General features: G+C 41.7%; 4 long non-coding RNA genes across 4 annotated transcripts; 1 reads left to right on the top strand and 3 right to left on the bottom strand.

Moving 5' to 3' along the window:
• Positions 1-22985: 22985 nt before the first annotated feature.
• On the bottom strand, positions 22986-85990 carry LOC142112057 (uncharacterized). Its single transcript, XR_012681140.1, has 3 exons — positions 85969-85990; positions 85834-85852; positions 22986-23024 (listed from the first exon to the last, which is right to left on the bottom strand). It is a non-coding gene; the product is annotated as an uncharacterized LOC142112057 (long non-coding RNA).
• On the top strand, positions 58069-58282 carry LOC142112058 (uncharacterized). Its single transcript, XR_012681141.1, has 2 exons — positions 58069-58122; positions 58209-58282. It is a non-coding gene; the product is annotated as an uncharacterized LOC142112058 (long non-coding RNA).
• Positions 67463-74867, bottom strand: LOC142112060 (uncharacterized). Its single transcript, XR_012681144.1, has 3 exons — positions 74791-74867; positions 74120-74156; positions 67463-67593 (listed from the first exon to the last, which is right to left on the bottom strand). It is a non-coding gene; the product is annotated as an uncharacterized LOC142112060 (long non-coding RNA).
• A 2354-nt stretch (positions 85991-88344) lies between the features above and the next one.
• On the bottom strand, positions 88345-91871 carry LOC142112061 (uncharacterized). The gene is made up of 3 exons (XR_012681145.1): positions 91798-91871; positions 91673-91694; positions 88345-88430 (listed from the first exon to the last, which is right to left on the bottom strand). It is a non-coding gene; the product is annotated as an uncharacterized LOC142112061 (long non-coding RNA).
• Between the last annotated feature and the right edge of the window lie 51204 nt (positions 91872-143075).

Below are 143075 nucleotides of genomic sequence, written 5' to 3'. Positions count from 1 at the left end.
TCAATCTATTAATTATTTATTCATTATTATGTTTTATATATGTATGCCCTGTACTTTTGCATATTAAATCTATAATTTAATATGTAGCGTCCTTGATACTCTAACAAATCCATTAGCCTGTTAAGAAGAATATAGCTCGACCAAGTTAACCCTTTGAATGCCAGTGTGTGATTTTTTTAATACATTTCATTAACAAGCTGTGTAACAGTCTGGAGGTGTGAAGAGTTAACCCTTTGCTTGCTGGTGTGGGTATTGCTAGTCTGTGGAAAGCTAGAAGCCTTGTATATTGGTGTCCTATTGCCTGTATTCAATAGGTGGTGGCAAGCCTGAAGTGTGTGAGGTGTGAGTGCTGTTTGGGGGTGATTCAGTAGGTCTATAATCTGTGTGATAGGTAAAGAGAAACTGCGGGATGGAAACACGTGACCTCATACAGCAAATCACCTTAAAGTCACGGCAACTGGGAGCATGTTCGTGACAAATTGGTGGCATAGCGGTGAGATTATTTAATTTCTTAGAGTATTAAGTGCATGGTTTAAGCAATTAACCCTTGCACTTATAAACTGATTGTAACCTTGCGAGGAATACAATAGTTTTACAAAGTCAAAACTCAGGGTTTATTATTATTTTTGAAGACATACGTGCAAAGCAGTTCCCTTACCTTCTCTCTGGTTTTTCTTTTCTATCTTTTATTGTGCAATGTAACTGAGGAGATGGCTGCAGCATATAAACGTATGACAAAGGAAGCGCTGATTTTATAATGTGAGGATGGAGGAATTCCCACTAGTGGCAAAAGCAAGGAGCAATTGATTGAAGCTCTCGTGCAGAGAGATTAGCACCAAATCGTAGATGTGTCCCAGGAAGGGCACAGCCAGGAATCAGAAGCGGACCTGACTTGCTCAAAACAGTGGACTGTTAATTTCGGATGACTCTAATAGTTTATGTGTGGACACTGCTATGGACGTTTATTTTCAAACTGCCCTAAAGTTTTTGGGCCCATTGGACACTACCACCAAAATGCAGCTTATATAGAAGTACCAGCAGAAGGAAGCTGCTGACCGTCAGGAGAGGCACGCTGCTATGGAGGCAGCAGAGCGCAAGGTATAGTGCCATGCAGAAAGAGAAGCTGCAGAGCAAGAGGCAGAGAGGAGATAGCAGCTGGAGCTTGCCAAGCTCCAACGCCAGCCAGAAGCCAGAGAGGCTGGTATCAGCAGACCCCTTCCTGAGAATTTCCCTGTATTGGAAACAGATGGCTCTGTGGATGCTTTTTTGCAAGGATTTGAAAAGACATGCCGACAGTATGGACTGCACAAAGATCAGTGGGTGAAGAATTTAACCCCTGGTTTCTGAGGGAAAGCATGAGAGGCCTTTGCAGATCTTCCACCTGAGATGGACGGAGATTATGATTCAATCAAAAGTGCCCCGTTGCAGCATTTTAATAATACGACGGAGGCGCATAGGCAGAAAATCGGAGATTTAAAACGCTCTGACACTTATTCAGGACTTGTGGCCCAACTGTCTGCTTCTTTAAAACAGTGGATTGGAGGGTTAAAGATCATTACCTTTGATGCTCTGAAAGATTTAATGATCCAGGTGCAGTTTCTCAGTTTGTGCCCAGCTGATGTAAAGGAATGGGTAGTGGATCGGGACCCTGAATCATCTGTGGAAGCAGCTAGACTGACTGACAAATATACTGTCACTCAGGTACCTGCAGCTAAAAGGGGGACTTTTGTGCCAGGGCAGTCTGCCAGGAAAGGGGGACGGCTAGGAGGATCAACGCCACAACATCATCACACACTGTTTTTTCATCTTTTGGGAGGGTTGGGGTAAAGCCTGTTTTGGGAGACACCCGCCGATGTTTTGTGTGCAACCAGAGCGGGCACATCAGTACCACCTGTCTAGAAAAGAAGAACACTTCACCCTCCTCTGGATGGGGTACCTTCCCTACAATCTTCTCCAGCTGGCCTGTGTGTTGCTGGACCACAAGGGGGCCGGAAGGACACCCTGCAAACAGTCACTGTGGGTGACAAAGTAACTGTGGGGTTAAGAGACACTGGTGCGGATGTTACAGTAGTGCGTTCAGAACTGGTAGGGTTAGAGGACTTCATTCCGGAAAAGTGTATTTCTGTGGGTGGAATTCACCGTACTGTGCCTGTGGCCAAGGTTTGACTGGGGTGCTGGAAGATGTAGGGGTATCAGATAATATGATAATATGCCTACAAATGTGTTACTGTCTCTAATGATGATGTTAGTGCCACACCTGTCACTATTTTACAATCAGTTGAGAATACCAACGTTTTTTTCCAGGTACCAGGAGGTGACAGGGAAAGGGTATCTTCTATTGTACCTGAAGTGAGTAAGGATGATAATGCCAAAAGTAGTATTTCATTAGAATCTACACATGTTCTTCCACTGACCTCTTGTCATGAGGTAGGGGAAAATGACAGTGTTACTGCAAATATTGGCATTGATTCTGGTGTAGATATTATGCTTGCTAAAAATGGGACAGATGACAATGTGATTAATTCTGTTGTGTTAGAGAAAGACAATGTTTCTACCCAGGTAATATGCTCAGAAGATAGGGTACAGGTTAAATGGGAGGGAGGGCAGAATGAAACTGTGTGTTCTGTGCCTGAAACAGCCGTACCCAGGGGTGTTGAGAACGTGGGGGAGACACATAGTCCTGACCAACAGGACATAGTGAGTGACAGCAATCATTACATTGCTCCTGGGACCTGTAGTTTGAATGTTTACCACTCAGATCTACATCGGAGTTCTGACCATTCACCTGAGTTTTCTATAGAGACAGGGGGTTCAGGTGCTAGCCCACACTCACTTAGTCAGTCATCTAACGGCTTAGAGAAGGTAGATGAGGGGCCCACACTCCCTGTTGTACTACACCCCAATATAGATGAGTCCAAGGGGGAGGTAATGTCCTGTCCAGTAGCTTCCCGAATAAGAATTAACTAGTGTGTCCCACTGACAGGGAATTTTGTAACTGGGAAGCAGGGCAGAGTTGAAGTAGGTATTCTGGTGTGCCAGAATTAAGGGGTTCCCACTTACAATAGTTTTCATTCATTGGAGGGAGGCGTTCTCTCAGGCAGCACCCACAAAGAGACACAGCCTGTGAAAGGTACAGAGAGTTTAGGTAAGGATGCAGAGGTTAACCCACAGCTATTGAAGGACCAGAAGTCCCAACTGAATGAGGTATTTAACCCCTTCTTAACCCTACTCACCAGAGAACCTATTGAGACCCAGCTAACAGCTATTCCAGATGAACCAGGGGGAATCTGTTGGAGTTTACCTGGTCAATGACCTGTCAGTCAATCCCCATGCCATCTCTTAAAAAGGGGACGTAGAGAACTTACACTTATTAATAAGGGATAAATCATAACTGCAGTGTAAATATGTTATATCAAATTAATCCATTGATAAGTTTAGCTAAAGTGTAAAATGTGAAGACAGAGAGTCTGTTGTATGTGTATTTGATGGTTCTGCACATCCCAGTGTGAGAAGATAACCATGTCACCTGTAGCAGCCTCAAAGGGCTCTTGCTGTGAGATATATCCTAACACAAGTTAGTTTTTAGACACCTGAATAGACTTTGTGGAGCTGGTCACAGCTGGACATCCTTGCAGCCCAAGGGAGCATTTTGAAGGCCTATACATGTATATAGAAATATGAGCTTCAAAGAAAAATGTCTTCATAATTCATATTTTGGGAAATCCGAGTGCCACTCCATACTGAGGAGCAGAAATCACATCAGGGTTGTGAATGATAGGTATGTGTGGTATTCGCGAACAGCTAAAATCACATATCTTTAAAAGTCATAAGGGATTTATTAATAATAAAATTGGGTCTGTGTGAAGGCTCCACAGAAAATTTAGGTCACATAGTAGAATTGGTTAGTAAATCGGGCAACATGCAAATGGTGATTGAAAAAAGTATCACAGACACAACCCCTGGTGGCGGGGACAGGTGTGGAAGTGTCTTTAAAAAACAGACCAATTACAACAAATTGTCAGACTTGTTGGGAAATCAATTCACATCGATAAGCAGTCCATCTTCCAAGCCAAATTCCCTTGGCCAGAAAAGGCAATTCATGTAAGTGTTACTCTGAATGTAACACCTTTTATTTTAAACTGTTTTGCTTGTGTATGTTATCTCAATCTATTAATTGTTTCTTAATTATTTTTTTTATATCTGTATGCCCTGTACTTTTGTATATTAAATCTATAATTTCATATGTTGCGTCCTTGATATTCTAACAAATCCATAAGCCTGTTAAGTAGAATATAGCTCGACCAAGGTAATCCTTTGAATGCCAGTGTGTGATTTGTTGATACATTTGATTAACAAGCTGTGCGTGCTTGTATTTACATTTGCTTAACAGTCTGGAGGTGTGAAGAGTTAATCCTTTGCTTGCTGGTGTGGGTCTTGCTAGCTGTGAGCAGCTAGAAGCTTTGTGTGCCAGTGTCGGACATTATATTGGGGTCCTATTGCATGTATTCAATAGGTGGTGGCAAACCTGAAGTGTGTGAGGTGTGAGTGCTGTTTGGGGGCGATTTCAGTAGGTCTATAACCTGTGTGATAGGTAAAGAGGGACTGCGGACTGGAATCGTGTGACCTCATACAGCAATCACCCCAAAGTCACGGCAGCTGGGAGCGTGTTCCTGACACCTGTATACATTTTACATGTTAATATTTTAACTGTGACCTTCTGAACATATAGAAAACATGGGTTTCAATCGTATAACTGTGTTGATCCTATGATTGTAGACATTTTGTTGTAAACATTTTCACTGTAAACTTTTTAATTATATTAGACCATAAATCACATGCAGGGTACAAAACATTTTAAGGTTCTTCGAAGCCACTGAGGACATCGGCGTCTTCTCTGATCTTGGACCTGTTTATGAGAAGAAGCAATGTATTTAGTTTAACAATATATGTGATAGAAAAGCATATATTTCTTAATTTAACATGACATCCTGTAACTCCTATGTTTTTCCAGAATTGTCTGAAAAGAAAATGTTTATAAGAATAATAATATGCTTATCCAAAATGGCACAATTTGAACATATTCAGAAAACACAACAAGTCTGCCCTTGAGGGACTATAGCACTGAAGGTTCTCAGGATAACATCGCTTTTTCACATTTGCCCTAATTATTTTTGGAAATTTTTTATAGTAATACGCATGTATTTGTTTTCACACTTGCCTAATGTATTGATTCACACATCCCTCACAGTCTGCAGCTACCTATTGTACCGTGGATTAAGATAATTTTCCTTTTGAAGCTTGAAATATTAGACAACATTTTGCTTTGGAACAACGTCAGCAAATGGGTTAAATATTTCCACATGGACAAATCATTCTGCACTTCTGGTGGAGAGAATGTAAAATACCAGACAATATCTGAAGTTGCACCTGCACACTCCTTTAGATCATGCAACATTTTGGCTTGAAATGCATACAGTATTACATGCAACTTGTGAGATTTAAGTCATGTAATGTAGAATATTTAAATTGTTGGGGTTTATGACTGGATCCACGTCCCCCCACACGAAACTGAGAAGAAATAACCTATTGTAGAAGTGTTCATCTTTTATTGGCACGGCACACCTGCTGAATATTATTGCAACTGCTAAAAGTGTATTGAATTCTAAGGTAGTAAGCCAACTGCATGGTGTAAAACCGAGACAGAAAATCACATGTTAATTTGCATCTGGTCTGAGGCCCAGTGGGGGATTGTGTTAGTTTGACCACCACATTCATTAGTTTGAGTGCACACCAGGTGGTCTCCCTGTGTCTTGATTAGAGATAACAGGGAAAACGTTCCAATGATGAAACGTAGATTGGGGAATTACATGATACTGTGGTAAATATTAATAAGTAATATTGCTGTGTTGTAAGATATACTATTTGCAAGAGGGAGATCTGCCCTTTTAACTGATCAGGAATGAAAAGAGCTGCTTGTGAACACAAAGCCCCTGTCTGTTTTCCCCTGCCTATCTAGTCCTAATTGGTTGGCTCAGTGCAGTCTACCTCTCTCCCAGATTGACCACCCTGCTTACCTATCCACTAAGATTGGCGCAGTATTTTATGTACTTATTTGAATTCATGAGTGGAGACTGGTTTTTGCTCTATGTAAAGAACACATGTTGCTGCATGTGTATGTACATTCTTGTATCATATCTGGGTGATCATCCCTACCACATCGGGATATGTAACAGTCCTTGTAAGGACTATCTATGAGCCATAAAACCTATTCTTCCTACAAATTCCTGCATAGCGCCTATTATCTTCTGTAATACTGTGACCTACAGATAAGAGTTGACTCTCTAACCTGCTATCCTACAGTCCTGATCCAAAGGAAGCGGTCAGGAGGAAACAGCCACAGTCACCAACAAGAAGATGCTACAATAGCTCTACACAACCCCAGATATGAGTGGTTACAGGTGATCGTGAAGGAGCCTGGTGGTGGCAGCGATTAATCTACTGTAACTAGTGTGCAGTTGGTGGGTGTCTGGTGGCCGAGTTACACCAGTCATCATCCAGTCATCATTAAATCACTGTTTGTACTTGTATCCTGCATCTGTTATCTATTTACCCTCCGGGTACTACTATCACTCCCCGAGGACCCATTCCTATAACATCTATTGAACGGATCCAGAGTCCAGAATACCAAACCGTGACAACATGAAAGCATACATTATTTTTGTTTCTCTGAAAGCAATAGAAAAAAGATGATCCTAAATTGATTGGTTGTAGGGCAGAAGGGAACATTTCCTAGTAATTACTTACTTCATAGTGGATGGAATGTGACAAACGCATTTGTCTTCGGTATCTGTAAACAAAACACATTTGTTGATACATGAAGGCACGACTTTGTTTTGCACCATTTAGACTGCACAGTTATCACTCTGCGGAAAAGGCACTTTTCTGTGTAAATGTACTGCATGTGCATGTGATTTATAAATAGTTAATGTAGTAGAAAAAGATGTCACATGTGTGGCTTGCAGAATTTACTCTGCCCACAGCTCTGATTTACAATGTAGAGAACCCGAAGGAGGAACATTATATTAGTTTGATAATTAAAACTTTAAACATTTCATGTAACATATACACAAATACTCTAACTCATTGTCCCCAACCACTCTACCCCTATAATATATTTCCCACCAGCACCTGTAGCCGCCTCTGTTATTAATTTACAACCACCATCACCCCCTAACTTTTAATTGAATTCTCTGCTGATCTCTTCATATTTAATTATTTCTCTGTCCCCCTCCTATGTAATTCTTTGACCATCTCCCTGGTAATTCATATTCCTCCCCCAATTCATTCTCTCTCCCTTGTAATTAATTTTCCCTCTCCCCCTGTAATCTATTCTCGTTCCTGCCATATAATTGATTCACACCATGATACTTCTCCAGGTCATTGATAGGTTATGAATGTGAACAGCGCAGTGATGATGTCACCAGAGCTCTTTGCTCACTGCAAATTAGTGATGCCAGCGGTCATGATGTCATGAAGGTGTCTAATACCAGGGACATCCCATCCTGTACTTATTGGCTGTTTATGAAGTAAGATGTAGAAGGTGAGGGAAGAATGATTCTGAGGGTGGAAGGTGTGTCCGTCCACAATTATACATGACATTAGTGGACAGTATCCAAACCACAGCAAGAGATTACTGTATATGGCTATCCACAACCCCTCAACACCCTCAGACATAACCAACTATCTAGCAGCTCTGAAACTTCCAGCTCTTAGTCCAGTCCAAGCCCACATGTTACTTGGACCTAATAAAAGTGAAGAAATACTATTGGTAAAGACAACAGTACCCCATCGGGTTTCAGTCATGGCATTGATAGGTTCACCTTGAAATACTACATTTTATTACAGATACAACTAATTCCACTAATGGCCAAGCATTCAATAATAACCTGCCGACCTCAAGGAGTACCAGACATTAGCAAAAATACACAAACAATATACTAATTACATATTTATTAAACACCATAGACCTTATACTATTTAAGTGGGGACAACAACCACCCCCATGAAGATGGAGGGGAATATCAAAGTAGTTTTCCCCATGATAGTGGAGGTGCTCACATGTAGGGTAACACACATACATTTTCTAATGTATGGGTCCCCTATTTCAAGTATACATACCAAATTATTTCAGGGGGGTGTTAACTACCTGATTTACTGAACAAATGTAAGAATAAACAATATACTTTGCCTTATAAATGAAACCTTTTGCTCTTTCTCATGTTTTCTATACTGTATTTTTCAAGGCACAGTAAACGTTGCATTGTTCACTTGCAGTGATAACACTGCTGCCTATGGATGTGTTTAAAGAAGACTTCACAACTGAAAAGCCTTTATTATTATTATTACACATGAAAGCATGTAATAGTTTGATGGATGCTAAGGCAGAAAAGACTATCCTGGTAATGAGTTACTTACTCCAGCACTCTTAGCAAGAGAGTAAAAATTCTGTTGGGCCGGAATATTGGTCGTCTGCAAGCAAACAAAACACATATGTTGATACATGAAGGCAGGGTTTTGCTTTTACACCAATTTGTAAGGTTCTTATGGAACTGCAGTATTCTCACTCAGAAGAAAAGGCGCTTCTGTGTGTAAGTGTATTGTGTATGTGTTTGAATGTTAATAGTTGATGAAGTTGAAACAGTGGCCACATAGGTGCTTTGTAGAATATACTCTTCCCACGATGTATAATGTACAGCACATGAAAGAGGAACTTTATATTCTGATTATCAGGGACAATTATTATTTTGTGCAACTTCTTGTGCAATTTTGCTATGTGCTTGCTAGGAATTAATTATCTGATTACATAATTTCATAATTAATATGTCAGACAGGATAGTTGGTTTTAATGCAATTTAATCAGCTGCAGTGAGCTTAACTCTCTAAATGATTGGCTGGTAATTATTATTATTTCTTATCTACAGAATAATGTGTGGACATGTTACACAGCTCTTTACAGAGAATGTTTCCTCACTCACACTAGCCTCTCCCAAGTGGAGCTTATAGAGTAAACTTTCTACCACATAAATACACCATCTTGTCCAAAGCTAATTAACCTACCAGTATATTTTGGACTGAGGGAGGAAAGAGGAGCACACAAAGGACTCCCACGGAAACATGAGGAGAACATACAAACTCCACACAGATAGTGCTCTGATTAGAATTAAACTCCTGTCCCCCGTTCAGTGAGACACCTGTGCTAAGCTTTGTGCTGACCTCTATTGTATTGAAGTGGTTATTAGATTGCAAATATTGCAGCACTTTCAGTTTACTAGTAGTGCCTTCTGATTTAGGGAGCGCTCACCAAGGCCTGATTTTCAGAATTTTGGGACTGTCCCGATAAAATCAGAACAATTGGGGGGAGGGGGTCTTGTCAAAAATTGGTAGTGGATAGATGAAACAGGTATCTCCAGCCATGAGAGCATCATATCATTTATAAGAAAGCCCCAAAGATTTATCTTTTCTTGCATAGTTGATGCTGACTTTAAAAACAGTGGAAGATATATAGGGGGTGCAGGGGTGCGGGCGCTACAGGGGTCAGAGGCGCGGCAATGGAAAGTCGCCCTCCCCTCTGAGGTGCCAGCACCCCATTCCACAAGACCTCTGTGTGTGTATGTATTTGTGGTAGGAAATATAGATTGTAATCACCACTGGGGCAGGACTGATCTGAATGATTAAATCTTCTCTGTAAAACACTGCAGAATTACTAAGCACTATATATAGATAATGGTAAATATATAATAAATCAATTAATTCATGTAGTCTGTTGTATGTTTACTCGACATGAAATGTTAAATTATTAAGATGCAATAATGTAATTACCCGGCCTCTTGGCTGTCCTCTGAAAAACAAAATGTTTAGAATAAGTTAATAGCCATGTATAAACCAAAACTGATTTAGTAATGTTAGAGTAACAGCAGCAAACCACATTAGTACATAACCACGTACCTATTATTTTAATACTGATATCGCTCTGAAAGTAAAAGAAAATTGGGTAAGTAGAGAACAAACATAAACCCTTAAACACATGAAATACACTTCACTATTTTCATGTGTTTTGCTGATAAATGACTTACAGCGGTTACACGTTCTTCCACATCACTAGAAACAGAAAATACAGAATGTTAGAACAAACAGAAGTCACATCACATATATGGTAACTTATAGTTGTTAGTGCTGTTTGGCTGCATTGGGTTTGTAACAACTGCAGCTCTGTAATCAATGGGAAAGAAGAGATGGGCATTGCTGCACCATTTGTAGTAATGGTCATTCCAATCAATCTAATTATGTATCCAGTCAAACAAAAATGATCTAGTTAATTAACAAGGTGGACTGCAAGTAACAATTAATGTATATGCAAACTGTGGCAAAGAGGCTTATTTGCCACACCTCTCCTATAGGGAAACATATAAAAACCCAGCTAGTCTGCAGGAGCAGGCTTCAGACAGGGTTAAATTCCCTCTGGGTACTTGTTCTACCACACACACACACACAGGTGTACCACATTGGTGTATTAATTGGTTTGTTGTGTTGTTACTCGTTTGTAGTGCTAGTATGGAAGATAAAAACACTTTTTTAATTTCTGGGCGGGCCCACCAATGCCAGCTAGTGGACGGATAGTAGTGAGGGAACTACTAATTAGCCAGATGTAGGGTTGTGGGAAAACTGTGATGCTTTTCTGGAAATGTCTGTTGTAACCACCGATTAAACTGTTCAAGCCATCCTGACAACTGCCAATAAGCAGGAAATGATTCAACCAAGTTGTGTGATACTCTAGTGACTGCTGTGCTTTAACACAAAACCAATGTACAGTTGTTGCAAAAACAATATACAGAACAGATAAATCTGCAATAGACAATATAACTAAAAGTACATTATGGGGGTATTCAATTGTTCCTCCGGGCGCCGCCAGAACGAGCGCGTTAAAACTATTACCGTTTATACGGTAATATTGCGCGTAATTACCGTTCATACAGTAATTTACTCGCTCAATTTCAGCTCACTGCTCAGGGAGCTGCGAGCTGAAATTGAGCGAGTAATTACCGTATAAACGTTAATAGTTTTAACGCGCTCGTTCCGGCGGCGCCCGGAGGAACAATTAAATACCCCCCTTAGACTTTAGAAAAAATTCAGCAAATGTTTACAGGGGACGGGGCCATGGTAACAAGACTGCGTCACCACGCCACCTCCCCAATTGTCACCTGACATCACCCCCCGGGATCTCCCAGAGGGGAGATTGTAAAAGTTGGAAACTATGCTTTTGTCTAAGCATCACATTAGGACATGGCACATCCAATAACCCAGTAGCTTAATCATCCTCTAAGGAGGAATAATATGTTATAATGCCAAGAAAATTATCTATTCATGGTACATACGTGTCTGCAGTTTTGCTTTTATCACTTGTTAAGTCGACTCTGTTAGACAACAGTAAAAATAAAATTAAAAAATCTTAAAAACATGTATAAAAAAATGTTAAATGGTCTTTCCAACTTTTAAATAATTAAGTTTTCTTTTTATAACCTTCAGTAACATTTACTATATACATTGTTTATTTTTCTGTCTTTAGTCTGTATTTTTGATTCATATTTTTATATCATTCAACAGAGTTGTTTGTTTTTGTTGCCCTGGGATACAATAAAAAACTGGGTTTTGGATACAACTGTATCTAATGTAAAGAGCAAAGCAGAGCAGTGTTGTAGAGCTATAGTGGGTGCAGGGGTGTGGGCGCTACAGGGGTCAGAGGCGTGGCAATGGCAAGTCGCTCCCCCCTCTGAGGTGCCAGCACCCCAATCCACAAGACCCCTGTGTGTGTATGTTTTTGTGTTAGGAAATATTGATTGTAAGCTCCACTGGGGCGGGACTGATCTGAATGATTAAATCTTCTCTGTAAAACGCTGGATAATATCTAAGCACCATATAGATAATGGTAAATAAATAATAAATCAATTAATTCATGTAGTTTGTTGTACTGTACATGAAATGTTAAATTATTAAGATGCAATAATGTAATTACCTGTCCTCTGGGCTGTCCTCTGAAAAACAAAATGTTTAGAATAAGTTAATAGCCATGTATAAACCAAAACTGATTTAGTAATGTTAGTGTAACAGCAGCAAACCACATTAGCACATAACCACGTACCTTTGACTTCAATACTGATATCGCTCTGAAAGTAAAAGAAAATTGGGTAAGTAGAGAACAAACATAAACATTTAAACACATGGGGGCTGATTCATTAAGGATTTTAACTTAAGAAACTTCTTATTTCAGTCTCCTGGACAAAACAATGTTACAATGCAAGGGGTGCAAATTAGTATTCTGTTTTGCACATAAGTTAAATACTGACTGTTTATTCATGTAGCACACAAATCTCAACTTTAAATTTCAGTGTACAAATAAGCTATCAAGTATTTGTGTGCTACATGAAAAAACAGTCAGTATTTAACTTATGTGCAAAACAGAATACTAATTTGCACCCCTTGCATTGTAACATGGTTTTGTCCAGGAGACTGAAATAAGAAGTTTCTTAAGTTAAGATCCTTAATGAATCAGGCCCATGAAATACATTTCACTATTTTCATGTGTTTTGTTGTTAAATTACTTACAGAGGTTACACGTTCTTCCACATCACTACAAACAGAAAATACAGAATGTTAGAACGTACAGAAGTCACATCACATATATGGTAACTTATAGTTGTTAGTGCTGTTTGGCTGCATTGGTTTTGTAACAACTGCAGCTCTGTAATCAATGAGTAAGGAGAGATGGGCATTGCTGTACCATTTGTAGTAATGGTCATTCCAATCAATCTAATTATTTATCCAGTCAAACAAAAATGATCTAGTTAATTAACAAGGTGGACTGCAAGAAACAATTAATGTATATGCAAACTGTGGCAAAGAGACTTATTTGCCACACCTCTAATATAGGGAAACAGATGAAAACCCAGCTAGTCTGCAGGAGCAGGCTTCAGACAGGGTTAAATTCCGTCTAGGTACTTGTTCTACCACACACACACACACACACACACAGGTGTACCACATGGGTGTATTAATTGGTTTGTTGTGTTGTTACTCGTTTGTAGTGCTAGTATGGATGATAAAAAACAGTGTTTGAATTTCTGGTTGGGTCCACCGATTCCAATTAGTGGCCGGACAGTAGTGAGGGAACTACTGTTTAGCCAGATGTAGGGTTGTTGGAGAATTGAGATGCTTTACTGGAAATGTCTGTTGTAACCACCGCTGAAACTGTTCAAGCCATCCTGACAACTGCCAATAAGCAGTGAAATGGCTCAGCCAAGTTGTGTGATACTCCAGTGACTGCTGTGCTTTATTATTATTATTATTATTATTATTATCATTTATTTGTTGGGCGCCACAAGGTTTCCACAGCGCCGTACACAGTACAAACAGTAGTACAAAGTACAGAACAACAAACACAAAGTACCAATGCTTCAGAAACCCCAGGGAGACATTTGGAGTAAAGACAGAGCAGAAGAACCAGAATGGAGACAGAAGGGGAGGGGGGCCCTGCTCATAAGAGTTTACATCCTAAGGGATGGTGAAACAAAAACAGGCACGAAAGGGAGCCAGTGAAGCAAGGGGGAGAGAAGAGACGGGCCAGGGCAGAGAGGGAGAACGAGAAGAGTTGATGAGGGGTTAGGTGGATGGTTGGTAGACTTTAAGGAACAGGTGGGTTTTAAGTGCCTATTTGAAGAAGCACAGGTTGGGGGAGTGACGGATGGAGCGTGGGAGGTTGTTCCAGTGCAGGGGGGCAGCATGGGGGAAGTCTTGGATTCTAGAGTGGGAAGAGGTGATCAGAGTGGAGGAGAGGTGACGTTATTGGCCGAGCGCAGGTAGCGGGCCGGAATGTGAATGGTGGGGAGGTTAGAGATATAAGGGGCAGTAGACTGGAAGAGAGCTTTGTAAGTGGTGGTGAGGAGTTTAGAAAGGATCCTGTAGGGGATGTACAGTTGTTGTAAAAACAATACACATAACAGGAAAATCTGCAATAGACAGTACAACTAAAAGTTCATTTAGACTTTAGAAAATATTCAGCAACTATTTACAGAAATCATGGTAACATGACTGCATCACCACGCCATCTCCCCAATTGTCACCTGACATCCCCTCCGAGATCTCCCTGAAGGGAGACCGGAAACGTAGGCAACTATGCTTTTCTCTGAGCATCAGTTTAGGAAATGCCACATCCAATAACCCTGTATCTTAATCATCCTGTAAGGAGGAATAATATGTTATAATGCCAAGAAAACTATCTATTCATGGTACATACGTGTCTGCAGATTTTTTATCGTACTTCGTAAAGTCGACTCTGTTAGACAAAAATAAAAAGTTTTAAAAAAATCTTCAAACGTAAAAAAAATGTTAAAGGAGCTTTCCTTTAATTATTCTAATTACTTTAGGTTGCTTACATAACTTTCAGCAACATTTACTATATACATTGTTTATTTTTTTGCCTTTAGTCTGTACCCTTGAGCCATATCTTTATATCATTCAGCAGAGTTCTTTGTTTTTATTTCCCTTGGATACAATTAAAAAAAACTGCCCTACATTGTGATCATACTGTGCAGGGGAAATACTGCAGAGCACACATACTACATAGTTTCTCATGTTGTCTCTGTGTAGGACATTCGGGCAATGGCTAGACATTAATTTGTTTGAATACTCAGTTGTAGACAGTATTATTAGGTCGATATTTGAATGATGATAGTCTTATAAACTGTCATCCAATATAAAAGATACAAACAATAGAGTACACCATTATTTTGTCAGAAAAAAATTAACTAGTGTAAGAATATGCTAATGTTAATGTGGTTTTCCCATATTTGAAATGTCCAAGTAGTAAAATATAATAACATAATTACCGATCTTCAGGTCTTGCCTCTAAAAAACAAAATGAATAATTTAGAATATGTTTACTGAAAACATTTGTATAAAATCAATGTGATTAGTAATGTTACTGACATAAACTAGTGTAACACACCCTAACAGAACGTACCTTTTACAAATATGAGCCTCACCTTTAAAAGTAAGAAAAAAATGAATAAGTACAGAATGAACATAAATATGTAAACATGTAAACTACCTTTCACCATTCCCGTATGTTATATGTTAAATAACTTACATGAGGCACTTTGTGTATTTGTTCCTGCACACTGCAAATAAAAAATGCAGAATGTTATCACAGAAAGTCACAGCACATATATGGATGACCTTATGGGTTTTTGCCCTATGTGGATGCATTGAGTGTTCGGGGTAAGGGGGGTTTATTATAATTGCAGTACTCCAATCGGTAAGGATGTGCATAGCATTAGAGTAGGATGTTCTTTGCATAAGTAATCAGTTTAAAAATGACCAAGCACATCAAACAGGAAACATATGTCGGGAGAAGTGGCCAACCAGTATGGGAAAAGGGGTTCTGGTACTCGGATAGTTATAGGTATAAATGTCTGAGATGTTGTGGGTTTATGAGGAACATGTGGGCATTGGAAGGTAAAAATTAAGTTGGCGAATAATTAGGTTACTCACGGACAAGATACATATCAATACAAGATGGGAAAAGGATGGAGATGGTAAATAGCAAATTTATTTTCGGTACTATCACGAGCCGCGGCTGTACGCCGCATCCTGGTGGGATCTAGCAGCTAGGAACATGCTCTAGTTCTATGCTCTGTTATTATTCTTTGGGATTATCCTTGTGGCATAGATGTAGGAGGGTGTAGGGACATCCTCCAACTCCAAGGGGGGCTCTCATATGATTTAAACTGGTTAATTTATATTTTTATACATGCTTCCTGGTTATGTTATTACCTATGCTAGGTCTAACTAGTAATTAATTAACTGCCTCCTGAGGCTGATTGTCAGTCCTGTCCTCCTCTGTCCTGATTGGCTCTTAGTACTATTTAAGGCAGTGAGGTCTGAGCCTCACTGCCAGTTATAGCGTTCTGTTCCACTACTGCTGCCAGCTCCTGTTCCTGTCTTTGGTGTTGAAACCTGTGATTGATTACCCATGTATGACCTTTGCCTGTTCCTGGATTATAAACCTATGCTTCTGACCCTGATCTATTGCCTGTACCCGGATTCTGAACATCTGCTAGTGACCCTGACCTATCGCCTGTTCCTGGATCCTGAACCTGTGCCTGTGACCTTGACCCTGCTAGTCTGCAGGAGCAGGCTTCAGACAGGGTTAAATTCCCTCTGGGTACTTGTTCTACCACACACACAGGTGTACCACATTGGTGTATTAATTGGTTTGTTGTGTTGTTACTTGTTTGTAGTGCTAGTATGGAAGATAAAAACACTTTTTGAATTTCTGGGCGGGCCCACCAATGCCAGCTAGTGGCCGGATAGTAGTGAGGGAACTACTGTTTAGCCAGATGTAGGGTTGTGGGAGAACTGTGATGCTTTTCTGGAAATGTCTGTTGTAACCACCGATTAAACTGTTCAAGCCATCCTGACAACTGCCAATAAGCAGTAAATGATTCAACCAAGTTGTGTGATACTCTAGTGACTGCTGTGCTTTAACACAAAACCAATGTACAGTTGTTGCAAAAACAATATACAGAACAGATAAATCTGCAATAGACAATATAACTAAAAGTACATTATGGGGGTATTCAATTGTTCCTCCGGGCGCCGCCAGAACGAGCGCGTTAAAACTATTACCGTTTATACGGTAATATTGCGCGTAATTACCGTTCATACAGTAATTTACTCGCTCAATTTCAGCTCACTGCTCAGGGAGCTGCGAGCTGAAATTGAGCGCGTAATTACCGTATAAACGTTAATAGTTTTAACGCGCTCGTTCCGGCGGCGCCCGGAGGAACAATTAAATACCCCCCTTAGACTTTAGAAAAAATTCAGCAAATGTTTACAGGGGACGGGGCCATGGTAACAAGACTGCGTCACCACGCCACCTCCCCAATTGTCACCTGACATACTACCCGGGATCTCCCAGAGGGGAGATTGTAAAAGTTGGAAACTATGCTTTTGTCTAAGCATCACATTAGGACATGGCACATCCAATAACCCAGTAGCTTAATCATCCTCTAAGGAGGAATAATATGTTATAATGCCAAGAAAATTATCTATTCATGGTACATACGTGTCTGCAGTTTTGCTTTTATCACTTGTTAAGTCGACTCTGTTAGACAACAGTAAAAATAAAATTAAAAAATCTTAAAAACATGTATAAAAAAATGTTAAATGGTCTTTCCAACTTTTAAATAATTAAGTTTTCTTTTTATAACCTTCAGTAACATTTACTATATACATTGTTTATTTTTCTGTCTTTAGTCTGTATTTTTGATTCATATTTTTATATCATTCAACAGAGTTGTTTGTTTTTGTTGCCCTGGGATACAATAAAAAACTGGGTTTTGGATACAACTGTATCTAATGTAAAGAGCAAAGCAGAGCAGTGTTGTAGAGCTATAGTGGGTGCAGGGGTGTGGGCGCTACAGGGGTCAGAGGCGTGGCAATGGCAAGTCGCTCCCCCCTCTGAGGTGCCAGCACCCCAATCCACAAGACCCCTGTGTGTGTATGTTTTTGTGTTAGGAAATATTGATTGTAAGCTCCACTGGGGCGGGACTGATCTGAATGATTAAATCTTCTCTGTAAAACGCTGGATAATATCTAAGCACCATATAGATAATGGTAAATAAATAATAAATCAATTAATTCATGTAGTTTGTTGTACTGTACATGAAATGTTAAATTATTAAGATGCAATAATGTAATTACCTGTCCTCTGGGCTGTCCTCTGAAAAACAAAATATTTAGAATAAGTTAATAGCCATGAATAAACCAAAACTGATTTAGTAATGTTAGTGTAACAGCAGCAAACCACATTAGCACATAACCACGTACCTTTGACTTCAATACTGATATCGCTCTGAAAGTAAAAGAAAATTGGGTAAGTAGAGAACAAACATAAACATTTAAACACATGGGGGCTGATTCATTAAGGATTTTAACTTAAGAAACTTCTTATTTCAGTCTCCTGGACAAAACAATGTTACAATGCAAGGGGTGCAAATTAGTATTCTGTTTTGCACATAAGTTAAATACTGACTGTTTATTCATGTAGCACACAAATCTCAACTTTAAATTTCAGTGTACAAATAAGCTATCAAGTATTTGTGTGCTACATGAAAAAACAGTCAGTATTTAACTTATGTGCAAAACAGAATACTAATTTGCACCCCTTGCATTGTAACATGGTTTTGTCCAGGAGACTGAAATAAGAAGTTTCTTAAGTTAAGATCCTTAATGAATCAGGCCCATGGAATACATTTCACTATTTTCATGTGTTTTGTTGTTAAATTACTTACAGAGGTTACACGTTCCTCCACATCACTACAAACAGAAAATACAGAATGTTAGAACGTACAGAAGTCACATCACATATATGGTAACTTATAGTTGTTAGTGCTGTTTGGCTGCATTCGGTTTGTAACAACTGCAGCTCTGTAATCAATGAGTAAGGAGAGATTGGCATTGCTGCACCATTTGTAGTAATGGTCATTCCAATCAATCTAATTATTTATCCAGTCAAACAAAAATGATCTAGTTAATTAACAAGGTGGACTGCAAATAACAATTAATGTATATGCAAACTGTGGCAAAGAGACTTATTTGCCACACCTCTAATATAGGGAAACCGATGAAAACCCAGCTAGTCTGCAGGAGCAGGCTTCAGACAGGGTTAAATTCCGTCTAGGTACTTGTTCTACCACACACACACACACACAGGTGTACCACATGGGTGTATTAATTGGTTTGTTGTGTTGTTACTCGTTTGTAGTGCTAGTATGGATGATAAAAAACAGTGTTTGAATTTCTGGTTGGGTCCACCGATTCCAATTAGTGGCCGGACAGTAGTGAGGGAACTACTGTTTAGCTAGATGTAGGGTTGTTGGAGAATTGAGATGCTTTACTGGAAATGTCTGTTGTAACCACCGCTGAAACTGTTCAAGCCATCCTGACAACTGCCAATAAGCAGTGAAATGGCTCAGCCAAGTTGTGTGATACTCCAGTGACTGCTGTGCTTTATTATTATTATTATTATTATTATTATCATTTATTTGTTGGGCGCCACAAGGTTTCCACAGCGCCGTATACAGTACAAACAGTAGTACAAAGTACAGAACAATAAACACAAAGTACCAATGCTTCAGAAACCCCAGGGAGACATTTGGAGTAAAGACAGAGCAGAAGAACCAGAATGGAGACAGAAGGGGAGGGGGGTCCTGCTCATAAAAGTTTACATCCTAAGGGATGGTGAAACAAAAACAGGCACGAAAGGGAGCCAGTGAAGCAAGGGGGAGAGAAGAGACGGGCCAGGGCAGAGAGGGAGAACGAGAAGAGTTGATGAGGGGTTAGGTGGATGGTTGGTAGACTTTAAGGAACAGGTGGGTTTTAAGTGCCTATTTGAAGAAGCACAGGTTGGGGGAGTGACGGATGGAGCGTGGGAGGTTGTTCCAGTGCAGGGGGGCAGCATGGGGGAAGTCTTGGATTCTAGAGTGGGAAGAGGTGATCAGAGTGGAGGAGAGGTGACGTTATTGGCCGAGCGCAGGTAGCGGGCCGGAATGTGAATGGTGGGGAGGTTAGAGATATAAGGGGCAGTAGACTGGAAGAGAGCTTTGTAAGTGGTGGTGAGGAGTTTAGAAAGGATCCTGTAGGGGATGTACAGTTGTTGTAAAAACAATACACATAACAGGAAAATCTGCAATAGACAGTACAACTAAAAGTTCATTTAGACTTTAGAAAATATTCAGCAACTATTTACAGAAATCATGGTAACATGACTGCATCACCACGCCATCTCCCCAATTGTCACCTGACATCCCCTCCGAGATCTCCCTGAAGGGAGACCGGAAACGTAGGCAACTATGCTTTTCTCTGAGCATCAGTTTAGGAAATGCCACATCCAATAACCCTGTATCTTAATCATCCTGTAAGGAGGAATAATATGTTATAATGCCAAGAAAACTATCTATTCATGGTACATACGTGTCTGCAGATTTTTTATCGTACTTCGTAAAGTCGACTCTGTTAGACAAAAATAAAAAGTTTTAAAAAAATCTTCAAACGTAAAAAAAATGTTAAAGGAGCTTTCCTTTAATTATTCTAATTACTTTAGGTTGCTTACATAACTTTCAGCAACATTTACTATATACATTGTTTATTTTTTTGCCTTTAGTCTGTACCCTTGAGCCATATCTTTATATCATTCAGCAGAGTTCTTTGTTTTTATTTCCCTTGGATACAATTAAAAAAAACTGCCCTACATTGTGATCATACTGTGCAGGGGAAATACTGCAGAGCACACATACTACATAGTTTCTCATGTTGTCTCTGTGTAGGACATTCGGGCAATGGCTAGACATTAATTTGTTTGAATATTCAGTTGTAGACAGTATTATTAGGTCGATATTTGAATGATGATAGTCTTATAAACTGTCATCCAATATAAAAGATACAAACAATAGAGTACACCATTATTTTGTCAGAAAAAAATTAACTAGTGTAAGAATATGCTAATGTTAATGTGGTTTTCCCATATTTGAAATGTCCAAGTAGTAAAATATAATAACATAATTACCGATCTTCAGGTCTTGCCTCTAAAAAACAAAATGAATAATTTAGAATATGTTTACTGAAAACATTTGTATAAAATCAATGTGATTAGTAATGTTACTGACATAAACTAGTGTAACACACCCTAACAGAACGTACCTTTTACAAATATGAGCCTCACCTTTAAAAGTAAGAAAAAAATGAATAAGTACAGAATGAACATAAATATGTAAACATGTAAACTACCTTTCACCATTCCCGTATGTTATATGTTAAATAACTTACATGAGGCACTTTGTGTATTTGTTCCTGCACACTGCAAATAAAAAATGCAGAATGTTATCACAGAAAGTCACAGCACATATATGGATGACCTTATGGGTTTTTGCCCTATGTGGATGCATTGAGTGTTCGGGGTAAGGGGGGTTTATTATAATTGCAGTACTCCAATCGGTAAGGATGTGCATAGCATTAGAGTAGGATGTTCTTTGCATAAGTAATCAGTTTAAAAATGGCCAAACACATCAAACAGGAAACATATGTCGGGAGAAGTGGCCAATCAGTATGGGAAAAGGGGTTCTGGTACTCGGATAGTTATAGGTATAAATGTCTCAGATGTTGTGGGTTTATGAGGAACATGTGGGCATTGGAAGGTAAAAATTAAGTTGGCGAATAATTAGGTTACTCACGGACAAGATACATATCAATACAAGATGATAAAAGGATAGAGATGATAAATAGCAAATTTATTTTCGGTACTATCACGAGCCGCGGCGGTACGCCCCATCCTGGTGGGATCTAGCAGCCGGGAACGTGGTCTAGTTCTATGCTCTGTTATTATTCTTTGGGATTATCCTTTTGGCATAGATGTAGGAAGGTGTAGGGACATCCTCCAACTCCAAGGGGGGCTCTCATATGATTTAAACTGGTTAATTTATATTTTTATACATGCTTCCTGGTTATGTTATTACCTATGCTAGGTCTAGCTAGTAATTAATTAACTGCCTCCTGAGGCTGATTGTCAGCCCTGTCCTCCTCTGTCCTGATTGGCTCTTAGTACTATTTAAGGCAGTGAGGTCTGAGCCTCACTGCCAGTTATAGCGTTCTGTTCCACTACTGCTGCCAGCTCCTGTTCCTGTCTTTGGTGTTGAAACCTGTGATTGATTACCCGTGTATGACCTTTGCCTGTTCCTGGATTATAAACCTATGCTTCTGACCCTGATCTATTGCCTGTACCCGGATTCTGAACATCTGCTAGTGACCCTGACCTATCGCCTGTTCCTGGATCCTGAACCTCTGCTAGTGACCCTGACCCTTCTGCCTGTACCTGACATTCTCTCTGGTGCTCTGTCCAATCCGCTGATCTCTGGCCTGCCGCTACTCCGTGTGCTACCTCCTGTACCTGTGCGCTACCGTGTTAGCATAAACTCATACTACTCTGAGCATAAGACCTGGGGACATCCGAGTACCTGTGAGCATAATCAGTCTCTACAGGAAAGGCGGCTGCTAAAGGTGAAGACCTCTTCTACCTGTTCTATGAGTTTATGCTGCACCGGTGGCCATAACAGGTATTAACCAGTATCACTTTATTACAACTAAACCATATAAAAGAGACATTATCATTAACCAATAAAGCAATTACCAGCAATATAGTTGAGAAAAACAATCCATAACTACTGTTAAACATTTAATAGACTTTTGTGCAGGGTGGAACATCAATGAGATGTCTTCATCTGGGGATTCACCACTAATTGCCACTGATGTGTTGGCACAAGAAAGAGATCTTGCGTTAAATATGTTAATCACGACTCACATAGAATACTGCAAACTGTACAGTAGGCCCACCAAAATGCCCCTCCTGAGATGGTATAGATTGATAATTAATATTTGCAGCAGTTGTCTTACACCCATGGTCCTCACTTTTGCCCATACTTCCCTTCTCTCCCGAAAGGTCCAGGTGGTTCCAGATTTTAAGGCAGTCCGTGGACTCTCTAAGAGCACACTCCTTCCCGGGTGCTGTGCAGAGACCAGGCTTTTGACGCTATTAGCATCATTATGCACCGCCCCTGACGAGCAATTGCTGCAAATAGCGGCATTGTATGACAGGGGATGGGGTCATGGTAACAAGATTGCGTCACTACGCCATCTCCCCAATTGTCACATGACAACCCCTCCTGGATCTCCCAGAGGGGAGACTGGAAAGTTGGCAACTATGCTTTTGTCTGAGCATCACTTTAGGAAATGGCTCATCCAATAACTATAATTAATCATCCTGTAAGGAGGAATAATAAGTTATAATGCCAAGAAAACTATCTATTCATGGTACATACGTGTCTGCAGATTTTTTGTCAATTTTCGTAAAGTCGACTCTGTTAGACAAAAGTAAAAAGTTTTTAAAAATCTTCAAACATGTAAAACAAATGTTAAAGCAGCTTTCCAACTTCTATTTACTTTAGGTTGCTTACATAATTTTCAGCAACATTTACTATATACATTGCTTATTTTTCTGCCTTTAGTCTGTACCCTTGAGCCATATCTTTATATCATTTAGCAGAGTTCTTTGTTTTTATTTCCCTTGGATACAATAAAAACTGTGTTTTGGATACAACTGTATCTAATGTAAATAGTAAAGCAGAGCAGTATTGTGTCCTAGAGCTACAAAACTAAACACTGTGGGCCTGATTCATACTCGGACATAACGTGCATGTAAGTTGTGTGTTTTTAAGTGCACGGAACTTGTGCGTAGTTCCGACTATATTCAAATCCAAATCTCAAGTTTCCATCTGACTCTGGGTGTAAGCGCGCTCTGTCTAAACAGTACTTGTCATAGGTAGACACACAGAACAGACTGCAGTACACGTACATGTGTAAGTACAATAAAAACTTATACTTTAGCAAAATATAAAATAACAACTTTTAACAGTATAATTATATATATAAATATATGTTATTAATATAATATTTAAAATAGTTTTTTTTACATTAATTACATAATAAATATAGTTTCAATGAGTACTGTGCTTACAATGCGTTTTAATAGTATATCTTAGTTACATACAGTAGTTCTGTGGTAGCTAGTGGCACCCATACTTGTAATTTCTAAACCAAAGACTATGCCGTGTCAGTCATCACTGTCAGCATAGTCGGCAGTTACATCTGTCCTGTAGTGGGTGCAAAAGATACGGCTGAAAACAAGCGCACTTCCTACAAACACAGGGCTTGAATCGGTTGCATCATCGTCGTAAAGCCCTAACTGAGCATGGCCTACATTAGTCTACACCTTCCCTCCCCTGTTCCACCTCTGTAGTCATGATGAGTCAAAAGGGTCATTGCATTCATTGGCATAATGTCCATTTGTGTTTATGCGCAGTACAATTTCACGCAAAATACGCTACGTATATGGACAATTCACATCATTCAGGCCCCACCCTGCTATGCAAGGACGTGAGACGTCACAGAACTGTGGGCCTGACAATGTGAATTGCAGCATCAAGAAGGGATAGGGTAATGCGATATTGTATTTCCTACTAACACAGTCAGTCTACTTCTCTACGCTTTGTCTACGCTAATGTCGGTCATAAGTATAGACACTTGTGTGCCTGACATCTGGTGCTAATGTTACTAGGAGTTGGTCGCATCTTGAGATGAACATATGTACGTAAACAGTGTATGCAAATAGTAGTGTGCACCTAGCCAATATGACACTGAACATATTGATAACACATGATAACATGGTATCCTTAAATACATGCCCACCTTAAATACATACTTTTTTATACTGTATACGGCATTAGAACTGTACCCTGAATATAAACTCAGGGTGTACAACAGTCATTGGTCAATAGTATAAACCAGCGACTCTCTAGGGGATAAATCGACAAAAACCTAGAATTTTGGCAGCTATAGTATTGTACTCTGATTCCTTTTAGGGAAAGTAAAGCAAAAAAAGGAGTAACCTTGCACCTTGGCAAAAACATGTTGCATTGGAGGGGAGGTAAATTTAAAATGTGGGGACAGATTTATAGTTGGGGTAGGGCATGTCCTGGATAAACTTTAAATTTCAGTATAAAAATAAAGCTATCAAGTATTTGTGTGCAATATGAAAAAACAGCCAGTATTTAATTTATATGCAAAATATTAAACTAATTTGCACCCCCTGCTTTGTAACATGGTTTGTCCAGGAGAAACCGTACTTGTGACTGGATGGACCTCCTATGCCTCCCTGTCCGTGTTTACTGGGGACTGGCTGGGCTTGCCTTGGCACCGTCTCCTATCTGTGTGCCAATTGCACCCCTCAATTTGCAGTAGGTGGGGCATGCTGCTTCTACCACTAGGCTCCTTCACCGATGCCTAGAGTCGCTTCCTTCTGGGTAGCTTTTGCTGCTACTCTACCCCCTCGCTGCGCACCTGGTACCCCTGACCTCTTCCTTTAGATCAGGGTTCAGGTTGGATGGTTCCCCCTGGCTATCAAACTGGCCATTGCTGCTAGGTAGCGGGCAGAGCGTTGGTACTGGAATGCTGGGTCCAGTGGTGGATCTACCATTGGTGCAGCAGGTGTGGTGCACCGGGCCCATGGAGATAATAGGGCCCGCTGCATGGGGAACTAGTAAGCTGTGGGCCCCCATTACTTCCTCCCCGCTTCCCTGCAGCAGGGCCCACAACTCACTAGTCCCGCCTCTAGCTGGGTCCCAACTTCAGAACAGCCGGATAACGGATTAGATTGGTCTAATCTGTAGCTCACAGGAATTACAGTAAGTATTCCTACCTGATCCAGCCACAGATCTCCTTTTTTGTCTTACTCTCCTTAATTAATCAGGCCCTACGTTGTCATCATACTGTGCAGGGGAAATACTGCAGAGCACACATACTACATAGTTCCTCATGTTGTCTCTGAGTAGGACATTCGGTCAATGGCTAGACATTCATTTGTTTGAATATTCAATTGTAGACAATATTATTAGGTCGACAATTTGACTGATGACAGTATTATAAAGTGTCACCCAAAATAAAAGATACAAACAATAGAGTACACCATTATTTTGTCAGAAAAAAATCAACTAGTGTAAGAATATGCTAATGTTAATCTGGTTTTCCCATATATGAAATGTCCAAGTAGTAAAATATAATAACATAATTACCGGTTTTCAGGTCTTGCCTCTGAAAAACAAAATTAATAATTTAGAATATGTTTACTGAAAACATTTGTATAAAATTGTTAGGCTGCTAGTGGTCAGATAACGAACCTGCAGAACTAATAGACGGAGGTCTTCACCTATAGCAGCCGCCTTTCCCGTAGAGCTAGACGCGCTCACAGGTACTCGGATGCCCCCAGGACTTAACTCCAATGTAGTGTAGGTTCTTTATACTAACCGCAGCGCAGTCCCGGAGACAGTACAGATGGTAAAGGATGGTCAGACGAAAGCCAAGGTCAGGGGTCACTTGCAGGGTAGAAAATGGTCAGAAAACATGCCAAGGGTCAAGGTCACAAGCAGAACAGCAAAATCCAAGACAGGTCAAAAGGTCAGGGTCACAGGCAATAAGGAAAGGTCCAGAAAACAGGCAGAAGGTCAGAACAGAAATCCAGCAGAGTATCCAGAGCAGGTCAGCACAAGTACAAAACTAAGAAGCTATAACCGACAAGGAGGTTAAGCCCTCCCTGCCTTAAATAAGGCCATTGGCCAATCAGGGCTTTGCCCTGTAACAGACCACAGGAGTAGGTAAGGCCCTTAATTAATTAGTTTAATCAGCCCACAGGCTGTATTTGTTGCAGCACATGCGCCCGGCTGCTCTGTAATGCCGGGGTTTTAGAATTTTCGACGTCTGACCGTTGCCTTGGCAACAGTCGGGCCGCAAAACCAGAAGTGACGCCCTGGTCATCATGGCGACGGCGCGGATGTCGAAACAGAGAGGAGGAGAGTCGCGGCGGTGCCCGTGGCTCCTGACAAAAATCAATGTGATTTAGTAATGTTACTGACATAAACTAGTGTAACACACCCTAACAGAACGTACCTTTTACAAATATTGTCCTCACCTATAAAAGTAAGAAAAAATGAGTAAGTACAGAATGAACATAAATACTTAAACATGTAAACTGCCTTTCACCATTCCCATATGTTAAGTAACTTACATGAGGCGCTTTATCCATTTTTTACTTCACACTGCAAATAAAAAATGCAGAATGTTATCACATACAGAAAGTCACATCACATATATGGATGACCTTATGGGTTTTTGCCCTATGTGGATGAATTTGGTGTTCGGGGTAAGGGGGGTTTATTATAATTGCAGCATTCTAAGGAAAGTCTGGCATTCAATCAAATTCTTCATTTATCCATCATTTATGATGCACCGTAGGCGACCCTAACTAACAGCATTTTTCAGTGTCACTGAACTCTGCAGCACATTGCAGTTAGTGACTTGACTGGTAAGCAGCAGCAGGCATCAGAGTCATATCCTGTCTCCGAGCATGGTACAAGCCTGTCCTGATCTAGTAAACACCAAGTACCAAAAAGAAACCAATTTTAAACAAAGTATTTATTTGATACATATGGTAACTAAAGCCCTTTTGAGGGACATAACTGTTTCTGCTGATGGGAACCTGTTAGGGATGCCCATATCTGGACAACAATAAGATAAACAAAGATCATTTATAAAATCCCCTTTATACATCCAGCTTATAAAACTAGCATTATATTGAGGGTGGAATTATAAATAAGGTGACATAATATGTAATAAATATTTTTTATTTACTTCTATGCAGAGAATACACCTGGTGGTAAGGGAAGGTGGTGTTATAAAGGGTGTGGTATAAAACGGGAGGACTTTAAATGAGATTATGACAAAGTTTGTTATATTCATAAGAAAGTAAATCTTGGAAAACTATTAGTAGTAATAGCATTGCCCTTATGTTAATATCACCTTATTTCTAATCCTCTGACAAAATTATTATTATTATTATTATTTTTTTTTTTTATAAATGTTAGCTGATAAAAATAATAATCATACAATTATGTTGTATGAATGTGTACAAATATGCATTTGTTTGTGTGTAGACATAGTAATGGTCTTTGGGGCATATTCAATTGTTGAATATCCCTGCGGCGTTAAAACTATTACCGTAATAGTCAGCTGGATTTCAGTTTGCGGCTCCCTGAAATCCAGCGAGAAAACTACCGTAATAACGGTTATTACGGTAATAGTGCACGGAGCACGAGATTTTCGGCGTTTCCGCCAACAATTCAATATGCCCCTTTATGTTTAATGAGATATTCACAATATGTTACAATGTTGCAGTAGGTTTATGCAACCTGTGGCTCTTTAGTAGTTGTGGCTGTACAAGTCCTGTGGTCCAAGGGGACTTTTTGTAGTTATTATTGTGCTATGACTTAGATTACAGTTAATGACTGGAAGATGGCATTTTATATATGGTACGTGTAGGCCTTTATGTATCTAGGTATTTATAGTGGGAGCCATTGGTTTTGTTTCTCATATTATTTTGAAAATATAGAAAACATAATAAATTGTCATTGCTGTTGAGAACTGGCCAGCCTAGATCTGACATATGATAAGGATGTAATAATTGACTCTTGATTCCCAGGTCAATGTTATAATAAACTCTCACATTCTCAATAACAAAATGATTAAAATGTTAAAAATGTATCACTCACGATCTTGGCTTTTTCTTGCTTTAATTTTTTTTTATCTGCTCAAAAGGTAATTTCTAAAGATTGATAGAAAAAAAGTTGAAAATCATCTTCAGTAAAATGAAACATATCCTATCTGGAAGAGCTAGAACAATACAGTATTGATAATTCTTATGTCTGTAGTATTTTTGGCCTGATGCCACTGAAATCCAAGGAGGTGCAATACAAGAGCAGAGGGGGCGGAGCACCATGATTCATGTCATTTTGCCTGCCCCCGCCCCCCCAAAGAAATGGCAGCGATTTGCTTCAAGGTCCCCAGCCCGCGGGATGCAGGAGAATGGCTCTCTCTCCCAGAAGTCCCAGGGGCAGGCTAGGCTGGAGGGAAGGGGGGCAGTACCATAGTGGCTACCTTGGGCTGGGTCACTGGGCCACCTGCATTTGCTGAGTTGATGTTATGCCCAGGGGAGTCCCTCAGTCAGTATTGGCACCAGCTCAGTAGGGCACGGAATCTAACAGCCTCTCGGGTCTTTACCAAGAACTTCCGTAAGGCAGGAAGGGCTTGGCTGCTGAGAAACTGCAGGTCGCGGCCCCTACTGAGTTTACAGACGTGAGTAGTGGATAGACTAGCAGAAAGGTAATACGAAAACGGTACCTAAGGCAGGGTCCAATGTGCAGCGGGGATCCTTCCAGAGGTTGGTGAGGGCCGAGCCGGGTCTTGTACACGTTAGCAGATGTCCGTCACGAAAAAGGAGAATCCAGAGTAGTGAGGGCCGAGCTGGGTGGGTCTGGTACACGTTAGCAGATGTCAATCACGCCAAAGGGAAATCCAAACAGAGTAGTGAGGGCCGATCCAGGTCTGGTACACATTAGCAGATGTCCGTCACGCCAAAGGAGAATCCAAAGAGAGTAGTGAGGGCCGAGCTGGGTGGGTCTGGTACACGTTAGCAGATGTCAATCACGCCAAAGGGAAATCCAAACAGAGTAGTGAGGGCCGATCCAGGTCTGGTACACATTAGCAGATGTCCGTCACGCCAAAGGAGAATCCAAACAGAGTAGTGAGGGCCGAGCTGGGTGGGTCTGGTACACGTTAGCAGATGTCCGTCACGCCAAAGGAGAATCCAAACAGAGTAGTGAGGGCCGAGCTGGGTGGGTCTGGTACACGTTAGCAGATGTCCGTCACGCCAAAGGAGAATCCAAACAGAGTAGTGAGGACCGAGCTGGGTGGGTCTGGTACACGTTAGCAGATGTCAGTCACGCCAATGGGAAATCCAAACAGAGTAGTGAGGGCCGAGCTGGGTGGGTCTGGTACACGTTAGCAGATGTCCGTCACGCCAAAGGGAAATCCAAACAGAGTAGTGAGGGCCGAGCTAGGTCTGGTACACGTTAGCAGATGTCCGTCACGCCAAAGGAGAATCCAAACAGAGTAGTGAGGGCCGAGCTGGGTGGGTCTGGTACACGTTAGCAGATGTCCGTCACGCCAAAAGGAAATCCAAACAGAGTAGTGAGGTCCGAGCCAGGTCTGGTACACGTTAGCAGATGTCAGTCACGCCAAAGGAGAATCCAAAAAGAGTAGTGAGGGTCGAGTTGGGTCTGGTACACTGGGAAAATTCAGGAGATGCAGGAGAACACAGAGAGACTCAGGGAGCTAGAAGATAGGGAGCAGGAGTCAGGAACTTAACTTGTTGCTCTGACACAGGGCTTGTGTCAGAACGCGATATATATATAGGAATAGAGGCGGAGATTGAATTCCCCGCCGAGGGTCACATGATCTGTGCTGCCGCATCCCGGAAGCAAGAGGCGGCCAGCAGCAGGAGGATCGATGAGAGGTGAGTATTACAGTTGAGTCTTGCTGTCACTCACCGGACCGTGAGTGCCTCTTCTCCGGTTATTAGGAACCGTGGCCGCCCGCCATCCTGATGGTCTGCGCATGCGCAGCCTCCATGAACCCTTCAGACCTGTTGCTTTTAGTTAATTGGCTGATCAGGCAACACTCCCTATTTAAAGCACCTGTGGTCATTACCTCGTTGTCTGTTCTTGGAGTCTCATTCCCTGTGAGTCTCTGAAGGTGTTGCTGTGTTTCTCCTCGTGTCTTCAGCTCCAGCTGATTCCTTGCTATTACATTGCCGGTTTCCAGACCGCTTCAACTCTCCTGTGTTTCATCGTGTCTTCAGTCCCAGCTGATTCCTGACTGCTGCATTGCCGGTTTCCAGACCACTTCAACTCTCCTGTGTTTCATCGTGTCTTCAGTCCCAGCTGATTCCTGACTGCTGCATTGCCAGTTTCCAGACCGCTTCAACTCTCCTGTGTTTCATCGTGTCTTCAGTCCCAGCTGATTCCTGACTGCTGCATTGCCGGTTTCCAGACCGCTTCAACTCTTCTGTGTTTCATCGTGTCTTCAGTCCCAGCTGATTCCTGACTTCTGCATTGCCGGTCTCCAGACCGCTTTAACTCTCCTGTGTTTCATCGTGTCTTCAGTCCCAGCTGATTCCTGACTGCTGCATTGCCGGTTTCCAGACCGCTTCAACTCTTCTCTGTTTCATCGTCTCTTCAGTCCCAGCTGATTCCTGACTTCTGCATTGCCGGTCTCCAGACCGCTTCAACTCTCCTGTGTTTCATCGTGTCTTCAGTCCCAGCTGATTCCTGACTGCTGCATTGCCGGTCTCCAGACCGCTTCAACTCTCCTGTGTTTCATCGTGTCTTCTATTCCTGCTGACCTCCACAAGAATCATCACTGCTCCACTCGTGTCAAGTTCTCTGCCTGTGTGCTACACAGACACGGATTACCGCTACCACTCTCCTGTGGCCTCTACTTGTCTCGGCGTTCAGCCGCTCAGCTATCCCTGTGTTTCTCTCGTGACAGCCTGCTAAACTGAATCGCGGTATGCTTACCTTCTATTGACTTTACCAGTTTATTGCATATCCGCTTGGACTGTGTTCAGCTCATCTACGGAGTCCTTTATCTCTCGAAGTTATAGATGCTATTGACTTTGTCTCATATGACCTGGATCTCAGTAGTGACTTTGTATCTCTCAAGCAGCGCTAGTCATTTGCTATTGTATTATATATACCATTTGGAATCAAGTTCCTTGTGCTCTCCGTGTTACCTTTGATGTTCCACTCATCTACCCTAGTGCCTATCCTCACCTATATAGCAGTGATACAACTTGCTGAACGCAGACCACTGACTCCCTGTTTCCTATTGGCACCAGTTACAAGTTTCCTCACTATAAGCAGTGGTACAACTTGCTATACGCAGACCACTGACTTCCCCGTTACCTACTTGCACCTGGAACCAGTCCCATCACTACAAGCAGTGGTACAACTTGCTGTACGCAGACCACTGACTTCACTACCTCCTATCGACTCCTGGACATTCCTCTCACTATAGCAGTGGTACAACTTGCTGTACGCAGACCACTGACTTTCCTCACGTCTTCACGTCCATCAAGATCCTCGTGTTCATATTGTTTAACCCATAACCTGTTGCTACTAGTCATAGACTTTCCTCTAGCATCCTCTCACCATCTGCTGATTCTCCTGTTCCGCTAGTCACCCTGCTACCAGAAGACCACTGTGTGCATACACTACTCTGGTAAGACTACATCTGGTGATATCCTGGGCAGAGACTCCTAGTGCCCCCAATCAAGTAAGACCGTGGTCATTTCTGCTATTATTTCATACTTCTATTCATTACATATATATTGCTGAGTTTATACTTATAAATGATGTCTCCAACTTAAATTGCATATTAATTTTGAAATTAATTTAGATAGTAAAACGAAAGATTATCTGTAAGTAATTGTACAAGATTCTGTTTGTTAACTAAACCCACATATTCTTACTACACCGCAGAACTTGCTGTATTTTGCTTAGTGGGATATAGAACCACAATGCTACGGGATTTTATTTATTTTCCCTTTAAAAGTATTAACTGGTCAATAAATGTTATGACCCTGTCCCATGTGCCAAGTCATTGATTTGTATGAGTAAATAAATGCCCTGCTAGCAGTAATACATGGTGCGGTACATGCTTTCACCTTGTTCTGCGTGGTTTCAGATAACAACACTTTTATTTGACAGCTGAAAGTGCCTTTATATTTGCATATTGCACTTTATTTTGCAGGAGATAAATTATATAGATATTGTTTGTATTTGTTTGAACAATTTTGAAGTCAGCAGTTCTGCATAAGGCAGCCACCCCTATTTCAGTGATTTTGTTTATACCTATCAGAACAACTATCATAGTGTTGTTCTGTAAATATACAGAAAAGTAACGTATTGGTTGGAGGGTAAATGGATAAGTGAAAATACTGCACTCTGTAGACACAGATATTAAAAAATTCAATACAATAATGTACATTACCTTAACTATATTAAATAAATGGTTATTTTTAATGAGGCCTCTTCCTTTACATTGTAACAAATAAGGAGAAAAAAAGAATTTCTGGCAAGGGTATATTTTTACAAAACTGTAGCTTTTACCAGGTCTAATACAGATATAGTAATTGACTAATTACCTACCAAAACTTAATAATCCAGATATAATGACTTTCCCTAGATCCAGTAAGTGAATTAAATCTGGATTTCCCTAGACATGCCAGGTGTATTATAATAACTTCTTACCAGTATTCCTAAGTATAAATCGGGTATTTACAAATAGGACTTGAAAATAGTGTAAATATGACTTTTAGAAACATTACTATGTCCCGGCCACTAATGAGAATATCAGTCATGATTGTCAAACTCTTTATATATATATTTACACCTAAGCCAATGAAATGGTTTGTTTTGTAAAAAATAATAATACATAAGAACATAAAAGTCTTCTGACAGTAATGCCAGATAACAGAACATTTTCCATACTACTTCCTCCAGCAAGTCATCATTTAAGGTTTTTCCTATTTAAGCCACCTGGGATAAGTAACAGAAAGCCATTTGATTTCCTAAGCTATGGTTTTGCTAATGTTTTTGGAAAATGATAGCCGAGAAGGTTGAGCACAGATAATGTCTTCAAGTAACAGAAAGTAGAGAAAATATAGAAGGAAATGAAGATGAGGTTTGGAAATAATAGAAAATAATTAGGGACAGGATTTGAGCTTCGCACAAAACATACTTACAGATCAACTCGCAGTAGAGAAGTGAAAATTCCAAGGCCCAGTGTGTCACATGCTTAGACATGTGATGTCATAATGTTCAGGTAAAGTGAATGAGTGTGACATCATTGTGTATCAAAAACATCAATCATCATCTGCTACAGAGGCTCATGAGTTTATTAAAATAATGCTTATTTTCTGTAACGGGAGGGGGGGCAAATTGTGAGGAGGGCAAAACATTAAGGGGGATTTACTAAAAGTCACTTTGTAGAAAAACTGATATAAATCACTAATTTTCAGTGATTGGAAGGTTGATTTCCTGATTGTAGAATCTATTAAAGGGAATGCAACCTATAAATCACCAATTTTCCAAACCCTGAAAACAAATTGCCAGACATTGCAAAAACACTGAAATCACCCATTTCTCAGGTGAATCTATGAAAGATCAATTTAGTTAATGCATCTTGGAAATAGTAAAAAATGTTTTTAGTGATTTCAGACACTCTAGATTAGGTCAAACCAATGAGCTAAATTTGTATGCATGTTCAATGAGACCATGCATTTCAATGTTGTTTCCACACACAATCTTTTAACCCTGTTAAAATATTGAGGCCGATAAGATGAATGGGAAAAGCTGCATCTATGAAGTTTTCCATTTCTAGCCAAATAATTTGGCATTTGTACATCATGCTGGAGTTCTTGTGTGAATTCCAAACAACCCTGCAGTTATTGTGTGTAAACATATTGCCAGAGCACCATTTATTGACCCCCTCCCTCAAATACATAAATATTTAAAAGCTTTTATTTAAGTGATTAATCATCATCATCATCATCAACATTCATTTAAATAGCGCCAGCAAATTCCGTAGCGCTTTACAATTGGGAACAAACATTAATAAAACAATACTGGGTAATACATACAAACAGAGAGGTAAGAGAACCCTGCTCGCAAGCTTACAATCTTTGGGACAATGGAAGTGTGAAACACAAGGGCACGTGCTACATCATAATGCACACTGGACCAGCTAGAATGCAAAGGTAAAAGTATTGAGTAGGCTGTGTGATCAATCACACAGCAATGTTGGTCAGAGGGTTGTTGTCTTGTGTTAGCTGTGTAGAGGGTGGAAATAGGGTAACCTAGGGAGATTACGATGGTGGTTGAGGAATATCATAAGCTTGCCTGAAGAGGTGGGTTTTCAGAGAACGCTTGAAGGTTTGAAGACTAGAGGAAAGTCTTACTGTGCGAGGGAGGGAATTCCACAAAGTGGGTGCAGCCTGAAGAAAGTCCTGTAACAGAGAATGGGAGGATGTGATGTGAGTGGAAGAGAGAAGCAGATCTTGTGCAGAACGGAGGTGTCAAGTTAGGAGATATTTTGAGACAAGTGAGTAAATATATGCCGGTGCAATTTTGTTGATGGCCTTGTATGCTAGTAGAAGAATTTTATATTGGATTCGTTGAAATACAGGCAACCAATGTAGAGACTGACAGAGTGTCTCAGCAGAGGAATAACGGTTTGCAAGGAAAATCAATCTAGCCACTGCGTGCAGAATAGATTGTAGGGGTTCAAGTCTGACTTTGGGAAGACCAGTAAGGAGGGAATTGCAATAGTCGATGCAGGAGATGATTTGTGATCAGAGATTATTCTGTACCTGGACGATTTTTTAATGTGTACACCATCCTTTTTTCTACAGCCGCGGTTGTTTATGTTTGTTTTTGTTTTAGCTTTGGTTTTCAATTTAGTGTTGGTATTCTAACCTTTTTTCACTCTACAGGGTGCACTTTATATTCTAGAAATTGTTACTCCAGCGTATACTTCCTATATCGATCACTGTCAATTGTATTAAATACAGTGTTAATTTTTATATTGTGGTCTGTCCTACTTCACTCAATAGGAGATCCTCCGATTTATTATGTTTTTTACATCATCTGATTCTTAACAGCGCGACCCCCATTTGTTGTTTACATGTTAGAACATCGACTTATAGCAGCTCCCTTCCCTAATAACCCTGTGATAAACCTAACTATTGTGCCATCAATAAGACAACTCAACATCCCAAACATGATTTTCAAACAAGAACCCATGTTGGCTACACTGCTAGTGTAAATGGAGTAAAGAAATTAACTGACAAGTCATCCGCACAAGAGAGTTAGAAACCAGTGGAAAAAACATATCAATTCAAACAAAATAAGTCTATGTTTGTTAATGTTGAAGGCAATAAGGTTAATTTTAAAATAAAGTGCAAACTGTGCCTGCAACAATCGCATAGATTGTAAGCTTGCGAGCAGGGCCCTCTTACCTCTCTGTCTGTATGTCTTACCCAGTATTGTTTTATTAAGGTTGATTCCCAATTGTAAAGCGCTATGTAATTTGCTGTCGCTACATGAATAAATGTTGATGATGATATTAGTTGCATGTTTGCTGGAAACAAGGAGCGATGGTCTATGGCAGGTGTGGAGCAGGAGAGCAAACGGAGCCACTTCTGAGTACTAGAGAGATCTGACTCAAAGAACAGGCACCTTACCTGTGGAATAATTGACTTAAATAATCTCAGGGATAATTAGTCTCCAAATAAGTGGTAAAAGGAGAAGGTGAAAAAAGCTGGGTTTGCATATGCGCAGTCCAGGAAAGCAGACTGGTGGTGCCAGGGGAAGCAGCCGTGCCATGGAGCGGGCAGGATGCTCAAGGAATGCGGGCAGGTGAGTGCGCTGGAACCTGGGCGTTAGGTCCACGGGTCTGACGTGTGACAGTACCTCCCCCTTTAAAGGTGGGCACTGAACACTAAGGACTGGCATTCCTGGGGAACTTGGCGTGGAATCTCTTAAGTAAAGAGGGAGTGTAGATGTCTGAGGAAATTACTAAGGAGCGCTCTTCAGGACTGGAGCCTTTCCAATCCACTAAATTTTTAATCCTCCCGCAGGAAGTTTTGGAGTCAAGGATTTGGCTGATTTAAAATTCTTGTTCTTGTTGACATTCAACCAGCGCGGGAGGAGATGATGGATGAGAGAAACAATTGATGACCAGAGGTTTCAAAAGCGAAACATGAAAGGTGTTGGAAATACGGAAACATGGTGGAAGCTTTAATTTAAAAGAAACGAGCTTGTGATTTCCACTGCTGTTTGATTTCAAGTGCTGTTTGTTTAAAGTGTGGAGTTAGATCCAGTAAGGATTGCTGTGCTGTGTTGAGTGATATAGTTTGGGGAATTATTCTGTGTGTTTATTGAAGGGGATTCGTTTTTCTGTGTGTTTATTAAGTGTCCCTTTTTTCTTTTTCTTTTTTTTCACTTTTTTCTTTTTTTTTCTTCTTTCTGTTAGAGCTAGTGGGTGTGGTTTAATTGCATAAGTTGATACAGTTGGTTAGTGCAAGCTCTATTTAACAGGTGGTGGTAAGCGATTTCATTGAGCTTGTGATTTCCACTAGTGTTTGATTTCAAGTGTGGAGTTAGATCCAGTAAGGAGTTGAATCCAGGAAGGGGTTTAATCTGGTAAGTGGCTAGCAATGGTTAGTACTCTCGAGTTCACTGTAGGCTATAAGAAGTTAGGTTAGCCATAATAAGATGAGTGGTAGCAGGCTGGATTATCTCACTCAATGCATATATTGTCATATGTTTGCACACTTGGAGCAAGTGTTCCAAGGTTTATACCTCTGTGAGAAATGTGAGCAATTGGTCTCTTTGGAAGCCCAGGTAACTGATCTAAAGCAGACCATTGCAACATTGAGAGAGATTGCCAACCTGGAGCAGAGTTTACAGCTCACCGTTGATGCATTAGCTGAGCAGGGTGGAGCAGAGGCAGAGGAGGATGCACAGGTAGGCTGCTGGGTAACAGTTACTAGGGGTAGCAGAGGGAGAAAGAGGCAGGCCAGTTCTGAGCTAAGCAATCCCAGTAGATTTGCCTTATTGGATGAAGATACTGTGGAAGGCAGTTTAGAATTGGTACAGTTGGATGAGACTGCTTCCTCTAGCAACCAGGGGAACGGTCTCTCCAGCATAGAGGGGACCAAAGTTACTCAGGGACCCAGGCAGATTGTGGTGGTAGGGGATTCAATTATTAGGAAGGTAGATAGGGCAATTTGTTACCGGGACCGTGCATGCTGAACAGTGTGTTGTCTCCCGGGTGCTCGGGCTCGGCATATTGCGGATCGGGTGGACAGATTGTTGGGAGGGGCTGGGAATGACCCAGTGGTTTTGGTGCATGTTGGCACCAATGACCGAGTTAGAGGAAGAAGGGGTGTCCTAAAGGATTATTTCAGGGACATAGGTCGCAAACTTAAGGCAAGGACATCCAAGGTAGAATTTTCGGAAATACTACCTGTGCCATGCGTTAGTCCAGGGAGGTAGCGGGAGGTTAGGGGAGGTTAATGCGTGGCTAAAAGATTGGTGTAGGAAGGAGGGTTTTGGATTCCTAAAGCACTGGGCTGATTTCTCGGTCAGTTGCCATCTTTATTGTCGAGATGGATTGCACCTGAATGAGAAGGGGGCTGCAGTGCTAGGGGAGAGGATGGTTAGAAGGTTGGAGGAGATTGTAAACTAGGTTCCGGGGGGGGGGGGGGGGGGAGAGGTGCAAGCAAGTATTTATGGGATAGACATTGAGAGTAGTAAGGAGGAATTTAACAAGAGTCAAGGGGGTGGAGAGGGGGGAAAGGGAAGCATAGCCGATAAGGATAGGCCCTTTTTAAAGCAAAAAGAAATACCTAAGGGAGGCAATAGACTTAAGTGTATGCTTGCTAATGCAAGAAGCCTGACAGGTAAAATGGGGGAGTTAGAACTAGTAGCAATGAATGAGCAGTATGATATTATAGGAATTACAGAGACCTGGTGGGATGATACACATGACTGGGCAGTCAACTTGGAAGGCTATAATCTCTTCAGGAGGGATATGTCTTTATATTAAGCCAGAATTAAAACCAAGTATTCAGGAAGTTATATACGAAAATATTGGTGATAATATAGAGGCATTGTGGGTGGAAATATCCAGCGGAGGAAAAAGGTCAGAGAAGTTGCTGATAGGTATATGCTACAAACCGCCCGATATTAGTAAGATTGAGGAAGCCCAACTTCTACAGCAAATTGAAAAGGCTACACAACTAGGTCAAATTTTAATTATGGGGGATTTTAATTATCCGGACATTGATTGGAGTACTGAGACCTGCGGTACAGCTAGGGGAAATAGGTTTCTGAGCACGCTAAAAGACCATTACATGTCCCAATTAGTAGAGGAACCAACTAGGAACTGGACTATACTGGACTTAGTAATAACAAACAATGTAGATGTAATATCAAATATTCAAGTAAGGGAGCACTTGGGAAACAGTGATCATAATATGGTCTCATTTGAAATTAGTTTCCAGGAGCAACCGTATAAGGGATCAACTAAGACTTTAAACTTTAGAAAGGCAAATTTTAATATGTAAAAGAAGTAAGTCTAAACCAATGAGGCTAAATAAAAAGGTAAGGGAAGAAATGCAAAGGAAGAAGCGTGCATTTAAATTGTTTAAGTCTAAAGGGTCAGAGGAGTCCTTCCGTAGGTACAAGGAATGTAATAAAACATGCAAAAAGGAAATTAGATTGGCCAAATTAGAAATTGAAAGGCAAGTTGCAAAAGAAAGTAAGACAGACCCCAAAAAGTTTTTTTAAGTATATAAATGGTAAAAGGATTAAAAAAGATAATATAGGACCCCTAAGAAGTGAGATGGGTGAATTGATGAATGATACTAAGGAAAAAGCACTTTCTTTTCTTCAGTATTTACTAGAGAGGAACAAATGGTAGGAGTAATACATAAAAATGGAAATGAAACCATACCATTAATAAATACTTGGTTGTCAGAGGAAGAAGTTCAAAGGCGACTGAAGAATATTAAGATAAATAAAGCTCCAGGTCCAGATGACATACACCCAAGGGTCCTTATGGAGTTAAACTCGAAAATAGCTAAACCGCTATTCTTAATTTTCAGAGATTCAATCTCATCAGGCTCAGTACCAAGGGATTGGCGAATAGCAGATGTGGTGCCATTGTTTAAAAAGGGGACGAGATTAGAACCAGGGAATTATAAACCTGTAAGCCTGACATCAATAGTGGGGAAACTACTGGAAGGTATCTTAAGGGATAGTATTCAGGATTACTTGGTGGGCAATAAAATTATTAGTGGGAATCAACATGGATTTGTGAGGGAAAGGTCATGTCAAACTAATCTAATTAGTTTCTATGAGGAAGTTAGTGGGAACTTAGACCAGGGCAGCATAGTAGATGTAGTCTACTTAGATTTTGCAAAGGCCTTTGATACAGGTTTTAAAAAATAAGGGAACTGGGTCTAGGAATCAACATTTGTACTTGGATCAAAAACTAGTTAGAGAATAGGGAACAGAGTTGTGATAAATGGAACATTTTCTAATTAGTCAAAAGTCTTAAGTGGAGTACCTCAAGGTTCCGTGCTGGGGCCACAACTTTTTAATTCATTTATTAACGACCATGGTGATGGTTTAGAGAGTAAAGTTTCTATTTTAGCAGATGACACTAAACTCTGTAAGATCATAAAATCAGAGCAAGATGTAGCTTTTCTACAGAGCGACTTAAATAAACTGGAGGCTTGGGCGGCCAAATGGAATATGAGGTTTAACATAGATAAATGTAAGGTTATGCATTTAGGGATCAAAAACAAGAACGCAATCCATAAATGAAATGGAATTAATTTAGGAGAATCTATAATGGAAAAGGATTCGGGAGTGCTCGTAGACAGTAGACTTAGCAATAGTGCTCAATGTCAAGCAGCAGCTGAAAGGGCAAACAAAGTATTGGCATGCATAAAAAGGGGCATAGATGTGTCACGGGCCGCGGCGGTACTCACAGCCGCCGCGGCTTGCTTCCTGCCTGCCCCAGCGTCCCAGCCATCACCATGACGACCAGGACGTCACTTCCCTCCAACTCCCGACCGTTGCCGAGGCAACGGCTGGATGCCCAGCAGTGTAGCGCCGCGTCCCGGCAACAGGGGACAGCCGGGCGCGTGCGCAGAAGGACCTAATAGCCTGCTGGCTATTAGGCTGTAATTATTTTATTAGTGCTCAGAATCGGTCAAAAAGCCATACAGGCTGACATATTGTATATATTTGGCCTGGTTTGGCCAGCTCAGATCATAGTGAGTGATAAAAGCACTACTGGATAGTAGGATAGTGCAGTTGTTGAGACAAAAGAGCTCTTGGACATCCAACACTAGTCGATGTAGATAATGTGTTGTTTACTTACTCGGATACCAGGGTGTGTTTCTTTTGCTGATGTAATAATTCCCAATCCACCCTGTGTCTTATAATTCAAAACATTATTATACAGACACACAGCAAACAGCTCACACAACACGACAGCCTTAGCTTGTTCTCCAAAAAATGTGCCTTTTGCAATAAGGCACAAATGAACATTGATCTAAGTGTTTTGCTGAAGCCCTGGCAGTGTGCCAGACACTGTTCATTAGGGGGGTTGGAGGGTCCAGGACAAGGGGGGTGAGAGGGGGCAGGACAAGGGGGGTGGCAGGGCAAGGGGGGTGGCAGGGCAAAGGGGGTGCCAAAGGCACGGGCAAACGAAACACAATAAAGATGGGCTAGGCTCGGATTAAGGAGGGGGGAGTCAACAGACGGACCAGGGAGGGAGGAGTCAACAGACGGACCAGGGAGGGAGGAGTCAACAGACGGACCAGGGAGGGAGGAGACAACAGACGGACCAGGGAGGGAGGTGACAACAGACGGACCAGGGAGGGAGGAGACAACAGACGGACCAGGGAGGGAGGTGTCAACAGACGGTCCAGGGAGAGAGGAGACAACAGACAGACCAGGGAGGGAGGAGACAACAGACGGACCAGGGAGGGAGGTGTCAACAGACGGTCCAGAGAGAGAGGAGACAACAGACAGACCAGGGAGGGAGGAGACAACAAACAGACCAGGGAGAGAGGAGTCAAAAGACACACTAGCGAGGGAGGAGTCAACAGACGGACCAGGGAGGGAGGTGTCAACAGACGGTCCAGGGAGAGAGGAGACAACAGACAGACCAGGGAGGGAGGAGACAACAAACAGACCAGGGAGAGAGGAGTCAAAAGACACACCAGCGAGGGAGGAGTCAACAGACACACCAGGCAGGGAGGAAGGAACAAACAACTCGGGTTGTGGGCTGGTGAAAGAATAATTTGAACTGGGTGAAGGGAATGTGCCGGAGGTGCGTTGGGAGTGGGCATGCACGAGCTCACCCAGGAGTGTTGCTATGGTAGACATTGTGGTGTTTAGAGTATCCATTTTGCTGTTGTGTGTGCTCATGAAAGTGGAGAGTGTAGTATTGAGAGTAGAGAGTTGTTGGTCCGTGCGGTGTACAGTGCTCGCTATTTGTGCCAGGTGAATGTTCTGTGATACAGGGGTGTCTTCAAATCTTTGGGATGCGAGTGAGAGTGTCTGCACCCTTAAACGTTCAGCCGGATCCAGCTGAGGCTCCTCCACACCACGGGCAACTTCCTCCTGCACCTGTGGAGCCGGCTGCTGTTCAGAATCTGTAGACAGAGAAAAAGAAACAATAAGATATTATATTCAAACAGTAAGGTAAAATATTATATTTGTACTAATATTTAGCCACGCGTGATGTAGCATTGGAAAAGTGTAAGCTTACATTGAATGTGCTAACAGCCCTTGACAGTCCACAAAAGCAGACATTGTCACTTATGGTGCAAGTTTTTTGTAAACGAACAACATATAGAGACATTTTGTCTTCAGTGTGTACATTTCATTTCCTACAATGTGATAGGCAAAGTCATTGTGCAATTAAAGTTTGACATCAGACACATCCGGAGAGTTGACACATTTGCACATACAGACACAAACATTAACAGACATTAAATAAGGAAACTCATCATGTACCTAGTGGAGCATCCTCTCCTGTTCGGGATGGGCTATAGCTAGTGTCTATGTCACCCACCCCAAAGATGTCCACCATAGCAATTGCTGCCCTTGCATGCTCCTCAAGGGGTGTTAACACAATATCCATTGGAGGACCCCCACCAGTCCCTTGGGCATGCTTGTGCGCCTGCACAAGCTTGCCTTTCAGACGCCCTTCATAGTCTGCCCATCTGTGTAAAAGACAAAGATTATGGCCTCAAATAGCTGCTTAATAACCTAAAAATAAACATCACTGTGTACTTTTGCTATTCACACCAAATTTAAAAACAAATACACTGTAAATGTGTGGTCCGTTTCCAGCGTGGATAATGTTGAAAACTGTACATGTGAATGTGAAAAAGTGGCATGATGACATTTTTAACAAACTAAGGGCCTGATAGATAAATGCTTTATAGACACAAGGTGGTCGAAGCTCACAGTTGACTAACTACTACTATGTCACAGTCTACATACATATACATATCTATATCTATCTATCTATATATATATATATATATATATATATATATATATATATATATATATTAAAAAACTACTATACACAGTCATACAACTTAAATAGGGCTTTAGGACAAACATTTGCTTAGTACCGTTTCTGGACTTCCCGCATTCGACGCACGTAGGGCGATATTTCATTTATAGCGGCGGTTATTTCGTGCCAGTGGCGTTGGCGCTCATGACCAGTTATCTGGCGCTCTTCGTAATGAAATTTCTGGTGCACTTGACCCACTAGTACTTCCAGCTCCTGTTTGGTGAAGTTGTTTTTGCGGCGACTTGGAAGCCCTGGGGCCTGTTCGCCACTGGGGCCTGCATCAGACATATTGCTATTGAAAAGAAAAGGAGTGTATTTATTGGCAATGCAAACAGTCAGGTGCAATTAAAGATTGTAAGCCCATCCACCCCCTTTAAGGTAGCATTTAGCACACTTCTACCTATGTATCAAGCACATGCCCCTTAATCTAATAATTATTGTTGGTTCAATATATCACCATCAGTGACTTAGGCCACTGTCTTTTTACATCATTGGCCTACATTAACTACTTAAACATGATGCTAATACTACCACTCTCCACTTTAAATTGTCAAACATTGTTTATCACGTTGTCAACCCAGTAAAGTCATTACTATCACATTCTACATTTCAGAGTGGAAACCCAAAAATGTGATTCGTAATGTAAGGTGATTGCCAAATACAGGCTCCACCAGGATTAATAGTGTGGACTACAGATATATAATTTGTTGCATAAAATTAAACAGGTGCCTAGATACATTTGGAGTCATGTGACCATCAATGCTAGATTCACCTTATTAGTGTGTTTGTTATTGAGAAGGTCATTAGCAGAGTGTAGCATTAAATTGTATAGTTTGCATGTACATTTTGAGGCGAAGGGGTTTGGATTTAAAGTTTGTCTATGTAGCAAAGGCACACATATTTTATTATTCAAGCTGCATCCATTATGTGAGTCACATGAACAGGAATGAAAGCCAAGTCCAGGTGGGTTTAAAAGCATGAGTTGATTAATAAACCAGGTGTACACTCTCTTCCTAAGTGCAGAGCACAGAGTACTCGTCTCATCCGCGACGGGCCCCATGTTTTTGGTGGAAGAGGCAACGATTACACACACAGGTGTCAGAAAGATCCGCGTGTGATGTTAGCGCGCCCATACGTGCTGAGAGAACCAATCACAGCGCAGTATACTTCCATTTTGATAGCTTGCAAGAAAGAAAATGAGGGCAGCTATATTTTCTAGACGCGAGCTGCGAGTGCTCACCGAGGGCATAGATAACGTGCCCTCGGGGAGATATGTCTCCAATGAAATCAAGCTGCGGGCATAACAGAGGGTCCGCAGATACCTCTGGCTGCGGTTTAATAAAAACAGGAGCATAGTCCAACTCCAAAGGCGCTGGACCGACCTCCGCCGGCGTCAGCCACAGCTGCTTCAGGAGCTACACCAGGAGATAATTAGAAGTGAGTTCTCTATTAATCGCCCAAAACACGTGTACATATATATCTTTGTTATTTATTTGAAAATATGTTCACCCTAAATCACTTGACATGCACTACCACTACATATCAATGTGCCAGCACACTATAAAGGTCATTCCCCTTCCAATGCACCCAACTTGCTTTGGCTCCTGTCTCCTACATTTGTCTGCTGACCATTAACTTCCCTAAATGTTTTGGGGATAAACTCCTGAACATTAAGGGAGGTTTTTAGAATCAGCCTTTCCAATTCTCTTGACCCCAGTGCTGTAACTTGCTGACCTAACCTTCAGAACAGATTGGAGTGGCAGATGTTTTGTTAATAATTCCAAACATTTGAATGGCATATTTTAAAACCCAAACTCCTTAGCGTTTATAGGAAATATTTGTAGGTCCCATAAGGTGGAAACAGATTACCTAATGTACTATATATAGCTAATCAATCCTTAATTAACTGGCTATTTACAATGAGAGGTAGTCCCAACAAAGGCTGATGCCAAAAATATACTCATCATCCAAAGTATTTGATATCCCTCCACTAATTCAGTGGCCATGTACAGAGAGAACTAATTCACATCATTACCAATCCCATGGCAGTTTTCTGACTTAAATTCCCTAACATTTCAACACAGACTACTGGTAATTTGTTTACAATCCAAATTAGCCACCTAGTAGTATGTTTGGGGAGTGTGGAAGTGAACACATGCAAGTATGGAGCAAACATGCAAACTCCACACAGATGAAGCTAGAATAAGGGGGCTGACTCATTAAGGATCTTAAATGAAGAGGTATCTTATTTCATTCTCCAGGACAAAACCATGTTACAATGGAAGGGGTGCAAACTAGTTTTCTGTTTTGCACATAAGTTAAATGCGGACTGTTTTTTCACGTAGCACACAAATACTTGATAGCTTATTTGTACACTGAAATTTAAAGTTGATATTTGTGTGCTACATGAAAAAACAGTCAGCATTTAACTGATGAGCAAAACAGAAAACTAGTTTGTTAGTCTCAAACTCCTGACCCCAGTGCTATGAGAGTAAAGTGCTAACCACTAGGCCACTGAGATATTCCACATCCCTATACCAAAAACAAAAATTTGTGACAGGTCATGTGAAATGCTTTGTGTTCATCATGTTTAGCTCCTTGCTTTGGTAGTAGCTAATATTAGTTTCTGCTGCCAATGCTAAGTTTATTAAACATGTATGATCAGCTGATTGTCATAATACTATTGGTTTATTAAGCTGGTGATTGTGCTAACAATTGCCTTTTATTTTTGTCTTGTTTCCAACAGTCCGGGCACGTTGGGAACGGCGGCAACGCCGTCGGGCGGTGAGGGAGGCGGAGGAGGACCAGCTGCAGCAGGTGGCAGTCCAGGCGGAGGACGAGGCCGAAGCCTCCCCAGAGACAGTGGGGGAGGAGCAGGACAAAGGCCAGAATGAAGCGGAGGAGGACTCCCAGCCTGCCGCCCAATCCTCCCCCTCCTCCTCTGGGGCGGCTGAGTGGTCTTCTAAGGAGCCAGACCCAAACCCAGAGGTCCACCAGGACCAGGAGGCCGAATGGCAGCTGCTGGTGCCTCAAGCGGATGAGGCATTAGGAGCTAGTAAGTCTTTTCAAGACAAGCTTTTTGGATTATGAGACCACTGCACATTTGCAAAAATTGTGACTAATCCCTGCTGGAACACATGTTGATTAAAAAGTGACATGTATGACACAGGTTGCAATGATAATTGACATCCAAATGTGAGTTTGTGTAAATAAGAAAAGAACAGCCATAGCCATCTTAACACATGGTCACACAGGGCAGGGGCAACACATACAGACGGTCCCAATTGACTTGTCAACTTCTCAGTATATAGTGTTATAGATTTTCCATGAAATTAACAAACAAATCTCTTGCAATAAAGCGAGTTAACGTTTGGGTTGAACACTTGATTATTCCTTAAATTTTATAAATTACTTAGTACTGTACCACCCCTGTCTGTATGATTAAACAAATGATTTTGCAATTAGATTTGAACATATTTGCTTAGCAAAATAAAGGGACATGTTAGATTTTCAAAACGTTTATACATTAATGTCTGCTCTTCAGCAGACGTTTTATTTGGCAAACACTGAATTTGTGGGAGTTTGCAATAAGTATGATCTAAATTTTCAGACACATTTTTAACTGTTTGCTGTGAGTTATTGTGTAGGTAGGGCATCAGTGTAGTGTTTTTGCCTGGGGCCTATAATGCTGTTAAGACCACCCTGTCCACGGCCCTCTCCCGGGGCACACCAGAATGTAGTACATCTCTAAAAATGTGACACCAAAGCCTTATCAACGTGTAATGTGCGTGCAAATGGTTTTGTAGCTAGAGGTCTAACAATTTAAATGAATCTAACAGTACACATCTCTAATTCCTGTTTGTTTGGCAAAATAGGCTTACATGTATTTCATAGTTGCCTACTCTCCCGGTATGTCCGGGAGACTCCCGAATTTTTGGGAGTTCTCCCGGACTCCCGAGAGAGCAGGCAAAAATCCCGGATCCCGAAGTTGCCGCTGTTGAAAATGGCGGGGGGCGGGGCTAAACATGGCATTGTGGCCCCGCCCCCTGCTTCGATTGGCTAAATTTATAAGATTGACAGGGGCGGGGCCTAACGACGCACCACGCGAGGCCACGCCCCCTCGACGGACCCCCTCTCGGATAGCTGCCTCTTAAAGTTGGCAAGTATGATGTATTTAATGTTTTTTTTCTGGACTCTTTCAGCACACATGGAGGAAGCTGACAGTTGCCCACTTCCCCCCACCAACATTGTCTGAGATCAGGGCAGAAATTTCTGCTTATTGGAAAAAACTAAAAGACCTGCAAAAAGAGAAAGAACAATGTTTTGCAGAGCTGGAGGCCAAAATGGACTACTGGTCTACATTATATGCCTAGTTTTTTGTTTTTTTTCATGTAAATAGTTTGACAGAATAATGTACATGTGTTTATATTTGGGATTATTTTTCAATTTATATAAGTTTTACAAAAAACAAACTTGGTGTGTGTGTCTTTATTCATCTAATTATCCAACATGTGGGTGTAAGGACAAAAGAGATTGTATATAATAATACAAAAAGAGTAACATTTAAATAAGATGGTTTGTTTAGAACTCCATCATCATTTCTCTAGCAGAAAAGAGGTTGTGATTTGCTGTTTGCATGTCATCCAAAAGGAACATGTGCCCTCCACCAACAAGCCACCCCTGTAAGAAGTATGGCATCTGTAGGCGCTGTGTGCAAGATAAATTGCCAAAGGTGAAATGCCCTAGCTACTTTACAATTTCCCCAAATCATGTGTCATTGTAGTGATAGTCCAATGTTAAGTTCAAGTATCAGAGCTAAGCCAATCACTCATTGGAGAACATGGAAACTGTACCCAGAAGTGGCGTCAGTGGTGTAAGGCAGAAGTGCAAGCGTTACAAAGCTCCATGGTACTGGAGTGTGGTGAGCGTTCTGCTTGGATAAAGCAGAGCACATCACCTAACCTGTATGCCGTGGATCCAGGTGAAAGTCAGTTTGCAGGCAATGTTGCATTTAACTCCAAGGAGGCTGTCCCCTACAACCCCCCCTCCCCTCCCCTCTTAATCCAAGTATGCAACGCAGATACGTATGCGTTTGCGTTGCTTGATAAATTGGGCCCTCTGTCTTCACCAGAAGCTTCAGTGACCAAGTACTGTGCAGTCTCTGTGCTTCGATGGCTGGCTCCATTCCTTCTAAACAGACAGCAAGTTCTCTTGCTGTGTTTCTCTTCTTCTTGCAGGCTCAACAGACTTGCAGATATTTATTTCTGGTTCCAGGTGGCATCTCTGGGTATGGCAGCAGACTAGACTATGGCTGCACCTCATCCCTCCTTTGTCACTCTCCTCTCTGACTCCTTTTCTTACTGTTATTTTGGCAACAAATTCCTGATTTTTTTTCAGACACTGATGTCATTTCCTCTCTCCTTACAGCTTCAGGTTGTTGGGAATTGTATGTTTAAGCATTGGAGGCTGTGTTACACTGCTCCCTACTGCTGGGAACTCCTCCAGTTTAGAGGCCTGTCTCACCAATGAGTCAAGAGATGCATGTCTCTCCATCACAGGAGCTTATTAATAAATTATGTCTGTTCTTTAATTCTAGTTGGCTCTGTCTTACTGTCCATGGTTTAGTGGTGATTCTCATGCCCTTATTCACCCCAAGCCAAATTCAACAGGTGTATGATAATTAGAGATATTCCCTGACCACTGTGTTTTGGTTTTAGTTTTAGTTTTGGATCTGTATTAAGTTCTTGTTTTGGTCTTGGTTTTTGTTTTGGCAAAAGCACCCTCGTGTGTTTTGGTTTTGGTTTTGGATCTGTATTTTTTAGAAAAATTGGTTAAATATGCTAAAATCACATACATTTGCTCTTTTTTTGTTCCTACATTATAATTAACTTTAATAACAGTCATTTCCAGTCAATTTTGACCACCTCACAGGTCACAATATTATTTTCATGCACTTTCGGCACAGAGTGCAGCAAGCTGGCTGGATGCTAAGCAACAGACCAATGACTCAAACACACGGCAGTTTATAGCACATCTAGGAAACATTGTAGTGGCAGAAAAGAGTTGGAATTGTCCTTGGGCCCTCACACCCACGCTTATGTTGGATCTTGAAAAGGACATGCACACTTTAACAAACCAAGCACTTCAGTGACAAGGAGTGCCAGTTTTGTGTCTGAAGTGCTTGGTTTGTTTGGGCCCCCACAAAACAAGCTACCAATGGGCTTAAGGCAGCTAAGCTAACAGTGCTGTTAATGAACTCTACAGTGGCAAGTCCTGCACCAGTTGAAGTAGTTCTTGCCAGTGATAAGAAGAAGGCCATTGTCATGCCTCCGCATAAGACCAAAAAATCCACCTCTTATGTGTGGAATTATATTTACTCAAATCCTGATCACAGTTGTCTAGTTGTTTGTAACATTTGTAAAGCCACAGTCAGTAGAGGTAGGGGCCTTAACCATCTAGGAACCTCATCCATGTTACGCAATTTGAAACGACTTCATGACAAGCTGTTGGGAAAATAACAACAAGCAGTCCAGCATGAGCTAGTTCCCTTCTCTCAGCTAGATCCCAGCACATGCAATCTACACCCCCATCACCTTCATCATCAATATCCCCAGTGATCTGAGTTAGTCCTGCATCCAAGTTGCTAAGGCTAGATGACTCCTCCCCTACCCAGGATCCCTCAGAAGAATCTTTGAGCGTTAGGCCTGCTGTTGCTGCTCCTCCTGCTTTGGGTGGATCTTCATCCCAGAAGCAGACCAAAAAAAAGACTACTAGTATTTTACAATAATTGACTGTTAAACAATGCTTTGTAAGAGGAATCAAGTATGACAGCTGTCACCCAGTCGCACAGCGGATCACAGGCGCCATGGCGATTATGCTAGATTTAGATCTGCATCCAATATCCACCATTAATGCGCAGGTTTTAGACAGTTATGTCACAATTCTGAGGTCTAGGAGTGCCCACAGTGCTTTCCCGGTTTTAACACCACCCTCCTTGAGGTGCGGAGTCTAACGGAGAGGTAGGTTTTCACCAAGGACTCCCACAAGGGAGCATGGATTTGGCGGCTTCCTAACCGCAGGTTGCGGTCCTCTCAGAGAGTAACGGGTGAAACCTAAGGAGAGCATAGTATATGGAGGAACTGAGGAGCAAGTGGTTTCAGGAGATAGGAAACTCTTGGGACCCGGATGACAGTGGGAGGAGATGTACTGCAGCAGCAGCTGCGAAGAAGTCCTGTGGAGCTGGAAAGCGCCAATGAATCAGGAACACAGCGGAGAAGAGGTTTTGCAGCGGTGGCTGACGAAGAGGTCCTGTGGAGCTGGGATGCACCAATGAAAGAGGAACACATCGGAGAAGTGGTTCCGCAGCGGCTGGTGCCGAAGAGGTCCTGTTGGAGCTAGCTGCTAGACAAGCAATAAAGCACCGGAGACAGAACAACAGGATGACAAGGGAAACAGGAGCCAGGACTTGGATACGTCTAACCAGGAGAAGAGACCTGAAGATCGGGCACTCATCCAATGCAGGAGGTGCCTTTTATAGTGGATCTGCAGTAGATTGATGTCCAAAACCTGAATGAATGAAAATGCCGGGTCCACGCATGCGCAGAACCCGGGAAGATGGCGGCCGCATTAGAGACCGTGGCGTTCGTCCGGAGGGGAACAGTCGGGGAGAGAAGGTAAGTAACCGCACATCTGATCAGCGGGTCTGAATGGTGACAAGTTAATTGAGGTCCTGTGTCCCTGTTACCAAATTCCATCTCTACACCATTTTACTAGACAAGCAATTCCTCACCTGTACCAGGAGGTTACAAAAAAGAAAAGTATTGGGCTACAAAATGCCATTCTACCAACTGTACACTTAACCACAGATATGTAGACAAGCTGAACTGGGAAAAATAAAGATTATATGACTGTGATAACCCACTGGGTTGGTGAATCGTCTCCAGCAGCAGGAACAGCAGAAGCATCTAACAAACAACACCAGGGGGTAAATGTATTAATCCCCGGTTTTGTCAACTCCCGCGAGTTCGTCGTCTTCGCAGCTTAAATTTAAAGCGGCAAACTTCCCTTTACAAGGCAGCGCCGCTTTAAATTTAAGCGTTGGAGACGCCGAACTCGCGGGAGTTGAAGAAACCGGAGGTTAATACATTTACCCCCAGATCTTTCAGAGTCAGGCTACTCTGTGTATCACCTGCTTAACTAAGAGGCATACCATTGACAACCTGTTTGAAAAACTAAGGGATGTCATTGCAACATGGCTTATCCCGCTTGAGCTCTCCTAAGGATATGTCATTTCTGATAATGCCACCAATATTGTTAGAGCATTATAGCGGGGAGAATTCCATCACATTCCCTGTTTTGCTCACACAATCAACTTGGTGGTACAGAGCTTTTCAAAAAGTGACAGTGACATGCTGGAGATGAGGTCTGTGTCCCAAAAAATTTTGGGTCATTTTAGGCATTCTGCAACAGCATATGGGAGATAGCAGCAGCTGCAAGAAGAATAGAATTTGAGGGCGAAAGAATTTTAGTCCTGCACAGTGGAGAATACTATCTGTGTTGTGCAAGGTGATGAAAACACTGGAAGCAGTCACGTGTGAAGTGAGTTCAGACATTGCTAGCTTGAGTCAAGTGATTTCCCTAATTAGACTTTTGGAAAAACAGCAAGAGAAATTGAAGGAGGAGATGAAAAACAGGAATTACGTTAAGTATGTCGGACTTGTAGATAAAGTACTTTATTCGCTTTGCAAGGATCCAAGAGTTAGCAACATCTTGAAATCGGATAACTACATTTTGGCGACTGTGCTTCAAACTAGGATTAAGAGCTATGTGTTCTCTTTCTTTCAAACTGACCCAGATATCAAGAGTTGCAATGAGCTCCTGTCAGCAAGTTTACAGATCAGTGGTACATGACACAACAATGTCTCCTCCTTCAGTTTCTCAGGCAACTGCTGCTAGGAAAATCTTAGCTTTCCCAAGAGACCCAGTGGTGATGCAGATGAGTCAGCACAAGAATTGCCCAAAAATCGTGGCACCTCTGCCGTAACTCTCCCTGCAAGAGGCGCCATGACAGCAGCGACAGGTCCCAGGATAGGAAACCGAGAGCGGACCGTCACCAATGGCTGCAGTCGCTCCAGGGACTGAACCCCCTCCAGCAGGCCACATCACAGCAAACAATGGGGCAACTACTACGAGAAGGGGAAGGAGGAGATGTTGAGACAGAGACAAGAAGCTATTATAGCCAGGTAGGCAGTGTGTGTAATCCTGTGCATAGCGCACCAGTCAATGCAGTCACACTGTAATAGTCAAAATAACTAGCTTGCTAAACATATGCTATAATAAATGCACACTAATCTACATTAGTAATATCAGGTTGACTCATTATGAAGCTTGGGGCAGAAGGCAGTTTACTATACTCTATGATTATAAACCTCCCCTTAGGACGACATACCTGGCCCTTTAATTCATTTAAAGCCCCCTTTTCTTCTGTCTTGGAACAACTGCAGTCACAGGTTTGTATGTAATATGTGTACACTATTGCTATGCTGTTTATGTCCCTTACATAGAAAATTAGCAGGGGTTATATGTACAAAACATTTGCACTGTACCCAAATTAAAGGATTTGGTCACAATTAAGAATCATACCCCTCTTATATGTAATCATAGTTGGTAACTATTTTCCAGGGACAGTGGTTTAAAGGATATTTCTCAAATTTCACCACACTGACATGAAGGCATGCTGAGACTTGTAGTTCCAAAACAGTTGTAAAGGCATAGCTTGCCTAATCATACCCTGTTTTTCCATTTCTATACTATATGCTAACTACAGTTACTCGTGAGAAAAAAAACATGTCCTCAATGTAGTAAGCAAAAATAGCCCTGTTAACTGTAAATAGTAGAATACATTTTATTCACACCGCTATGCTCTCTCCTATTTCCATTTGTTTTCGTGTATTGGTAGGTTATACTTCCTTGTATAATGTAATAAAATTAGTTTTGTAGTAGCGGAATGGGAGGGGAGGGAATATAGAACGTTTAGGGAACAGGGGAGGCAATCTATAGTTAAACAAACCAGGGGAAATCACATAATACAGTGAAATTGGATGAAGAGAATCATTAGGACAATTAAGTACAAATTTCACAGTGTCTGTAATTTCCTATTTTCTTTTTTTAATGATATAAAATATCTGCAGCATCACCAGTTGATCGTTTTATGGAATCATCGAGCTTTAACTAGAGATGAGCGCACTCGGATTTCGTGAATCCGAGTCCACCCAAACGTTTCCGATCCGAGCTGGATCCGAGACAGATCCGGGTATTGGCGCCAAATGAAAACCTGAAACCGAGGCTCGGAGTCATAATCCCGCTGTCGGATCTCGCGATACTCGGATCCTATAAATTCCCCGCTAGTCGCCGTCATCTTCACTCGGGCATTGATCAGGGTAGAGGCAGTGGCGGATCCAGGGGGGGGGCGATCGGGGCAGTCGCCCCCCCTAGCAGGGGCTTGCTGCCGGCGACTGCACATTGTGTGCAGGTCCGCTCGGCAGTGACAATGTGCTGCCCGGCTGCTCTGATTGTGTTTTAAACACAATCGCAGCAGCCAGGCAGCACATTGTCACTGCCGAACGGCCCTGCACATAGTTGCCAGCCGCCGGCAGCCTTAGATGGCAGAAAGGGGGCGGGGCCTAAATCCCCTTCCCCCACCTAAATCGCCCAGGCTAAAAAAAAATTCTAGATCTGCCCCTGGGTAGAGGGAGGGTGTGTTAGGTGGTCCTCTGTCCTGGTAGATCTCGTGCTGTGCTGTTTAGTTCTGTGCTGTGCTGTGCTGTGCTGTGCTGTGCTGTGTTCTGCAGTATCAGTCCAGTGGTGCTGTGTGCTGTGCTCTGTCAATTTTGAGTTCAGTGGTGCTGCTGGGTCCTGTGCTGTGTCCTGTTCAGTCCAGTGGTGCTGTGTCCTGTGCTCTGTTCTTCTAAGGGCATAGTTATTTCCCCATTATTCCCCATTTTCAAAAAAAATTAAAAAAAGTTATAAAAAAAATACAAAAAAATAATTTTAAAAAATAATAATTACAACAAAATTTGCAAAACCAATCCTGCAGTATAAGTCCATTGGTACTGCAATATTACCAAGTTCACACATTCAGCAGTAAAAGTCCAGTGGTACTGCAATATTACAAAGTTCACACATTCTGCAGTATCAGTCCAGTGGTGCTGTGTCCTGTGCTCTGTCCTTCTGAGTTCAGTGGTGCTGCTGGGTCCTGTGCTGTGTCCTGTTCAGTCCAGTGGTGCTGTGTCCTGTGCTCTGTGCTTCTAAGGGCATAGTTATTTCCCCATTATTCCCAAGTTTTTAAAAAATAAAAAAAAACTTTTAAAAAAAATATGAAAAAAAAAATTATAAAAAAAAGTAATTATAACAGAATTTGCAAAACCAATCCAGCAGTATAAGTCCATTGGTACTGCAATATTACCAAGTTCACACATTCTGCAGTATCTTGTGCTACATATAATGGAGACCAAAAATTTGGAGGATAAAGTAGGGAAAGATCAAGACCCACTTCCTCCTAATGCTGAAGCTGCTGCCACTAGTCATGACATAGACAATGAAATGCCATCAACGTCGTCTTCCAAGCCCGGTGCCTGATCTCCTAGTACAGGGCATGTAAAACCCAAAAAGCCCAAGTTAAGTAAAAGTAGCAAAAAGAGAAACTTAAAATCATCTGCGGAGAAACGTAAAGTTGCCAATATGCCATTTAAGACACGCAGTGGCAAGGAACGGATTAGCCCCTGGCCCGTGTTACGATCAAGTGTCCTCAGTGCTCTAAAAAATGCGGTTTTACCCACTGTCCACTTAACCACGGACATGTGGACAAGTGGTTCTGGGCAAACGAAGAACTATATGACTGTGACAGCCCACTGGGTAGATGCATCCCCTTCCACAGCAACAGCAACAGCTGCATCAGTAGCAGCATCTACAAAACGGCTGCTCGTGCAAAGGCAGGCAACATTGTGTATTACAGGCTTTAATAAGAGGCACAACGCTGACAACATATTAGAGAAACTGAGGGAAATTATCTCCCAGTGGCTTACCCCACTTAGACTCTCATGGGGATTTGTGGTGTCAGACAATGCCAGTAACATTGTGCGGGCATTAAATATGGGCAATTTCCAGCACGTCCCATGTTTTGCCCACACTGTCAATTTGGTGGTGCAGCATTACCTCAAGAGTGACAGGGGTGTGCAGGAGATGCTTGCGGTGGCGCGCAAAATTGCTGGACACTTTCGGCATTCAGCCAGTGCCTACCGCAGACTAGAGGCATATCAAAAAACCATTAACCTGCTATGCCATCACCTCAAACAAGAGGTTGTGATGCGCTGGAACTACGACATAGGCAAAGGAGTGGGGATGCGCCTGAGTCAAGCGCAGTGGAGACTGATTTCCGTGTTGTGCAAGGTTCTCCAGCCGTTTGAACTTGCCACACGAGAAGTTAGTTCCGACACTGCCAGCTTGAGTCAGGTCATTCCCCTGATCAGGCTGTTGCAGAAGCAGCTGGAGAAAGTGAGGGAGGAGCTGGTAAACCATTGCGATTCCACTAAGCATGTAGCTCTTGTGGATGTAGCCCTTCGTATGCTTTGCCAGGATCCGAGTTTGGTCACTCTTTTAAAGTCAGAGGAATACATTCTGGCCACCGTGCTCGATCCTCTGTTTAAAGCGTATGTTGTGTCTCTGTTTCCGGCGGACACAAGTCTACAGCGGTGCAAAGACCTGCTGGTCAGGAGATTGTCCTCTGAAGAGGACCGTGACATGACAACAGCTCCACCCTCATTTTCTTTCACATCTATGGCTGCGAGGAAAAAGCTCAGTTTTCCTAAAAGACCCGCTGGTGGGGATGCTGATAACATCTGGTCCGGACTGAAGGACCTGCCAACCATTGCAGACATGTCTACTGTCATGCATTGGATGCTGTCACAATTGAAAAAATGGTGGAGGATTATTTTGCTGACACCATCCAAATAGACATGTCAGACAGTCCATATTGTTACTGGCAGGAAAAAAAGGCAGTTTGGAAGCCCCTGTACAAACTGGCTCTATTTTACCTGAGTTGTCCCCCCTCCAGTGTGTACTCGGAAAGAGTTTTTAGTGCAGCGGGGAACCTGGTCAGTGAGCGGCGAAGGAGGTTGCTTCCTCACAACGTTGAAAAAATGATGTTTATAAAAATGAATAATCAATTCCTCAATGAAGTACAGCACTGCACTCAAGATAGTACAGAGGGACCTGTGGTTGTGGAGTCCAGCGGGGACGAATTGATAATGTGTGAGGAGGAGGAAGTACACACTGTAGGGGGAGAGGAATCAGAGGTTGAGGATGAGGACGATATCTTTCCTCAGTAGAGCCTGTTTAGTTTGTACAGGGAGAGATGAATTGTTTTTTTGGTGTGGGGGCCCAATCATTTCAGCCACAGTTGTTTGGTAGGCCCTGTCGCTGAAATAATAGGTTTGTTAAAGTGTGCATGTCCTATTTCAACAACATAAGGGTGGGTGGGAGGGCCCAAGGACAATTCCATCTTGCAACTCTTTTTTTGCCATTATGTGACTATTCAACAGTCGTTTGCCATGTTCAAAAAGTAAAACAAATAGTCAACAAATTCAAAAAATTAAACCAAAAGTTAAATGCCCTGTCATAATTTAAAACAAGAGGTATTGACGTGCTAGAACTACTGTAGTGTTTATATGTTATAAACACTACACTTGGAAGTTGGAGGAGGTATTGTGGCCCCGGTACCAACTTTAGTACCGGGGCCACTCCACTATGCAGTCCAGATAGAGGTGTATCAGATATTAAACAACGTTGACTGTTGCTGCAAAATTTTTAACTAATATTGTGGGGAACACTACACTACGCAGTCCATAAACTTTTTGGGTGGAATTCCGACCCGTGGAGGGTTTTTTAATTATATTGTGGCCCCGGTAAAAAATTGTGTACCGGGGCCACCCCACTACGCAGTCTAGAAACTTTTTTTTTGGGAATTCAGACCCGTGGAGGGTTTTTTAATTATATTGTGGTGACCACTCCTCTACGCAGTCCAGGTACAATTTTTGGTGTAATTAAGACCAGTTGATGGTTTTCTTATTATATTGTAGGGACCACTCCTCTACGCAGTCCAGATACAATTTTTGGTGTAATTAAGACCAGTTGATGCCGGTTTTCTTATTATATTGTGGGGACCACTCCTCTACGCAGTCCAGATACAATTTTTGGTGTAATTAAGCCCAGTTGATGGTTTTCTTATTATATTGTGGTGACCACTCCTCTACGCAGTCCAGGTACAATTTTTGGTGTAATTAAGACCATTTGAGGGTTTTTAAATTATATCGTGGTGACCACTCCTCTACGCAGTCCAGGTACAATTTTTGGTGTAATTAAGACCAGTTGATGGTTTTCTTATTATATTGTGGGGACCACTCCTCTACGCAGTCCAGGTACAATTTTTGGTGGGATTCAGACCATTTGAGGGTTTTTAAATTATATTGTGGTGACCACTCCTATACGCAGTCCAGGTACAATTTTTGGTGTAATTATGACCAGTTGATGGTTTTCTTATTATATTGTGGGGACCACTCCACTACGCAGTCCAGAAAGATACCTCGTTCCAACGTTTTGGACTAATAACAATATTGTGAGGTGTGAGGTGTTCAGAATACACTGTAAATTAGTGGGAATGATTGTTATTGAATGTTATTGAGGTTAATAATAGCGTAGGAGTGAAAATAAGCCCAAAAACTTGATTTTTGAACTTTTTATGCTTTTTTCAAAAAAAATCCGAATCCAAAACCTTAAATCCGAACCAAAACCTTTCGGCAGGTGTTTTGCGAAACAAATCCGAACCCAAAACCTCAAGCAAATCGGAATCCAAAACACAAAACACTAGACACCAAAAGTCGCCGGTGCACATCCCTAGCTTTAACCCCACCCCACATACGCAGATACAACCTCCCTCCCCCCAAAATTTCGTCTTCATATGCCATCAACCATAAACAAAACAAACCCATAAGAGCAGATGTACCTTTAAAAAAGACATAAAGCAAAGTGTCCTATAACTGGCAGAATGGAGCGCACAACTCCCATATACGGAAGTAATTCTGTATTTTACTATCGTCCATGTTGTATGTCATTGGTGTTTTTTTGATTGTTTTTTTCCAGACGTCTAAAAGAAAGGGAGAGGATAGTGGAGTTGGGAGCCCCAGAAGTTTGGGGTCTTTCACCAAAAGATCCTGAACCTGAGTAAGTCCTTTTACACCATTTTGTTTGTTGTAAGTCATTGTTAGAAACTCCTTCTGTTTTATGCTCATCCCTGTGTGTTTCTACAGCTCAGATGAGCACACGCCTGTAGAAGAGGAGGAGAAATGTAAAAAATCCAGCAGCTCTGACTCTTCTTCTGAAGGTAGGTTCATGTAAACCTCATCTTTTCCTTTACACACTATATTATTCTGGATTCATTTAGCTTTCTTTGTATATTTTGGAGTATTTTTTTCTTTGTGTATGATTTTGCAGAAGAAATGAGAAAAAGTCATCAAGAAAAAATCATGACAAAAAAGACTCTACAGACAGTGAGAGCAGCTGGGAGTCTGAAAGCAGTGGTAAATGTTACTTTTCATCAAGTGCCCTTTGTGTCTCAGTGATGTCACTGGTTCATAGTGTCTGCTTTCTCGTGTACAGTGGTTCAGCCCAAAATACGGCTGCTTTCAGTTTGTGCAGGCAGCAGTGTAGGATTATGCATCACACTGAATTATTTGTAGTTTTGCCTGTGCAAACACGTTTATTTTATTACAATGTTATGAAACAAGACGCTGAAATAACTTAATATCTTTCCTTGATGGGTTTTCAACTTTTGCTCACATAATGACATGCCAGAAACCTACAGTAAGTTGCTAGGAATCTTTACATATAGGAGTTCTTCAGATTTGAGACTAAACATAGTTTTTAATGTTATGTAATGTTAATGGTTACATGTTTTTATCACTATCTTTGATGTACTTATTAAAGAAGAGAAGAGAATATACCTTTTATTCATCTGCAGATACAGGAACGCTGCCTTGCGTTCCAGCTGTCTGAAACCGGAAGTTCGGCATTTGAAACGCAGGCTTGCGTTCCACGGTATAGGAAGTGACAGGGGAACTTACTGGGACCAGCTGAAGTTGGTGGTGCACCATCCTCGGAAGGAGGGAGCTCTCGCTTTTAGCCCTGGAGGGCTCAACAGACTCTGGCACCTTTGTGAAGAACCTTTGGGACATTCTTTTAGAGGTATTTTTCATATAATTTTATCTACATTGCCCACGGCATTGACATCGTTGGGATTGTTATTTTTGTTTTTGCGGTGCCTTCTGTTTATTTTACTGGAGTTTTTTCTCTGTTTTTCTTCACTACATATTCCCTGGAATACTTTTGAGATATTTTACTTTATATCCCTATATATGTTTTTACTGTTTTTAGCTGGATATTTGGGATCTGTTCACCACTCCCCATTTTTTTCTACCCAGTTTTTCAATAAACCCTCCTGGTTTCTATAGAGTGTTCAGACTTGTTTATTTATTCATTTATTTTTGTTATAGTGTTGTACCTCATTAGTAATCATATCATTGGGATTAGACATCTCTTCCACTTTTTAGCACCGTGGGTCATCATTGTTTTTTATTTGACGAAATGTTATGCATGAAGTAAGTGATGAACTCAAATTTTTGCTTATAACCTGGTTATTAGATAAGTTGTGTAACTGTTGCAGTTTTATGTTGATTTTGCTTTTGTTACTATACTGTTCTTGTTAATAGGTGGGTTTAGTGTATTTAGTTATCTAAGAGTGAATTGAAAGGACTTTGCATGATTTTCATGTCTGTTTGTAAGTGACCAAGGGCTAGATTTACTAAGCTGCTGGTTTGAAAAAGTGGGGATGTTGCCTATAGCAACCAATCAGATTCTAGCTATCATTTTGTAGAAGGTACTAAGTAAATGAAAGCTAGAATCTGATTGGTTGCTATAGGCAACATCCCCACTTTTTCAAACCCGCAGCTTAGTAAATCTAGCCCCAAGGCTGAGACTATGTCTGGGATTTGAATAAACCCAAATCTCAGACTGTACCTCGTGCCTCATGCCACTGAATGAGATTCCCACAAACATTCCCTTAAGTGTGTGATCATCCATAAGGGTCCACCAAGCCCTATTTCAGTGCCCTGAATGTGTAAAGTAGAATACCTGCAGTTTCAGATTGCATCGCTGGTGAAAGTGGTCAGGTAATTGATGAGCTGATCGCACGGGATCAGACATAGTCTAAATTAGTGTGAAAGACTGTATCATTTCTTAGAATACAGAGTAAACCATAAACTAATCCTACTGGGATTAGATATAGTGATTGAGTGACCTATGAGAAGTGTAAATTGTTACTTATTGTTACGGCTCACGCCCCAGGTATCAACTCCTAGAACCGCTTCAGAGGTCTTCGCCTATAGGAACCACTTTTCCCGTAGAGCTAGATGCGCTCACAGGTATTCAGATGCCCCCAGGTCTTGTACTCTAGTTGTAGGAACTGATAACCTGAGAACGTAGCGCAGGTGTTCACACAGAGGTGGAGTGAAGATCCCGGCAAAGGTTTTGAGGGTCGCCGGCAATACAGTAGCGTCTAGGTCCAGGCCAGGGGTCAAAAAGGTCACAGGCAAATCAGCAGCGTCTAATTCAAGCAGGGGTCAAGGTCACAGGCAATCAATCAGCTTCAGAATCCAGGCAAAAGTCGGCAACAGAAGAGAGGGAATATCAGGAACAGCAACACAGCAGGAATGTTTGCTAGGAAGCAGGGACTATAACTGGCAGGGAGGATTGCCCCTTCCTGCCTTATATACTAGCATTGGCCAATGAGAAACGACTGAGGCACAGGGAAGAGTAATTAGCCACGTAGCTAATCCCTAATTTGCGCATGCACCCGGCTGCCCTGGATGCCGGGACGCGGCGCTACACAGAAAGAGCGTCCCGACCGTTGCCTTGGCAACGGCCGAGACAATCTGGAAGTGACGTCCCGGTCGTCATGATGACGGCCGGGATGTTGAGCCACGGAGGAGAGCGAGTCGCAAGCAGTGCCCACAGCCGTCGCAGCTCGTGACACTTATCATTGTAAATTCTACAGTCTGGCAAGACCTAGGGGTTCTGCATAATTTTATAAGAAAACTGTGGGGTTCTTATACTCGCCATATTATGTAAAGGTAGAATATAATTTTGGGGCAGAACAACACTAGTGTGGTAGAATTCCCTGCGGGGTCACCTACCTTGATAATGTTTCATAAATATGGTCACAGAGGATGTAAGCATGTGCATAAATGGAACTCTTTGATGTGCAAGACAAAAAGCCCATTTCATATAGAAGAGACATTTGACATGTATGTGTTAAGACAACTAGAGAAAAAATTACTAAACAAGACCGGATGTTGTAACAAATATGCTATACAATTATGTATTTTAAGAACACTGTATGGATGAATCCATCCAGAGGGGGAAAATTAACTTTACTGATGCCCCCCCCTATGAAAACGAGCAACACACCAAACTATACCCAGTAATACCGAAGGGAACAGAACCAGAAGAGGTTTTCATCCTTCCATTGTTCATGCTCACAACTTAGATGTGCCAGCTTAAGCCAATAAAGTAGCTGAAGCATCAGGGAGAGATGTAACTTCCACTCCTCTCTCAGACTAATAGAAAGTGCTATTTCCCCTTTATTGCATACAGACAGATGCAGCACTTTCACAGTGGGACCGAATGTCGCCACAACAATCAGCTGCACACAATCCTTTTGCAATAAGCCCCTTGTCACAAATAGCCACTTCAGAAATACCTTTAACAGGTGTCACTATGGGAGCACAGGGCTTCACCACTGGAACCACTGGGAGTAACACCATTGCAAGGGCATTATTTGGTACCCCTAGCAATCAACCTGACCTTACTACCCCTGTCAGAGTCGTAATGGGACCTAACCCACAAGCAGGCATAGGAGGGCAGCCTGATTTAATACAGTATGATTACCACATACCATGGACAGCCAGTGATCTCAGGGCAATCCGAGAACAGTGTCCAGACCCTACCAAATTTCCCCAAGCATTATTAGAATATTTGCAGTTTGTAAGGCAGGTTCAGAAGCCTAGTTGGGAAGATACCCTGCAATTGTTAACCATTACATTGGGCAAACCAAAATATGAGGAATTTTATTGACAAGTAGGGTGGACTTCACTAACAAAATGTGAAACGACGAATGCGTTTGAAGAAAAATGGACTCAAATCAGTAATAACGTTAAAATAGTCTTCCCTAGCATGGTTAATTGGCAAGCTATATCTAGCCTAAAACAAGAAACGAAGCAAACCGTAGATGAGTACTACAATAGCCTTCTGACAGCCTTTAAAACATATGGAGGAGATACTAAATTAACTGATTCCTCAATACAGCCAGTTATGAGAAGTACCTTTGTTGCAGGACTGCTTCCAAAAGTACAAAATATGCTTAAATCTGCAGAAATTTACTGTCCAGCAAAAGACTTACCATCCTTGTTGCGCCTCGCTAAACATCATGAAAACACACTCATTGAGACAGAAACTAAACAAATAAATAGGTTGATGGCATTACAGCTAAACGATTTAGAAGATAATACAAAGCCACATAGACAAATTCAATGCTATAACTGTAACTTGGTGGGGCATATGGCTTATAAGTGTAGAAGACCTCGCAGACAGAGACATGATAAAGATGTCTTAGAAAAGAAACCCCAGAAGGAATTCTTAAATTCCCCTGCTTGGTTTCCGCAAGAGCAGCAATGAATTTCAGGGGTGTCCCCAGTTGTCAACCTTCAGACAGTCATTCCCTTGGCATCCAAAGAACCTATGTTAAATGTGAACATAAATGAACAAGATTACCCATGTGTGATGGATACTGAGGCCACCCTATCTGTGCTTAATGTTCCTAATGAATCTGATTTTTCTCTTTCAGGTGAAACTGTAACAGCTATTGGAGTTTCTAACACCCCCCTAACACTCTCTAAGATTACACCTACTAGGGTTACTATAGGCTCCATAACAGCAGAACACTAATTTCTGCTATCTACAACAGCACCCACAAACCTATTGGGTAAGGATTTGTTATGTAAATTTGGATGCACGATACAGTGTTCACCTGGTGGTGTGTTTTTACACATTCCAGAGAAACATCTTGCTACTGCTTATGTTCTCATGACTCAAGGACCACTTGAGGCCCCACCACAATCAAATTTTGATATTGCAGACTTCCTTACTCATATACCAGATACACTGTGGTCACAGGGTCTAAATGATGTAGGTAAAATGTTGTACATTAACCCTATTAAAGTCATTTTATCGCTTACCAATAAAACAATGTCCAATGCGATTGTTGTAGTTCCAATGCACAAAGATATTTAATTGCAAAATATGGCAAGATTTACAGCAAGCCATCATTATGCAGTACAGATGTTACAATAATGCAGGAAAGTATAAAAACACATTTTCTAATGAGCTTCACCCAGGATAAGATAACATCATATCGTCTGTGTGGTCAGGATCAGAGATAGAGGCAGAACAATGGCCAGCATGCTTATATGTAGCTTCAGTATAGAAAAAAGAAAAATGTTGTCCGGCGCTCAGAAACAAACAGAATTTAAAAATCACTGTGTCAGCATAAACATAAAGGAGAATTTTGTGCACAATATAGCTATATTGGGGTTAAGCTCACCTGCCGGACGTCAAGGAATCTCCTGTAGGTGAGTCCCTAAGCTAGTGATACAAACTTACATTCAGGGTGTTCCATTTAAAACCTTCCCCTGAACCTCCAGCTTATAAAGCCTGCAGCACCTTTGTAGGGAGTGGTCAACTCCCAAAAAACTAGAAAATAGTGAAAGGAAAAAAGGGCGCTTCTTTAAATTAATGAAATGTGTACAAGTGTATAAAATCATTTGAAACGGCAGTTAAGGACAAATAGGACCAATGTGCAAGTGCAAATAAAAGAAAAATGTTGTCTGGCGCTCAGAAACAAACAGAATTTAAAAATCACTGTGTCAGCATAAACATAAAGGAGAATTTTGTGCACAATATAGCTATATTGGGGTTAAGCTCACCTGCCCTATAGAAAAAACACTGATGTTACTATGTATACAGATAACACTTAGTGAGGTCTTCATTGGTCCAGGCTTAATGATATTCCAGATGCCTGCTGGTCATAGGTCAGTTCATTTGATACTTTCAAAGGGTGAGGGGCAACTTTCCCCAACTATTGTCTACGTTTTCCCCCAGAATAACCAGTTCAAACTGACCCATACACAAAGTACTTTTGAGTATTAATCTCATATTGCTTATATCTTGTGACCGCTAGATGCAATCACTACTCTGTTCAAATCGGGTTAATGCTGGTGAAATATACTTTAATATGAGACCAAACTCTTTACCTTTTAAAACACCTGAACCATAAATACCTTTACTATAGTATTATCTATGCATAAATAAGCAATCTAATACATTTTCCTAATAAATAAATGTGGATTGTAACCTTAATAAATTTGTATTATTTACAAGTGTAAGTGCGAATGTAAATGTGTGTTATGAATTTGTGCAATTGCATCATAACACGTGGCATATTAATCACAATTGCATGGTAAAACAATAATAATCAATTTGGTTTGCTTCATTCAATTATTTGACTTCGACAACCCCATTGAAATTAAGATTGACACTTCAAAGCATCTACCCCATATATTGCAATACCCTTTAAGGCCAGATGCAGAGCAGGGTATTCAGCCAGTTATGGTCGACCTGTTACAACAAGGGATTATTATTCCCACCTCCAGCCCTGTTAACACGCCTATTTTTCCAGTAAAGAAGGTGGGGAGGACCGCTTGGCGCTTCGTTGAAGATCTAAGAGCAGTTAATAATGTTGTCATACCATCTGTTCCAATAGTCTCTAATCCAGCCACCATTTTGACTCAAATCCCACCACAGGTCAGCTATTTTTCATTAATTTTATCTTTGTTCTGCATTTTTTAGGATACCAATACATCCAGCTAGCCAATACCTTTTTACCTTTACATATAAAGGTCAACAGTACACATGGACACGCTTTCTACAAGGCTATTGCAAAAGTCCGTCGCTGTTTAGTCAAGTCCTACTTCGCCAATTGCAAAACTTTATCCCTAAGTTCGGCTCTACACTAATTCAATATGTAGACAATCTGTTCTTATGTTCCCCAAATGCTGAAGTACCTGAACATGACACGTTGGACCTACTTATTTTTCTAGCAGAAAATGGTCATAAGGTATCCAAAGACAAATTACAGCTGTGCAAAACACATGTTGAGTATATTGGTCTATGCATATCACCAGTGTCGGACTGGGGCATGAAGGGCCCACCGGGGGACTGCAACGCTAGGGGCCCACAAGAGGGGGTGTGGCCAGCCATCATAGGGGCGAGACCAGACACTAGAGGGGGGATTGGTCAGCCCACGAAGGACAGTTAGCACCATAGTGTAGTATATAATGAATGCAGTGTGTGTATAAAGAGTACACAGTCTTGACCTGCCCCTTAGATTGGGCAGAACAGTCACCAAAAATCAGGATTGTCCCACTAGTCCAGAATTGGCTAACCTAAGGCACTCCAGGTGTTGTGAAACTACAAGTCCCAGCATGCTTTGCCAATATATAGTAGCTTATTGCTGGAAGGGTATGCTGGGACTTGTAGTTTCACAACACCTGGAGTGCCACAGTTTAGTCAAGCCTGCACTAGATGCAGAACATTTGACAGACTGTTCTACCTCTTCTTGTCACTTTTACCACCTGTAGCTGCTGGTTTCTTTAGTTGCGGCTTGTCTGGATCCTGGAATGTTGGGGGTACATTTTGAAAATTCCAACCAGCCCCGGCGTTAAATCAATAGGACCCACAATTAATACTTAGGCCTTCCTCCAGCCCCAACATTAAAGTAATAGTATTCCCATTTAATAAACCTGTTTTCCTCCCTCCAGACAGCCCATGCAATAAATTAATCGCTTTTACGTATAATAAATATACCTATTTCCTGCAACCGTCACTACCATTATATAATTCATATTCACATTTAATAAATAGACCTCTTGCTCCTCAAACTCAGCCCCACATTCAATTAATAGCCCCCAAACCACCCCATCTTAAATTAATAGTCCCGACTATAAAATTAAATTGCCCCACCTTCACCCTACAAACAAAATTGCACCCATTATTTAGCCACCACCTACCACACACACATTACATTGCCACAAGTCCACTGTGCCATCACACACACATTACTGTGCCCCTTAATCACCATGCTGTGCCTCCTTATGATCACACTGCGCCCACCATGCTGCTTTTGCTCCCTCCTTCTCCTGGCCCCCCTTCATCACCCTGTGCCATACTGCTTTGGCCCCCCTTCACACTCTGCCATGCTGCTTTGGCCCTCCCTTCTCCTGGCCCCCCTTCATTACCCTGTGCCATGCTGCTTTTTCTTCCCCCTTCATCACCCTGTGCCATGCTGCTTTTGTTCCCCCCTTCTCCTGGCCCCTCTACATCACCCTGTGACATGCTGCTTGGACCCCCCTTCACACTCTGCCATGCTGACCTGGCCCCCCTTCACACTCTGCCATGCTGACCTGACCCCCTTCACACTCTGCCATGCTGACCTGGCCCCCCATTCACACTCTGCCATGCTGACCTGGCCCCCCATTCACACTCTGCCATGCTGACCTGGCCCCCATTCACACTCTGCCATGCTGACCTGGCCCCCCTTCACACTCTGCCATGCTGACCTGGCCCCCCTTCACACTCTGCCATGCTGACCTGGCCCCCCTTTTACTCTCTGCCATGCTGACCTGGCTTCCCTTCACACTCTGCCATGCTGACCTGGCTTCCCTTCACACTCTGCCATGCTGACCTGGCTTCCCTTCACACTCTGCCATGCTGACCTGGCCTCCCTTCACACTCTGCCATGCTGACCTGGCCCCCCTTCACACTCTGCCATGCTGACCTGGCCCCCCTTCACACTCTGCCATGCTGACCTGGCCCCCCTTTTACTCTCTGCCATGCTGCCTTTGCCCCTTATCCCTCTTTCATCCTTGTCACAATTTCCCTCTTTCATGTCCCTCATTATTCTCTGCTCATTGATCTGTAAAAAAATAAAAATAAATGACAGGCTGGCTTGGGAGCGTACTTACTTACCTGTGCAAAGCTCCGGCGTCCTTTCTTCATGCTGCTCTGGGTGGCCGCGGCTGGATTAAAGGAACCTGAACTCTTCCTCACCTGTTGAAAATAAAAAAATACACTACCACGCAGGTGCAGAGAGCCGCGTCTGGGCTCTCTGCACCGCGCAGTAGTGTGGTTACACAAAGTCTGGTGTATCCTTCTGTATTTAATTATCGCAATATGATAAAAGATAATTATCTGCTTTCAGCAAATACCTAAGAATAATTGATCGATTTATCATATATTGGCTATTCATAGTTTTGCAGTGTATCACATTCTTTTCTTTAGGATTTTATAATGTCCTTTCTTTAAAAAAAAAAAAAAAAAAAAAGACAAATTATACTTTGGCATTTTAAATTTCCTCTTTACTGAGAGTGGTACAAAGGTAAGTAAAATGTCACACTGTCCATCATTATAATCTTGCTTTCAATTATATCCTTCAGCCATTTTTCTCTGAATCTTGTCTTGTCAGGTCTATAAGAGAAAATAAAACACAGATCAGAAACTGCAATTGGTACACATGCTCCCTCTCTGTGTAACCTAACTCCAATAAGAAAATAACAGAATGTTGTGCTTTTTCAGCCAGAACATGGAAACTTGAAGAAAAGGGGAGATTTGGGATGGGTTAATGAGTTATTAAAAATGACTATACTAGGGGGTATATTTCAATAAAGAAGGTTATATACCACCACACTAAGTATTCTTTTTTTATTGTTTCCTAATTATTATTTATACATTACTTATCCAGACTGATATTTATATCACTTATTATAATGGTGTCATATAGCTGGATTGGTGCACCTCTACATGTAAAATATGAAGTTTAGAAACACGTATATTGAAGAAGAACATGCTTAACAAGGGCACTCAGTAATAATATAATTCATTAAAATATACCTTTTATTGATTTCATTTAAAATATAGTATTCCCATCATAACCTAAATGTCGTAGGCAGCGAAATAATAAAAGAAGAAAAGAAGAAAACAAGTAATGAAAATAAAGATTAAAATAAAGATCTTAATGAAATGGCATTTGGTGCCAAGCCTCGCTATGTTATGTTATTATTGTATATTAAAATTAAATATCATTCATTATTGATACTCATGTAATATAAATCCAAAATTAACCAGAATATCAGTAAATAAATTCAGATTGCTGGATGACAAGGTTAATATTAATGCTGTTAATCATTGATGGAACTTATTTCTCCATTCTTATCATAATCAATAATACTTATGACATACTAGTATACCTATTATGAGGAATCAGTTGATGGAACTTATATTAAATTTTTTTATGTAACAAGTTCTCCTTAAAGGATAATGTTGGTTAATATCGTTTATTCAGTATGAGTTGTTACTTAGCAATCAAGACATTTAGGGGAGTATTCAATTGTTAGCGTTAACGGGAAAAAACGAGCGCTCAAAAAATCTTAGCGTTAATACGGTAATTACTCGCAAAATTTCAGCTCGCAGCCCCCTGAGCAGCGAGCTGAAATTCCGCGAGTAAACTACCGTATTAACGCTTTTCGAGCGCAATATTACCGTATAAACGGTAATATTTTTTGAGCGCTCGTTTTTTCCCGTTAACGCTAACAATTGAATACCCCCCTAAGTCTAGAGAGAACTAAGTTTCTCTTTACCACTTGTATAGTGCTGATTATCACTGGATAAATATCAGACCTAATTAACTCTCTGGTTTTAGGTGATATAAGTTTCTATTATAGTTGTCTCTTTATTCATAAGGTTTTCAGTTCAGAGTGTCTCTATACAATAGGAATGATGTTCCTCTAGTAATAGGATTATAATTTATTTCTCCATTCTTATCATCATGGTAATATTAGTCAGTCATTTAAGACTTATATCAGATTGATTGATACAATAACTGATTATCCTCAAAAAATTGTGTAGGTTTAGTGTTATTGATTAGATATAGACTGTTACTATTTATACAGCAATCTCAAAGTTATTGTAGCCTAGGGAAATTGAATTCCTGTGTCACTAATCCGATGCTAGATTTAATTATGTACACGCCATAGCTTAATCAACATTCTAGCATCAGGTGAACAGATTCTTTTTTCTTATTATCCCTTGGCCAATAGGATTTACAATTCAATACGTCTCTATAGATCCGATTATCATTATAGCTTAAGGAGGGTTAGATATCCTTTGTTATCACTTGTCCGGTGCTAGCAATTGGCATGTAAATATCATGGCTAGTAAACGCTCAGACGTCGGGTAATCTAAATCCCGCTGCCCCCTGCTAATATGATTTTCATATAATATGTCCCTATAGAGCAGTATCAGTGTCCCTCTGCATCACTATAGAGCGGTATCATGCCTCTCTGGTAATTGGATTATATTGTATCACAACAAATTATAAGGATAGCATGAGATCTTATTCTAACATAGCGAGGCGCACGCCGACGTGCGTTTCGCTGATAGTGGTGCCGCAGGGAATTTCTTGGATATCGGCTTTGCCAGGTCTCTTGGAATCCATCACATGAAAATCAACTCGGCAATCACTGTCTGCGGTCTGGATGGAGGTCCTCTACCCGGAAGCAGGATTTCCTCCACGACCCCGTCATTACAACTTACAGTGTGGTCTCTTCATTCCGAAACCCTGTCTCTCTATCTCATTAATTGCCCTTCTGTTCCCCTAATCCTGGGTCATCCCTGGCTCCACTTCCATAACCCAGTTATCGATTGACATCTAGGAGAAAATGTTCGCTGGAGTACCCATTGCTTTCAAAATTGTCTGACCTTGTCTCTCCGGTTTCTGGAGCCTCTATCGGAACAACTTCCTCCTGCTTACTGTGAATTCCAAGATGTGTTTTCCAAGAAAGTGGCCGATTTACTGCCTCCACACCGTGACCTTGATTGCGCCATTGATCTAGTACCAGGACCCAAATTGCCCAAAAGGAAGGTTATACTCCCTTTCTGGCCCTAAGACTAAGGCAATGCAGGATTACGTGGAGGAAAATTTATTGAAAGGGTTTATTAGACCTTCAAAATCTCCAGTGGGAGCAGAGTGTTTCTTCGTGTCAAAAAAATATGGTAGTCTCCGCCCGTGCATTGATTTCTGCGACTTGAACAAGATCACCATTAAAAATACATACCCGCTTCCACTCATATCAGTCCTGTTCGACCAGCTGAGGGATGCTACCATTTATTAGAGATGGGCGGTACTCTCCCGCCCGTTCGGATTTGAAATCGAGGCAAAACGTCATTGTGAAGTATTCGTTTTTCAGAGCGAGATTTGAAAAGCATAAATACCAGCCTCCACAGCAATCCATCGCCATTTGACAGAGGGAAAAAGCAGGGTTAGGTCCCACTGGCTATATCAGCGCAGGGACAGTGCAGTAATTGGACACATTATTGTTTGTATTCAATACCATTGTAATCTTAATACCAGTTGTTACAGCAGTAAGAGGAGAAGAGAGGAGGTTTTTTTTTGTTCAGTTTCTGCCACTCCAAGTGCTGTTGGGGTGTCCTCCATTCTTTTGAATACACTTTTCTGCCTGTCAAAAAAGTCCTATTTGGCAGCAGTGTAAAAAAAAATATATTTAGCACTCCCAATTGCTTTTGGGGTGTCCCCCATTCGTTTGAATACATTTTTCTGCCTGTCAAAAAAGCCCTATTTGGCAGCAGTGTCAAAAAAATATATTTAGCACTCCCAATTGCTTTTGGGGTGTCCCCCATTCTTTTGAATACATTTTTCTGCCTGTCAAAAAAGTCCTATTTGGCAGCAGTATCTAAAACAATTTGTAGCACTACAAGTGCTTTGGGCTCAGAATGGACTCAAAGCAGTCCACATATGAGCAGAATCAGCAACCAGGTTCTGTCAACAGTCCTGATGGTAGTGTTCCTAGTACGTCATCCGGGAAAGGCGATGTCAAAGTACACCGTCTTTTTAAATCAGGAAAAAAAACTCACACCAAAAAAAATAATATACCGTGTTGAAGCGAAAAAAAAGTGTAACTGAGGAAAAGTTAAGTGCCGATAAAAAAAAAATGGCCAACATGCCATTCTACACACACAGTGGCAAAAAGAGAATGAGGCCTTCGCCTTTCTCTATTAGTGGCAGATCCAAAAATGTTACCGAGCCTACAAGTGGTGCACAACTACTGTTACGCGTCAAAGCCAAGCTGCAAGATAATAGTAAGGCATTAGAGGATAATGTTTGCTCTGAATCAGAAATGACAAGAATCCCTGTGGAGAGTCCATCCAACAGTGGGATGTCTAATCGTGAGCATTCTGATAATGTACCCATAAAGAAGGGCCCTTTCAGCAGTTCTGCTGATTTGTGCCTGAACAGCCCGAGTGTAGCCGGTGATACACAAATTGAGGATGCCACTTTGGAAATAGAAGAGGATGAGGGGGAGATTTGTGGAGGTGTCGAGGGCGCTAATGAGGATGTTGATGGGGATGAGGTTGTTTGTGTCAGTCCTGCACCAGTGGCAGCAGTTCTGGCACGTGACAAGAAAAAGGCCATTGTCATACCAGTCCATCCTCACTTGGTGATACACCAAGTGAGGATGACACTTTGTCTTTAGAAGAGGATGTGGGGGAGATTTGGGTATCCGACGATGAGGATGCGGTTGATTGTGTTAGTCCTGCAGCAGTGTGGCTCCAGTGGCAGGTGGGGTTCTGGCACCAATATGCACTTTCCAAACACAAGCAGGGATGACGCAGGGGACAGAGCACAACAGTTTAACATCTGGGCTGGTTTGAAAGATTTTTTTTAAAAATGTGTGACCTCCAACCAATCCTACTATTAACATGCAAAGGATGGTGGAGGGCCTATCAGGGATTAAACTGTATTTTTACTAATTTGCACTCATAAGGTTTGGGTGTAATATACACCCAAAGACGAGTGCCCAATTTCTAAGAGTCATTAATGAAGAGGAAGACAAGCAGGCTTGTCTATAGAATTTGCAAGACCAAGTAATTTGAATTCCAAAAGTGGTGCACAACTACTGTTACGTGTGAAAGCCGAGCTGCAAGAAAACACTAAGTCCAATCCCTGTGGAGAGTCCATCCAACAGTGGGATGTCTAATCATGAGCATTCTGATAATGTACCCATAAAGAAGGGCCCTTTCAGCAGTTCTGCTGATTTGTGCCTGAACAGCCCGAGTTTAGCCGGTGATACACAAATTGAGGATGCCACTTTGGAATTAAAAGAGGATGAGGGGGAGATTTGTGTAGGCGACGAGGGCGCTAATGATGATGTGGATGATTAGGATGCAGACGGATACCAAACTGCCTTTGTCCATTTCTTTTAATATTCTAATTCTACAGTCTATGCAAGCTGCTTCTTTTCTATTTTATTACAAGTGGATGGGGGGGGGGTCTGATGCAGACAGATACCGAACTGCCTTTGTCCATTTCTTTTAATATTCTAATTCTACAGTCTATGCAGGCTGCTTCTTTTCTATTTTAATACAAGTGGATGGGGAGGGGGGTCTGGTGCAGACAGATACCAAACTGCCTATGTCCATTTCTTTTAATATTCTAATTCTACAGTCTATGCAGGCTGCTTTTTTCTATTCAACTACAAGTGGAGGTCGGGGGGGGGGGGGGTCATAGACAGCCCCCAAACTACCTTGGTCCATTTATTTTTTATATTGTTCAGTCTATCCAGGCTGCTTTTCTTCTATTCAACTACAAGAGGAGGGCGGGGGGTTTCATAGACAGCCACCAAACTACCTTGGTCCATTTATTTTTTATATTGTTCAGTCTACCCAGGCTGCTTTTTTTCTATTCAACTACAATTGGAGGGCGGGGGGGCTATAGAGACAGAAACCAAACTGCCTTGGTCCATTTCTTTAGATATTTAACTATAAGTGTAGAGTGTAATATACACCCAAACACTATGGCTGCATTGCCAATATGCATAGATGGAGAGGAAGACAATCTGGTTTGTGTGTAGAATTAATGAAGGCCTACCTACCAGGAATTAAACTGGTTTTTTTTTGATAATTTATTAGCTTTACAATTACATTACTTATCCAAGAAACAGGTGGAGCACTAAATTTGGTTATTTTACGCCCAAAAACATTGTTTTTCCAACAAAATAGCAAAACAAAACCAAAACCAAAACACGCAATGGCGGTTTTGCAAAACCAAACGGTAATCCAGATCCAAAACCAAAACCAAAACATGGGGGTCAGTGAGCATCTCTACTATTTATACCAAGATTGACCTTTGGGGCGCTTACAACCTCATACGCATCAGAGAAGGCGATGAGTGGAAAACGGGGTTCAACACTCAATCTGGCCATTATGAGTATTTGGACATGCCTGTGTAATGCGCCTGCTGTCTTTCAAGATCTTATTAATGAGATTCTACATGATTTCCTTGGACAATGCATGGTAGCTTATCTGGATGACATTCCCTACCACATTGGGATATGTAATAGTCCCTGTAAGGACTATCTATGAGCAATAAAACCTATTCTTCCTACAAATTCCTGCATAATGCCTATTATCTTCTGTAATACTGTGACCTACAGATAAGAGCTGACTCTCTAATCCTGCTATCCTACAGTCCTGATCCAAAGGAAGCGGTCAGGAGGAAACAGCCACAGTCACCAACAAGAAGATGCTGCAATAGCTCTACACAACCCCAGATATGAGTGGTTACAGGTGATGGTGATGGAACCTGGTGGTGGCAGCGATTAATCTACTGTAACTAGTGTGCTGTTGGTGGGTGTCTGGTGGCTGAGTTACACCAGTAGGAGCAAACAGTAACTGCAGCTTACTAATGGTAAAAGGGAACCACAAGAGGAACTTCCTCATCCTGCTGCTCCTTAACATTCATTGCTTCCACCTTTTTCTCATCTATCTCCACATCCACCACTGAAAAGCATTTATTATTACTGTACATGAAAGCATACATTATTTTTGTTTCTCTGAAAGTCTCAAAACAATAGAAAAAAGATGATCCTAAATTGATTGGTTGTAGGGCAGAAAGGAACATTTCCTAGTAATTACTTACTTCACAGCGGATGGACCGCGACAGTCGTCTTAGGTATCTGTAAACAAAACACATATGTTGATACATGAAGGACGATTTTGTTTTGCACCATTTAGAAACTTTTCTATAGACTGCACAGTTATCACTCTGCAGAAAAGGCACTTTTCTGTGTAAATGTACTGCATAGCAGCCAATTCATGACTCCCCTGCACACTGTCCCCCTTCAAAACACATACTCTGTCCACCTTTCTGCACGCTGTAGCCCTCAAAATACACTCTGCCCCCCTTTCTGCATAAACACACGCTTTATCCCCCCTTTCTGCATAAACACACACTCTGTCCCCCCTTTCTGCATAAACACACACTCTGTCCCCCCTTCCTGCATAAACACACAATCTGTCCCCTCATTCTGCATAAACACACACTCTGTCCCCCTTAAAATACTCTGTCCTCCCTTTCTGCATAAACACACACTCTGTCCCCCCATTCTGCATAAACACACACTCTGTCCCCCCATTCTGCATAAACACACACTCTGTCCCCCCTTTCTGCATAAACACACACTCTGTCCCCCCATTCTGCATAAACACACACTCTGTCCCCCCATTCTGCATAAACACACACTCTGTCCGCCCTTTCTGCATAAACACATACTCTGTCTCCCTTTTCTGCATAAACAGACATTTACTTACCTGTCCTCTCTTTCTCCAGCAGTCAGCTCTTTGTTCTGCAGCTAATCACTGACACAGTCGGCACGTGATGATGACATCACGCCCAACTGCCAGTGAGGAGGGAGGGGAGGGGAGGGGAGGAGACGGGAGAGAGGGACCGTGTGTAGGAGAGGGGAGGGGTGCTCTGTGTGCAGGGGGAATCAATAGTAAAAACGAAAAAAAAAAAAGTTAAAAAAGATCTTACATGCTGCCGGCTTTACGCCCCCCCCAGGTCCCAGCGCCCCCTGATCAGCCTATTGAATAATCAGGCCATGGTGGACAGTGTGCAAGCCCTAACAAGAGATTACTGTATATGGCTATCCACGACCCCTTAACACCCTCAGACATAACCAACTATCTAGCAGCTCTGAAACTTCCAGCTCGTAGTCCAGTCCAAGCCCACATGTTATTTGGACCTATTACAAGTCAAGAACTACTATTGGTAAAGACAACAGTACCCCATCGGGTATCAGCCATGGGCTTCATAGGTTCACCTTGAAATACTACATTTTATTACAGAAACAGCTACTTCCACTAATGGCCAAGCATTCAATAATAACCTGCAGACCTCAATGAGTACCAGACATTAGCAAAAGTACACAAACAATATACTAATTACACATTTATTAAACACCATAGACCTTATACTATTTAAGTGGGGACAAAAACCGCCCCCATGAAGATGGAGAGGAATATCAAAGTAGCTTTCACCATGTGCTCACATGTAGGGTAACACACATACATTTTCTAATGTATGGGGCCTCTAGCTCAAGTATACATACCAAATTATTTCGGGGGGGTGTTAACTACCTGATTTACTGAACAAATGTAAGAATAAACAATATACTTTGCCTTATAAATGAAACGTTTTGCTCGTTCTCATGTTTTCTATACTGTATTTTTCAAGGCATAGTAAACGTTGCATTGTTAACTTGCAGTGATAACAATGCTGCCTATGGATGTGTTTAAAGAAGACTTCACAACTGAAAAGCCTTTATTATTATTATTACACATGAAAGCATATAATAGTTTGATGGATGCTAAGGCAGAAAAGACTATCCTGGTAAGAGTTACTTACTCCAGCACTCTTAGCAAGAGAGTAAAAATTCTGTTGGTCCGGAATATTGGTCGTCTGCAAGCAAACAAAACACATATGTTGATACATGAAGGCAGGGTTTTGCTTTTACACCAATTTGTAAGGTTCTTATGGAACTGCAGTATTCTCACTCAGAAGAAAAGGCGCTTCTGTGTGTAAGTGTATTGTGTATGTGTTTGAATGTTAATAGTTGATGAAGTAGAAATAGTGGCCACATAGGCGCTTTGTAGAATATACTCTTCCCACGATGTATAATGTACAGCACATGAAAGAGGAACTTTATATTCTGATTATCAGGGACAATTATTATTTTGTGCAACTTTTTGTGCAATTTTGCTATGTGCTTGCTAGGAATTAATTATCTGATTACATAATTTCATAATTAATATGTCAGACAGGATAGTTGGTTTTAATGCAATTTAATCAGCTGCAGTGAGCTTTACTCTCTAAATGATTGGCTGGTAATTATTATTATTTCTTATCTACAGAATAATGTGTGGACATGTTAAACAGCTCTTTACCGAGAATGTTTCCTCACTCACACTAGTCTCTCCCAAGTGGAGCTTATAGAGTAAACTTTCTACCACATAAACACACCATTTTGTCCAAAGCTAATTAACCTACCAGTATATTTTGGACTGAGGGAGGAAAGAGGAGCACACAAAGGACTCCCACGGAAACATGAGGAGAACATACAAACTCCACACATATAGTGCTCTGATTAGAATTAAACTCCTGTCCCCAGTTCAGTGAGACACCTGTGCTAAGCATTGTGCTGACCTCTATTGTATTGAAGTGGTTATTAGATTGCAAATATTGCAGCACTTTCAGTTTATTAGTAGTGCCTTCTGATTTAGGGAGCGCTCACCAAGGCCTGATTTTCAGAATTTTGGGACTGTCCCGATAAAATCAGAACAATTGGGGGGAGGGGGTAAGATCTTGTCAAAAATTGTTTGTGGATAGATCAAACAGGTAACTCCAGCCATGAGAGCATCATATCATTTATAAGAAAGCTCCAAAGATCTATGTTTTGTTGCATAGTTGACGCTGACTTTGAAAACAGTGGAAGAGATATAGTGGGTGCAGGGGTGTGAGCGCTACAGGGGTCAGAGGCGCGGCAATGACAAGTCGCTCCCCCCTCTGAGGTGCCAGCACCCCATCCACAAGACCTCTGTGTGTGTATGTATTTGTGGTAGGAAATTAGATAGATAGATTGTAAGCTCCACTGGGGCGGGACTGATCTGAATGATTAAATCATCTCTGTAAAACACTGCATAATATCTAAGCACTATATAAAGATAATGGTAAATAAATAATATAATTAATTCATGTAGTGTGTTGTAAGTTTTCTAGACATGAAATGTTAAATTTTTAAGATGCAATAATGTAATTACCCGGCCTCTTGGCTGTCCTCTGAAAAACAAAATGTTTAGAATAAGTTAATAGCCACGTATAAACCAAAACTGATTTATTAATGTTAGTGTAACAGCAGCATACCACATTAGTACATAACCACATGCCTATTACTTCAATGCTGATATCATTCTGAAAGTTAAAGAAAAATGGGTAAGTAGAGAACAAACATAAATATTTAAAGACATGAAATACATTTCACTATTTTCATGTGTTTTGCTGATAAATAACTTACAGAGGTTACACGTTCTTCCACATCGCTACAAACAGAAAGTACAGAATGTTAGAACGTACAGAAGTCACATCACATATATGGTAACTTATAGTTGTTAGTGCTGTTTAGCTGCATTGGGTTTGTAACAACTGCAGCACTGTAATCAATGGGAAAGGAGAGATGGGCATTGCTACACCATGTGTAGTAATGGTCATTCCAATCAATCTAATTATTTACCCAGTCAAACAGAAATGATCTAGTTCATTAACAAGGTGGACTGAAAGTAACAATTAATGTATATGCAAACTGTGGCAAAGAGGCTTATTTGCCACACCTCTCCTATAGGGAAACAGATGAAAACCCGGCTAGTCTCCAGGACAGGGTTAAATTCCCTCTGGGTACTTGTTTAGCACACACACACACAGGTGTACCACATTGGTGTATTAATTGGTTTGTTGTGTTGTTACTCGTTTGTAGTGCTAGTATGGAAGATAAAAACACTGTTTGAATTTCTGGGCAGGCCCACCAATGCCAGCTAGTGGCCGGATAGTACTGAGGGAACTACTGTTTAGCCAGACGTAGGGTTGTGGGAGAATTGTGATGCTTTACTGGAAATGTCTGTTGTAACCACCGCTGAAACTGTTCAAGCCATCCTGACAACTGCCAATAAGCAGTGAAATGGCTCAGCCAAGTTGTGTAATATGTCCATTTGTGTTTATGCGTAGTACTATTTCATGCAAAATATACTACGTATACGGACAATTCACATCATTCAGGCCCCACCCTGCTATGCAAGGACGTGAGACGTCACAGAACTGTGGGCCAGACAACGTGAATTGCAGCATCAAGAAGAAATAGGGTAATGCGATATTGTATTTCCTACTAACACAGTTATTCTACTTCTCTATGCTTTTTCTACGCTAATGTCGGTCATAAGTATAGACACTTGTGTGCCTGACATCTGGTGCTAATGTTACTAGGAGTTGGTCGCATCTTGAGATGAACATATGTACATAAACAGTGTATGCAGATAGTAGTGTGCACCTAGCCAATATGACACTGGACATAATGATAACACATGATAAAATTGTATGAGTTCAATTCCTGACCATGGCCTTATCTGTGAGGATTTTGTATGTTCTCCCCCTGTTTGCGTGGGTTTCCTCCAGGTGCTCCGGTTTCCTTCCACACTCCAAAAAATACTGGTAGGTTAATTGGGTGCTAACAAATTGACCCTAGTCTGTCTGTCTGTGTGTGTGTATGTGTGTGTGTGTCTGTCTGTGTGTGGGTGTTAGGGAATTTAGACTGTAAGGCCCAATAGGGCAGGGACTGATGTGAGCGAGTTCTCTGTACAGCGCTGCAGAATTAGTGGCGCTAAATAAATAAATGGTAATAATAATAATAATAATAAACTAATTTGCACCCTTTGCTTTGTAACATGGTTTGTCCAAGAGAAGTGGGTCTGAGAACGTGAATTGCAGCATCAAGAAGAAATAGAGTAATGCGATATTGTATTTCCTACTAACACAGTCATTCTACTTCTCTACGCTTTTTCTACGCTAATGTCGGTCATAAGTATAGACACTTGTGTGCCTGACATCTGGTGCTAATGTTACTAGGAGTTGGTCGTATCTTGAGATGAACATATGTACATAAACAGTGTATGCAAATAGAAATGTGCACCTAGCCAATATGACACTGAACAAAATGATAACATATAATAACATGGTATTATCATTTAAATGCCCATCTTAAATACATACTTATTTATACTGTATACGGCATTAGAACTGAACCCTGAATATAAACTCAGGGTGTACAACAATCATTGGTCAATAGTATAAACCAGCGACTCTCTCAGGGATAAATCGACAAAAATTTAGAATTTTGGCAGCTATCGTATTGTACTCTGTATTCTTATACATTAAGGGCCTGATTCCTTAGGGAAAGTAAAGCAAAAAAAGGAGTAACCTTGCACCTTGGCAAAAACATGTTGCATTGGAGGGGAGGTAAATTTAAAATGTGGGGACAGATTTATAGTTGGGGTAGGGCATGTCCTGGATAAACTTTAAATTCCAGTATAAAAATAAAGCTATCAAGTATTTGTGTGCTACATGAAAAAACAGCCAGTATTTAACTTATTTGCAAAATAATAAACTAATTTGCACCCCTTGCTTTGTAACATGGTTTGTCCAGGAGAAACTGTACTTGTGACAGGATGGACCTCCTATGCCTCCCTATCCGTGTTTACTGGGCACTGGCTGGGCTTGCCTTGGCACCGTCTCCTATCTGTGTCCCAATTGCACCCCTCTATTCACAGTAGGTGGGGCATGCTACTTCCACCACTAGGCTCCTTCACCGGCGCCTAGAGTCGCTTCCTGCTGGGTAGCTTTTGCTGCTACTGTACCCCCTTGCTGGGCACCTGGGCTGGTACCCCTGACCTCTTCCTTTAGATCAGGGTTCAGGGTGGATGGTTCCCCCTGGCCTATCCCACTGGCCATTGCTGCTAGGTAGCGGGCAGAGTGTTGGTACTGAGATAAGGATTTTTCCAAAGGCGCCAAAATGATTGTGTATAGACACTAATTGGTTTAAATTATAGTATATTTAAACAACAATTCCAAATCAGTGCACTGATAACACAACAACCAATAGTGTCATAAATGATTACAGTAAACATATTATGCTAATAGCATGTATGTACATAGATCGTAAAGTTACAGTTCATGGTGAATTGAATCATTTGTAAACAAAGTCCATTGATTCAGTATACAATGATAATCCACGAATAATGTCTGAAGTTCTCGAGGCAGATGATATTCCAGTATTGACAGTGTTGCCTTTGGCTATATATAGGACCAAGATCCTCTAGTGTACAGTATCTCTGGTTCCAGAGCTTAATGCCAATATTAAGAGGGTTTTCCAATAGCACAGTGAAGGCTTCTGTATACTCAAACCGAGTTATCACTTTAAAGCGCACTTGAGACTTCTATACAGTGTTCATAATTTGAAAGGGGAAAGGATCGCTTACCCGATCATGTGATCTTATCCACAGTGCTGATCCGTAGTATCCCCGCAGGGCTCTCCGGCTGTATAGTTCTGGATGCTGTTGTAGAGACACGGCCGCGTCGTCTATCCCACGCTTGCACACTCTGCGGTTAGGAGTTCCAAGGTATAAATGTTCTCCGTATTTGCAGAGGAAACGGGCAGATAGTAGCGTGTATCGTGCAGTAGTGTCTGTTCCTACGCGTTTCGCCGGTCTGGCTTCGTCAGGGACAGAGTGTTGGTACTGGAATGCTGGGTCCAGTGGCGGATCTACCATTGGTGCAGCAGGTGCGGTGCACTGGGCCCATGGAGAAAATAGGGCCCACTGCACGGGGAACTAGTAAGCTGTGGGCCCCCATTCCCTCCTCCCCGCTTCCCTGCAGCAGGGCCCACAGCTCACTAGTCCCGCTTCTAGCTGGGTCCCAACTTCAGAACAGCCGGATAACGGATTAGATTGTTCTAATCTGTAGCTCACAGGAATTACAGTAATTTTTCCTACCTGATCCAGCCACAGTACTCCTTTTTTGTCTTACTTTCTTTTATTAATAATGCCCTGCATTGTGATCATACTGGGCAGGGGAAATACTGCAGAGCACACATACTACATAGTTCCTCATGTTGTCTCTGTGTAGGACATTCGGTCAATGGCTAGACATTCATTTGTTAGAATATTCAATTGTAGACAGTATTATTAGGTCGATAAATTGAATGATGATAGCATTATAAAATGTCATCCAAAATAAAAGATACAAACAATAGAGTACACCATTATTTTGTCAGAAAAAAATCAACTAGTGTAAGAATATGCTAATGTTAATGTGGTTTTCCCATATATGAAATGTCCAAGTAGTAAAATATAATAACATAATTACTGTTTTTCAGGTCTTATCTCTGAAAAACAAAATGAATAATTTAGAATATATTTACTGAAAACATTTGAATAAAATCAATGTGATTTAGTAATGTTACTGACATAAATGTTTATTCTGGTATTCTAAAACGTGTAACATTGATCTTATATTATACACTTTTTACTGTGTTGTGTTATGTGTTAAATGTCATTTTTTTGCTGATGAGCTTACATAAATATCTATTTCCACTATTGTGGAGTGCCTCTCTTTATACCTCAGGAGAACCCCCATGACATTAGGTATTATACTATATTTTATGCCTATTTTTCATTTTTAGATTATCAGCAGCGCAACCCTTATTTTGTGTTTTTTGTGTATGATTACTATTGGTGGCTGGTAGCAATCCACCATGGGTTTACAGCAGCTGAGGAGTCTAACTATTATTGGTGTCTCCTTTCTACCTTTTCCCTTCACATCTAAATTTATCATTAGGAGTCATCACCGGGTGGTCTCTAGTGTGCGCCATTAACCCCTAGTGGGTTCCTTGTTTTGACATAAACTAGTGTAACACACCCTAACAGAACGTACCTTTAAAAAATATGGTGCTCACATATAAAAGTAAGAAAAAATGAGTAACTACAGAATGAACATAAATACTTAAACATGTAAACTACCTTTCACCATTCCCGTATGTTATATGTTAAATAACTTACATGAGGCACTTTATCTATTTTTTCCTGCACACTACAAATAAAAAATGCAGAATGTTATCACATACAGAAAGTCACAGCACATATATGGATGACCTTATGGGGTTTTGCCCTATGTGGATGCATTGAGTGTTCGGGGTAAGGGGGGTTTATTATAATTGCAGTACTCCAATCGGTAAGGATGTGCATCGCAATAGAGTAGGATGTTCTTTGCATAAGTAATCAGTTTAAAAATGACCAAACACATTAAACAGGAAACATATGTCGGGAGAAGTGGCCAAGCAGTATGGGAAAAGGGGTTCTGGTACTCGGATAGTTATAGGTATAAATGTCTGAGATGTTGTGGGTTTATGAGGAACATGTGGGCATTGGAAGGTAAAAATTAAGTTGGCTAATAATTAGGTTACTCACGGACAAGATACATATCAATACAAGATGGGAAAAGGATGGAGATGGTAAATAGCAAATTTCTTTTCGGTTTTGTCACGAGCCGCGGCGGTACGCCGCATTCTGGTGGGATCTAGCAGCCGGGAACGTGCTCTAGTTCTATGCTCTGTTATTATTCTTTGGGATTATCCTTTTGGCATAGATGTAGGAGGGTGTAGGGACATCCTCCAACTCCAAGGGCGGCTCCCATATGATTTAAACTGGTTCATTTATATTTTTATACATGCTTCCTGGTTATGTTATTACCTATGCTAGGTCTAGCTAGTAATTAATTAACTGCCTTCTGAGGCTGATTGTCAGCCCTGTCCTCCTCTGTCCTGATTGGCTCTTAATACTATTTAAGGCAGTGAGGTCTGAGCCTCACTGCCGGTTATAGCGTTCTGTTCCAGTACTGCTGCCAGCTCCTGTTTCTGTCTTTGGTGTTGAAACCTGTGATTGATTACCCGTGTATGACTTTTGCCTGTTCCTGGATTCTGAACCTATGCTTCTGACCCTGATCTATTGCCTGTACCCGGATTCTGAACCTCTGCTAGTGACCCTGACCTATCGCCTGTCCCTGGATCCTGAACCTGTGCCTGTGACCTTGACCCTTCTGCCTGTACCTGACATTCTCTCTTGTGCTCTGTCCAATCCGCTTATCTCTGGCCTGCCGCTACTCCGTGTGCTACCTCCTGTACCTGTGCGCTACCGTGTTAGCATAAACTCATACTACTCTGAGCATAAGACCTGGGGGCATCCGAGTACTTGTGAGCATGACCAGTCTCTACGGGAAAGGCGGCTGCTAAAGGTGAAGACCTCTTCTACCTGTTCTATGAGTTTATGCCACACCGGTGGCCATAACAGGTATTAACCAGTATCACTTTATTACAACTAAACCATATAATACAGATATTATCATTAACCAATAAAGCAATTACTAGCAATATAGTAGAGAAAAACAAACCATTACTACTGTTAAACATTAATAGACCTCTGTGTAGGGTGGAACATCAATGAGATGTCTACATCTGGGGATTCACCACTAATTGCCACTGATGTGTTGGCACAAGAAAGAGATCTTGTGTTAAATATGTTAATCATGCCTCACATAGTATACTGCATACTGTACAGTAGGCCCACCAAAATGCCCCTCCTGAGATGGTATAGATTGATAATTAATATTTGCAGCAATTGTCTTACACCCATGGTCCTCACTTTTGCCCATACTTGACTTCTCTCGCGAAAGGTCCAGGTGGTTCCAGATTTTAAGGCAGTCAGTGGACTCTCTAAGAGCACACTCCCTCCCGGGTGCTGTGCAGAGGCGGGGCTTTTGACACTATTAGCATGATTATGCACCACCCCTGATGAGAAATTGCTGCAAATAGCGGCATTGAATGACAGGGGACAGGGCCATGGTAACAAGATTGTGTCACCACGCCATCTCCCCAATTGTCACCTGACATCAAAGCGGGGAGACTGGAAAGTTGGCAACTATGCTTTTGTTTGAGCATCACTTTAGGAAATGGAACATCCAATAACCCTGTATCTTAATCATCCTGTAAGGATGAATAATATGTCATAATGCCAAGAAAACTATCTATTCATGGTACATATGTGTCTGCAGATTTTCTCTCATATTTAGTAATGTCGACTCTGTTAGACAAAAGAAAAAAGTTTTAAAAAAAATCTTCAAACATGTAAAAAAATGTTAAAGAAGCTTTCCAACTTCTAATTACTTTAAGTTGCTTGCATAATTTTCAACATTTACTATATACATTGTTTATTTTTCTGCCTTTAGTCTGTACCCTTGAGCCATATCTGACACTGAACATAATGATAACTCATAATAACATGGTATTATCATTTAAATGCCCACCTTAAATACATACTTATTTATACTGTATACAGCATTAGAACTGTACCCTGAATATAAACTCAGGGTGTACAACAATCATTGGTCAATAGTATAAACCAGCGACTCTCTCAGGGATAAATCGACAAAATCTAGAATTTTGGCAGCTATACTATTGTACTCTGTATTCTTATACATTAAGGGCCTGATTCCTTAGGGAAAGTAAAGCAAAAAAGGAGTAACCTTGCACCTTGGCAAAAACATGTTGCATTGGAGGGGAGGTAAATTTAAAATGTGGGGACAGATTTATAGTTGGAGTAGGGCATGTCCTGGATAAACTTTAAATTTTGGTATAAAAATAAAGCTATCAAGTATTTGTGTGCTATATGAAAAAACAGCCAGTATTTAACTTATATGCAAAATAATAAACTAATTTGCACCCCTTGCTTTGTAACATGGTTTGTCCAGGAGAAACTGTACTTGTGACTGGATGGACCTCCTATGCCTCCCTATCCGTGTTTACTGGGGACTGGCTGGGCTTGCCTTGGCACCATCTCCTATCTGTGTCCCAATTATTCGCAGTAGGTGGGGCATGCTGCTTCCACCACTAGGCTCCTACACCGGCGCCTAAAGTTGCTTCCTTCTGGGTAGCTTTTGCTGCTACTGTACCCCCTCGCTGGGCACCTAGGCTGGTACCAGTTACCTCTTCCTTTAGATCAGGGTTCAGGGTGGATGGTTCCCCCTGGCCTATCACACTGGCCATTGCTGCTAGGTAGCGGGCAGTGCATTGGTACTGGAATGCTGGGCCCAGTGGCGGATCTACCATTGGTGCAACAGGTGTGGTGCACCGGGCCCATGGAGATAATAGGGCCCGCTGCATGGTGAACTAGTAAGCTGTGGGCCCCCATTCCCTCCTCCCCGCTTCCCTGCAGCAGCACCCACAGCTCACTAGTCCCGCCTCTAGCTGGGTCCCAACTTCAGAACAGCCGGTAACGGATTAGATTGGTCTAATCTGTAGCTCACAGGAATTACTGTAAGTATTCCTACCTGATCCAGCCACAGTACTCCTTTTTTGTCTTACTTTCTTTTATTAATAATGCCCTGCATTGTGATCATACTGGGCAGGGGAAATACTGCAGAGCACACATACTACATAGTTCCTCATGTTGTCTCTGTGTAGGACATTCGGTCAATGGCTAAACATTCATTTGTTTGAATATTCAATTGTAGACAGTATTATTAGGTCGATAAATTGAATGATGATAGCATTATAAAATGTCATCCAAAATAAAAGATACAAACAATAGAGTACACCATTATTTTGTCAGAAAAAAAATCAACTAGTGTAAGAATATGCTAATGTTAATGTGGTTTTCCCATATATGAAATGTCCAAGTAGTAAAATATAATAACATAATTACCGGTTTTCAGGTCTTATCTCTGAAAAACAAAATTAATAATTTAGAATATATTTACTGAAAACATTTGTATAAAATCATTGTGATTTAGTAATGTTACTGACATAAACTAGTGTAACACACCCTAACACAACGTACCATTAACAAATATGGTGCTCACCTATAAAAGTAAGAAAAATTAGTAAGTACAGAATGAACATAAATACTTAAACATGTAAACTACCTTTCACCATTCCCGTATGTTATATGTTAAATAACTTATATGAGGCACTTTATCTATTTTTTCCTGCACACTGCAAATAAAAAATGCAGAATGTTATCACATACAGAAAGTCACAGCACATATATGGATGACCTTATGCGGTTTTGCCCTATGTGGATGCATTGAGTGTTCGGGGTAAGGGGGGTTTATTATAATTGCAGTACTCCAATCAGTAAAGCTGGGTACACACTACACTGTTTTCGCCCAATAATCGGCTCAAACAGCCGACATACGACCGCTCGTTCAAAAGTCGGGTCAGTGTGTGCAGTGACATGATCGTCGAAAGTCTGCCCAAATGGACGATTGTCGCCTCATTTGGTTGGTCGTACCGTTTAATATTTTCGTTCCAATCTCGTTTCCGTTGTGTAGTGTGTATAAACTTCCGACCGATTCACAACAGTGAGTACGAAATTACAGTCATTGCTTACGACAACATATCTGTAAAAAGTCGCTAATGGGACAGCTGCTCTTCCCTTTATCGCCTAAAACGAGGCTAGTGTGTATGCAGTCCACGGACCGAGCGATCGGACCATCGGTCGCATGTAAACTCGCTCAGCATAAAAAGTTGGTCGAAATTTCTGTAGTGTGTACCCAGCTTAAGGATGTGCATCGCAATAGAGTAGGATGTTATTTGCATAAGTAATCAGTTTAAAAATGGCCAAGCACATCAAACAGGAAACATATGTCGGGAGAAGTGGCCAACCAGTATGGGAAAAGGGGTTCTGGTACTCGGATAGTTATAGGTATAAATGTCTGAGATGTTGTGGGTTTATGAGGAACATGTGGGCAATGGAAGGTAAAAATTAAGTTGGCGAATAATTAGGTTACTCATGGACAAGTTACATATCAATACAAGATGGGAAAAGGATGGAGATGGTAAATAGCAAATTTCTTTTCGGTTTTGTCACGAGCCGTGGCGGTACGCCCCATCCTGGTGGGATCTAGCAGCCGGGAACGTGCTCTAGTTCTATGCTCTGTTATTATTCTTTGGGATTATCCTTGTGGCATAGATGTAGGAGGGTGTAGGGACATCCTCCAACTCCAGGGGGGGCTCTTATATGATTTAAACTGGTTCATTTATATTTTTATACAAGCTTCCTTGTTATGTTATTACCTATGCTAAGTCTAGCTAGTAATTAATTAACTGCCTCCTGAGGCTGATTGTCAGCCCTGTCCTCCTCTGTCCTGATTGGCTCTTATTGCCTGTACCTGAACTCTGAACCACTGCTAGTGTCCCTGACCTATCGCTTGTCCCTGGATCCTGAACCTGTGCCTGTGACCTTGACCCTTCTGCCTGTACCTGACATTCTCTCTGATGCTCTGTCCAGTCAGCTGATCTCTGGCCTGCCGCTACTCCGTGTGCTACCTCCTGTACCTGTGCGCTACCGTGTTAGCATAAACTCATACTACTCTGAGCATAAGACCTGGGGGCATCCGAGTACCTGTGAGCATAACCAGTCTCTATGGGAAAGGCGGCTGCTAAAGGTGAAGACCTCTTCTATCTGTTCTATGAGTTTATGCCGCACTGGTGGCCATAACAGGTATTAACCAGCATCACTTTATTACAACTAAACCATATAATACAGACATTATCATTAACCAATAAAGCAATTACCAGCATTATAGTTGAGAAAAACAATCCATAACTACTGTTTAACATTTAATAGACTTTTGTGCAGGGTGGAACATCAATAAGATGTCTTCATCTGGGTATTCACCACTAATTGCCACTGATGTGTTGGCACAAGAAAGAGATCTTGTGTTAAATATGTTAATCACGACTCACATAGTATACTGCAGACTATACAGTAGGCCCACCAAAATGCCCCTCCTGAGATGGTATAGATTGATAATTAATATTTGCAGCAATTGTCTTACACCCATGGTCCTCACTTTTGCCCATACTTGCCTTCTCTCCCGAAAGGTTCAGGTGGTTCTAGATTTTAAGGCAGTCCGTGGACTCTCTAAGAGCACACTCCCTCCCGGGTGCTGTGCAGAGGTGGGGCTTTTGACGCTATTAGCGTGGTTATGCACCGTCCCTGATGAGCAATTGCTGCAAATAGCGGCATTGAATGACAGGGCCATGGTAACAAGATTGCGTCACTACGTCATCTCCCCAATTGTCACCTGACATCCCCTCCGGGATCTCCCAACGGGGAGACTGGAAAGTTGGCAACTATGCTTTTGTCTGAGCATCACTTTAGGAAATGGCACATCCAATAACCCTGTATCTTAATCATCCTGTAAGAAGGAATAATATGTCATAATGCCAAGAAAACTATCTATTCATGGTACATACGTGTCTGCAGATTTTCTGTCATATTTAGTAAAGTCGACTCTGTTAGACAAAAGTAAAAAGTTTTTAAAAAATCTTCAAACATGTAAAAAAAATGTTAAAGGAGCTTCCAACTTCTAATTACTTTAGATTGCTTGCATAATTTTCAGCAACATTTACTATATACATTGTTTATTTTTCTGCCTTTAGTCTGTACCTTTGAGCCATATCTTTATATCATTCAGCAGAGTTCTTTGTTTTTTTTTCCCTTGGATACAAAAAAACCCTGTGTTTTGGATACAAATGTATCTAATGTAAATAGTAAAGCAGAGCAGTATTGTATCCTAGAGCTACAAAACTAAACACTGTGGGTCTGATTCATGTTCGGATGTAACTTGCATGTAAGTTGTGTGTTTATAAGTGCACGGAACTTGTGCGTAGTTCCGACTATATTCAAATTCAAATCTCAAGTTTCTATCTGACTCTGGGTGTAAGCGCGCTCTGTCTAAACAGTACTTGTCATAGGTAGACACACAGAACAGACTGCAGTACACGCACATGTGTAAGAACAATAAAAACTTATACTTTAGCAAAATATAAAATAACAGCTTCTAACAGTATAATTATAGATATCAATATATGTTTTTAATACAATATTTAAATAGTTTTTTTTTACATTAATGACATAAATAAATATAGTTTCAATGAGTAATGTGCATACAATGCGTTTTAATAGTATATCTTAGTTACATACAGTAGTTCTGTGGTAGCTAGTGGCACCCATACTTGTAATTTCTAAACCAAAGACTATGCCGTGTCAGTCATCACTATCAGCATAGTCGGCAGTTACATCTGTCCTGTAGCGGGTGCAAAAGATACGGCTGAAAACAAGCGCACTTTACTACAAACACAGGGCTTGAATCGGTCGCATCATCATCGTCGTAAAGCCCTAACTGAGCATGGCCTACATTTGTCTACACCTTCCCTCCCCTGTTCCACCTCTGTAGTCATGATGAGTCAAAAGGGTCATTGCATTCATTGGCATAGGGTCCATTTGTGTTTATGCGCAGTACAATTTCACGCAAAATACGCTACATATACGGACAATTCACATCATTCAGGCCCCACCCTGCTATGCAAGGACGTGAGACGTCACAGAACTGTGGGCCAGACAACGTGAATTGCAGTATCAAGAAGAAATAGGGTAATGCGATATTGTATTTCCTACTAACACAGTTATTCTACTTCTCTACGCTTTTTCTACGCTAATGTCGGTCATAAGTATAGACACTTGTGTGCCTGACATCTGGTGCTAATGTTACTAGGAGTTGGTCGCATCTTGAGATGAACATATGTACATAAACAGTGTATGCAGATAGTGCACCTAGCTAATATGACACTGGACATAATGATAACACATGATAAAATTGTATGAGTTCAATTCCTGACCATGGCCTTATCTGTGAGGATTTGGTATGTTCTCCCCCTGTTTGCGTGGGTTTCCTCCAGGTGCTCCGGTTTCCTTCCACACTCCAAAAAATACTGGTAGGTTAATTGGGTGCTAACAAATTGACCCTAGTCTGTCTGACTGTGTGTGTGTATGTGTGTGTGTGTGTGTCTGTCTGTGTGTGGGTGTTAGGGAATTTAGACTGTAAGGCCCAATAGGGCAGGGACTGATGTGAGCGAGTTCTCTGTACAGCGCTGCAGAATTAGTGGCGCTAAATAAATAAATGGTAATAATAATAATAAACTAATTTGCACCCTTTGCTTTGTAACATGGTTTGTCCAAGAGAAAATGTACTTGGGACAGGATGGACCTCCTATGCCTCCCTGTCCGTGTTTACTGGGAACCGGCTGGGCTTGCCTTGGCACCATCACCTATCTGTGTCCCAATTGCACCCCTCTATTTGCAGGAGGTGGGGCATGCTGCTTTCACTACTAGGCTCCTTCACCGGCGCCTAGAGTCGCTTCCTGCTGGGTAACTTTTGCTGCTACTGTACCCCCTCGCTGGGCACCTGGGTTGGTACACATGACCTCTTCCTTTAGATCATGGTTGCTGTGGATGGTTCCCCCTTGCCTATTAAACTGGCCAGAGTTGCAAGGTAGCGGGCAGAGCGTTGGTACTGGAATGCTGGGTCCCAACCTCAGAACAGCCACATAACAGATTAGATTGGTCTAATCTGTAGGTCACAGGAATTACAGCAGGTAAGTAGACATCAAAGCAGGATCTTGAAGCAGTCAAGCTCGTGTAGCCCTAATAAGGACAGTTGCACGCCAGTTGGTGGTACAAGTGATGTTTCCAGAAGTGTACAGATGGAATGATACAGTACATTGTCAAACAGGTCTCTTTTTAGACAGATTTAGACACAGCCTGGAAGGAGGTAAACTAGTGCCCTTTTCCGACAAGGCAATAAAACGTCTGATATATTACATCAGATATTTACCATACGGCTGTGATATATCCTCCAAACATGGAGTTAACACGATTTTAACTTTTAACAAAATTCACATCAATCTGTGATATCCTCAATCACTTGCTGCTTGTATTATTCAGTCAGGCTCTAAGATGCAGGATGAAAGCCACACAGGATAGAAAGGTGGCAGCCCCCTGCCATGTATACAGGCTAACCAAGTGTTGATCACTTCACTTGAAAATAATTAATTAGCATGAGGATTCCATTAGAAAAGTTACCAAAATTCCAATTTCCTCCCCTGTCATACTGCTTTAGAAACCAATACATGTAAAATACAGAAATACAAGACAATATAAAAAATAACTACATCTGCAATTATATAAATTGGCGCCTGTGCCACTAATTGAAATAAATTTCTACAATCCTTTTTATCTTATATCTTTTTATCTGATCATACTGTGCATGGGAAATACTGCAGAGCGCACATACTACATAGTTCTTAATGTTGTCTCTGAGTAGGACATTCGGTTAATGGCTAGACATTTATTTGTTTGAATATTCAATTGTAGACAGTATTATTAGGTCGACAATTTGAATGATGACAGTATTATAAAATGTCAACCAATATAAAAGATACAAACAATAGAGTACACCATTATTTTGTCAGAAAAAAATCTAGTGTAAGAATATGCTAATATTAATGTGGTTTTCCCATATATGAAGTATCCAAGTAGTAAAATATAATAACATAATTACTGGTCTTCAGGTCTTGTCTCTGAAACACAAAATTTATAATTTTGAATGTGTTTACTGAAAACATTTGTATAAAAATAAATGTGATTAGTAATGTTACTGACATAAACTAGTGTAACACACCCTAACAGAACGTACCTTTTACAAATATGATCCTCACCTATAAAAGTAAGAAAAAATGAGTAAGTACAGAATGAACATAAATACTTAAACATGTAAACTACCTTTCACCATTCCCGTATGTTATATGTTAAATAACTTACATGAGGCACTTTATCTATTTTTTCCTGCACACTACAAATAAAAAATGCAGAATGTTATCACATACAGAAAGTCAGAGCACATATATGGATGACCTTATGGGTTTTGGCCCTATGTGGCTTGGGTGTTCGGCAGGGGTGGACTGGCCATAGGCCTTACTGGGAACTTTCCCGGTAGGCCGGCGGCCTAATGTGGCCGCCTCATGTGTATTTTTCTTTTTTCATTTGTATTTATATTTTTTGACACCCGGCGCACGCAGGGGGGAGGGATGTTTGTGTTCCTAAGAAAGGAGTTGCTTGTAACCTATTTAGGTTGCCAGGGAGTTGTCCCATCAGTTCATAGCAACAGGCAGCGAATCACGAGGCTGGTTGTTGCTGAGTGGGAAGGAGGCTGCGGTTACTTGGTGTAAGGGGGAGGCGCTGGCATGAGGATCAGGATTTGTTTTATGTTATGAAGAGATGGGACCAGCACTGGCTTATGGAGGCTTTTAGTATCTGTACCTGTCTCCATATACTACTGTGTGCTGCCTCTCTCACACCGGTCCACCAGCTCCGTGAATGGCTTTTGTCCTGTCACATGGAGCTGAGCAGACAAATACAGGGCTCAGGGTTGGTCTGCAGTCTGCCCCTCCTCTATGGCTGCCTCCTCCCTCCTCAGCAGAATGCCTCAGCTCAGAATGGCATTTCCTGTTGTTTCCAGTCCTGCACTAGTCACCTGCTGTAAATACAGTATAATAATTTATGCAGCTCAATACTGGAAGGCATCTCTGTCAAACATGTGTGCAGCGATGTAAAACACAAATTCTTACAATGTGGTAGTGGTAGCGGCTATACTAGTAATTGTATTTGTTATCTTAACTTATTCATTTTTTTAACTTGGGTATTTTGACACCATCACAAAATCAGTAAAATCCCCCTGTTGTACTTCTCCTAAAATGATTTGCAAGCTGTTAGATTAGAATTGCACCAATTATATGTAATACATTAAAATCACTAAAAACAGCCCTCTCATATAGGGTAGTCTGGATTATATATATTATATTATTGCTGGTAATAAATATGTGCTACCTCATTTTATTTTTAAGACTTTATTTATTAAAGTTCGTCACAAGAAGTAATTACAATCAATAAGAATAAAAGATAGAATAATTATTATTATTTTTATATCATATATTATCATATATATCACCATATAATACTATTATATAATATCATAATACTACAAAATACAATATAATATAATATATATATATACACATATACATACAATACAACATTATATTATATTATATATAACATTTTATACATATACATACTACATACCATCATATAATATACTATTATTATATATTATTATCATTAATACACTAGTCAATATTAATATTAATTATTATTATACATTATAATACAGCAGATATAATATTTCTTCTTGTGTATGTTAGTAAGTTGTAGGAAATTAATTGTAAAATACACCCATAAAACCATATAATACAGGCACGAGGAGAAGAAAACTGTATCATCTTTAGAGGTTAATCTTCAAACAGCAAAAGCGTCTAGTTAGTGCTAGTGACCATCATCACTGTGAATTTACATAAGCCCTCAAGTATCTGCAAGTCATACAATAGATATATAATATTTTATGGTAAAGGCAAGTATAATTAAAGTGAAAAATTCATAAATGTAGTAATAGGTAAAGAAATACATTGGTTTGCTTGTATAACGTCCCCCACCATCCTAATATCTCTGTCTTGCCAAGCCTTGAAATGGGAAGGACATTGTCCTGGAGTAAAAGCGGGATTTTTCCAAAGAGGTGTTATATGGGAGTGAGTGGAAGTAAGCTTGAAGTGAAGTTTGCAATAATCCCAAATTTGACATGTGCAGAAAGTAATAGGATGAGATTTCAACCGGAAAGATCTTGCGCCCATTGGAATCCCCAGAGCTGAGCCTAGGCATAATACACTGCAGCAGGAGGCCTCCAGATCAATCCATCGGGGAGTGCTACCTCATTTTAAATAACTGAACTTGGAATAATTAAAAATGTGTAGAAGCTGATATTGCCATCATATCACAACAAACAGGCACATATATCCAGTAGAGCCCTTCAATGACCCGAACATTGTTTTTCAGTAATGATCAGAATATTTACTCCATACCTATAATGTATCCCAGCAGTACCTACTGTTCTCCAATAATATCAGTATGAGTGCATCCCAGTAGTGATTTGCATGTTTATCCAGAAGTGACCACAATGATATACACAAATATTTATGTAAAGGTGGGATGAGGGTGGGGGCTATTAATTTATTTCTGGGGTGTCAGAATGGGCTATTTATTTACTGGTGGGGACTATTATTTAATAATGGGGTCATATGAGAGGGTATTAAATGTGTGGCTGACTTGGGGGCAATGAGACCTATTTATTTACATACACTGGTACAGACACTGGGTACTCATATGCAGGTACAGATACTGGGCATACATATACTGTTACAGACACTGGGCACGCATATGCAGGTACAGACACTGGGCACGCATACCCTGGTACAGACACAGGGCACACGTACAAGTAAAGACACTGGACACTCATATGCAGGTACAGACACTGGACACTCATATGCAGGTACAGACACTGGGCACACATATACTGGTACAAACACTGGGTGCACACATACAGGTACAGACACTGGACGCACACATGCAGGTATAGACACTGGACGCACATACAGGTACAGTGTCACAACTTAGTATAGCATACCTGCTATCGTTGACACTACTCGGAGGAAGGTGTGGAGTCTAACGTGCCCCTGGTATTCACCAGGGACCCCCACAAGGAGGTATGGACTCAGCTGCAGGAGACACGCAGGTCGCAGTTCTTCCACGAGTCAGATAGCGAAGCACGAGAAAGAGTTGTCAGACAAGTCGGGTCGGTAACGGAACAGGCAATGAAGGTACACTAAGAGAATCCGAAGAGTAGATGAGACAAGCCGGGTCGGTAGCGTTCTGAAAGCGTGGTACACAGGGATATCCAATAGGGGTAGTCAAGGCAATCCGGGTCACAAGGGTCACAAGCAGGCAGGCAGGAATCAATAGACAAGCAATACACAGGAGCACTGAGGAAATGCTGGAGGACACAGGGTAGACCTGAAACTCTGGCACTGGAGGGGAGCACCAGGAGGGTTTAAATAGTCCCATGAGCCAATAGGAATTCAGTGCTATGCGCTGTCATGATTAGCGTCTAGCGCGCTTAGCATAGCGTCCTGTTGCTAAGCAATGGGAATGCTCCGTGGTAGCAGTAGCCGGCGTCTGGTTGCCTAGCAACCAAACGCACTACAGCGGATACAGGCGGCCGTCCCGGAGATCGCGGGCAGCGCTTGACTTACAGACACTGGCCACACACATACAGATACAGACACTGGGCACTGTACTGTGTGGCGATAACTATGATGCTCTCTGTATTGTATGGCGATCAGTAGGATGCTCTTTATATTCTATGGTGGTCACTAGGATATTCTTTGTATTGTATATGTATCACTTGCCAAATTATCATGCAGAACAGTATAGACCTTGCAATACATTTTGTATTGCACATCCATGGCAGTATTTTTGTTTCATTTAAAAAAAACATTTTTTCATTGTTCATGCTGTGTAATCACAGTTTTATTTAAAAGTATGTGTTTTTATCTTTCAAATCCCACCCTCACCCCAAGAAGAGAGGATTTAAAGGAATAGAGAGCACGCGGGCCTCCCCACACACTATAATCCGGCCCCCTACCTCCCCACTGATTGGCTGACCCCTGACCCCCAGTGGAGTTAACTCTTGCTATACTTTTACTTTTCTTTTACCTGCCCCTCAGCGTTTATGTTACCTCGGGCGAATCCCCGCCCTCTGTTATCTTAAAGATTTGCATACAAGTAGGCAGAGGCAAAGTTGGTTTTTTATTTTATTTTTATAGATACTGTTAGGGAGACATTTGAGCCAGTGGGAGACCCAACTACTATTACATTAATGCTAACCCTGGGATCTCCGTGCTGCTGGATTAAGCTGCTCCACTCACATTGGTTAAACCAATGTGTGTACTCTACCCACTGGGGTGCTGACTCTACCTAATTATGTTTGCTCCTCCTACCAGTGCAATGCTCTGCCTATTTGTGTGGTCCGCCAGCTGTGACAGGCAGACTCAGCCTACCATTGCATATTACATTTGCCTTGCCTAAAGCCAATGTGGCTAAGGCTAATGGTATGGTAACTCCACCTACCATTTATTTGGTCCCACCTACATGAGGCCACTTTCAAAATTTTTCCAGGGCCACTTTAAGTTCCCAATCCGCCCCTGGTGTTCGGGGTAAGTGGGGTTTATTATAATTGCAGTACTCCAATCAGTAAGGATGTGCATCGCAATAGAGTAGGATGTTCTTTGCATAAGTAATCAGTTTAAAAATGGCCAAGCACATAAAACAGGAAACATATGTCGGGAGAAGTGGCCAAGCAGTATGGGAAAAGGGGTTCTGGTACTCGGATAATTATAGGTATAAATGTCTGAGATGTTGTGGGAAAAGGATGGAAAAAGTAAATAGCATATAAAGGGGAAGCACATTTATTTTCGGTAATAATCAGCATCACATTATTACAACTAATAAATACAGAAATTATCAGTAACCAATAAAGCAATTACCAGCAATAGAGTTGAGAAAAACAATCCATAACTACTGTTAAACATTTAATAGATCTCTGCAGGGTGGAACATCAATGAGATGTCTACATCTGGGGATTCACCACTAATGCCACTGATGTGTTGGCACAAGAAAGAGATCTTGGCCATGATTCATTAGTGATCTTATCTGCTGTTTTTTTGCTTATCTTAAGCGAATCCACTCTGTGCATCCCCAGAAAAGGGCGATAAGAAGCAAAATCCACTGTGTAAGTGAAGAATTTCTTAAGTTAAGATGAAAATCCATCTTAACTTCACTCTTATCTCCCCGTTTCTTCTTAAAATAAGCATATTAACTTTTGCACAAGATAAGGGGCCTGATTCATTAAGGAACCTAAATTAAGAAGTTTCTTATTTAAGTCTCCTGGACAAAACCATGTTACAATGCAAGGGGTGAAAATGAGTTTTCTGTTTTGCACATAAGTTAAATACTGACTGTTTCTTCATGTAGCACACAAATATCAACTTTAAATTTCAGTGTACAAATAAGCTATCAAGTATTTGCATTGCCCTTATGTTAATATCACCTTATTTCTAATCCTCTGACAAAATTACCAAAGAGGATTCTGATCGATGCTGACAGATAGAAATATTATTGTTTGAATTTTAGCTAATCATTGAACTTCTTTTGTTATAAAATGGGTTCTTTTGCCAGTTGTACATTCATTGGAGATGCCAGGAGTGAGTGAGGATTGCAGAGTTCACTTAGAATATCTTCAAATGTCATAATAAAACCTCAGAGTCACATTAGTTTTAAAAACAGGAGCTGACACCATATGCTGCTACCTGACTGAAATAGTGTTTTCACCTGTCAGTGTCAATCCAGTTTTTAATTGTAAATGAAACCTGACACTGACACTTCACTCAACACCATCCCATTTATTATTATTATTATTATTATTATTATTATTATTGTTATTATTATTATTTTTATAAATGTTAGCTGATAAAAATTAGAGATGGTCACTGACCCCCGTGTCTTGGTTTTGGATTCGGTTTTGGATCTGGATTACCGTCGTGTTTTGGTTTTGGTTTTGGTTTTGCAAAACCGCCATTGCGTGTTTTGGTTTTGGTTTTGGTTTTGGTTTTGGTTTTGTTTGGTTTTGTTTTGCTATTTTTTGGGAAAAACCATGTTTTTGGGCCTAAATTAACCCAATTTAGTGCTCCAACTGTTTTAGAGACAAGTAATCTAATTGTTGAGGTAATAAATCATCCAAAAAAACAGTTTAATTCTTCGTTGGTAGGCCTTCATTTATTCTACACACAAAACAGATTGTCTTCCTCTCCATCTATGCATATTGGCAATGCAGCCATCGTCTTTGAATGTATATTACACCCTACACTTATAGTTAAATATGTAAAGAAATGGAAAAAGCCAGTTTGGTTTCTGTCTCTCTAGGCCCCCCTCCACTTGTATAACATACCAAAAAATTCAGCCATTATAGACTGTACAATATTAATTGACATGGAGAAAGCCAGTTTGGTTTCTGTCTCTCTAGGCCCCCCTCCACTTGTATAAAATACCAAAAAATTCAGTCATTATAGACTGTACAATATTATGAAAAATGGACAAAGCCAGTTTAGGGTCACTCTGTCTATGACACCCTACCCTTAAGGATAAATTGCCCTAACAGCAGGCTTTCAAGATGGTATGTGATATGGAAATGCCACAAGTCCCTTTCCTCTTTGGGGGTAGATTGCACCCTACACTTACATAGAAAGTTTTAAAAAGATGTTATCGGCATCATCTTCAGCTTAATCCTCACCCTCATCAGTGTGTATGTCATCATCACAGACTATCAAATCATCGCCGTTCGAATCCGCCATTAGAGAACAGTCAGTGCTTGGATGTCTTGGATGGTGAAGGCCTTCCTCGTGGAAGATGTAGTTCATTTTTATAAACATAATTTTCTCCACATTTTTGGGAAGTAACCTTCTACAGCGATCACTGACTAAGTTCCCTGCTGTGCTGAACACTAGTTCAGAGTACACACTGGAGGGTGGGCAGCTTAGGTATTGCAAAGCAAGTTTGTACATGGGTTTCCAAATGGCCTGCTTTTCTTCCCAGTAAGGAAAGGGACTGTCTGACATTTCCATATCAACTACCTCTTGAAAGTAATCCTCCACCACCCTTTGCATGTTTATACTCGTATTGGATGGAGTTATGGGCAAAGTGACACATTTTTTTGAAAAATCCTTCAAACCAGCCCAGATGTTAAATTGTTCTGGATTGCTCCCTGCGTCTTCCCTGCTTCTTTTTTGGAAATTTAATTTTTTACGAGCAGCAGCTTGAGAAAGTGAAGGAGGACACATCGTCAAGCCGAGGCCCAGTTCAGCGGCCAACTTGCTGAGCAATAGCTCCTTGCAAAAGTTCACATCTCGCTCATTTACAAGTAAAGACTCAATGTAGGTTTTAAACCTTGGATCAAGCACAGTAGCCAAAACGTACTGATCCGAATTCAAGATCTTAATAACTCGAGGATCATTGTGAAGCGAATTAAGTACTTGATCGAAAAGGCCAACATACTTTGCTGAATTGCTTGCTTTCAGCTCCTCCTTATTTTCTCAAGCTGCTTTTCCAATAGTCTAATTAAAGGAATGACTTGGCTCAAGCTAGCAGAGTCTGCACTCACCTCACACGTCACAACTTCAAATGGTTTCAGCACCTTGCACAGCACTGAAAGGATTCCCCACTGTGCAAGAGTGAAATACATCCCCCCTCCTTTCCCAATGTCATGGCTTGTGCAATATGCTTGGATGGCTTTGCGCTGTTCCTCCATCCTATGAAGCATTTACAGGGTGGAATTCCACCAAGTTACCACCTATTGCTTAAGTTGGTGGCAGGGCAAGTTAAACTGCTCTTGGAGCTGCTGTAATCTCCTACATGCTGTGGCTGAATGCCTGAAATGGCCTGAAATTTTACGGGCCACCGAAAGCATCTCCTGCACCTCACGGTTATTTTGTAGGAAGCTCTGCACCACCAAGTTGATGGTGTGAGCAAAACAGGGAATATGTTGGAAATCACCCAGCTGTAATGCTTGCACTATATTGTTGGCGTTATCTGAAATGACATACCCTGGGGAGAGTCCGAGTGGTATAAGCCATGCATCAATCACATCTCTCAGTTTGCGTAACAAATTGTCATCCGTATGCCTGTTAGTGAAGCCGGGATACAAAGAGTGGCCTGCCTGTGACAAATGTTACGTAGTGATGTACATGCTGCTGCTGTTCCTGCTGGTGAAGGTGAATGACCAACCCAGTGGGCTGTCACAGTCATACAGTCTTTGGTTTGGCCACTCCCACTTGTCCACATATCTGTGGTTAAGTGAACAGTGGGCAGAATGGCATTTTTCAGCACAATCTCTACATTTTTACACACTTTTTGGTATAGTTGGGGAATAGCTTTACGGGAGAAATGGTGTCGCGATGGAATTCTGTAACGCGGACACAAAACCTCAATTAACTGTGAAAAACCAGCTGCGTTTATTGTGGAGATTGGACGCAGATCTAACACTAACATTGCAGCCATGGCATCTGTGATTCGCTTGGCGACTGGGTGACTGCTGTCATATTTGCTTCCCCTCGCAAATGATTGTTTCACAGTTAATTGCTGAAATGTAGGACTGCTCATTTTATTAACCTGCCTCTGGGCTGACGATTCACCCCCAGCAGCAGCAACAGCAGCAGCAGGACTAACACTTTCTTCAGAGGAATCAATAATAGTGCCGGAGTCATCCAGCCTTAAGTGGGATGCCGGGCTAACTCCGAGCGCTACTGAGGATATTGATGAGGATGGTGTGGTGGGTGTATTTTGTAGCCGTCGGTATGTCGGTGAGCGGAGGGTCTTAGCTGATGAGGGAGTGCTTGTATTCTTTTGGGAAGAACTTTCAGCTTTTCCCAACACTTTGCCATGAACTCTCGTTAAATGGCGTAACATAGACGAGGTTCCAAGATGGTTAAGGTCCCTCCCTCGACTGACTGTGGCTTGACATACACTACAAATGGCTATACAATTGTTGTCTGGATTTGGGTAGAAATAATTCCACACATAAGAAGTGGATTTTTTTGTTTTATGCCCAGGCATGACAATGGCCTTTTTCTTGTCACGTGCCAGAACTGCTGCCACTGGTGCAGGACTTACACAAACAACCTCATCCTCATCAACATCCTCATTAGCGCCCTCGTCGCCTACACAAATCTCCCCCTCATCCTCTTCTAATTCCAAAGTGGCATCCTCAATTTGTGTATCACCGGCTACACTCGGGCTATTAAGGCACACATCAGCAGAATCCTCCTGATTAGACATCCCACTGTTGGATGGACTCTCCACAGGGATTGTTGTCATTTGTGAATCAGAGCAAATATTCTCCTGTAATGCTTCACTGTTATCTTGCAGCTCGGCTTTGACGCGTAACAGTAGTTGTGCACCAATTATAGGCTGGGTAAATTTTTGGGATCTGCCACTAATAGCCAAAAGTGAAGGCCTCATTCTCTCTTTGCCACTGCGTGTGTAGAATGGCATGCTTGCAATTTTTTTTTTATCGTCACTTAACTTTTGCTCAGTTACACTTCTTTTTCACTTCAATACAGTAAATTTTTTTGGGGTTTTTGTTTTTTCACTAATTTGAAAACACTCTGTTGTTTGACATCGCCTTGGCCAGATGACGTACTGGGAACACTAACATCAGGACTGGTGACAGAACCTGGTTGCTCATTCAGATCATATGTGGACTGCTTTGAATCCATTCTGAGCGCAAACCACTGGGGAGTGCTAAAAATTATTTAGTAGATACTGCTGACAGATATGACTTTTGACAGCCAGAAATATTAATGCACAATTAGGGAGGACACCCCAAAAGCACTGAGGAGTGCTAAACATTATTTAGTAGATACTGCTGACAGATATGACTTTTGACAGCCAGAAATATTAATGCACAATTAGGGAGGAAACCCCAAAAGCACTGAGGAGTGCTAAAAATTATTTAGTAGATACTGCTGACAGATATGACTTTTGACAGCCAGAAATATTAATGCACAATTAGGGAGGACACCCCAAAAGCACTGAGGAGTGCTAAAAATTATTTAGTAGATACTGCTGACAGATATGACTTTTGACAGCCAGAAATATTAATGCACAATTAGGGAGGACACTCCAAAAGCACTGAGGAGTTGGGGTTGAACATCCATTGAAAAGGTGCAAAGGAATTTTATTTATCCCAAATGGCAACTTCAATAACTTAAATGGGGTGATAACTTATGATTTCTCTTGCACTTCCATGGTCAGGGATGTGGAAAAATATCATGATCGGGAAGATTCTATAAATCATAACTAATATGAATAGTATGCCCTCCCTAAATGAATAACCAGCACCAGTGCTATAGGCTGATATGGTTACTGCTAATGCAAGGAGACAAAGAGAGAGGGGTCCCCCGGCAAAACCAGCAATCAGTACCAAGGCATGCTAGGATCGCCTCTTCACAGTAAAACAGTGAGACTCCCTGTCATAATGTGATACCAGCCACAGCATGGTCATCATAGTGTGCAATTCCGTAGAGGAATCAAGCCCAAAACATATTTGTGTGGTCCCCAAGGCAAACCAGCCCCATGCTGAAGTTCCTTGCACCTGAGTGATGGGTGGTAGTGTAATACTTTATTTGGTGTTGTTAAACATGATTTTTTGTTAAGACCTCATAAAGCCTTTGTTCAGCCATTTTTGTAACTCGCATAGATATATTATTTGCTGAAAGAGGTTATTCATTTTTCTGCTGAAATGCAGTTTTGCTAGATGTAAGCCCACGACCTTGAGGTTAAGCTGACATAGAGAACTCCTGTAAGAATGTAGCAAGATTTGTGAACAATAGGTAGTTTAATTTTCAGCTTGTAGTGTGGGAGCTGTGCTCATGACTTTGGATATGGCAAACAGGAGATAAACTACCAGCCCCCCTTGGGATAAGAACAATTGACACATCTGTCCTGAGAAGGGGGAGAGTACGTGAGATAGTTAATCAACTGCACATCCCATAGACTATTGTATGCTTATGATGTAGGATTTGTATATTCAGTAGGCTATAAAGACTTGTATCTTGATATCAATAAACAGAATATTCCTTGTATACAGAATTTGGTCTGTGCCTTTTCTCTCCAGCTGATTGAAGCGCTTCCAGATATACTTGACACCACAGGCAAACTTGTATCAGATTTTAGATCTGACAGTGTAAAACATAAAAAAATGTTTGCTAAATTATAATTCACAACCAGCCTAGCAGCAATTTACTGCTTGGGCATGCTGGTGCTTGTACAGCTACAATTACCAGCGTGCCCATGGTTGCCAGACACTGCTACTTCCAGAAATGTATCTAATAGAAAAACAAAAACACACACAGACTTTTTAAGGTTTTTAAATAAAATCACAACTCATTTACCTCATTTACCATTTTATTGCACAGCTAAATCCAAATGGAATCTTCCTGAAGTAGTCCTTAGGGAAACTTTATTCACAACATAATCCAAAGGGAAATTAAATTAAAAACCTTAAGAGACAAACGCAAATGCTCCTTATGGGGCTCCATTGCTAAATGACATTGAACTGAATGGATCTAGCCTAAGAATAGTGTTATATTTCAGGTATAATGCATCTAAAATCCTGAAGCATACATATAGCAGCATCTACAATAGAGTGGAGTGATATTACAGTACATTCTCTACATGGATGCACTTTTATACTAGCGTATGACACATTGTCTATATCTAGTGGACCAGACAGCTAAATACCATTCAAATGAATGGAGCCAGACAAGCTTTATGCATCTATTGGTACAATGTTATGCACCACATACAATGCATCTTTGTGCTGAATGCATCCAAACACAAGCATCTGCAGTATAGTGTAGTACAGTATTAAAAATGTTTTATGTATCTAAGTTGACTGTTGCATCATGAAATGATGCATTTTCCATACTTACTGGATCTGATGGTATACAATATTATAAAAAGAAAAATATAACCATTTAATATACATTTTTTAATGTGAAATAAAAAATATTACATTATCAATGTTTGGTTGTGTGTCATGAACAGGAGGTAACACATTAAGAAGTAGAAGTGCCATTTTTTAATTTTACTTTAGATTTTGTATGTTCTATAGCTAGATCAAGAGAACAGGGGAAGCGGCTTCAATTAGAGAACCAGGGATATGAAGCGGTATTATGAAAAAGTTGAGGGAGGCTGTTTTGGAAAGAACAAATTATGGAGAAAAGATGATAAGTAAAGAGCTACAAAGCATCTGTAAAGCACATTATTACGCAAGTTAAAACTTAAACCATCTATTGTTCACACCATTTAGAAAAAAATACCCTGATGTATAGAGGTCATCCTATTGCTTGTGGCCACTGATTCTAATGATCTGTTCCCCCCTCCTTCCTTCCTCTGCTAACCTCATCCCACATGAGGCATGTACTACATGCAAAAGAAGGAGACAGTGCTGGAATGAAAGCAAGTAAGTGTGGGAAGAAGGGGGGATGATTTCAATGTAATTTAGGTAGGGTGTGGGCTATTTAATAGTTTGCAGGACATATTAATTTATTGGTGTGGTGATGGTGGTGGCTATAGGATTATTTATTGCTGGGGTGGGAGAAGAGTGGCTTTATATTCAGTGAGAATGCTAATTATATAGTGTTGGAGCTTTTTAGGGAAGGTAATAGGTTTGTTTATTACATGCAAATACGAATTATTCAATGTCTGGGTTGCTTGGGGGGTGCATTTATTAAATGTATATACTATTAATTAATGTCTTTAGGGAGAATATGTTTATTTAGTAAATGTGAATACTATTAATTTAATGTCAGGGCTGTTTGCAGGGAGTGGGACCTAGGGCCTGATTCATTAAGGATCTTAACTTGAGAAACTTTTTATTTCAGTCTCCTGGACAAAACCATGTTACAATGCAAGGGGTGCAAATTAGTATTCTGTTTTGCACATAAGTTAAATACTGACTGCTTTTTCATGTCTTTTTCAACGCTCTCGGTCTCCTGTATGATGACCCGTACCGGGTGGCTTCGTCTGAATCACACCTAAGGGCGCTGAGACAAGGACGGCGTACTGCCGAAGAGTACTATATCGAATTTAGGCGTTGGTGCATCGATAGCCAGGAAAACCACCCCATACTACGGAGTCAGTTCTGCCTGGGTCTCTCGGAGCAAATAAAGGATTCTTTGGTCCAGTATCCCTCCTCACCTACCCTGGAGACACTAATGCAGATGGTTATTAAAATCGATTGCAGAATTAAAGAGCTGAAAACAGAGAAAGACTCCTCCTCACTGTCATGCCATTCTCCAGTCTTCTACCCAGTTTCTCAGGACTAATCTGAACCCATACAGCTGGGAGCCTAGCATCTATCCTCAGAAGAAAGATCTAGGTGACGCTCTGGGGCTCTGCCTGTACTGTGGGAATAAGGGCCACCTTCTGCGTACCTGCCCCAACAAGGTGGGAAAAGACCAGGCCTAGGTGTAAAGGAAGAGGTACGCCTAGGTCTCCAAATGGTCTCTTTCAAGAATTCTGTCCTTATCCCTGCTCGAATTGTCTATGGAAACAAGTCCGTTTCAGTCTCCGCCTTGCTGGATAGTGGTGCAGCAGGTAATTTTCTTGATGTGGCTTTTGCCAAAGCACTTGACATTCCCTCTGTGAAACAGGAATCTGGACTTTCTATCTGCGGATTGGATGGTAGACCTTTGACTGGTGGTAAGATCTCCTCCGGAACTCCACCGCTGCATCTTACGGTGAGAGTCCTCCATTCCAAAGTTCTTTCGTTCTTCCTGATCTCCTGTTCCTCCGTACCCTTGATCTTAGGGCATCCTTGGCTCCAACTCCTCAACCCTCATATTGAGTGGAGTACTGGGGAGATCTTGCAATGGGGCATGGCCTGATCATCGACCTGCTTGACCCTACCTCTCCGGGTAGTTTTGCCTTGTTCCGAAACTCTTCCTTCACTCTACCAGGAGTTCAGGATGTGTTCTCTAAGAAGGAAGCAGATTCTCTCTCTCCTCATCGAGACTATAATTGTTCCCGGTTCTAAGCTTCCCAAGGGGAGATTATATGCTCTATCCATTCCTGAGACCAAGGTTATGGATGAATATGTGGAGGAGAACCTATGAAAGGGATTCATCAGACCATCCAAATCACATGTAGGAGCTGTTTTTTTCTTCGCATCTAAGAAGGACGGAAGCCTTCGAGCATGTATTGACTATCTGGCCTGAACGGAATCACAGTGAAAAACACCTACCCCTTGCCTCTGATCTCCGTTCTTTTCGATCAGCTTCAGCAAGCCACGGTTTTCTCCAAAATTGATTTGAGAGGGGCATACAACTTGGTTCGGATCAGAGAGGGGGACGAGTGGAAGACGGTTTTCCACACACACTAGGGCCATTATGAATACCTGGTCATACCCTTCGGCCTATGTAATGCCCCCGCTGTATTTCAGGATTTTATTAACAATGTTTTGCAAGACTTTCTGGGAAAGTTCGTTGTGGTCCATCTCAACGATATATTGATCTATTCCAAATCACTGGTACAGCACCGTATACACGTCAATGAGGTTCTCCTCAAACTATGTCAACACCATCTCTTTGCCAAACTGTAGAAATGTGAGTTTGAGGTCGCCCATGTCACGTTCCTAGGAATTGTCATCTCTCTTTGTGGCTTTTCTATGGATCCCAGTAAAGTCATGCAGTTGTTGATTGGATTCGGCCTAGTAATCTGAAAGCCATTCAGAGATTTTTAGGATTCACTAACTATTACATGCGATTCATCCGTTCATTCTCAGTGTTAGTGGCTCCCATTACAGCCTTTACCCGCTGTCAGGCGCCGTCCCCGCTGTTCCTCCGCTGTGCAGGGACGGACACCTGATAGGTCTCGGCCGGGGCGCCCTGTTGCCTAGCAACAGGCATGCTGCGTCTCCGGCCGTCTCTCTGCCGTTGGGCGCATGCGCTCTGACTCGTCCCGTTGCTAGGCGACGGGATGCTTCTCCTCGGCGGTCAGCGTGTCTCCTGCATCCTGCATCCTCCTATGCCTGGCTTTCTCTCCCTATTTAAACATGGCTCTGGTGCCATTAGGGTGCCAGAGTAACAGGTTCCTGTCTCCAGCATTATTCTCAGTCTTGTGTATATTTGGATTCTGACCCGGCGCTCCTGACTACTCTCCTGGATTGTGCTTCCCTATTGTGACCTGGCTTGTCGACCATGCTGCTGCATCCTGTCCCATACTGTTCCTGCGATCTTGGCCTGTATGACTACCCGTTTGGATCTCCCTTTTGGTTCCTCGCATTCCCGATTGACTTCTGACCCGGACCGTCTGACCTTCCTTACCACTACACCGGCAACTAGCTAGTAGGACCCCGACCTGCCTTCCCTGAGCAGCGAAGTCCAAACCTCCTTGCGGGGGTCCCTTGCGAACACCAGGGGTATGTTGGCCTCTGCACCTGCTAGTTCAGTAGCGCTAATACCGGTTAGTGACCCTCTGCACTCAAGTCTGACACCCGCAAAGGGGCCAATACTGCTAATTGGTTTTCTGCTGCATTGACATCCTTTAGGGCTCTCAAAAATGCCTTTATCTCTGCGCCCGTCCTCAAACATCCCAACCCAGATCTACCATTTATAATCAAAGTAGTCGCTTCTGATGTTGGGGCTGGTGCCATCCCTCATAGAAGGATCCCTGCGACCACTGTGCATTTTTCTTCCCAAAATTCTCTTCTGCAGAAATCCACTATGATGTCGGTAATTGAGAGTTATTGGCGGTCAAGTGGGCCTTTTGAAGAATGGTGGCACTGGCTAGAGGGAGCTAACCCTGTAATTACGGTATACACAGACCACAAGAATTTACAGTATATCCAATTTTCTAAAACTTTAAATTCTAGACAAGCCCGGTGGGTTCTCTTCTTCACCCGCTTCAAATTTATTATTATGTTCCGACCAGGGTCCAAAAACACCAAAGCAGATGCCTTGTCTCGCAGCTTCATCACCTCACATCTTACCCTTGCGGAACCCACCTCTATTATCCCTGCATCCGACACAGTCCTTGGCCTGACTCAGGATATTGGCATGATTCTCCATGACCTCCAATATTTGGCGCCTCCGGCGACCCCCTGTGGGCAAATTGTTCGTACCTGATCATCTAAGGAAGACGGTTCTTGCTGAATGTCATGACAATAAAACCTCGGGGCACCCTGGAGTATCCAAGATGGTAAAACTTCTGTCTCGTTCTGTCTGGTAGCCTTCATTGTCTGCGGATGCCAGGGAATTCGTCCTGCCCTGTGAAACTTGTGCCAGGAACAAGTCTTCCCGCAGCCTTCCTGCAGGTGGCCTCATGCCTCTGTCTGTTCCAGTAAAACCTTGGACACACATTTCAAAGGACTTGGGTGATCGTAAATCGATTTAGTAAGATGGCTCACTTCGTTCCCCTTGCAGGATTTCCATGTGGAAAAACATTGGTTTCTTTGTTTAAAAAGCAGGTTTTCGGGGCGTGGCTAAGACACCATCTCGATTGGCAGCATCTGCCTGAGCTCCCCTGATCCCGAGACCCTTATCCCTCTATATTTTGGGACATCCCTGCCACAGAACCTTCATAAACACGGTCCTCTATTTGTGGAGTCCTCCAGCAGCCATCCAATAATTGATTTACCGCTGGACCCTCTGAGATACCTGCTCTGAGTCCTCCTGTGGCTAGCTGGGCATCCTGTGTCAGTGGACACCTTGAGAGACAGATCCGTTGCTTCCCCTCTGGCTGCCCTGCATCCAGACCCCCCAGCCTCCTGTGGTTCACCGCTGGCTCCATCGGCTGCACGCCTCGTGATTTATCCGGGACGAGTTCGGCGGCCTACTTCCGGTTGAAGCCCCGGCCTAAAGTTTCAGCCTCCCCGCGGACCCCTCACTTCCGGTTTCGCCGCGGCACTTCCGGTTTTGCCGCGGCACTTCCGGTTTCGCCGTGGCACTTCCGGTTTGCCTGGAAAGGAGTCAGTGACCCTGCTGAGAGGTACAAACATCCTCCTCTGTTCCCCCCACCCCTATTGGCAACACTAGGGGAGTACCTGGAGGTCACCCCTGCCGCACTCCTGTCCCACCTGTGGGAGATCCGGGCAGAGTCTTCAGACTACCAGCACTACAGCTCCCCTCCATCTCCTCCCACCTTTTGGATGTAAGATGAGGATAGTGGGGTATCCCCCCTGCTGAGATAAGAACACCAGTCTAACTAGCAGCACATTGACTTCTGCCAGCTCTGACTCTCTTGCAGTGGACACACAGCTGTCCTCGTTCACCCCCCTGCTTCCTCATTGCACCCCTTGCATTGCTTCGGGGTACCCCCACAAGCTGGATCACCTCCACTACGGTCTATAAAGATTATCATTGGTTCTCCAATTGAACAAACACCAATACTTCTGCTACAAGGATTCTCTCATATCACAATCCGGACCACTTCGTTTTTAGTACACCAGGCTTCCACAAGCTCAACATCACTATACCACCAAGCTTGGGCACCAGCCACTGAGGTTAGTACCTGTGGACACAAATCCTGAGTTCTTTGTCTCCCTCTGCCACCTCCTCTCCTCTCAGGCTGGGGATGACTTGATGCAGAGTGTGCCCATGCACCCCTCCTAGCACTGAGATCTACACTACGGAGCAGCCGACCTCCATCCTCTACGCTTTTCTCCCTTTCTGTTAATCCCCACCTTTACTACGATGCCAAGAGGGGGGAAGAAACCCCCAGGTGGCGACCTCCTTCCCTACCTCTCCAGAAACAAGACGCCTGCCAAACAAAGCAATGACATACCTGAGTCATCTCCTGGACACTCTGATTCAGATCCCGACGATGACGATCAGTCACCTATCACCCGTCGGGATTTTTTATCCCTCCTCAAAGAGGTAAGGGATGTCAAAACATCTGTACAGGCTCTCCATTCCCTGAAAGCCGACGTTGTTGAAATTGGGGATAGAACAAATCACCTGGAGCATCGGGTTGAAGAAGTGGTGACCTGCCAACAGTCGTTTCAAACTAATCTCCATGAAATGCGAAATGACATCACCCAGCTACAAGATGGCCAGGAAGATCAGGACAACCGTGCTCGACGTAACAACCTGAGAATTCGGGGGATCCCAAAACAGGTTGAACCCACCCACCTGGAACTCTACCTTAAGAAACTTTTTACCAAGCTCTCCCCCTCGACTCCTGAAGATCAACTTCTTCTCGATCGAGCCCATCGAGCACTGAGACCTCGCTCCCAAGATCCATCTCAACCTAGGGATGTTATCCTCAGATTACACTACTTTACAGCAAAAGAAGCCATCATGAAAGAGGTCCGCCGGCTTCAGATGATCACTTTCGACAACTCCAACTTACAAATCTTCCAGGATTTATCCCCCCTTACCCTGGCCAAACGGAGAGACCTCAAGCCCTTTACTACACTTCTCCGGAAACGAAACATCAAATACCGCTGGGGGTTCCCCTTTCGTATTCTAGTATGGCACCAGGGATCAATGCTTACGGCCAGGACTCTTCCTGAAGCTCAATCTCTAATTCCCAAACTTGGCATCACCACCGATAACGCTGACCTTCCCGTGGACTCTCCTCTTCCCCAGAGATCACAAAGACCGTCCACACGTGAAGCCCCCCGTTCAGAGTGGACCACAGTTCCTGGGACCTCGGCATCGCCAACTGGATCTTCAGGGACTTGACTCTGCTTATCAGGTTTTATCTTTTTGTCTCTTTCTCCCTCTCATTCCCCTTCTTCACTGTTTGGATCCAGGGCTGATCACGGAAGAAAGACTGTCTACACGCCACTTAGGTATCCCCGCCTTCTGTGGGATCCCACTTGTGCCTTAAGCTCATAACCCTATGTTGACTATTTTGCTATAGGAGGCCTCCTATTTATCAGTTTGGTTTGATTTACTGTTGTTATGCCTGTTACACATGTTTTCACCATTATTATGTTGTTTTATATGTTTCTATATGTTGGGCCTCAACATCTGTTAGCTCCCCCTTCCCTAGGAAGTCTACATACTTTTTAAAGGCTCCCGCCTTTTGCGGGACCTCACCCGTGCTTTTTGATGTTTCTATTATGCTACTATGTAGCTTTTGTAAGATTCTATCTGTTGGGGTCCATTATAGCTTATCTGTCCCCCCATACTGAAGGCTCGTATCCCATACTACATATCACCTAAGGGTTCCCGCCTTTCACGGGACCCCACCCGCTCTTTAGGCCTAGAGCTCTTCCCTGCCAGTTTTGACTCCGAAAGCCCTCCACCTACCTGCTTGGTTTAATACACTGTCGACAGGCCTGATTTACATGCTCGCACTATATTACAATGTTTTGATTGTGTGTTATTACCTGTCTGGCCTTAGATTCTGTTTGAGGCTCCCCCTTCTATTAAGGGTTGGTCTCCCAGACTCTCAGTGCTCAACAGTCCCTATTTTCTCCTGTGCCTCTGGCGGTGTCCTCTCTTTGCGCCTCCCTGTTATACTTGCCGTTTGGGCCACCACCGTGACGCCCACATGGTCAATTGGCATCCTTTCTATTTTATTCCGGATGCCCCTGGGGAGGTGTGATAGGAGAGCACCAGAGGCTACAATGTTGTTTAGTTCATTACGAGTTAATGTAATATAAGTCCATTCTGTATAGTTTAAATAACTGGTTGTATTACTGTGTTATGCTACATACATTCCTTTGTTCCTCACCATCTCTCCCCCTCTTATCTCCCATTACTCCCCCTTTCTACTACCCCCCTACCATAAGTTCCCCCTTCTATCTTCCCTCTCCATACTACCCGGCTGCTCCGCACATCACTTCATTATTCTTTCATTTCCAGCGCCCCATCTCAAAACCCTAGGAGGGTGCGCACTTCGCCCCCACTATTTGGACCCTCCTGATGCATCCTTTGGATGTTCTGCCACTCCCCCCGGGAGCTTTAGGCTCCCTTGCTGACCTATGTGCCTTATTGGCTCATAGCCTCCCTTCCCAATGTCGGCACCACAGGTCCCGGCCTATTCCGCCGTGTGACCACCTCCCTCCACCCTCCCTTCGTCCCCTTCTCCCCGCCCCCTTCCTTACTCAAATAGACCACAATAAGCTAAGGATCTTTTTTGCTCCATTCTCCACTATATGTGCCCCAAGAACCACTCGGATACCATGTCAGGTTTACTCAGATCTCCCACCTTACCCTTTGATCTCTTGCTCTCATTTTATCTTCCTCTCTCTCATCGCACATGGGTCTTAGGGTCCTTTCCCTTAATGTAAAAGGGTTAAATAGTCCCCAGAAACGAAGTAAACTTCACGTGACCCTTAAATATCATAGGGGAGACCTAATTTTCATACAGGAGACTCACTTTCTACATGACTCTCACCCCGAACTCCGCTCTAAATTATATCCCGACTCATACCATGCCTGTGATCACTCAGCTAAAAAACGGGGGGTCTCGATCTTACTGGCACGTCACCTCACGTTTGAGCTTAACAATTCTCTCGCTGACAAAGACGGACGTTATCTCATTCTGATAGGTAAGCTAAACAATAAGCTCTGTACACTAGTAAACGTTTATGCCCCTAACCAACACCAACACCGCTTCTTCACCAAACTAGATTCCTTATTGACTCGTTTTAGACAGGGGGATCTTATTGTAGCGGGCGACTTCAACACTGTTCTGAACACCACCATCGACCGTTCTGCCCCGGTGGCCGCTGTTCCGCTCTCAGCAGACCCACAATCCACTAAATCCCTCCTCAGTCTCATGAAATCCCAGCTTCTATATGACTCCTGGAGAGTGAAGGAGCCGACTACACGCGATTACACATTTTATTCTTCACCCCATGGCTCATACTCCCGTATAGATATGATCCTGCTCAGCCATGATTTGGCCCTAAACCTCCAGGCAGTCCAGATCCACCCATTGACTTGGTCTGACCATGCCCCTTTTACAATTGACATCTCTGACCTCCTACCCCGACCTCGCCCAATGACCTGGCGTCTTAATGACTCCCTTCTTCACAATACGAATATAGTATCTCAGATTAGGACTAGACTGGAGGACTACTTTGAGCTAAATGATATTCCAGAAGTCTCCAAAGCCACCTTATGGACTGCGCACAAAGCGGTCTTGAGGGGACACTTGATCAGCATGGCCTCCAGACACAAAAAAGAATACCTCACCCGAACCAATGAGCTCTCCATCCAACTTCAAACCCTGGAAGCCCAGCACAAAGCAACCCCTGATCCCGCAAACCTGACAGCCCTCCGGGAAACCAAAGCTAAACTAAACCTCCTTCTCTCTAAACAAGCGGCCACACGCCTTAAATGGCTCCGCCAGACTTTTTATGAAAAAGGAGACAAAGCTGACAAAATTCTTGCATCACGGCTGCGTACAGCTAGAACTCATAGAAATATTATTGCTATCCGTGATTCACATAACCAGTTAACTCACGATCCAGCAGATATCCGGTCAGCATTTCAACATTTTTACACTGCTCTTTATAACCTCCCGGCTCCCGCTTCCACCCCAACACTGAAAACCCCCTCCGCCCTGATCACTGACTTTCTTGCCAAAGCCAAGCTACCTAAATTATCCCACCAAGCCCTTTCACTTCTCAATGAAGAGATCTCGACAGACGAGATCCATCAAGCCATCAAGGGACAAAAAAGTGGTAAATCCCCAGGCCCTGACGGCTTCACGGCCGCATACTACAAGAAATTTTCTGATTTGTTGGCCCCTCATCTCAAATCCCTTTATAACAACACTCTCCAAGGTGACCCTCTCCCATCAGAGATGCTGGAGGCCAAAATTGTAGTTATCCCTAAAGACGGTAAAGACCCGCTCCACTGTGCTAGCTACAGGCCAATCTCTCTCCTCAATCTCGATTTGAAAATTTATGCCAAAATCCTAGCAAACCGTCTGAATGCCTTCCTCCCTTCTCTGATCCAGTATGACCAAGTAGGGTTTATCCCGGGACGCCAGGCGAGGGACAATACCAGACGTGCCATTGACATCATCCATATTACAAATTCCAGGAGATCCCCAACTATTATGCTCTCTCTGGATGCTGAAAAAGCATTTGACAGGATCTCTTGGGACTTTATGAAAGCGGCTCTTGAGTCGTTCGGCTTCGCTGGCGACTTCCTCACTGGCGTCCTAGCATTATACACCACCCCTACTGCTAAAGTCCTGGTTAATGGCACTCCCTCAGAATCATTCTCCATTCGAAATGGAACACGACAGGGTTGCCCCCTTTCCCCTCTGATATTTGCTCTGATAATTGAACCTCTGGCTTCCCAAGTTAGGTCTAATCCTAGCATACAGGGGGTCAAGGTGGGTAATACGAACTCCAAGATCTCACTCTTTGCAGACGATATCCTCCTATCACTTACCCAACCGGGGATCTCCTTGCCCAACCTATATGCCATCCTTCAGAACTACAGCGATGTTTCGGGCTATAAGATAAACTACACCAAGTCAGAGGCCATGCTGCTTCACGTTTCTCCTCGGGATACCGAGCTCCTCCGGGCTAACTTTAATTTCAAATGGCAGAACAGGAAGATCAAATACCTGGGGGTTTTCCTCACTTCTCGCTATGACCTCCTCTTTCGTGAGAATTTCCTACCCCTTTTCTCCAAGACGCAATCAGACCTGACCTCCTGGAACCGCCTTATTATTTCGTGGCTGGGCAGGATCATAGCTGTCAAAATGAACATACTCCCCAAATGGCTGTACCTCTTCCAAACCCTTCCGGTAGCTGTCCCTGCCTCTTTCCTTGCCAACATCCAGAAGGCCCTCACCCGCTTTATTTGGAACCATAGACCTCCTAGAGTCTCATCCAATATCTTAAAACGACCAATCCCTGGAGGAGGAAGAGGCCTTCCCGACATCAAATTATACTACTTGGCATCCCACCTTTCACAAATCGTTGCCTCCTACGCTCCCTCTGGCTCCACTGCATGGCTTGATATAGAATCGGCCCATCTAACCCTGCCCGATCTCTCCTCTCTCTGGGGCGTATCTCCCGCCCGTCGCCCCCCTGCTGTTAGAGCACTGCCTTCTATCAAATTTGATGCTATGCTCTGGGACTCCAACTCCTTCAAACTAAAACTTTCAACTGCAATATCTCCTTTAACCCCCATCTGGCATAACCCGGTGTTCCCTCCTGGATCTGCCTCTACAACCCACCGTAACTGGTCTCGTGCAGGGCTTAAATTTCCAGTAGATTTTTCCAAACAGGGCCGCTGGCTTTCGCTAGCGGATCTCCAACCCCAATCCCCGTCCCAAATCCTCAGCCCCTTTGAATTCTTCCAAATTAATCATTTCTTGCGATACCTGCCACCAACCTATGTTCTTAGGGACCTTACTCCATTTGAATCTCTTTGTAGAAAACATCCCTTGGACAAGGGCATGATTTCTCAAATATATAGCATTCTTCTCACTTCTGCCCTTCCCTCTCCAAACCCTCATGAAGACGAGTGGGAAAAGGACCTTGGTCCTCCCCCGGATGAAGAGGCTTGGGAGGACATGAGACTGGGGATAGCTAAATGCTCCATATCAACTAAACTCAAGGAAACCTCTTACAAAATTTATTACCGTTGGTATTATACTCCCACAAGACTCCATAGAATGTTTCCCTCTTCCTCGCCCTGCTGTTGGCGGGACTGTGGCCAAAGGGGTACGATGTTTCATATTTGGTGGTCTTGCCCGATTATCACCACCTTCTGGGACTCAGTCCATAGTTTCCTAAATACCCTTTTTGAAGCTCCTATCCCGAAAGATCCCTGGATATTTCTTTTATGTTACACTCCCCAAGACCTGGACAAATTCTCCAAGAAATTAACTGCCCACATCCTGACAGCAGCCAAATCACTCATAGCCCTTAATTGGAAAAAGACCTCACCTCCATCCCTTTTGGCTCTCAAGAAGCAGATTTGGCACGTGGCCGCTATGGAGCAGATTACGTACTACCTCCACGATAGAGGCCACGTCTTCAGTCAAGTCTGGGCTCCATGGCTAGCCATGGAACACACCTTCCCCCCTCAACGCTCCACGTCCTCCGACCTGACCCATGTGCGATGACCCTAACTCTTCCCGACACATATCTCCCCCTCTGCTATAGGCTCAACACACCCTAGTTATCCTCTAAATACTTACAGTGCTTATCTCTGTGGTCCTACCCCCCTCACCCCTCCCCCACAATCCCTTTTGTTCCTACACCCATTTTATATTACTCTTTAAAAATGTAAAAACCGGTCATTTTTGTCTAAAGGTTTCCTAATATGCGATACACCACAATAACTGTTGTGATTTTACTGTGCATGCTACACAGTGTTATCGTTTTGCTGTCTGTATTTTCTTGATTGACCACTGAAAATAAAAAATTATAAAAAAAAAAAAAAGCAGGTTTTCAGGCTCCATGGACTTCCCATTAACAGTGTTTCGGATCGCGACTCCCAATTTGTCACCACCTTCTGGAAGGCTTTCTGTATCCAGCTGGGAATCAAACTTCATTTGTATTCAGGATATTACCCGCAGTCCAACGGATAAACGGAAAGGGTCAACCAATCCCTTGAGCAATTTCTTCACCTGTATGTGACCAATGCCATAATGACTGGGCCACTCTGCTTCCATGGGCAGAATTTGCTTACAACAACTAATGCCACTCTTCCACTCTAATGTCTCCATTCTTCTGTAACCCTGGGTTCCATCCTTGGTCTGCTCTGGAAGTCTCAAATAGATCGAGGTCTCGCTCCTCCACTGCTCATCTCTTCCGGATAGGGAAAAAGGATCATATTGCCCTCAAACAGGCTTCATTCAAGTCTAAATATTATGCTGATCGGCACCGCGGACCATGCCCTTTTAAAGTCGGTGACAAAGTTTGGCTGTCGACCCGCAACATCAGACTCAAGCAGCCCTGCAAGAAGTTAGGTCCCAGATTCATTGGACCCTTTGTCATAACTAGACAGATTAACCCTGTGGCTTTCAGGCTGAATCTTCCTCCTTCACTCAATATTCCAAATACTTTCCATTGCTCCTTACTTAAAACTGTTACATGGTCACATAAATTCAGGCCACATCAACTTCGCAGGCCTCATCCCATCTCAGTCAAAGTACACCAAGAGTTCATTGTTGAAAGAATCCTTGACCCCAAAAAGGATCAAAACCAAGTTCACTTTTTGGTTCACTGGAAGTGCTATGGCCCGGAGGAACGGTCTTGGGTGCCCCAAAAATATCTTCATGCTGACAATCTTATTAAAGACTTCTTTAGAAAGTTTCCTGGGAAACCTGGATGTCAGGGTTCCTCGACCCCTCCTCAAGGGGGGGGGGGGGGGTACTGTTACGAGCCGCGGCTCCACTGCTGGCCACCGCGGCTTGCTTCTTGGTGCCTCTGGCATCCCGGTCGTCATGGTCACTTTCTCCCTCTACGTACCAGTTGCCTAGGCAGCAACAGGGATGCTTAGTTCCCCCCTGCCACTGCGCACGTCCTGCTGTCTAACAGCCGGGCGCGTGCGTACAGGGGTGTGTGAGCGCAGCCTCCTATGGCTGCTAAGGAAAGGGGCTGCTGGACACTCTGCTGGATGATAGGTTCTCCTCACTATTTAAGGCAGTGAGTAGTGAGCCTCACTGCCAATTATAGCTTCCTGTTGCTGTGGCTTCCTGCTCCCTTCTCCTGTTCCTGCTCTTGGGTGTTTGGATTGATTCTTTGTGTATGACCCCTGGCTTGCTTACTGGACTTCGTTGGATTGCCTGTGACCCTGACCTCTGCCTGTTTTCTGGATAAGTTGCTTTCTGCTGGCCCTGACACTTGCCTGGACTTCATTTTGCTACCTGCTATTGCCCCTCTGACCACGGCCTGTTTACTGGACTCCGCTACAACCTACTATCTGGCCCTCATCAGCGCTGCAGTGACATCATAAACTTGTACTACTCTGAGTTAAAGACCTGGGGACATCTGAGTACCTGTGAGCGCGTCCAGCTCTACGGGAAAGGCGGCTGCTATAGGTGAAAACCTCTTCTGCTTGTTCTACAAGTTCATGGTATTTTCTGTCAGCCGTAACATGGAGAAAGAGAAGGGTGGGTTCCATACATAAGGCCCAGTCCGGTTCTTCTGGCCTGCCAGTCTCTAAACAGAATGATCAGGAGTTGCATCTGTGAGGTGCCTGTTAAAATGCAGCTAGAATATGCAAACAGTCTCTCAACCTGGGAAGAAGGCCAGATGGCTCCTGAGAGACTCAGCTGGGTTGAGCAATGATATGTTGAGTGTGTGTTTGGACACAAGGTCCAACACTTGAGAGAGGTTGTCGCTAAAATGTATTAGCTAGTAGCCAGATGGCTATGATTTTGTTTATGTTTTGTTTGCAAGCTGGTGAATAAACTAGCTGTTGCTTTTAACCTAAAATCTCTGGACTTGTGTGGTTTACTGCTGCTGTTCGTCGCCATCTTCCCCAGGAGATGGTACCTATTCCCCTGATGGTGTCGCAATATAATATATATATATATATATATATATATATATATATATATATATATATATATAACATAGAGAATTTACAGTTATTTATAAGGAATAAATCATAACTGCAGTGTAAATATGTTATATTAAATGAATTCATTGCTAAGTTTAGCTAAAGTGTAAAATGTGAAGACAGAAAGTCTGTTGTATGTGTGTATTTGATGGCTCTGCACATCCCGGTGTGAGAAGATAATGTTATGCATGTCTAGTTGCTATCTAATAACGATTGTTCAAAGCACAATGTGATTTAATAGCCAAAAGTAGCAGAATAACAAGTCAGAATAAAATAAGTACAGCTGTTACTTTTAGCAGGCGCCCTGGATCCAGTGTACAGTCATTCAGGTCTGAAGGCTGTGGTTAAGTAGACTGAACACTGGTCCTAGAGCCCCCACTTATATACAGTTAGTGATACAGTGAAAACAATACAGATGATGTGGCTTGCTTCCATAGGTTCAGGCTTCAGGAAGGTCCAGTATAATGCAGGTCATTGGCCAGTTAAAACAATGCCATCCAGGGGTGGGCTTAGCTTCTCCAGAAGATGCATACTTAATTTTCTCTCCAAGAACTGGTTCAAACTGGTCTATTAGCATTACACAGACAATATCATTCTCATCATTTATTCCCTATCATCCAAAGCTAGCATACGCAATGTGCGAATCTTTCGGCGAATGAACCGGACATCTGTGGATAAATAGGGGATTAGAATGATACCAAACATGACATCTTTCCTGTGACCTGAACCTTTAATCTCACTAATGTGCATATAACATAATATTTTACCACAAACTCTGCTACATTTCAGCACAAATAACTATGTGTTGCAACTATTTTTAATATGAGCTAATTACAAGTGTGTGTGTTTGTGTAAATGTGTGTAAAAGTGTCTGCCACGTGTTGCGGTGGAGTATTCTCTTCCACGTCGTAGCATGCCATACGCATAATTTCAGACAAAGGCAATCAAGTTGTTAGATATTAATTTAAAAGACCATATCCAATTATCTGACTTCGACAATAACCATGTCACCTGTTGCTGCTTCAAATGGCTCTTGCTGTGAGATACATCCTGACAAAAGTTAGTTTTTGGACTTCTGAATAGACTTTGTGGGGTTGGTCACAGCTGGACATCCTTGAAGCCCAAGACAGCATTTTGAAGGCCTATCAAAGGAAAATGTCTTCATAGTTCATATTTTGGGAAATCCAGGTGCCACTCCATACTGAGGAGCAGAAATCACACCAGGGTTGTGAATGACAGGTACGGGTGGTATCCGGAAACAGCTAAAATCACATATCTTTGGAAAAGGTATGTCACATCGTCAGAATTTCATCATGTTTGGTATCAAAAGATGGACAGAGTCATAGGGGATTTATTAATAATAAAATTGGGTCTGTGTGAAGGCTCCACAGAAAAGTTAGGTCACCTAGTAGAATTGGTTAGTAAATCAGGCAACATGCAAATGGTGATTGAAAAAAGTGTCAAAAGCCACAACCCCCTGGGGATAGAAAGAGGTGTGGAAGTGTCTTTAAAAAAACTGAGACCAGTTTTAGCAAATCATCAGACTTTTTTGGGAAATCAATTCACATTGATAAGCTGTCCATCTTCCTAGCCAATTTCCCGTGTCACAGATTATGCAACTCAAGTAAGTGCTATTCTGAATGTAACCCCTTTTATTTTCAACTATTTTGCTTGTATGTGTTATACTTTTCCACAGAGAATATCACCGACTGGTATTAGCGCTACTAACTTGAGAGGCGCGGAGTCTAACACACCACCGGTGTTCACTCGGGACCCTCGCAAGGAGGTTTGGGCTTGGCTGTGTGCGATGTGCAGGTCGCGGTTCTCCCAGGAAGTCACCAGGGCAGCGAATAGGGTAGTCAGATAGGCCGAGTCGAAACCAAGGAAGCGAGGTACCACAGAGAGTAGGCAAGAGTAGTCAGGGACGGTCCAAAGGTCAATACCAGTGCGGGCAGCGAAGTACAAGGGAGATCCGGAAGAGAGGTCAAACAAGCCAAGGAGTCTATACACAGGAGTTCAAGAACAGGAATGCAAACTAAATGCTGGAGCAGGGTAGAACCAATACTCTGGCACTAGACATGTGTCAGAGGCTGCTTTAAATACTCTAAGGTGCCTCCTGATTGGGTTAGGGAGATTTAGGCGGTTTAGACATGCTGGCTGCAGACAGGTGAGTAGAGATAGAGTTCTGCTGCTAGGCAACAGGACGTGGATTGCGGAGAGAAGGTGCCCATCTCCGGCGCCTGTGGAGAGCGCGGAGATGGCACCTGACCGTATGTCAATCTATTAATTATTTATTCATTATTATGTTTTATATATGTATGCCCTGTACTTTTGCATATTAAATCTATAATTTAATATGTAGCGTCCTTGATACTCTAACAAATCCATTAGCCTGTTAAGAAGAATATAGCTCGACCAAGTTAACCCTTTGAATGCCAGTGTGTGATTTTTTTAATACATTTCATTAACAAGCTGTGTAACAGTCTGGAGGTGTGAAGAGTTAACCCTTTGCTTGCTGGTGTGGGTATTGCTAGTCTGTGGAAAGCTAGAAGCCTTGTATATTGGTGTCCTATTGCCTGTATTCAATAGGTGGTGGCAAGCCTGAAGTGTGTGAGGTGTGAGTGCTGTTTGGGGGTGATTCAGTAGGTCTATAATCTGTGTGATAGGTAAAGAGAAACTGCGGGATGGAAACACGTGACCTCATACAGCAAATCACCTTAAAGTCACGGCAACTGGGAGCATGTTCGTGACAAATTGGTGGCATAGCGGTGAGATTATTTAATTTCTTAGAGTATTAAGTGCATGGTTTAAGCAATTAACCCTTGCACTTATAAACTGATTGTAACCTTGCGAGGAATACAATAGTTTTACAAAGTCAAAACTCAGGGTTTATTATTATTTTTGAAGACATACGTGCAAAGCAGTTCCCTTACCTTCTCTCTGGTTTTTCTTTTCTATCTTTTATTGTGCAATGTAACTGAGGAGATGGCTGCAGCATATAAACGTATGACAAAGGAAGCGCTGATTTCATAATGTGAGGATGGAGGAATTCCCACTAGTGGCAAAAGCAAGGAGCAATTGATTGAAGCTCTCGTGCAGAGAGATTAGCACCAAATCGTAGATGTGTCCCAGGAAGGGCACAGCCAGGAATCAGAAGCGGACCTGACTTGCTCAAAACAGTGGACTGTTAATTTCGGATGACTCTAATAGTTTATGTGTGGACACTGCTATGGACGTTTATTTTCAAACTGCCCTAAAGTTTTTGGGCCCATTGGACACTACCACCAAAATGCAGCTTATATAGAAGTACCAGCAGAAGGAAGCTGCTGACCGTCAGGAGAGGCACGCTGCTATGGAGGCAGCAGAGCGCAAGGTATAGTGCCAGGCAGAAAGAGAAGCTGCAGAGCAAGAGGCAGAGAGGAGATAGCAGCTGGAGCTTGCCAAGCTCCAACGCCAGCCAGAAGCCAGAGAGGCTGGTATCAGCAGACCCCTTCCTGAGAATTTCCCTGTATTGGAAACAGATGGCTCTGTGGATGCTTTTTTGCAAGGATTTGAAAAGACATGCCGACAGTATGGACTGCACAAAGATCAGTGGGTGAAGAATTTAACCCCTGGTTTCTGAGGGAAAGCATGAGAGGCCTTTGCAGATCTTCCACCTGAGATGGACGGAGATTATGATTCAATCAAAAGTGCCCCGTTGCAGCATTTTAATAATACGACGGAGGCGCATAGGCAGAAAATCGGAGATTTAAAACGCTCTGACACTTATTCAGGACTTGTGGCCCAACTGTCTGCTTCTTTAAAACAGTGGATTGGAGGGTTAAAGATCATTACCTGTGATGCTCTGAAAGATTTAATGATCCAGGTGCAGTTTCTCAGTTTGTGCCCAGCTGATGTAAAGGAATGGGTAGTGGATCGGGACCCTGAATCATCTGTGGAAGCAGCTAGACTGACTGACAAATATACTGTCACTCAGGTACCTGCAGCTAAAAGGGGGACTTTTGTGCCAGGGCAGTCTGCCAGGAAAGGGGGACGGCTAGGAGGATCAACGCCACAACATCATCACACACTGTTTTTTCATCTTTTGGGAGGGTTGGGGTAAAGCCTGTTTTGGGAGACACCCGCCGATGTTTTGTGTGCAACCAGAGCGGGCACATCAGTACCACCTGTCTAGAAAAGAAGAACACTTCACCCTCCTCTGGAGGGGTACCTTCCCTACAATCTTCTCCAGCTGGCCTGTGTGTTGCTGGACCACAAGGGGGCTGGAAGGACACCCTGCAAACAGTCACTGTGGGTGACAAAGTAACTGTGGGGTTAAGAGACACTGGTGCGGATGTTACAGTAGTGCGTTCAGAACTGGTAGGGTTAGAGGACTTCATTCCGGAAAAGTGTATTTCTGTGGGTGGAATTCACCGTACTGTGCCTGTGGCCAAGGTTTGACTGGGGTGCTGGAAGATGTAGGGGTATCAGATAATATGATAATATGCCTACAAATGTGTTACTGTCTCTAATGATGATGTTAGTGCCACACCTGTCACTATTTTACAATCAGTTGAGAATACCAACGTTTTTTTCCAGGTACCAGGAGGTGACAGGGAAAGGGTATCTTCTATTGTACCTGAAGTGAGTAAGGATGATAATGCCAAAAGTAGTATTTCATTAGAATCTACACATGTTCTTCCACTGACCTCTTGTCATGAGGTAGGGGAAAATGACAGTGTTACTGCAAATATTGGCATTGATTCTGGTGTAGATATTATGCTTGCTAAAAATGGGACAGATGACAATGTGATTAATTCTGTTGTGTTAGAGAAAGACAATGTTTCTACCCAGGTAATATGCTCAGAAGATAGGGTACAGGTTAAATGGGAGGGAGGGCAGAATGAAACTGTGTGTTCTGTGCCTGAAACAGCCGTACCCAGGGGTGTTGAGAACGTGGGGGAGACACATAGTCCTGACCAACAGGACATAGTGAGTGACAGCAATCATTACATTGCTCCTGGGACCTGTAGTTTGAATGTTTACCACTCAGATCTACATCGGAGTTCTGACCATTCACCTGAGTTTTCTATAGAGACAGGGGGTTCAGTTGCTAGCCCACACTCACTTAGTCAGTCATCTAACGGCTTAGAGAAGGTAGATGAGGGGCCCACACTCCCTGTTGTACTACACCCCAATATAGATGAGTCCAAGGGGGAGGTAATGTCCTGTCCAGTAGCTTCCCGAATAAGAATTAACTAGTGTGTCCCACTGACAGGGAATTTTGTAACTGGGAAGCAGGGCAGAGTTGAAGTAGGTATTCTGGTGTGCCAGAATTAAGGGGTTCCCACTTACAATAGTTTTCATTCATTGGAGGGAGGCGTTCTCTCAGGCAGCACCCACAAAGAGACACAGCCTGTGAAAGGTACAGAGAGTTTAGGTAAGGATGCAGAGGTTAACCCACAGCTATTGAAGGACCAGAAGTCCCAACTGAATGAGGTATTTAACCCCTTCTTAACCCTACTCACCAGAGAACCTATTGAGACCCAGCTAACAGCTATTCCAGATGAACCAGGGGGAATCTGTTGGAGTTTACCTGGTCAATGACCTGTCAGTCAATCCCCATGCCATCTCTTAAAAAGGGGACGTAGAGAACTTACACTTATTAATAAGGGATAAATCATAACTGCAGTGTAAATATGTTATATCAAATTAATCCATTGATAAGTTTAGCTAAAGTGTAAAATGTGAAGACAGAGAGTCTGTTGTATGTGTATTTGATGGTTCTGCACATCCCAGTGTGAGAAGATAACCATGTCACCTGTAGCAGCCTCAAAGGGCTCTTGCTGTGAGATATATCCTAACACAAGTTAGTTTTTAGACACCTGAATAGACTTTGTGGAGCTGGTCACAGCTGGACATCCTTGCAGCCCAAGGGAGCATTTTGAAGGCCTATACATGTATATAGAAATATGAGCTTCAAAGAAAAATGTCTTCATAATTCATATTTTGGGAAATCCGAGTGGCACTCCATACTGAGGAGCAGAAATCACATCAGGGTTGTGAATGATAGGTATGTGTGGTATTCGCGAACAGCTAAAATCACATATCTTTAAAAGTCATAAGGGATTTATTAATAATAAAATTGGGTCTGTGTGAAGGCTCCACAGAAAATTTAGGTCACATAGTAGAATTGGTTAGTAAATCGGGCAACATGCAAATGGTGATTGAAAAAAGTATCACAGACACAACCCCTGGTGGCGGGGACAGGTGTGGAAGTGTCTTTAAAAAACAGACCAATTACAACAAATTGTCAGACTTGTTGGGAAATCAATTCACATCGATAAGCTGTCCATCTTCCAAGCCAAATTCCCTTGGCCAGAAAAGGCAATTCATGTAAGTGTTACTCTGAATGTAACACCTTTTATTTTAAACTGTTTTGCTTGTGTATGTTATCTCAATCTATTAATTGTTTCTTAATTATTTTTTTTATATCTGTATGCCCTGTACTTTTGTATATTAAATCTATAATTTCATATGTTGCGTCCTTGATATTCTAACAAATCCATAAGCCTGTTAAGTAGAATATAGCTCGACCAAGGTAATCCTTTGAATGCCAGTGTGTGATTTGTTGATACATTTGATTAACAAGCTGTGCGTGCTTGTATTTACATTTGCTTAACAGTCTGGAGGTGTGAAGAGTTAATCCTTTGCTTGCTGGTGTGGGTCTTGCTAGCTGTGAGCAGCTAGAAGCTTTGTGTGCCAGTGTCGGACATTATATTGGGGTCCTATTGCATGTATTCAATAGGTGGTGGCAAACCTGAAGTGTGTGAGGTGTGAGTGCTGTTTGGGGGCGATTTCAGTAGGTCTATAACCTGTGTGATAGGTAAAGAGGGACTGCGGACTGGAATCGTGTGACCTCATACAGCAATCACCCCAAAGTCACGGCAGCTGGGAGCGTGTTCCTGACACCTGTATACATTTTACATGTTAATATTTTAACTGTGACCTTCTGAACATATAGAAAATATGGGTTTCAATCGTATAACTGTGTTGATCCTATGATTGTAGACATTTTGTTGTAAACATTTTCACTGTAAACTTTTTAATTATATTAGACCATAAATCACATGCAGGGTACAAAACATTTTAAGGTTCTTCGAAGCCACTGAGGACATCGGCGTCTTCTCTGATCTTGGACCTGTTTATGAGAAGAAGCAATGTATTTAGTTTAACAATATATGTGATAGAAAAGCATATATTTCTTAATTTAACATGACATCCTGTAACTCCTATGTTTTTCCAGAATTGTCTGAAAAGAAAATGTTTATAAGAATAATAATATGCTTATCCAAAATGGCACAATTTGAACATATTCAGAAAACACAACAAGTCTGCCCTTGAGGGACTATAGCACTGAAGGTTCTCAGGATAACATCGCTTTTTCACATTTGCCCTAATTATTTTTGGAAATTTTTTATAGTAATACGCATGTATTTGTTTTCACACTTGCCTAATGTATTGATTCACACATCCCTCACAGTCTGCAGCTACCTATTGTACCGTGGATTAAGATAATTTTCCTTTTGAAGCTTGAAATATTAGACAACATTTTGCTTTGGAACAACGTCAGCAAATGGGTTAAATATTTCCACATGGACAAATCATTCTGCACTTCTGGTGGAGAGAATGTAAAATACCAGACAATATCTGAAGTTGCACCTGCACACTCCTTTAGATCATGCAACATTTTGGCTTGAAATGCATACAGTATTACATGCAACTTGTGAGATTTAAGTCATGTAATGTAGAATATTTAAATTGTTGGGGTTTATGACTGGATCCACGTCCCCCCACACGAAACTGAGAAGAAATAACCTATTGTAGAAGTGTTCATCTTTTATTGGCACGGCACACCTGCTGAATATTATTGCAACTGCTAAAAGTGTATTGAATTCTAAGGTAGTAAGCCAACTGCATGGTGTAAAACCGAGACAGAAAATCACATGTTAATTTGCATCTGGTCTGAGGCCCAGTGGGGGATTGTGTTAGTTTGACCACCACATTCATTAGTTTGAGTGCACACCAGGTGGTCTCCCTGTGTCTTGATTAGAGATAACAGGGAAAACGTTCCAATGATGAAACGTAGATTGGGGAATTACATGATACTGTGGTAAATATTAATAAGTAATATTGCTGTGTTGTAAGATATACTATTTGCAAGAGGGAGATCTGCCCTTTTAACTGATCAGGAATGAAAAGAGCTGCTTGTGAACACAAAGCCCCTGTCTGTTTTCCCCTGCCTATCTAGTCCTAATTGGTTGGCTCAGTGCAGTCTACCTCTCTCCCAGATTGACCACCCTGCTTACCTATCCACTAAGATTGGCGCAGTATTTTATGTACTTATTTGAATTCATGAGTGGAGACTGGTTTTTGCTCTATGTAAAGAACACATGTTGCTGCATGTGTATGTACATTCTTGTATCATATCTGGGTGATCATCCCTACCACATCGGGATATGTAACAGTCCTTGTAAGGACTATCTATGAGCCATAAAACCTATTCTTCCTACAAATTCCTGCATAGCGCCTATTATCTTCTGTAATACTGTGACCTACAGATAAGAGTTGACTCTCTAACCTGCTATCCTACAGTCCTGATCCAAAGGAAGCGGTCAGGAGGAAACAGCCACAGTCACCAACAAGAAGATGCTACAATAGCTCTACACAACCCCAGATATGAGTGGTTACAGGTGATCGTGAAGGAGCCTGGTGGTGGCAGCGATTAATCTACTGTAACTAGTGTGCAGTTGGTGGGTGTCTGGTGGCCGAGCTACACCAGTCATCATCCAGTCATCATTAAATCACTGTTTGTACTTGTATCCTGCATCTGTTATCTATTTACCCTCCGGGTACTACTATCACTCCCCGAGGACCCATTCCTATAACATCTATTGAACGGATCCAGAGTCCAGAATACCAAACCGTGAAAACATGAAAGCATACATTATTTTTTTTTCTCTGAAAGCAATAGAAAAAAGATGATCCTAAATTGATTGGTTGTAGGGCAGAAGGGAACATTTCCTAGTAATTACTTACTTCATAGTGGATGGAATGTGACAAACGCATTTGTCTTCGGTATCTGTAAACAAAACACATTTGTTGATACATGAAGGCACGACTTTGTTTTGCACCATTTAGAAACTTTTCTATAGACTGCACAGTTATCACTCTGCGGAAAAGGCACTTTTCTGTGTAAATGTACTGCATGTGCATGTGATTTATAAATAGTTAATGTAGTAGAAAAAGATGTCACATGTGTGGCTTGCAGAATTTACTCTGCCCACAGCTCTGATTTACAATGTAGAGAACCCGAAGGAGGAACATTATATTAGTTTGATAATTAAAACTTTAAACATTTCATGTAACATATACACAAATACTCTAACTCATTGTCCCCAACCACTCTACCCCTATAATATATTTCCCACCAGCACCTGTAGCCGCCTCTGTTATTAATTTACAACCACCATCACCCCCTCACTTTTAATTGAATTCTCTGCTGATCTCTTCATATTTAATTATTTCTCTGTCCCCCTCCTATGTAATTCTTTGACCATCTCCCTGGTAATTCATATTCCTCCCCCAATTCATTCTCTCTCCCTTGTAATTAATTTTCCCTCTCCCCCTGTAATCTATTCTCGTTCCTGCCATATAATTGATTCACACCATGATACTTCTCCAGGTCATTGATAGGTTATGAATGTGAACAGCGCAGTGATGATGTCACCAGAGCTCTTTGCTCACTGCAAATTAGTGATGCCAGCGGTCATGATGTCATGAAGGTGTCTAATACCAGGGACATCCCATCCTGTACTTATTGGCTGTTTATGAAGTAAGATGTAGAAGGTGAGGGAAGAATGATTCTGAGGGTGGAAGGTGTGTCCGTCCACAATTATACATGACATTAGTGGACAGTATCCAAACCACAGCAAGAGATTACTGTATATGGCTATCCACAACCCCTCAACACCCTCAGACATAACCAACTATCTAGCAGCTCTGAAACTTCCAGCTCTTAGTCCAGTCCAAGCCCACATGTTACTTGGACCTAATAAAAGTGAAGAAATACTATTGGTAAAGACAACAGTACCCCATCGGGTTTCAGTCATGGCATTGATAGGTTCACCTTGAAATACTACATTTTATTACAGATACAACTAATTCCACTAATGGCCAAGCATTCAATAATAACCTGCCGACCTCAAGGAGTACCAGACATTAGCAAAAATACACAAACAATATACTAATTACATATTTATTAAACACCATAGACCTTATACTATTTAAGTGGGGACAACAACCACCCCCATGAAGATGGAGGGGAATATCAAAGTAGTTTTCCCCATGATAGTGGAGGTGCTCACATGTAGGGTAACACACATACATTTTCTAATGTATGGGTCCCCTATTTCAAGTATACATACCAAATTATTTCAGGGGGGTGTTAACTACCTGATTTACTGAACAAATGTAAGAATAAACAATATACTTTGCCTTATAAATGAAACCTTTTGCTCTTTCTCATGTTTTCTATACTGTATTTTTCAAGGCACAGTAAACGTTGCATTGTTCACTTGCAGTGATAACACTGCTGCCTATGGATGTGTTTAAAGAAGACTTCACAACTGAAAAGCCTTTATTATTATTATTACACATGAAAGCATGTAATAGTTTGATGGATGCTAAGGCAGAAAAGACTATCCTGGTAATGAGTTACTTACTCCAGCACTCTTAGCAAGAGAGTAAAAATTCTGTTGGGCCGGAATATTGGTCGTCTGCAAGCAAACAAAACACATATGTTGATACATGAAGGCAGGGTTTTGCTTTTACACCAATTTGTAAGGTTCTTATGGAACTGCAGTATTCTCACTCAGAAGAAAAGGCGCTTCTGTGTGTAAGTGTATTGTGTATGTGTTTGAATGTTAATAGTTGATGAAGTTGAAACAGTGGCCACATAGGTGCTTTGTAGAATATACTCTTCCCACGATGTATAATGTACAGCACATGAAAGAGGAACTTTATATTCTGATTATCAGGGACAATTATTATTTTGTGCAACTTCTTGTGCAATTTTGCTATGTGCTTGCTAGGAATTAATTATCTGATTACATAATTTCATAATTAATATGTCAGACAGGATAGTTGGTTTTAATGCAATTTAATCAGCTGCAGTGAGCTTAACTCTCTAAATGATTGGCTGGTAATTATTATTATTTCTTATCTACAGAATAATGTGTGGACATGTTACACAGCTCTTTACAGAGAATGTTTCCTCACTCACACTAGACTCTCCCAAGTGGAGCTTATAGAGTAAACTTTCTACCACATAAATACACCATCTTGTCCAAAGCTAATTAACCTACCAGTATATTTTGGACTGAGGGAGGAAAGAGGAGCACACAAAGGACTCCCACGGAAACATGAGGAGAACATACAAACTCCACACAGATAGTGCTCTGATTAGAATTAAACTCCTGTCCCCCGTTCAGTGAGACACCTGTGCTAAGCTTTGTGCTGACCTCTATTGTATTGAAGTGGTTATTAGATTGCAAATATTGCAGCACTTTCAGTTTACTAGTAGTGCCTTCTGATTTAGGGAGCGCTCACCAAGGCCTGATTTTCAGAATTTTGGGACTGTCCCGATAAAATCAGAACAATTGGGGGGAGGGGGTCTTGTCAAAAATTGGTAGTGGATAGATGAAACAGGTAACTCCAGCCATGAGAGCATCATATCATTTATAAGAAAGCCCCAAAGATTTATCTTTTCTTGCATAGTTGATGCTGACTTTAAAAACAGTGGAAGATATATAGGGGGTGCAGGGGTGCGGGCGCTACAGGGGTCAGAGGCGCGGCAATGGAAAGTCGCCCTCCCCTCTGAGGTGCCAGCACCCCATTCCACAAGACCTCTGTGTGTGTATGTATTTGTGGTAGGAAATATAGATTGTAATCACCACTGGGGCAGGACTGATCTGAATGATTAAATCTTCTCTGTAAAACACTGCAGAATTACTAAGCACTATATATAGATAATGGTAAATATATAATAAATCAATTAATTCATGTAGTCTGTTGTATGTTTACTCGACATGAAATGTTAAATTATTAAGATGCAATAATGTAATTACCCGGCCTCTTGGCTGTCCTCTGAAAAACAAAATGTTTAGAATAAGTTAATAGCCATGTATAAACCAAAACTGATTTAGTAATGTTAGAGTAACAGCAGCAAACCACATTAGTACATAACCACGTACCTATTATTTTAATACTGATATCGCTCTGAAAGTAAAAGAAAATTGGGTAAGTAGAGAACAAACATAAACCCTTAAACACATGAAATACACTTCACTATTTTCATGTGTTTTGCTGATAAATGACTTACAGCGGTTACACGTTCTTCCACATCACTAGAAACAGAAAATACAGAATGTTAGAACAAACAGAAGTCACATCACATATATGGTAACTTATAGTTGTTAGTGCTGTTTGGCTGCATTGGGTTTGTAACAACTGCAGCTCTGTAATCAATGGGAAAGAAGAGATGGGCATTGCTGCACCATTTGTAGTAATGGTCATTCCAATCAATCTAATTATTTATCCAGTCAAACAAAAATGATCTAGTTAATTAACAAGGTGGACTGCAAGTAACAAATAATGTATATGCAAACTGTGGCAAAGAGGCTTATTTGCCACACCTCTCCTATAGGGAAACATATAAAAACCCAGCTAGTCTGCAGGAGCAGGCTTCAGACAGGGTTAAATTCCCTCTGGGTACTTGTTCTACCACACACACACACAGGTGTAGCACATTGGTGTATTAATTGGTTTGTTGTGTTGTTACTCGTTTGTAGTGCTAGTATGGAAGATAAAAACACTTTTTTAATTTCTGGGCGGGCCCACCAATGCCAGCTAGTGGACGGATAGTAGTGAGGGAACTACTAATTAGCCAGATGTAGGGTTGTGGGAAAACTGTGATGCTTTTCTGGAAATGTCTGTTGTAACCACCGATTAAACTGTTCAAGCCATCCTGACAACTGCCAATAAGCAGGAAATGATTCAACCAAGTTGTGTGATACTCTAGTGACTGCTGTGCTTTAACACAAAACCAATGTACAGTTGTTGCAAAAACAATATACAGAACAGATAAATCTGCAATAGACAATATAACTAAAAGTACATTATGGGGGTATTCAATTGTTCCTCCGGGCGCCGCCAGAACGAGCGCGTTAAAACTATTACCGTTTATACGGTAATATTGCGCGTAATTACCGTTCATACAGTAATTTACTCGCTCAATTTCAGCTCACTGCTCAGGGAGCTGCGAGCTGAAATTGAGCGAGTAATTACCGTATAAACGTTAATAGTTTTAACGCGCTCGTTCCGGCGGCGCCCGGAGGAACAATTAAATACCCCCCTTAGACTTTAGAAAAAATTCAGCAAATGTTTACAGGGGACGGGGCCATGGTAACAAGACTGCGTCACCACGCCACCTCCCCAATTGTCACCTGACATACTACCCGGGATCTCCCAGAGGGGAGATTGTAAAAGTTGGAAACTATGCTTTTGTCTAAGCATCACATTAGGACATGGCACATCCAATAACCCAGTAGCTTAATCATCCTCTAAGGAGGAATAATATGTTATAATGCCAAGAAAATTATCTATTCATGGTACATACGTGTCTGCAGTTTTGCTGTTATCACTTGTTAAGTCGACTCTGTTAGACAACAGTAAAAATAAAATTAAAAAATCTTAAAAACATGTATAAAAAAATGTTAAATGGTCTTTCCAACTTTTAAATAATTAAGTTTTCTTGTATAACTTTCAGTAACATTTACTATATACATTGTTTATTTTTCTGTCTTTAGTCTGTATTTTTGATTCATATTTTTATATCATTCAACAGAGTTGTTTGTTTTTGTTGCCCTGGGATACAATAAAAAACTGGGTTTTGGATACAACTGTATCTAATGTAAAGAGCAAAGCAGAGCAGTGTTGTAGAGCTATAGTGGGTGCAGGGGTGTGGGCGCTACAGGGGTCAGAGGCGTGGCAATGGCAAGTCGCTCCCCCCTCTGAGGTGCCAGCACCCCAATCCACAAGCCCCCTGTGTGTGTATGTTTTTGTGTTAGGAAATATTGATTGTAAGCTCCACTGGGACGGGACTGATCTGAATGATTAAATCTTCTCTGTAAAACGCTGGATAATATCTAAGCACCATATAGATAATGGTAAATAAATAATAAATCAATTAATTCATGTAGTTTGTTGTACTGTACATGAAATGTTAAATTATTAAGATGCAATAATGTAATTACCTGTCCTCTGGGCTGTCCTCTGAAAAACAAAATGTTTAGAATAAGTTAATAGCCATGTATAAACCAAAACTGATTTAGTAATGTTAGTGTAACAGCAGCAAACCACATTAGCACATAACCACGTACCTTTGACTTCAATACTGATATCGCTCTGAAAGTAAAAGAAAATTGGGTAAGTAGAGAACAAACATAAACATTTAAACACATGGGGGCTGATTCATTAAGGATTTTAACTTAAGAAACTTCTTATTTCAGTCTCCTGGACAAAACAATGTTACAATGCAAGGGGTGCAAATTAGTATTCTGTTTTGCACATAAGTTAAATACTGACTGTTTATTCATGTAGCACACAAATCTCAACTTTAAATTTCAGTGTACAAATAAGCTATCAAGTATTTGTGTGCTACATGAAAAAACAGTCAGTATTTAACTTATGTGCAAAACAGAATACTAATTTGCACCCCTTGCATTGTAACATGGTTTTGTCCAGGAGACTGAAATAAGAAGTTTCTTAAGTTAAGATCCTTAATGAATCAGGCCCATGAAATACATTTCACTATTTTCATGTGTTTTGTTGTTAAATTACTTACAGAGGTTACACGTTCTTCCACATCACTACAAACAGAAAATACAGAATGTTAGAACGTACAGAAGTCACATCACATATATGGTAACTTATAGTTGTTAGTGCTGTTTGGCTGCATTGGTTTTGTAACAACTGCAGCTCTGTAATCAATGAGTAAGGAGAGATGGGCATTGCTGTACCATTTGTAGTAATGGTCATTCCAATCAATCTAATTATTTATCCAGTCAAACAAAAATGATCTAGTTAATTAACAAGGTGGACTGCAAATAACAATTAATGTATATGCAAACTGTGGCAAAGAGACTTATTTGCCACACCTCTAATATAGGGAAACAGATGAAAACCCAGCTAGTCTGCAGGAGCAGGCTTCAGACAGGGTTAAATTCCGTCTAGGTACTTGTTCTACCACACACACACACACACAGGTGTACCACATGGGTGTATTAATTGGTTTGTTGTGTTGTTACTCGTTTGTAGTGCTAGTATGGATGATAAAAAACAGTGTTTGAATTTCTGGTTGGGTCCACCGATTCCAATTAGTGGCCGGACAGTAGTGAGGGAACTACTGTTTAGCCAGATGTAGGGTTGTTGGAGAATTGAGATGCTTTACTGGAAATGTCTGTTGTAACCACCGCTGAAACTGTTCAAGCCATCCTGACAACTGCCAATAAGCAGTGAAATGGCTCAGCCAAGTTGTGTGATACTCCAGTGACTGCTGTGCTTTATTATTATTATTATTATTATTATTATTATTATCATTTATTTGTTGGGCGCCACAAGGTTTCCACAGCGCCGTACACAGTACAAACAGTAGTACAAAGTACAGAACAACAAACACAAAGTACCAATGCTTCAGAAACCCCAGGGAGACATTTGGAGTAAAGACAGAGCAGAAGAACCAGAATGGAGACAGAAGGGGAGGGGGGCCCTGCTCATAAGAGTTTACATCCTAAGGGATGGTGAAACAAAAACAGGCACGAAAGGGAGCCAGTGAAGCAAGGGGGAGAGAAGAGACGGGCCAGGGCAGAGAGGGAGAACGAGAAGAGTTGATGAGGGGTTAGGTGGATGGTTGGTAGACTTTAAGGAACAGGTGGGTTTTAAGTGCCTATTTGAAGAAGCACAGGTTGGGGGAGTGACGGATGGAGCGTGGGAGGTTGTTCCAGTGCAGGGGGGCAGCATGGGGGAAGTCTTGGATTCTAGAGTGGGAAGAGGTGATCAGAGTGGAGGAGAGGTGACGTTATTGGCCGAGCGCAGGTAGCGGGCCGGAATGTGAATGGTGGGGAGGTTAGAGATATAATGGGCAGTAGACTGGAAGAGAGCTTTGTAAGTGGTGGTGAGGAGTTTAGAAAGGATCCTGTAGGGGATGTACAGTTGTTGTAAAAACAATACACATAACAGGAAAATCTGCAATAGACAGTACAACTAAAAGTTCATTTAGACTTTAGAAAATATTCAGCAACTATTTACAGAAATCATGGTAACATGACTGCATCACCACGCCATCTCCCCAATTGTCACCTGACATCCCCTCCGAGATCTCCCTGAAGGGAGACCGGAAACGTAGGCAACTATGCTTTTCTCTGAGCATCAGTTTAGGAAATGCCACATCCAATAACCCTGTATCTTAATCATCCTGTAAGGAGGAATAATATGTTATAATGCCAAGAAAACTATCTATTCATGGTACATACGTGTCTGCAGATTTTTTATCGTACTTCGTAAAGTCGACTCTGTTAGACAAAAATAAAAAGTTTTAAAAAAATCTTCAAACATGTAAAAAAAATGTTAAAGGAGCTTTCCTTTAATTATTCTAATTACTTTAGGTTGCTTACATAACTTTCAGCAACATTTACTATATACATTGTTTATTTTTTTGCCTTTAGTCTGTACCCTTGAGCCATATCTTTATATCATTCAGCAGAGTTCTTTGTTTTTATTTCCCTTGGATACAATTAAAAAAAACTGCCCTACATTGTGATCATACTGTGCAGGGGAAATACTGCAGAGCACACATACTACATAGTTTCTCATGTTGTCTCTGTGTAGGACATTCGGGCAATGGCTAGACATTAATTTGTTTGAATACTCAGTTGTAGACAGTATTATTAGGTCGATATTTGAATGATGATAGTCTTATAAACTGTCATCCAATATAAAAGATACAAACAATAGAGTACACCATTATTTTGTCAGAAAAAAATTAACTAGTGTAAGAATATGCTAATGTTAATGTGGTTTTCCCATATTTGAAATGTCCAAGTAGTAAAATATAATAACATAATTACCGATCTTCAGGTCTTGCCTCTAAAAAACAAAATGAATAATTTAGAATATGTTTACTGAAAACATTTGTATAAAATCAATGTGATTAGTAATGTTACTGACATAAACTAGTGTAACACACCCTAACAGAACGTACCTTTTACAAATATGAGCCTCACCTTTAAAAGTAAGAAAAAAATGAATAAGTACAGAATGAACATAAATACGTAAACATGTAAACTACCTTTAACCATTCCCGTATGTTATATGTTAAATAACTTACATGAGGCACTTTGTGTATTTGTTCCTGCACACTGCAAATAAAAAATGCAGAATGTTATCACAGAAAGTCACAGCACATATATGGATGACCTTATGGGTTTTTGCCCTATGTGGATGCATTGAGTGTTCGGGGTAAGGGGGGTTTATTATAATTGCAGTACTCCAATCGGTAAGGATGTGCATAGCATTAGAGTAGGATGTTCTTTGCATAAGTAATCAGTTTAAAAATGACCAAGCACATCAAACAGGAAACATATGTCGGGAGAAGTGGCCAACCAGTATGGGAAAAGGGGTTCTGGTACTCGGATAGTTATAGGTATAAATGTCTGAGATGTTGTGGGTTTATGAGGAACATGTGGGCATTGGAAGGTAAAAATTAAGTTGGCGAATAATTAGGTTACTCACGGACAAGATACATATCAATACAAGATGGGAAAAGGATGGAGATGGTAAATAGCAAATTTATTTTCGGTACTATCACGAGCCGCGGCTGTACGCCGCATCCTGGTGGGATCTAGCAGCTAGGAACATGCTCTAGTTCTATGCTCTGTTATTATTCTTTGGGATTATCCTTGTGGCATAGATGTAGGAGGGTGTAGGGACATCCTCCAACTCCAAGGGGGGCTCTCATATGATTTAAACTGGTTAATTTATATTTTTATACATGCTTCCTGGTTATGTTATTACCTATGCTAGGTCTAGCTAGTAATTAATTAACTGCCTCCTGAGGCTGATTGTCAGCCCTGTCCTCCTCTGTCCTGATTGGCTCTTAGTACTATTTAAGGCAGTGAGGTCTGAGCCTCACTGCCAGTTATAGCGTTCTGTTCCACTACTGCTGCCAGCTCCTGTTCCTGTCTTTGGTGTTGAAACCTGTGATTGATTACCCATGTATGACCTTTGCCTGTTCCTGGATTATAAACCTATGCTTCTGACCCTGATCTATTGCCTGTACCCGGATTCTGAACATCTGCTAGTGACCCTGACCTATCGCCTGTTCCTGGATCCTGAACCTGTGCCTGTGACCTTGACCCTGCTAGTCTGCAGGAGCAGGCTTCAGACAGGGTTAAATTCCCTCTGGGTACTTGTTCTACCACACACACAGGTGTACCACATTGGTGTATTAATTGGTTTGTTGTGTTGTTACTTGTTTGTAGTGCTAGTATGGAAGATAAAAACACTTTTTGAATTTCTGGGCGGGCCCACCAATGCCAGCTAGTGGCCGGATAGTAGTGAGGGAACTACTGTTTAGCCAGATGTAGGGTTGTGGGAGAACTGTGATGCTTTTCTGGAAATGTCTGTTGTAACCACCGATTAAACTGTTCAAGCCATCCTGACAACTGCCAATAAGCAGTAAATGATTCAACCAAGTTGTGTGATACTCTAGTGACTGCTGTGCTTTAACACAAAACCAATGTACAGTTGTTGCAAAAACAATATACAGAACAGATAAATCTGCAATAGACAATATAACTAAAAGTACATTATGGGGGTATTCAATTGTTCCTCCGGGCGCCGCCAGAACGAGCGCGTTAAAACTATTACCGTTTATACGGTAATATTGCGCGTAATTACCGTTCATACAGTAATTTACTCGCTCAATTTCAGCTCACTGCTCAGGGAGCTGCGAGCTGAAATTGAGCGAGTAATTACCGTATAAACGTTAATAGTTTTAACGCGCTCGTTCCGGCGGCGCCCGGAGGAACAATTAAATACCCCCCTTAGACTTTAGAAAAAATTCAGCAAATGTTTACAGGGGACGGGGCCATGGTAACAAGACTGCGTCACCACGCCACCTCCCCAATTGTCACCTGACATACTACCCGGGATCTCCCAGAGGGGAGATTGTAAAAGTTGGAAACTATGCTTTTGTCTAAGCATCACATTAGGACATGGCACATCCAATAACCCAGTAGCTTAATCATCCTCTAAGGAGGAATAATATGTTATAATGCCAAGAAAATTATCTATTCATGGTACATACGTGTCTGCAGTTTTGCTGTTATCACTTAAGTCGACTCTGTTAGACAACAGTAAAAATAAAATTAAAAAATCTTAAAAACATGTATAAAAAAATGTTAAATGGTCTTTCCAACTTTTAAATAATTAAGTTTTCTTTTTATAACCTTCAGTAACATTTACTATATACATTGTTTATTTTTCTGTCTTTAGTCTGTATTTTTGATTCATATTTTTATATCATTCAACAGAGTTGTTTGTTTTTGTTGCCCTGGGATACAATAAAAAACTGGGTTTTGGATACAACTGTATCTAATGTAAAGAGCAAAGCAGAGCAGTGTTGTAGAGCTATAGTGGGTGCAGGGGTGTGGGCGCTACAGGGGTCAGAGGCGTGGCAATGGCAAGTCGCTCCCCCCTCTGAGGTGCCAGCACCCCAATCCACAAGACCCCTGTGTGTGTATGTTTTTGTGTTAGGAAATATTGATAGTAAGCTCCACTGGGGCGGGACTGATCTGAATGATTAAATCTTCTCTGTAAAACGCTGGATAATATCTAAGCACCATATAGATAATGGTAAATAAATAATAAATCAATTAATTCATGTAGTTTGTTGTACTGTACATGAAATGTTAAATTATTAAGATGCAATAATGTAATTACCTGTCCTCTGGGCTGTCCTCTGAAAAACAAAATGTTTAGAATAAGTTAATAGCCATGTATAAACCAAAACTGACTTAGTAATGTTAGTGTAACAGCAGCAAACCACATTAGCACATAACCACGTACCTTTGACTTCAATACTGATATCGCTCTGAAAGTAAAAGAAAATTGGGTAAGTAGAGAACAAACATAAACATTTAAACACATGGGGGCTGATTCATTAAGAATTTTAACTTAAGAAACTTCTTATTTCAGTCTCCTGGACAAAACAATGTTACAATGCAAGGGGTGCAAATTAGTATTCTGTTTTGCACATAAGTTAAATACTGACTGTTTATTCATGTAGCACACAAATCTCAACTTTAAATTTCAGTGTACAAATAAGCTATCAAGTATTTGTGTGCTACATGAAAAAACAGTCAGTATTTAACTTATGTGCAAAACAGAATACTAATTTGCACCCCTTGCATTGTAACATGGTTTTGTCCAGGAGACTGAAATAAGAAGTTTCTTAAGTTAAGATCCTTAATGAATCAGGCCCATGAAATACATTTCACTATTTTCATGTGTTTTGTTGTTAAATTACTTACAGAGGTTACACGTTCCTCCACATCACTACAAACAGAAAATACAGAATGTTAGAACGTACAGAAGTCACATCACATATATGGTAACTTATAGTTGTTAGTGCTGTTTGGCTGCATTCGGTTTGTAACAACTGCAGCTCTGTAATCAATGAGTAAGGAGAGATTGGCATTGCTGCACCATTTGTAGTAATGGTCATTCCAATCAATCTAATTATTTATCCAGTCAAACAAAAATGATCTAGTTAATTAACAAGGTGGACTGCAAATAACAATTAATGTATATGCAAACTGTGGCAAAGAGACTTATTTGCCACACCTCTAATATAGGGAAACCGATGAAAACCCAGCTAGTCTGCAGGAGCAGGCTTCAGACAGGGTTAAATTCCGCCTAGGTACTTGTTCTACCACACACACACACACACACAGGTGTACCACATGGGTGTATTAATTGGTTTGTTGTGTTGTTACTCGTTTGTAGTGCTAGTATGGATGATAAAAAACAGTGTTTGAATTTCTGGTTGGGTCCACCGATTCCAATTAGTGGCCGGACAGTAGTGAGGGAACTACTGTTTAGCCAGATGTAGGGTTGTTGGAGAATTGAGATGCTTTACTGGAAATGTCTGTTGTAACCACCGCTGAAACTGTTCAAGCCATCCTGACAACTGCCAATAAGCAGTGAAATGGCTCAGCCAAGTTGTGTGATACTCCAGTGACTGCTGTGCTTTATTATTATTATTATTATTATTATTATCATTTATTTGTTGGGCGCCACAAGGTTTCCACAGCGCCGTATACAGTACAAACAGTAGTACAAAGTACAGAACAATAAACACAAAGTACCAATGCTTCAGAAACCCCAGGGAGACATTTGGAGTAAAGACAGAGCAGAAGAACCAGAATGGAGACAGAAGGGGAGGGGGGTCCTGCTCATAAGAGTTTACATCCTAAGGGATGGTGAAACAAAAACAGGCACGAAAGGGAGCCAGTGAAGCAAGGGGGAGAGAAGAGACGGGCCAGGGCAGAGAGGGAGAACGAGAAGAGTTGATGAGGGGTTAGGTGGATGGTTGGTAGACTTTAAGGAACAGGTGGGTTTTAAGTGCCTATTTGAAGAAGCACAGGTTGGGGGAGTGACGGATGGAGCGTGGGAGGTTGTTCCAGTGCAGGGGGGCAGCATGGGGGAAGTCTTGGATTCTAGAGTGGGAAGAGGTGATCAGAGTGGAGGAGAGGTGACGTTATTGGCCGAGCGCAGGTAGCGGGCCGGAATGTGAATGGTGGGGAGGTTAGAGATATAAGGGGCAGTAGACTGGAAGAGAGCTTTGTAAGTGGTGGTGAGGAGTTTAGAAAGGATCCTGTAGGGGATGTACAGTTGTTGTAAAAACAATACACATAACAGGAAAATCTGCAATAGACAGTACAACTAAAAGTTCATTTAGACTTTAGAAAATATTCAGCAACTATTTACAGAAATCATGGTAACATGACTGCATCACCACGCCATCTCCCCAATTGTCACCTGACATCCCCTCCGAGATCTCCCTGAAGGGAGACCGGAAACGTAGGCAACTATGCTTTTCTCTGAGCATCAGTTTAGGAAATGCCACATCCAATAACCCTGTATCTTAATCATCCTGTAAGGAGGAATAATATGTTATAATGCCAAGAAAACTATCTATTCATGGTACATACGTGTCTGCAGATTTTTTATCGTACTTCGTAAAGTCGACTCTGTTAGACAAAAATAAAAAGTTTTAAAAAAATCTTCAAACGTAAAAAAAATGTTAAAGGAGCTTTCCTTTAATTATTCTAATTACTTTAGGTTGCTTACATAACTTTCAGCAACATTTACTATATACATTGTTTATTTTTTTGCCTTTAGTCTGTACCCTTGAGCCATATCTTTATATCATTCAGCAGAGTTCTTTGTTTTTATTTCCCTTGGATACAATTAAAAAAAACTGCCCTACATTGTGATCATACTGTGCAGGGGAAATACTGCAGAGCACACATACTACATAGTTTCTCATGTTGTCTCTGTGTAGGACATTCGGGCAATGGCTAGACATTAATTTGTTTGAATATTCAGTTGTAGACAGTATTATTAGGTCGATATTTGAATGATGATAGTCTTATAAACTGTCATCCAATATAAAAGATACAAACAATAGAGTACACCATTATTTTGTCAGAAAAAAATTAACTAGTGTAAGAATATGCTAATGTTAATGTGGTTTTCCCATATTTGAAATGTCCAAGTAGTAAAATATAATAACATAATTACCGATCTTCAGGTCTTGCCTCTAAAAAACAAAATGAATAATTTAGAATATGTTTACTGAAAACATTTGTATAAAATCAATGTGATTAGTAATGTTACTGACATAAACTAGTGTAACACACCCTAACAGAACGTACCTTTTACAAATATGAGCCTCACCTTTAAAAGTAAGAAAAAAATGAATAAGTACAGAATGAACATAAATATGTAAACATGTAAACTACCTTTCACCATTCCCGTATGTTATATGTTAAATAACTTACATGAGGCACTTTGTGTATTTGTTCCTGCACACTGCAAATAAAAAATGCAGAATGTTATCACAGAAAGTCACAGCACATATATGGATGACCTTATGGGTTTTTGCCCTATGTGGATGCATTGAGTGTTCGGGGTAAGGGGGGTTTATTATAATTGCAGTACTCCAATCGGTAAGGATGTGCATAGCATTAGAGTAGGATGTTCTTTGCATAAGTAATCAGTTTAAAAATGGCCAAACACATCAAACAGGAAACATATGTTGGGAGAAGTGGCCAACCAGTATGGGAAAAGGGGTTCTGGTACTCGGATAGTTATAGGTATAAATGTCTCAGATGTTGTGGGTTTATGAGGAACATGTGGGCATTGGAAGGTAAAAATTAAGTTGGCGAATAATTAGGTTACTCACGGACAAGATACATATCAATACAAGATGGGAAAAGGATAGAGATGGTAAATAGCAAATTTATTTTCGGTACTGTCACGAGCCGTGGCGGTACGCCCCATCCTGGTGGGATCTAGCAGCCGGGAACGTGCTCTAGTTCTATGCTCTGTTATTATTCTTTGGGATTATCCTTGTGGCATAGATGTAGGAGGGTGTAGGGACATCCTCCAACTCCAAGGGGGTCTCTCATATGATTTAAACTGGTTAATTTATATTTTTATACATGCTTCCTGGTTATGTTATTACCTATGCTAGGTCTAGCTAGTAATTAATTAACTGCCTCCTGAGGCTGATTGTCAGCCCTGTCCTCCTCTGTCCTGATTGGCTCTTAGTACTATTTAAGGCAGTGAGGTCTGAGCCTCACTGCCAGTTATAGCTTTCTGTTCCACTACTGCTGCCAGCTCCTGTTCCTGTCTTTGGTGTTGAAACCTGTGATTGATTACCCATGTATGACCTTTGCCTGTTCCTGGATTATAAACCTATGCTTCTGACCCTGATCTATTGCCTGTACCCGGATTCTGAACATCTGCTAGTGACCCTGACCTATCGCCTGTTCCTGGATCCTGAACCTGTGCCTGTGACCTTGACCCTTCTGCCTGTACCTGACATTCTCTCTGGTGCTCTGTCCAATCCGCTGATCTCTGGCCTGCCGCTACTCCGTGTGCTACCTCCTGTACCTGTGCGCTACCGTGTTAGCATAAACTCATACTACTCTGAGCATAAGACCTAGGGACATCCGAGTACCTGTGAGCATAACCAGTCTCTACAGGAAAGGCGGCTGCTAAAGGTGAAGACCTCTTCTACCTGTTCTATGAGTTTATGCTGCACCGGTGGCCATAACAGGTATTAACCAGTATCACTTTATTACAACTAAACCATATAAAAGAGACATTATCATTAACCAATAAAGCAATTACCAGCAATATAGTTGAGAAAAACAATCCATAACTACTGTTAAACATTTAATAGACTTTTGTGCAGGGTGGAACATCAATGAGATGTCTTCATCTGGGGATTCACCACTAATTGCCACTGATGTGTTGGCACAAGAAAGAGATCTTGCGTTAAATATGTTAATCACGACTCACATAGAATACTGCAAACTGTACAGTAGGCCCACCAAAATGCCCCTCCTGAGATGGTATAGATTGATAATTAATATTTGCAGCAGTTGTCTTACACCCATGGTCCTCACTTTTGCCCATACTTCCCTTCTCTCCCGAAAGGTCCAGGTGGTTCAAGATTTTAAGGCAGTCCGTGGACTCTCTAAGAGCACACTCCTTCCCGGGTGCTGTGCAGAGACCAGGCTTTTGACGCTATTAGCATCATTATGCACCGCCCCTGACGAGCAATTGCTGCAAATAGCGGCA

Source organism: Mixophyes fleayi (genome assembly GCF_038048845.1).
Source record: "Mixophyes fleayi isolate aMixFle1 chromosome 9 unlocalized genomic scaffold, aMixFle1.hap1 SUPER_9_unloc_2, whole genome shotgun sequence".
NCBI classification, from domain to species: Eukaryota; Metazoa; Chordata; class Amphibia; order Anura; family Limnodynastidae; genus Mixophyes; species Mixophyes fleayi.
The sequence above is the reverse complement of the archived record's forward strand: the minus strand, read 5'-3'. Positions and strand labels throughout refer to the sequence as shown.